General features: G+C 40.6%; 4 protein-coding genes and 1 long non-coding RNA gene across 5 annotated transcripts in view; 1 reads left to right on the top strand and 4 right to left on the bottom strand.

Annotated features, from left to right (window-relative positions):
- Nucleotides 1-2,477: 2,477 nt before the first annotated feature.
- uba7 (ubiquitin-like modifier activating enzyme 7) lies at nucleotides 2,478-45,431 on the top strand. Its single transcript, XM_030052694.1, has 24 exons — nucleotides 2,478-2,622; nucleotides 2,751-2,919; nucleotides 3,155-3,289; nucleotides 3,775-3,881; nucleotides 3,959-4,049; nucleotides 4,248-4,380; nucleotides 4,615-4,712; nucleotides 4,804-4,953; nucleotides 5,123-5,287; nucleotides 6,383-6,496; nucleotides 6,609-6,689; nucleotides 7,177-7,332; nucleotides 8,225-8,390; nucleotides 9,308-9,504; nucleotides 9,739-9,803; nucleotides 12,026-12,236; nucleotides 14,688-14,762; nucleotides 15,878-16,079; nucleotides 16,190-16,281; nucleotides 19,223-19,315; nucleotides 19,895-20,086; nucleotides 42,058-42,159; nucleotides 43,367-43,458; nucleotides 44,634-45,431. Exons 1-24 carry the CDS (start codon nucleotides 2,501-2,503, stop codon nucleotides 44,764-44,766), a joined length of 3,141 nt encoding a protein of 1,046 aa, XP_029908554.1. The 5' UTR covers nucleotides 2,478-2,500; the 3' UTR covers nucleotides 44,767-45,431.
- A 1,491-nt stretch (nucleotides 45,432-46,922) lies between these two features.
- Nucleotides 46,923-49,464, bottom strand: LOC115359527 (PAK4-inhibitor inka2-like). Its single transcript, XM_030052063.1, has 2 exons — nucleotides 49,273-49,464; nucleotides 46,923-47,971 (listed from the first exon to the last, which is right to left on the bottom strand). The coding sequence occupies exons 1-2, from the start codon at nucleotides 49,273-49,275 to the stop codon at nucleotides 47,042-47,044; spliced, it is 933 nt and encodes a 310-aa protein (XP_029907923.1). The 5' UTR covers nucleotides 49,276-49,464; the 3' UTR covers nucleotides 46,923-47,041.
- A 1,265-nt stretch (nucleotides 49,465-50,729) lies between these two features.
- Nucleotides 50,730-105,518, bottom strand: LOC115359551 (guanine nucleotide-binding protein G(i) subunit alpha-2). The gene is made up of 9 exons (XM_030052093.1): nucleotides 104,774-105,518; nucleotides 67,926-67,968; nucleotides 65,260-65,401; nucleotides 58,902-59,062; nucleotides 56,412-56,540; nucleotides 53,838-53,967; nucleotides 53,214-53,367; nucleotides 52,864-53,056; nucleotides 50,730-51,985 (listed from the first exon to the last, which is right to left on the bottom strand). Exons 1-8 carry the CDS (start codon nucleotides 104,889-104,891, stop codon nucleotides 52,866-52,868), a joined length of 1,068 nt encoding a protein of 355 aa, XP_029907953.1. The 5' UTR covers nucleotides 104,892-105,518; the 3' UTR covers nucleotides 50,730-51,985; nucleotides 52,864-52,865.
- A 2,942-nt stretch (nucleotides 105,519-108,460) lies between these two features.
- On the bottom strand, nucleotides 108,461-137,339 carry slc38a3b (solute carrier family 38 member 3b). Its single transcript, XM_030052566.1, has 17 exons — nucleotides 137,128-137,339; nucleotides 124,379-124,543; nucleotides 123,995-124,015; nucleotides 123,743-123,824; nucleotides 123,510-123,625; nucleotides 120,012-120,085; nucleotides 119,136-119,228; nucleotides 118,365-118,446; nucleotides 114,197-114,279; nucleotides 113,435-113,493; nucleotides 112,857-113,030; nucleotides 112,032-112,111; nucleotides 111,837-111,937; nucleotides 110,480-110,604; nucleotides 110,217-110,361; nucleotides 109,168-109,271; nucleotides 108,461-109,011 (listed from the first exon to the last, which is right to left on the bottom strand). Exons 2-17 carry the CDS (start codon nucleotides 124,480-124,482, stop codon nucleotides 108,907-108,909), a joined length of 1,548 nt encoding a protein of 515 aa, XP_029908426.1. The 5' UTR covers nucleotides 124,483-124,543; nucleotides 137,128-137,339; the 3' UTR covers nucleotides 108,461-108,906.
- A 4,238-nt stretch (nucleotides 137,340-141,577) lies between these two features.
- Nucleotides 141,578-144,179, bottom strand: part of LOC115359620 (uncharacterized) — a 3,153-nt gene continuing 551 nt past the window's right edge. Inside the window, exons 2-3 of the long non-coding RNA XR_003928260.1 lie at nucleotides 142,512-142,596; nucleotides 141,578-142,234 (exon numbers count right to left, since the gene is read on the bottom strand). This is a non-coding gene — a long non-coding RNA (uncharacterized LOC115359620). The remainder of the gene's footprint in view (nucleotides 142,235-142,511; nucleotides 142,597-144,179) is intronic.

Genomic DNA, 144,179 nt, shown 5'->3' on the forward strand with positions numbered 1-144,179 from the left:
TCAGTAATCTATAACTGATTACATTTTGAAAGCAGACCTCATTTCTGATAATTGCAGCTGGGAGGTATCCCAGATAACTCCATCATCTGGCTGCATGTTGCTGCAATAGTTGGTAATTACTCCAGCTTGGTATTAACCCTTTGAAACCCCAGCTGATTCGCTTGATTCCTTTCAAAAACATGGCAAAAAGGCAATGAGCAACGTAACGAGAAATGACCCCCAAAATTTGCAAGAAATTCATAGAAAGTTACAAGAAAATGACCCAAAAATTAGCCAAAAAAAAAAAGAAAAGAAAAAAGAAAAAGAACACAACAATTACCTTAAAGTTAGAATAAATAAATATAAACATCCTGCAATATAATTGCCTGAGCAACCACGCACAACACCATAGCAACTGTCTACCAATGCCTAGGCAACAATCAGGAACACAATAGCAACCACATACCAACCACCCAGAACACCATAGTAACCGGATGCCAATGCTCTTACAACAGTAACCACTTAGGAAAACCACTACAAACCAAACACACCCTACAAACAGCATAGTGAAGGGATGGTGGTTAACCTCATGGCCACACACTCAGCAACATAGGCAAGTATATTTAAAGTTTCTTCAGAAAATTTAACCAATTGCAGTTGTATATTATTATTAATTTTATATGTTAATTTAAATTTATATGTTCTGTACTGTCTGTAACTATATATTGAATGAACTGCTATAATTGTTATTATTGTTGTTACTATTACGATTTAATGCACATTATGCACATACTTTGGTACAATTTATACATAATGCACATACACTTCACAATTTGTAAGGCACATATTTGGATATTAGTATTTTTTCTTTTTTCTTGCTACTTCTCATAATTTAATTTTGTGAATTTGAGCAACTGCAACTGACCCATTTTCCACTTGGGGATCAATAAAGTATTTCTGATTCCGATTCTGATTCTGTTCACTAATTTGTATCCCCTTGAAAACTAAAGCAATCAAATGTCATGTACAACTTTTTTGTTTTACACCAAAAGGATGCAAACTTTATTATGAACAAGTTGCTATTTATATGCTCATTTATCAGCAAAAGTATTTGGGTTCACATCTCCCCCAACTTCACCTGCCAGCAATCACATATCTTTCAATGTCAATGGAAATTATTTTTCTCACTGGCATTATTAAATAACATAAATTATTATTTCAGTATTAACAATTAAGCCTGTATGAACATTTCTTGCTCTTAAACACCTAAAACACATGCTGTAACACACAAACTATAAAAATTAGTTTATGATTGGAGCAGAAGAAGGGTGAGGAGTTATCACACATGCAGTTCAATGTGAGATTTAGAGTTATAAGATGTATTTTTAATGAAACATTAAAGCCTCACCACATAAACACCAGTCACACAACAAAATGTATGAAACATACATGCATTTTGTGTTCATGATTCACTTCAGGATTGAGAAACTAACAATGTTATCCAATTTAAGTTGGGCCTCAGTCTATTAATATACAAATATCCCATCTAAAAGAGATACAGATGTTACATTTAAAAACTGCATGATATAGAAATAACAGTCTCTATACACCGATTGAGGTTTTATAGTTCAGGAGTATCTTAATGCATAATTTAAACCTGCTAATTGACTGAGGTGTTTTTTTTTTTTTTTTTTTTTTTTTTTGAATTTGGATAGCGTGAGATTAATTTCTGTCAATCCATCCAGAGAGCACAGCTTCAGGCTTTTATTTTGAAGACAGCAGATCCGTTTCCACCGGCCCAGTCAGGGAGCCAAAGTTTTTCCCTAGATAGCCGACGGACTCGCTCACATATTGGGTGTTTATTTTAGCTTATTGGTTAAGGTAAGGGCAGAGAATGTGAATGGATGAATGAATGGATGAATGAATGAATATGTTTATTTTCGCTCACAGCAGCACAACAAATTAAACATAATTAAAGAATTAAAGAGAATGAATATGGCTGGTCGAAAAGGGTTTTCGGTTGAAGCAAAAGCTTATGGCTGCCGAACCCTTGCAATCAATTTCATTTGTTTCCTCCCGAAATCCTTAATAAGAATAAGCAAACAAATAAAAGCACAGATAAGATAATAATTCCACTGTTTACATTTACATACATGCATAAGTGTGTACCTCAGTGCACATATATACATACAGTACCTGCTAGCTGTCATACAAGAAGCATTCATACCGACATAGATACTTTTTTTTTTAATTTTTTTTATTTTTATGTCTGGTAAGGGTTCGACATAATCTGGCGGGGGAAAGGCTGAATGTAAATCGATTAGAGATTCCATCGCCTTGCTAGGAAAAAAACACAACCAAGGCGCCGTGTGTTCCCACAGAGGCGGTCTGAGACATGTACGCCTGTCCGAAAACAACACGCCCCCACAGCGCAACTCATGTCTCTTTCTCTGCAAAAGGAAAGTGAAAGTAATTTCTTGCAAACCGGTCGGACAGGCTGCAGTCTGTCAGCTTCACTCGCATGTTGGATGTTTGTCACTCCCGCAGCTCAGTGAAGCAGATTTACACACCATTATCCGCTGGTCAACTTCATAACATGACAGAAATGGGCGAAATCGACGAGGGATTTTACTCCCGACAGCTGTAAGTATCATAAAGTTATAACACCTTGCTACTATTATGTAGTGCAATATAATAATGCATTGTATCGACTTATGAAGGTGACTGCAGCATAATGACCCGTATCCCTCCTGGTCACTTCACCTGTGCAGGTATGTTCTGGGTCGTGAGGCGATGCAGCGCATGGGGGCAGCCCGGGTCCTGATAGCAGGGATGCGTGGTCTCGGTGTGGAAATAGCCAAGAACGTGATCCTGTCCGGGGTGAACTCTGTCACCGTGCAGGACGAGGGCGTCGCGTCTTGGACGGACCTGACTTCCCAAGTGAGTTCCCATTATGTCTAATTGATAAGCCCAAATCATCAGGTACTAATTTGTAGGGATTCATTAAGTATTTTCTTCAGGAATGTCCTGCCTGTAACATACTGTATTATAGTACCACAGCACTTGGTGTTCACAGGCTGAATTTTTAAAGTCAGCATATTTTCAGGAAGTGATTGCATGCACAGTTCTCTAATGCACTGCTTTTTATTTCAATGGCCATGGATTTCCTCTCCAGTTTTTCCTGAATGAGTCCCACATCGGTCAGAACCGAGCCACAAGTTCCCTACCCCAGCTGTCTGCCCTGAACCCCCATGTCCATGTGTCAGTCCACACTGGACCGCTGGATGAAAACCTGTTGTTACAATTCCAGGTAAATGATAAGACCTTACAAATAATCTGTAAAACTGTGAAGAAAGTCTACAGTACTAGAAGGGCCTGGCAATACATCAATATTATATCGGTATCATGATTTGAGACCAGGTATCGTCTGGTATTTTAGACATCAATGATATGGTGATGTAACTGTTGCCTCTTCCTGGTTTTCAAGACTGTATGACAGTAAATGGGTGCAGTCTTCTGAGCTGATTAGGCTGATCTAATATTTCTCTCTAGCTGCTTGGTCATAATATCCACTCATCCTTGTTTATCAAAAATCTTCTGTGTAAATGTCTTATGAAAGCTCCACAGTATTGTCACAATATGGATATCAAGGTATTTGGTCAAAAATATTGTGATGTTTGATTTTGTCCAAATCGCCCTATGACGTAGTTAGGTATAAAAAATAAGGCAAAAAGAGATTGAATTATTTTAAACATATGTGGATTTGGTTTATGTGATAGAGATTGTTGGTTTCAGGTGGTGGTGTTGACCGACTCCTCCTTGGATGATCAGAAACGGTTTGGCCGGCACTGCCATCTGAATGGAATCAAGTTCATTGTGGCAGACACCAAGGGACTTTGTGGGTAAGATGAACTGGTTACTTGTGCTAGTAACAGCTGTGCATTGATGAATTACTAAAAACATTGTGGTGCATTTGCAGTCAGCTGTTCAGTGACTTCGGGGAGGAGTTTGAGGTCTTGGATGCTGATGGGGAGACACCTGTGTCAGCTATGATAGAACACATCACCAAGGTAACGCCCTCTGATTGGTTCATGTTCCTGGGACATTAAAAGTGGGACCCTTCTGATTAAAACTAGCAGAAATAATGCACAAGGTTGCCATTACATGGTGATGTTTCTCTCTCTTTTTTTTTTTTTTTTTTTAGATGTGTGTTGTGTGTGAAGTCAGAATATTTCTATTACATCCAGTCCACATTTTCTTCATTTTAGGGTAATCCTGGTATGGTGACCTGCACATACAACCAGAAGCTTCACTTTAGAGATGGCTGCGAAGTTTCCTTCTCTGAAGTCCAAGGCATGACCGAGCTGAACAGCATGAGCCCTATGAAGATCACAGTCTGCAGTTAGTAATCAAATTTCAAATTAATATTTTAGAATAACGTATTTTTCTATAGTAGACTGAATGTTGAGGAAGGTGACAAGAAAGACAGAAAATAAAATCATAAAGCATACATGTTTATTCAACTTTGTCCACTGGTCCAACAAGCATCCCTGATTACAATAGAGTTATTTTAACTGTAATATGGATGATTTCTCATCTCACTGTTTGTACCTAAATATTTCCTTCCATCACCAGGCCCTGACTGCTTCAGTATTGTCGACACCTCAGGCTTTAGTGAGTATAAACGAGGTGGCATAGTGACTGAGGTGAAGCAGCGCCATGTTCTCAAATTTGTAAGTGTGAGACTCTTTGTTGAGATATTCTGCTCATTGAAGGATTGCACCCACTGGTGATTAAATCTAAATGCATTATAATGACCTGTAGAAATCGCTGGATGAGGCTTTATTGGACCGAGAGCTCCTTGTAAACACTGACTTTGGAAAAACAGCACGTCATGAGACCCTGCACTTGGCTTTCCAAGCCCTCCATAGCTTTGTGAAGAAAGAAGGAAGACTTCCTAAACCCAGATCTCAGGTTAGTGGAGATATGCAAGATGTCATGGCTGATTTCCCAGTCATCTTAATTTTCTCAGCAACTGGTATCACTGTATGATCCTTTAAAGAGATTACCAACAGATTTTTTTTGTCTTGTTATGTCCTGCTCTCATGCTCTCACTGCTTGTCTGTGATGAATCCCCATACAGTCAGATGCAGATGTCCTGGCTGTCATGGTGAGAGAGCTGAATGCAGCGGCCCAGCTGGAGCAACTAGACGAGGCGGTGGTGAGACGCCTGTCCTACACAGCACAGGGTGACCTGGCTCCTCTTAATGCCTTTATTGGAGCACTGGCTGCACAGGAAGTCATTAAGGTGAGGCATAACCACAGTGCTTGTCGAGTTAGTTTCATTTCTCCACACATGACACGCGGGTTAAAGTCTCCTCATTGGCTGCCTCACTTTCAGATAGTGCTCCTGTAGATTCCGCAGATCAATAGCGTGGCATCATCATGTCCTATCACCTCATTTTCCATTAGAGCTGAAACATCATGACAGCGCAGAAAATGAACTTTGAGCGTTTATAAGTCCATGATTACTCGCTGACAATCAATAAACCTTTCTTCTGTAGAATTTGTATTTGTACTGAGATGCATCCTGTCTGCATAAAGGTCTCCCCTCCGCAGTTTTTAAGACACTTAATGGGCTAGAACCTCCTTATATTTCCTCATATTATATTGGACATGGCCTTTTAGTTGTTTGTTGGGACAGCCTGCTGGAGGCCTGGAGGGCATCAGAGTCAGCTGACAGTTCAGGTGAAATGTGAAGACATTCCTTGTAGCATTTCCTGTTAGCACCTTTTATTCTTTTTAGTGTTAGTTTTTTATTTCCTTTCATTGTATTGTTGTTTATCTGTTTTAAGTATGTGGAGATTTGTTCCTATATTTGATATTGTTCAATTCCAAGAAAGTTACACCAGATTACAGATTGCATTACAGTCTGTATGGGCATAGAAGGTCATCCCTATCCTGAACTACAGTCAGTTGTATAGGTGTAGAGGTTGTTGTTGTTGTGTTACTCTTTTCTCTCTCTTTATCTTTAACATTTGCTTTTCATTAACTGTAAGGCACATTGCATTGCATTTGATTGTTTGACACCAGATTACAGATTGCATTACAGTCTGTATGGGCATAGAAGGTCATCCCTATCCTGAACTACAGTCAGTTGTATAGGTGTAGAGGTTGTTGTTGTTGTGTTACTCTTTTCTCTCTCTTTCTCTTTAACATTTGCTTTTCATTAACTGTAAGGCACATTGCATTGCATTTGATTGTTTGAAATATGTTATACAAAATTTAATCTGGTTTGGTTTTGATGAAACATTTTAACACTGCTGTTATTATATTATATGCATTTAATATAACTTACTGATAGTGGTGTGGTGCTTTTTCCATATCCATTACATCCCTGCAGGCATGTGGTAGGAAATTTATGCCTCTTCAGCAGTGGCTGTATTTTGATGCACTGGAGTGCCTCCCTGAAGATGATGAAGATGAGGACCAGCTGACAGAGGACTGCTTCTCACCAGTAGGGCTAGTTGTATGCTGCGTTTGATTACGAGACGGTGCAGCTTAGAAGTGAACACATTTCATGTATATTCACCAAGAGAATTACACAGTTTCTGTCGTCTCTCTGTCAGAAAGGCGTGAGATACGATGGGCAGATTGCCGTGTTTGGATCGGCGTTCCAAGAGAAGCTTGGGAGACAGAAGCACTTCCTGGTGAGAGCAGGCCCAATGTGTCCAGCAGGGGGAACACTCTGCACTGGAAAGCCTCAGCTCCATCTGTGTTTTCCTTTGATCTCTGCTAGTGTTGGTAATGGCACATGCAGGAAACAGTTGTGATTCAGGTGGCATTTCCTCTCAGCGTTGATCTCTGGATGTGCAGGGGCCATCCAGCACTGCCAAGCCCTTCTCTGTTTTCTTTGAAAGTGTTATTCTTACTGTTGTTTGTTTGCTTTGTGTGTGTGTGTGTGTGTGTGTGTGTGTCAGTCACTTACCATGGGAGGGACCATGAAACTGGTAATGTGCCAAGCCAGATAATTATATATCAGTAACATACATCAATAGTAAAAGGCAAATTTTCATCTCATCATTTCTTTGTTTTTATCAGCGAAAACTTGCAGTTCTCGCCTACTTGAGGAACATATTTTAGTGGCATGTACTTGCAGTCTTTACATTAAAGCATTCTTTCCTGTCATATTTCCAGGTTGGAGCTGGTGCCATTGGTTGTGAGCTTTTTAAAAACTTTGCCCTCATTGGCCTCGGTGCTGGAGAGGGAGGCCACATCACTGTAACAGACATGGACTCCATAGAAAGATCCAACCTGCACCGCCAGTTCCTGTTCAGGTCCAAAGACATTGGGGTAAGAGATGCACAGCACTGTATGAGAATATCACACCCTCCCCCATTCACCATATTAAGGCTCTCTGATCCATGAGTTATTGTGTTAACAGATCAACTACAACATTTTAAACCCTCGTGTCATTCACTTTGGAGTTGTTCATGTCTTCCCTTGTCTTGGTTGGTCTGCTTAACTGGAAAGGTCAGAGGGCACTGCTAATGGGACATGTCTGGGGGGGTTGACATTTTCTATCCATCTCAGATTGCACGTGTCCGTCAGCTTCCACACGGCGACCAAGTTCCTGTCAGGTCTCGTGCACAGCAGATTACTTCTATCTTTCATGACTCTTTTGTTACGCAGTCATTTAGGATTATATCAGGAAGTTGGTCTGTTGTTGGTAAAGCAACTAACAACATATGTGAGATACTTCTCTCTAAACAACTTCTCTAACCCGTAACTGGCTGCAGCTGTAGCTAGCAGGCTGGATAAGCTGACAAAAATCTGGACTTGTCCTGAAATACAGAAGGTACACGTGCTCACTCCGTTGTTATATAACACATGAGCAGTGAGTAACTGTAAATATGGTGGCTCTCCAGCACACTACACAATGAAAACCAAGAATATTCTCCTTAGGCTTCACATTTCCCTGAATGCTAATCATAGTTGCATAAGACGATCCAGTTATCTCTCCAAAATGGATCTGCATAGCTCTGTTGTATCAAAGATGGAACAACAAAAATGCAGAATTTCCCTTCTGTTGCATAATGGTTGAATTGTCTCCATCCCATTATCATTTCTTACTGGAATCAATCTTGTCTCCATCCCTCTTCACCATTGTTTCATTTCTGTTTTACCGATTCTGAAAACACATTTCCCAGACACAAGTGTCAGCTGCTCACTCATCCTTCAACAGAAACAGAAATCTGAAGTCGCAGCAAAGGCGGTAAAAGCGATGAACCCAGAGATGAACATCACAGCTCACCAGAACCGTCTCGGCTCAGACAGCGAACACGTGTATGATTATCATTTCTTCATGGGTCTTGATGGAGTGTTTGCAGCCCTAGACAACGTGGAGACCAGTGAGTATCCTGCGTTTCTCAATTCCATTTGATGTAGCTGTGCAAAAAAATCAATACAGCTAGGTATTGCGGTATTATTTTTTTTTTTATACTGTATCGATTCTCCAGATTGCTATATGGATATGCATCATTCATGCATTTCATTTTCATATCATACAAAAATTTAGCTGCACTGTATTAAGTGGTGCTTTGTGCTAATTCGATTTTAAGAATTCGATTGTAATAAATTTTAATGGGTATTTTTAATTTATTTTTAAGTTGTTTCAGTTAGTTTGTCACCAAATTTAACATGTAATATGTTGTACATTTTATTAGTCTATACCAGTGCTGGGCACTAGATTGTATTTTAAGGTCTGTTCAAACATTTTCAGTCAATTTGTAAAATGTGTTTCTAAATCAATCATTTTGAGTATCATGTTGCATGTTTTTACATGAGGTCCTTGCCAATACCGAGCCGTACCATTTTATTTACACCCTCACACTGCACATCATACATGAGGTAATCTAATCACAATTTCTATTGTTACTTTTGATCTCATGAACGTCTATGATTATTCCAGAGCAGTGGTTATGCCTATGTTCTGTAGATATAGGCGCTTGTAGATACACCTATGTAAGTAAAGTCACTGTTTCACCCTTCTTCATGGTCCTATCATGAGATGCATATGTCAGTATAAAGTAGATGCAATTACATGTTGTCATGTACCGGATACCTCAGAGATAGTTCTAGATAATATCATCACTGTTGGGTTGGTTGGTGGAATGAAGACAGCAATACAACAGTAAATGAGTTTGGATAAATAATTTATGTCCTACTATAAGCTGTATCCTCAATTGTACTTGAATCTAAAATCAGTATTTTTTCATTATCAGCAACATCTCATGTTGATCACCAAGACTGATTGTCTTCTGCACAGGAGTCTACCTGGATGAGCGATGCGTTCGACACAAGAAGCCCATGCTGGAAGGGGGGACCCGTGGAGGCCAGGGCCACACTCTGGTGGTGGTTCCTCACCTGACTGAGTCCTATGGACCGCACGGATTAAGCTCTGATGAAGCCATCCCTCTGTGCACGCTCAAGAACTTCCCTTACCGCATTGAGCATACCCTGCAGGTGAGGTGACCGTGTTCTCCAGTTTGTTGCGGTTTGCTCATTTTTGTTCACAACCACATATCATGTAAATAAGAAATAATTTAATGTGTGGATGTGATGCAGATGTAGTTAATAGTATTATAATGAATGATAATGAATACCATTTGGCTGATCCTATTATCCATAGAGCTTTGTAATAACAAAAGCACACTGATTTTAATTTAATTAATTTTAATTGCATTTCCATTCTTGTAGTGGGCCAGAGACCAGTTTGAAGGACTTTTTAAACAAACTCCTGACAATGTGAATCTCTACCTGAGGTAATCTTACCAGATAACTTCATCTGTTGTCTGTTATGATCTTCCTCTTTTTATTTTGCCTTGGTTATGTCTTTTTTTTCTGTTACCTGTTTTTCCTGCCACATACCGTTTATTTTTCTTATGTCTGTTGCATTAGATTGTGCTACAATATGTCCTACAATGTCTGCTCATGGTACTTTATTGCCCCCAAAGTTGCCTTTAAGGCAGCGCTTACTAACCTTCAACCTAACCACAGCCATAACCAGGAGGTAGCGCTGCCTCACAGTCAACAGAGAACTGTATGTTGTCTAGTGTTACTGTTTTCTCTGTGTTTTTTGCATTGAATGTCCTGTCAATTTTTTTTAATACCCTCCCCTTCCCTTCAAAAGATCCTTTTCCTCTTGCTGGGCTGTCCTTATAAATAATCTGTTCTTAAATTACCTGTTCAATTAGCGGTTAAAAATAACACCACATGTGCCAGTCTGCTGTTTTCACACAATTACTCCTTGCTTTACAACACATTTCCACTGTCCCTCACAGCATTCCAGCAGCCCTGCAAAAGGTAATGAAGTGGCTAAGGCTCTGCATTTTGTTAAATTAACAATAAAACATGCAGCTGGTTTTTAGCAGTAAACACCAGGTAAGGATGACATAAAAAGTCTGCCTTGCCAGGACTGCACTCTTTAATTTATTCTCCAAAGCGGCTCTCACAGCTTTTTTTCACTTCCTTTGAGCAGGGATAAAGTCTCTCAGCTAATTAGAGAGGCCTCTTGTTCAAAAGTGTTCACTGAATGGACAAGCAGATTACATTATTGCTGAGAAGGTAGTATTTTATGTTAAAGAATATTCAGTAACAGGACAAGTTAAGACTTAATTGAGAAATCGTGAATATTTTTCGGCTAATGTTTAATTCTGAAGAGCCTTGTATGTCACAGTTATTTAATGAATTTGTTGCTGTTGTTGATTTTAAGGATAAAAAAAACAGCTCACAGATTGAGGGGGATTCAAAAACACTGAGCTAACTACAAAGCGGTGACCTCATTATAATGTAACAAGATGTAGGAGACGGATGCATGTTTCCAGGCCCGGCTTGTGTCTGAGCTCGGAGGCTCGGAGCCCGCCTAATCCAGCCCTTTCTTTTCTCCAGTGTGTCTTAGACAGTCTGTTTGTCTTGGTGAGATTTGATATAATCCCTTAAATGGTGAAGTGCTTACATGCCCTGCTGTGTCTTTAGAGAATAGAGACAGCCCTAACTAGAATAGAAATGGGGATTGCTCAAATACAGAGCCATTCAATGTCAATGTTTAGGAGTAAAACGTCTATTAAGCATTTAGAGATGCTCTGTTTACTCCTATCTGCCCACTTTCTGAAGATGCCTCATGGTAATCATGGGAAGCCTCGCTGTATAAGCTTTTATTTGGCAGTCATTGCCAAAGTCATCTCTGTTTAGCTTCAAATCAGAGTCCAATAAATCAGTACAGTGTTACAATTTGTGTCATTATACATACATACATACATACACCCACTCTTATGCAGAATTCTGTCTCTAAATACTCCCATGCTCCCTGTTTGTACCTATTTAAGTGAAATTGTATGTGTGGGTAGCTGATTGTTTTATGTACCCAGTGCAAGACTTTTCAGGGTGAGCTGGGGTGAGCATGACTGTGGCACAGGAACTAACCAGGCATGTGGACACTGCCTGGAGAGTTTCATTTAATGGCCACCCCGCCACCACACTGAACACTTCCTTCCCTTTGCTGTGAGACCTCTGCCAAGTTTCAAGTGAATTTTCCTGACCTGCTCACCGACTCGCCAACGAGACTACACCCTAACTGACTTTAGTCATTCTCCTTAATATATGGAAGAGCAGCCAAATATTTACCCCCCCTCCCTTAATGAATGTCCAAATTTCTTAGCTCTGGGGTCATCTATGAGCAAGCTGCATTAGTTTTCACAGGTGGTGCTTAATTACTGCTGGAATTTAAAACATATCCTGCTCGAACAATAAAAGTCAGGCCCCTCCTTCTGGAGGTCAGAGAATGCATGATGTTGCTACACCAAGAGACTTTGAGATGATGACTCAAATTGTCCACCCACCTTACATCACCCTACTTTTGTTACTGTTTTGGTTTTCTTTTTCTCTTTTCTCAGCCCAGACAGTGATTATCTACGAGTCTAACAGGCCCACTGTAAGCAATTAGCGGTTATCAAATGAAGTGGGCTTGCTGTTGTGTTTCCTGCAGGGAGCCAGGGTTTGTAGAACGGACGCTGGGCCTTGGCGAGGGGGAGGCCCTGGATGTCCTGCAGGGTGTGTGTAGTAACCTGGAGGGCATTGAGGCTGGAGGCCAACGTCCAACATGCTGGGAAGACTGTGTCGGCTGGGCACGATGCAAGTGGGAGACTCTCTACAACAATGATATCTTGCAGCTTTTGCACTGCTTCCCTCCTGAACAGGTAAAAACACACTGCGGGAAAAAACACCTATCACTCTATTATAAATCTCAAAACCCTGTAGTTATATTTAAGGACACATGGGGGCACTGTGGTGTATGTAACATCTCTTTCTCCAGTCATGTCTTTGTTTCTCAATTGTATGCTAATCAAATACACACTACAGTATCACATTAGCAAGCACAGTACAAAGAAAGCAGTGTCATTCAGTGACATTTAATGATGAGTCTCAGACTGCCGTGAACCCAGTTTGAAATTTAAAAACACTGAAAGCTGTTATTGATAAATTTCTCTGAGGGTTTGTCTGGTGAAGCATGCAGACAGAGTGATGTCATATGTCGCTGTCGTACCTGTGCGTGTGTTGGGGGGATTGATATTGACCCAAACCGACCCTTACTGACCCAGCACAGCAACTGGCTCTCTGTTAGAAGCAGGGTAATAGAAATTCCTCTGACTGAGACTGATTTCATTCTATTCATGTCCAGTGAAATCTGTGATGTAGTGAGTAGTGTATGGAGGAGGAAGATGGCTTTCGGCATTAAACTTTGCATTACGCCTGTTTGGTGTTTTATGTGATCAGCCAGACGTCATATTCTAAATTATTCCACAGTCACAACGTCATGCAACCAACAAAAGTTTCCAATCATTCTGTTTGTCCTAACAGTCATAACAGACTGTTAAGAAAAATCAATGGCAGTTGTTCTTATGATTTTGGTTCCTTCTTTTTTTCTTCCTCAGTTCTCTATCTCTCCTTGTTAGCTGTAAGAGTGTGTTTGTGCTCTGGTGTCCCCTGGGTGAGAAACATTTGACCACAGACTTTCTGAGGAAGTATGATAGGGCTGCTAAGGTCAGTTAACTCCCCCAAATTGACAGTTTGCAGACAAAAACATGACCACGTTTCAGACAACCAGAGCCTATCATGCCACCACACGTTAGGTTAATAGGTGCTCTGCTGGGTGTAACCCTATCTGTGGACATAAGCATGGTAACAGGGCAATATTGGTGTCACGGATACTGATAAACTAGAGAAAGTCTTATTAGACAGAGAGAATGTGTTAGCCACTTGGCTATTTCTTTATTTGTTTATTTATGTTTTTTTGCTGGTAGAGTAATTAAACTGAGTAATTAAAATGAGTAATTCAACTATGAATTAAGGAAGGCAGGAAACCAGGGATGAGAGATGAAGAGAGGACATCAAACCCAGGGCATGCATGGTGCATGGTGCCTTAGTGGGTCGTGTTCATAGCCAGCTGAATCACCAGGACACCCTGTACATTGATTTTACTATTAAGGTACCTGCAGTCCATTGTCTGTTGTGCACACTCCTATCTGTGTTGGACAATAATGATCTTACTTGTGTTTATTTCTGGCCCCATTTGTAATATCAACTGTCAGTCAGTCATGTCCCGTCTCAAAATGACCAAGAATTAAGATCATAGAGGAGAGCATGGGATGGGTAAAGAGTGACTGTTACTGTATTCTGGATGGCATTATTAGGTGTTTGAGATTGATAAACACATTGACAAACACATTTTCTAACACTTTTTCTAAATCAGGACATATAGCACCACTGTGTCGTACAGGTCATGTGCTTATGTTCATTAAAACATTTATAAACTCACAAAGTCGACCAAATGACAAAAGATTAGACACTCGGTTGTCTAGTTCTGGCTTTGGGAGAGTAAGTTGTCCATGTTAACAAATAGCAATTAGGCAGCTCTAGGCTATACTGTGAGAATAGCATGTAAATTCTTAAACTTAGCAGAATTCCTGTTTGAATTGTCTTTAAGAATTGTTTTTAAAATAGATTACACGTGGCTTTCTCCACAATGATCCTGTGCTCCACCCCTGAACCAACAGCAGGCTGATTTTGAAAGGGAGAGTGCTGTAGATGCCCTTTTGGCTGCTGTAGAAAGCCCCCCTGTAGTGAAGACTGATGTTGAGAGAGACAGACACCACCAGTAAAGAGACTCCCTCCTTCCAAGCATATGGACCATTTGGCAACATCAAAGCTCTCAGGCCCTTTGTTCCTTTATCAGACATACAAATTGTGTAGTCGACGCACCCCTGATAACAATACAAGTCCTGCTGTCCCACGGGGAATGTCCTTAGTCCCCTGGTATGTCAGAGGTCTATTAAGAGGTATTTTATCAGTCCATTTATTGACCTGGTGTGCTGTCTATATGTGGAACCTGATGTAAGATCAATGTGTAGTAAAATTTCCATCATGTTCATTGTTTATCTTTGTGAAATGACTGGTTCCATGTTTTTGTCAGATCTCATGGCTTTCCAAATGTGTGGCTTTGTCAATCTTTTTCTGCCGATAACATATCTGGAAGCTGCATGTGAATTTGAATCTGCTGTATATTAAAAGTCATTGTGTTCCACCCCCCCACCCCCCCACCCCAGCTGTTGATTATAGTTATGAAGTGGTTTTCTTCTGCTTCTCCTTAGGTGACCAGCTCTGGTCTACCATTCTGGTCTGGAGCCAAGAGATGCCCTCACCCACTGACCTTTGACCCCAATAATGTAGGTTTTTCACACCTAGTCTCTGTTCTAGTCAAGTTCTCTGTCTGCTCCATTGCAGTAGCAGTCCTGGCATGAGCCTAAAAAAAACAAACGAAGTTTTTGGTGATTACTGCTCACATTCCATCTTTATCTTGTCTGATATTGGCTCAGCTTATATACTGGACTCTTATCTGAGCTGTGAATGCCACTTACCTGCATAGAGGGTAAAGGGCAAAGAAAGACAGATAAGACACTCCCCACATGCATTCACATATCCTATAACCAATTATTTTTGCACATATTTACAAACAGCACAGCCATTAAGATGGCAGTGAAGCTAAGAGGATGTAATGGGTAAAAAGGGTAGGTTCCTGAAGGCCCAGTGTCTCTCAAGACTCAGAGGGATTCTTTGTTTCACCACTCTCAATTTTCTGCTGTCATCATTTTTATCTTCTCAGTACTCTAAATTATTGTCTTTGCCACTCTTACTTCCTCTTTCATTTTTAGGGATGCAGCAATATAGTTTTTGAGTCCGATACTGATATATGATGTCTTCCTACCCATAAAAATCAAGACAGATACCAAAATGTATGTTTGTAGTGGTAGTAGTACAGGTGCTAAACAGTTTAAGCTTTTCAGGTACACCTATATTAAGGTATTTAAGTGTTTTTAAACTAATGACCATGTTAGGTTTACTCTGTTGCTAATTTTACAGTTAAACTGCTTGGAAAAAAAGGTCACAGATGCCAGTTACACATGTAGCTAAATGTTGGCAGTAAAAATACTATTCGACTGATAATAATTTAAAGCTGCTGTTGTCCAATACTGATTTTCTACTGATATATTTGTATATCCCTGCTGATTTTCTGTATTTTCTGTCCACTTGATTTATCTTCTTCTTCCCCTCTGAATCCAGGAAGCATTTTTAGTTTATATGACAAATGTAAATTCTTCTGCATCTTTCTTCTTCTGTATGTATGGGGCAAGAAATGACTGCTAATGTGATCTGACATGACAATCAATGGAGCTTTTTTGTTTTATCATTGGAAGGTTACAGTAGTTATCTATTTTAAGACGGACCTTTAGAGATGAGGGGTCATTATTAACGATTTGTTCCGTGGTGGCATGTGTTATAGACTACCCATATGGACTACGTGGTGGCCGCAGCTAATCTGTATGGGCAAATCTATGGGATCAAAGGGACAAAAGATCGTGCTTCTATCAAGAAAGTCCTAGAGGAGGTTCGTGTGCCTCCTTTCTCTCCAAAGTCCTCAGTAAAGATCTATGTCACTGATGAGGAGATGGACGCTGAGAAACAAAGAGGAAATGATGATGCCGGTGAGTTCATTTAAACAGCTTCATTTAGTTATTCAATGAATTGTTCCCTCACTTTATTCTAGCATATCTTTTGATATTTATTTTCAAATGTTTCTCTGCCTCTGCACCAGGCAAAGCCAGACTGGACGAGTTGACAGAAAAGTTGGCCTCACTCTCGCTGAGTGGCTTAGCTTTGCAGATGCACCCCATTGACTTTGAGAAGGTAAGCAAGGAGTGCAGTGACACCTAAAGTGCAAATGCTATGGTCCACAGACACTGTGGTGGCTTGGCTTAAGCAGGGAGCCATACTCAAATCTATGGGCACCTTTCTTTATCCATCTATGGGTTCCCAGTGACCCAAATCTATGCTCGTCCCCAACAGACCAGCGAAACAAAGCTTGACTGTATTCTGTGGTCTCTGCTGCAGTGTCTTGAGACTGGGAGGTATGTTTTATACATGCTCATCCAGTTTGAAAAAGCAGTGAAAAGAACTGTTGTGAATAGTAAACGGTGTGGCTAGGCCCAAAGGCTACAATGATTGCTTATCTTGACTAAGAAATCTTGCACACTGGGGATCTTTGTCTACATCAGTGGCCACCAGTTCCCCGCCCTCTTGGCCCACAACAATGATCTTGAATAGAGAAGGTGTCATGCTCTTCCCGCCTGAGTCTCTGGACAGTTTGAAAACATCCAAATCCAAATTTTAGAGGAGATATAAATTAGTTTGTGCAATTGTTTGTCAGTCTTTGATTTACAGTACAGAAGAAAATGCAATTTCAGGTGTTCCCATGTACCTTATTTATTTTCCGATGAGGTCTCCTTTTCAGATTTGCATTTCACCAAATGTGTGCTATATTTGGTGAAATGCAGTTTTACTTTGCAGCTTTGGTTGCCATTGAGTGTTTTGCATACTGTCCCAAAACTTACCAATCACATCTTTGAAGGGCAACACTTTGACCCCAGAAGGCAGCGTAACTCCTCCATTGTGCAACTAGTCACTGTTACACTACAACTCATTTCATACCACTGTTTCACACCTCCTCTCAACAACTGAGCACTCTTTGTCTGGAGAGTAAAACAGGTTTAGAGCTTTATCTTGATGTGTATAGCTTGTGGAGAAGTACAAGAGAGGCTCGCCGAGTAATTAAGGAGAAGCTGTCCATTTTCTATCCAATTGTCTGGGTCTGTGTTGCAGCATCAATAGAGCACACCAAGCAGCCCAGATTTAACCAATATCCCAGTTCCTCCTGTGTTTTATTCCCAGGTGCTCTCTGAACAGCTGTAGTCTTCCAGCGTTTCCCGGGTGTCCTCCTGGTTGGTTGTATCTGGCAAATCAACTCAATCTCCTCTCACATTGGCTTTACAAGGACATTCTCCTGTATTTCTGAAGACGAAGTGAGGCCAGCCACATTTTATTTTGGGCTCTGTACAGAGTTCATGGCCATAGGTGAGGGTCAGATGGTCCATGGGACACTCCAAACCTTGGCTTTGTCTTCATATCTTGTCCATGAATATCACAAACTGGAGAGGGGACAAGATTCACCCCAGTCAGTCTGATGCAAACCATGCAAGCAAGCTTGATTTAATGTCAAGAATAGGAGCCCAACTCTCGAGTGTATAGTGGTCAAATGGCTCACACCAGTGATCCCAACACCCCACACTCGGCAGCACTTCCCAAAGGATACCTCAGGGAACACAGTCAAAAGCCTTCACCAAATCACAAAAATCAAATAGACAGGATTAACAAATTCCCAAGACACCTCAATTATATGGACTGAATTAGATAGACTCAGAACTTCCTCTCACCTCCCTCCCTGGGAATACCTGTGAAATTTCCAGCACTGCCTCCTAAACATAGGGCAGTTTCTCAAAGAGTCTTTGGTGTGGTGCATGGGCTAAATTGGCTTAATTGTCCACACCTGAGAAGGTGTGGATAAAAGGCAGGGAGCCTGTCTCCTGAGGGAGGCTGCATTCTCACCACAAGCTGTTTTGTGCATTGCTTTTGTACTGCTGGAGTTTTTGACTTAAGTTATTTATTGAAATAAAATTATATCTCCTCTTTATGTTGCGGCCCATGAGCCAGGGTTGTAACACTTCCACCTTGTGACAACACCAACTATTTGAGATTGCCATCAGACTGCTGAGGTAGTCATGGAGTGTCAGTCATTGACTTTATAATCTTTTTTAATCAGACCTGAGGCCAAATATTGTAGGCACTCAGGTGAAGAGAGTAGTTGAGCTGTCAATTGATCACCATCTGGTGATGAGTTGGATCAGATGGTGGGACAATCATGGTAGCAACTCAAGAATCCTCTGAAGACTGAATAATGAGGCCTTGAGGACCAAGTGGACATGGGGGACTCCTAACTCAGCAGAGAGGTGCCAGCTGGTCAGAAAGGCTGCGGCAGTTGTAGATGTAAAGTAAAATGACTACTGAGTAAGCTCCAGGAGGTTCTAGGAAACCATTCAGCGGCTCAGGAGCCAAAGTAATTGATGCAAGTTACTTACATATCAGGTGTCATCTTGGATAAGAATGAGACCCCGAAACTACCATGCTTCCCTTTCCCTTCATTCTTATCCCTCCATGCCCAGGTCATGCTGCAGATAGATGGAATGTGTGTAGGTGGATTCCACAGGCATCAGGTTGCCAGCATGAAGCTACCTCACAAGCCCTAAAGCCAGCCCTGAGTGACAGTCGCCTTGTTAGCCTTTGTAGAGCAGCAGCAGCAGAGGCATGACCTCACTGGCCATGTCGATCACAGCTGAAGGCTGATTTTCACTGCGTTCTAATAGGGTGAACGAGTCATGTATTAGAGTGATTAAAGCGACGCAACAACAAAGGCTTCAAAGCCCAAAGCAGGCAAGCCGAGCATCCCGTCATTGGGCATATCTATCATTCGGCTGTACACATTGGTTTTTCCTCTCACTGTTTTGTTGAATAATGCAGGTAATCCTGACTACAGAGTTTCAAACCTGTTTGTTTATAAGGCTTATTAGCTTGTATTTACATATTGATTCAGTTTTTCATTTATGATACAGTGTTTATGATTTCTGAAGTGTACACTTGTAGAAGGAGGAATGTAAATAATCTTTCTCTTGTGTGTCAAGGTTTAGATTATATTACAGTTATATCTAACATGTGTTTATCATTCTATCCGGTACAGGATGTTGATGATAATTTCCACGTGGACTACATTGTGGCTGCCTCTAACCTTAGGGCGGAGAATTATGACATCCCTGCAGCTGATCGGCTCCAGGTCAGAATTCTCATTACCTGCATCATCTAAACAATTCTTGGGAAAGTAAGAATGATTTTGAGGAAAAAAAAAAAACAGAAGGAGGGAGGAGTGAATATATACAGGAGGGAAAGCAAGAAAATAGCTCAGATACACCTTGAAGTAATGTTTTTAAATGATGCTGTGCACACCTGCCCTAAAGCCACGAGGCAACCTCCTCACCTTTTGTTCCCGAGGCAGAACTAATCACAGCACTTTACCTGTCGCCTCAGAGGTGACACCTGAGCCAAGCCTTGTACCACGCAGTGCTGCAGACAGACAACACCAAAACAGATGGATGGTGGGGGGATGGGTGGTGTTGAGGAACAGGAGACAAAAGGGGGGTTCCTCTTGTGTAAACACATGAAGATTTTGTGCATGTTGCATCTTGTTTGTGGATGATGTTACCTTTATGCACCCATTTAACCTATATGATCCCATGAGGATCTTTCATGGACACATAGTATTCAGTACAACTCATATCTGTATTTTATAAACCCTTTTGTAATGTCTAATTTTTTTTTTCTTTTTAACAGTAAGCATTATTCATCTCTTTTTCAGAGCAAGCGCATTGCTGGGAGGATCATGCCAGCCATAGCTACCACAACAGCTGCAGTGGCAGGCCTCATGTGCCTGGAGCTGTATAAACTGGTGCAGGGTCACAGGAAGATCAGCTCGTACCGCTCTGCCTTCCTCAACCTGGCTGTCAACCACTTTGTCCTGTCCATACCTTGCAGGCCCCAGCACTTTACTGTAAGTACAGCTCTGTGAACTCCCAGCCACTTTTAATTACACTAAATGATTCTGCCGAGGTCATAGGAGAGATTTATATAGCAGTTGGTTACATGTATACAGTGAGGCACTTTATACAGTCTGACAGGCCCCTACTGTATATACATCCGTAACTTAAGGATGTGTTCTTTGGGGATAAATCTGTAAAGTCCTCCATAGAATTACATCCTTCCTTTCTGGAGAGTGTTAAATCATGAATGGATGCTCTCATACTAAGGGACCACAGCTAAATTGTCAATCCCTTGCATATGAGTCAAGTCTTTAGTTAGCTCAGTGTAATCCACAGGGTTTTGTGGCCTGGGTAAGGCAGTGAATAAATGCACACATACTCAAACGGTCCATATCTGCAGCTGTGTTTGCACAAATCAAGGGAATTCAATGCACAAAGGCACATATGATTCAAAGCTAAAAGAAAGAGGCTTGTGCTCTTTAGACGGCATCCCTTCAGGTCCAAATCTACCATAGCTTTTGAGGTAATACGTGGCTCATGATCCACAAACGTCACTTTGTACTGGCCAAGCTTCAAAACATAAATGTGAAATGGCTAGATTTGAAAGCAAAACAACTTACAGGGTCGTGTTTTGGGGTCAGAGCTGGAAAGTGTACCTAGGGAAGTAATATTGCTACTTTTTTACAGCCTGACTACTTGTCCATGGATAATTCACCTCAGGCAGGGGTCAGACTGTAGAGCTGCCCTTGCCAGCTCTCTCATTTGAGGCATTGAATCTCCGACAGACAAGGGTCATAGGGGATCGTAGGGTCAGGGAGTGGGGTAACTCTGTCTCCTGGGACATGGGGTTGCAGCAACAGGGGGCCGTGAGACAGTATAGCTCTGGTTTCAGCTATGGTTACAAACAAAAACACTGCTGCTACATAAGAGGGTGCCGTGATGACAGGGGCAGCTGTGATTTTGTCCTCGATGCTGAAGCTCCAGCCTCAAAACCACCAGCCACGCAAAACAGCAGACGGGCATTCAAACTGATCCTGAGGTTCTCACTGTCTTTACTTATAAGCGTTTACCAACCATGGGCTAACTAAAGGAATATGCCAGTGCACTGTCATTGTCATTCATATGTTTGCAGATATTTTTCTTGCTGTCTTCTAAAGGCTTTTACAATTTCCTCGACTAAACACTGACAACATTGTCCGAGCAGTGTGGAAAGTTTGATCCACCCAGTGACTGCAAACAGTCACGCTGACAGAGCACCTGACATCACCACAGCCCGAGGGTCTATGATGGAGTGTTGAACCTCTTCACCAAAGGGAAGGGGAAACATACTGTTTTCCAGACCCAAGCTGTTTCAATAGGGCTTTGCGTTTTGCAGCTTCAGCATTTAGGTGCTGCTCTATTGAGCAGAGGAGTCAGTGCCGAGACAGGAGGCCGCCAGATGGAAAAGGCTTGGCTGAGGCTCTGGGTGGGCGCTTTGAGGGTGAGGGGAAAATCTTGGAGATCTGAATATTGGAGGCACCGATGACTGAGGAACATACACATGCAGTTACACACGCACACACATGCAAACACTCGTATACAGACAAAAGGAAAGAGCGTGAAGTCGGAGAGCAGTTTGGTGCCAGATATGTCTAGCCATCTGAGTGGGAGATCCTCTAATGTCTCTGCCAAGGGAATATTTCTGTCAGCAGTCTTCACGATTAAATTAGATTAATCTGTGATCCCCGCTGAAAAGTTCATCCTTAAACGCAAATGGCAAGAGAAATAGTCTGTATCTCAAACATTTACCACCACCCCCATTTGGCTAGTTATACAAATATGGGTCTCATGCTGGAAACACACTGCAAAAACAAAAGAAGACAAAGAGAAATATCAAATGGTATCAGTTTGTTCAGAGCATATGGCCAAGATGTATGTTAAATGTTTCAAAGAATTACTTGAGTATCCAAAAGAAAATTCTGTCTATTTTGTATCTAAAATATAACCAGGTATTAGTCTTAAGAATTTAGACCCACGCATGACATATGTAGGTGTGAAACATTTGAGACTGAAAAAGCTATCATGATTGGTCAAAGGTCAGAACTTAGAGATTGCTAACGCTTGCTTGATGTTTTGAAGCATGAATGTCCTTCATGTTCAAAAGGTGCCCTGTGTTTGAAAGGTCTAGGCAGTACCTTACCAGAGCAAATGGAAGGATAAAATAAAATTAACTATTAAGAAGAGGCACTATTTGTAATCTTTGATTTATCATTGCTAGCTGTGTTTTAAGTCTAAACCTATACTTTTTGTACTCTTTAATTTGCACTAGAGCAGAGGTTCTCAATATTTTTGGCTCGTAACCCTGTAAAACATACCAATGCCTACTTGTGAATCCCTGTCAAAGGCTGCATATGCAGAGTGGATGAACAGTCCACCTAATTATCAGAGGAGGCATCACTTTTTAAACCTACTCAGTATTTCACAAGAAAACAGAAAAAAACGAGAGAAAATAATCAGAATTTTGCATCCTACAAAGTGTTTTTTTCTTTCGTCATCTTGCGACCCCTAAAAATGATCTCATAACCGACCCCCAGTGTAGCAACCCCCACCATTGATACATATTTTCAGTGGATAACAAAAATGAAGTAAAGAAGCATTTATCATAGCAACTAAAGCAAACTGTGAGGCCATGATTATTTTTAGCACATGTCTATTGATGTGCTCTAATATACTTGTCTGTGATTTCCAGACTAAATATCCTTGAAGATTACGGGAGGTTTTATTAGGCAGCTTATGAGGCGACTGCAGACATGCAGCTGTTAAATATCACCGTGATCTGACATGAGGTATCAGCGTCTCAGCTTTCTTCTGCAATGAGTTAGACTGCCCCCCTCACGAGATCAGTCTCAGTTCATTAATATCAAATAACCAGACTCACATCTCTCTAGTCATACTGGCGGCCCACCCACTGTTAGTCCAAAGTGGGATGTATTTTAACCATCAGATCACACTGCCAGGTGGTTGGCATTCATGTACAGCAAAATGGCAGGGTGTAGAATCTGTACCCTGCCCTGAAAGGAGCCTAATCTAACCTTCACTGTTCCATCCTGAAAAAAGAAAAAAAAAATTCAAATGAAGTGGCCTTCACTATTGAAAATAAGGCCCGCTATTTTTGCAAAGGTTTTGGGTGTTTCAGATGTTGCTGTGTACCTCTGCTCTCCTCATGTGTTGCTGTCTTACTTGCAGGCTACACAGCTTAAACAAATTATTCCTCATTCTCCCACAATCCAAACTCTTTTCCGGAAATTGTTGCTTTACAGCTGTTTCCCAAAAGAGGAAGTTCCCCTGGCTTTCCCCTGCTGTTGTTATCCTCTGTGTGGAGGCAGAAATATGTAAACAAATGGGAGGCTGGCCTTGTCTGCTCAACATTGCAGCTCTTAGTATCGCTATCCTCTCTGTGTTCATGTTTTTCATTTAGTGCAAGGGCACAGGTCATAAAAGGAACAACTTTGGCAAGCAGCCAAGGATGAACGTCTCTGAAGTGCCTTGCAGAGATGCTAGTACATAATCTACATACAGGCATTCTGTCATATTCATGAAAAGCACAGTGTCATAGTTTCAGGTGTTTATACCATAGTTTTAGAGCTGCAGTTGGAGTCACCAGCTTTAATAATTAACCTCTTTCAGTATACTGATGTGGTGCGGTATGACTTAATTATAATTGGTGCATGACACTCGGAATAAGTGCAAAATCCAGTTTAACAGATGTGCTCAAGATCATAATTGAACACCTACATTTGACATGGCCTTGCAACAAAATATGCAGCTTGGATATAAGCTCAGACTCAATTACATGCGATTGTGCAAATAAATTTACATATTAGTATTTAGATGTGGTTTGGAGGAATGAAACATCAGGCTTGCCTATTTTCATAACGAGGTTAATTTCAGCACAATCATCACAATGAATTGTCATTCCATGATTTTATAAGGTGCAGCTGTCGACTTGCCCAAGTTTTCTAATCAAGTCCAAATTAATAAATAGATATTTTTGAGAAACTGAGAACATTTTCAATTTAACTTTAGCTTTATTTATATTATTGCTCTTGTAAAATAGAGGCATTTAGTAGGTTGGAGGTCTACCTCACATCATAGATACAGAATGTCTTGTTATCACACACAATACAACCACACAAGATCTTATAGGATGACAAAGGTAGGATGTCCTAGTACAACTGCAGCTGAGCAATAGCCTCAGGTGGAACCAAAAATGGTGCACAATGTACAAAGATTATGCAAGGGAAAAAGAAGCGTGTGATTCAAAGTTTTCCCTGCAGCTCTCCACTTAAAGAGCCTGGCCAACAGAGCTTGGGAATCAACATTGTTTTGTAGGAGAGAGGAAATTTGTCTCTTGGAGAGACTTGTCCCACAGTGCACCGCAATGTTGAAAGGTGTTTTCTGTTCACTTTCAGCTTGTAGATACTGTATGTTGACTTTGCTGCACTGTTCAACAGATTTGTTGGCCTTTTTCTTCATGTTGCTCCTTGGGAAAAGGCTTGCAGAAATGCTAGTACATGATCCAACAGCAGTCAACAGGATTGGTGTATTGGTGTATTCCTGTTGGGTGTGTGGTCAGGGCGGAACAATAATTCAGTCCCGCGACAATGCAATACATCGCGATACTTCCTCTTGCAGTACGTTATCTTGTGCCAAGTATCAATATTTGTGTTCTCAACTTAATTTATGTAGACAGCACATGAGTCACTATTAGGCATTTTTGTTCCTTGCCTTTAGATATTTTAACTCGAACTGCTATGTCATGCACACACTGCAGATGATGTGCATATTAGAGCCCTGATAAACATGACTGATTCCAGCTTATTAAAAAATTATTTTGCCTTTTCCAGGTTATTCTTCCTGGGGTCTTCTTCAGTTACAGACATTGTGATGTATCATGTTATATTGTACTTGATATCACAGAATCACCTGTATCATGCTACCATCTTTATCACAAGTAAAATATTGCAGTGGTATTGTATAGTGAGTGCATGCAATTGTGAAGAGTTCACAAATTCACAACAAAGCCAACTGTATCTACTGTACTATTATGCACAAATGGTGGTGCTCCCATGGTGTCATGATCAGTAGCATTGAGTTATGTGCCTTGTGTCAGTGCACCCCCTCTCTAGATGGTCACTATAGTCTGCACTCGGCTGCCTGCTGGTTGTCTGCTGTGGTCGGACTCTCCCGTCCGTATCTCCTCTCTCCTCACCAGCACACATCCTTCACATGCTGGTCTTCACTCCTTGCCCTTTCACACTCCCTTGGTGCCCCTCTTCCCCACCTTGTCCTTTCAGTCTTTCGTTTTCTTCCTAATTGAATTAGCAGTGTTGGAGGCAGGCGCCTGATCCCATGGAAGCTACTCCAAGGTCAGCACTCACACTGTTGCTCTGTTAGTTCCCTGCAGAACTGACGGTCATTTCCTGCCTTCACAGGATGCAGTGTATTGAAACCAGATTTCCAAGAGAGAACTATGTTACCTTGCTGCATTTTGTAATCCCTCATGGTCTGCAAGAGCAGCAGGAACCGGCAGGGATTTTGTGTTCTTCTGCCTTGGCTTCTATGTCTGATAGCTCCCTGATGGAAAAATGTCCTCCAGTTAATGTCTCATTGACTGAATGTGTATTGAAAAATGAGTCGCAAACAAGAATGTTGGCACCTTTGCTGAATAGTCACTCTATGCAGGGTGACGGTAGATTGTTTTACACATACAGTGGAGAGGGAAATCTGTGGCTGCCTTATTTGTGATTTGAGCACTTTTGTAATTGCAGGGTACACATCTGCCACACAAATAACAGGGGCTGCCTAAAAGAGAGAAAGAGAGGAACAAAGGGGACGGGAGGGGAGGGGGGGTTACTTCACATGTGGTTAAATTTGTGAGTTGGCCTCCTTGGGCTGTGCCAGTAAGAAAGCGGGTGAATATGATCCAAGGCCCTGAGCGCTCCTTCGGGAAGCCCAGTGTGGAGCTGCATTGTGAAGACTGTAACTCAAGACCCAGACATGAATAGTGCTCACGGGATAATGAGTAATCTGTGATCAACACAGACGGCTTGTGCCTTCTGTTGTTTTTCACTTTTTTTTTTTTGTTGGTGGTAGTATTGTATGGTTGGCTTCACACGGTTAAGTCATCTGTTGATCCAGGGTACAGTCTTCCATTGTTGCTGTTCTTTAGTTCCCCTTGGTGAGGACTCAGACAATTATCTTCCCATTTTATGCCCTTTACTAGACAATATTAGGTCTGTGCGCATGAATGTTTGTTTATTTACTTGGGTAAAATCAGATGATAAAATAATGCTTGCATTAAACACATAGGGACTATATCAAACAAGGAGATAAGCACTGAATAAAAGCCCCCCCTAAAATAGTTGCATTCCATATGTTTAATAACTTCACCGCTCCAATTAGTTGTCCAGTAACATATGTTTCAGCTCATAAACCCAGCATGCATGCTGCCCACTCAGCCAATATATAAAGTCAGAGGGGGTTTTCAGTTGGCACCTCCTGTAAATCATCCTCGATCCATGCATCTCCCTGGCATACACATTAAAGCCAGTAAACATATGGGTCATATGAAAGGAAAAGAAAGAATGACAAGTTGGTGTGGTGGTTGAAGACACTGTCCTTCAACAAGAGGACGCAAGATTCAGACCCCTGTGTTGGCAAGCATCTGCTGGAGTGTCTTTGAGCAAAACGCTTGCCAGCTCCCTGCCAGCTGCAGAGCCCCAGGTCAAATCTTACTTCCCTGAAGGGGGTCAAGTAAAATTAAGTTTCCATACAGGGATTAAAAAAGTATCCCAGTTTTTGAAAGATGAATATTTTCTTGCTATTCACAGCCTGGTTCCAATCACATGTTCACTTCAAAAAAGTTTAGAGTGAGGCAGTAAATGGAACGGACGTTCAGTCTGAATGCCAGGCTGTGCTATTCAGGCTAAGAGCAGCTATTACTTTTATCAAAAAATAGTAGAGCAGCAATAGGATTCTTGCCTATATATCACAGTATTGGTTGGTCAGCAGTCTTAGTTCCAGAGGGGCTTATCTTCAGCAGGCTGTTTTTAAAATCTTGCACACTGTTGTCTTAAAAAGCACTTTAGCATTGCCCTGAAATGTGGTTACAACATTGGCAAATGCTGATACTTGTCAACTTTGATGACACCACAACCCTTTTTCTTGGACCATCCACAGGCTAAAATGTTGTAACAGTGATAGTGGTTGCAATAATTGCAGTTTTGTGATGACTTTCATGTTGGCTAGACACAGAGGTGGGCAATCATGTGCCATGGAGGGCCGAGAGGCTGCAGGTTTTCTTTCCGACCAAAAACTCCACCAGCTGATTTCACTGATTAGTCCCTGCTCTCAGCTTGAAGGTGGGGTGATCAGTGAAATCACCTGGTGGAGTTTTTGGTTGGAAAGAAAACCTGCAGCCTCTCGGCTCTCCATGGCACATGGTTTCCCACCCCTGGGCTAGAGGATGAAACTTGGCAATTTGAGTGACACCATGACCTTCGCCTTAGTGCTACTGGTAGGCCCAGCAGGACATCTGCATTAGAAATAATGTACTTGTTACTTGATAAATTACTAAAACAATTAATCGATTGTCAACAGTATAATCAATTAATTTCCTGTCAGTCAACTACTTGAATGACTAATTGTTTCAGCTGTAGATGGCACATCGTAACCTGTCCCATCTGAAAACAGCACTGATTGTCATATTCTGTGTGTGGCTCCTATTCAGACTTCAGACCCTTCCTCTATTTGGTTGCAGTTGGTGGGTCCCACCATAAAAATACCACAGAAAGAGCTATTTTTACAGCATTAATGAACTTCGAAAACAGCTTCTTATAACAAGAATTTTCCATGGTTCTCTCTTCCAGCAGGAGATAATAAAATTTGCTTCATGTGACATTGTTTTTTTTTTTTTTTTTTTTTTTATTGCATTAGCTGGTGAGTTTGTGGCATTGCGTTGAGCATTTACCTCATAGTAGGTTGAGTGGAATGCTACATAAACTTGGCAACAGATGAAAACCATTATGTCGTTAAGTTGTTTTTTATGCAGTCCTATCCTTGAAAATCAGTGCAGACTATCAAAACCGCAGCTGCTTCGGAGTTAGCAGATCTGTTCTTTCCAGTTTAAAGAAGTGGTATACTGGTGAATAAATGTTTTCCAACAGGAAGTTCACTTGGCTAATCTGTAGTATTATCTTTCTTTTGTGGATATTTTGTAAGTAAATCAAACTTAAATACCAAGATTGTCTCAAACTGCTGAAATTAGCTACGTATTTTTTCACACACACAGTTCATTAATTGCGTCACTCAGTGTATAACATAGTGCTGCAATCCACTTTCATTCTGTGAGTTATAATAACATGTGTGACTGTCATACCAGAATGAGTGGTCGAAAGGAAAACATGACACACCAGTGAGCTGCTTTGAAAAATGCCTGACCCTCCCTGGATCAAGCAAATAGTTCTTCCAGCCTGATGCATCAAAATAGGACTTTCCATCTCTCTGTTGATCTGTTTTTCCCATCCTCTGTTTTTTTCCTACATTGTCCTTTTTTTCTCTCTTGTGTCCTCTTCAGTCCTGTTGGACTCGGGATGGAAGCGCCATGTGGAAGTTATTACAGATCTGTCCTCCTGTCTCATTCTCTCATTAAAGGCCCAGACACACAAAACCGACATCAAAGAATGAGCGGCGACAAAGGCCGACCGTCGCCTCATGTCGCCTCTGTGAGAGTGGATAATTCTCCACACCAGCAGGTGGTGGTAGCTTGTATTCATCATTCAAAAATGGAAACCAGAAGACCCACGAATGCAGATATGCAAAAGTGAACAAAGCAGCATTTGTCACTGGGCTTTTGGCGGTGGAAGAAGAAAGCAAGAGGCAGAGGTGATAAATCCTGTTTCTTTTTGTGCACTGATTTGCTATAAACAGCCAGTCCAAGTGATCTCTCTCACTGACCAGCTCCAATTCAACATGCCCAATCAGCTAAAAAGCCACTGATAGAGGTCCAACTAGTGCGGATGGTACAGGACACACTGCAAAAACTAGGGCTACCGACATTCACCGGTGGCCAAACATTTTGTCGACAGCCAGCCGACGGTTTGGTGTGTCATGGCATTAAAGTACAAATTCAGACAGGAGACAGGCAGCAAGTTTCCTACTAGTAACATGAATTTGGTTTCTCTGCTGTAATGCGTTCAGTGTTTTACTCATTTACTCCATGTAGTAAAGGCTTTCTTTCTGTCTTTCTTTCTTTCTTTCTCTTGCTCTCTGTATTCGCACATCCACACACTGAAACTGTTACCTCATACATACACACAGAGGCTCCCAGCTTGACTCTTTGTATGCGGTAATGTCACAGGTGGTCCGTGACGCCCACAGATCAAACTGACTCATCAGGCATCAGGCACAGACATTTTCAGTAACAACAATCTCAGACTGCAAGGGCGAAAGTTGCAGCTGAACATACCGGCTGCTAATGGAGCCACTATGGTGCAAGGATTAAATGTGTCTGATTAGCCTCAGGTTAACCGCAGATGTATGTTGATGCTCTGTAATGGAAATAGCAATAAAGTAACTTAATTGTCATATTAATGTCCTCACAAAGGTCATAAAATACCTTGCGTAGGTCCATTAGCTCGGGTATTGCCTGCCCTTTGTGAGTATTTCTCATTTCTCAGTTCTCAGTTCTCAGTTTATGTTCGGTATGATGTATGATGACATCTGAACTTTACAAGGTTGCCTTATTTCCATTGAAAATCAAAAGGTCACAATGCTTTTGTCTTTATGAATGATAAAAAAAAAAAAAAAAACTTTCTGTCCATTTGATGTAAGCTGTAAGTAAATTCACAGGCGCCAGTTTTTTCATAATGCATCAAAAGTGAACTTGGTGTCAGCGGGCATTCATCCCTAAACAACTTCTGAAATCCATCCACAAAGCATCTTGCATTATTATTATATTTGATTGAGGTGAGTGTTACAATCAGGGTCTAAAATGGTCACTACACAAATTATAGTAATGAGCACCTTCTTGATGGACATTATGTCAGCAGAAACAAACAGCAACACAACATCTTTATTGGTGGTGGTGCTTCCCTTGGTTTAACCTCTCCTCGCTGTCATTACAGTGTGCAGTGTACTGTTTTTTATTGTTTAGTGGACCTTTAGTTAGACCTGACCCCTACACAGACATCAGTCACCCCCACCGGGTTCCCTGTCAACAGATTAGGGAGGCAGACACCCCCTCTCAGGTCAAGAGTTTTCCTCAAACTGACTTCCTGTCTGTGTCACAGGTCTCAGTGGATTCCCTCATTTCCTGCCTGGTATCATTTGGTATGGTGTGGTTTACCACAGGGGAATACTTTCAGAAGTTAAGCTGATTTTTTTTTGTCACCGTAAAACAGCTCTGCAGTCACATTTTTTCTTTTTCTTTCTTTTTTTTTCTTCCAAAATTCCTTCATCATCTGTGTGTTTTTACTTCCTCTTTCTTATCACTGTTTTCCTCTCCTTTTCCTTGATGTCTTGTCGACAGTTTTAACACCTTTGACAAACCCTGCCCGGTGGTTTCATGGCTATTTCCTTTGCCACTCTGAAGTGGCAACCAGAGCAGTCAGACACGGGTGATTAAAGCTTCCTTTCCTTACTCTGCGGACTCCTGGGTGTTTATACAAATACAGTGTCTGCTGTTGCTCCAACCCAGTAATTTCCTCCCAATTAAAGTTATTGCAGCATTTCAGAGCAGTTCTTTGCTTCAGAATCTTCAAATCTCTCTTCTTGTTCCACCACAGGTAAAATAACAAGGAGACACGTTCATGTTCATGGCCTTGTTAGTTGTATTGCAGTCTCATGTTTCTCACTGTCAGGTATCAATGCACTGATCAGTCGGCTTTTGTCAATGCTGCTTGTAAGAACTGAACATCACATTGAACTGCACATGTCCATAACAGTCAGAGTCTGGCGTCCAATATGGATGTGTTACATCATTAAATCATGCTTTACACGATGCAGCCAAACACTGTGACCTTTGATTGTTACAGGAGTTGATCAATCTTAGCTGGGTTTTAGCAAGAGGGGACATGCTGTGTTCAGTTCATGTTTAAAAGCTTCGAGATGCTGTTCAGTTACTTTTCAATGAGGCATTTGAAGAGACAATCTCTTTATTTTCATTGGATTTTCACATTGTCTTTAAAAATGTGTTTTGATAGGCATTTTTGGTACAGAAATAGTAAACTCACTTTTAGCATGGATGGCTTGAGTGGGAGTAGAAGCACAAACCCTTTCAGGATCTGAGTGGTGCTCACACCCATTTGAGGTCACCAGGTTCTCACTCCTATATTATCACTCTATCCTAAAATAATGATTGTGACCTCATGTAACAGCACCACATTTTGTAATAATTTCCAAACTCTCCAAAATGTAAGAAATTATTCCTGTATTATGTAGTCACACCCACACTCTTTATAATAACTTGATACATTTTGTAATGAACAGTTTGAAAGTAAATTGTGTTGCATCAGCACATAATGTGGTACTCATTACATAATACAGGGTTTGCGCTTTGATATGAAAATGTAATAATTTACTGCTTTATGTAATAACATAATTACTGTCTTCATTTACCTCAGAGGTCACACTCCTATTTACTAATTGACATTTGACTCGAGGGCTCACAGACATCCAGACATAATTTAATGACTCACACGCTGTTCACCTGTTTTGGGTGCTATTTATGTAGCGTTTTATTAGAGCAACATTTACTACCCCCAAGTGCTTTGTACTGTACACAAAGAGAAACAAACAGTTTACACATTCCCTCCAGCCAATGAAGACTTGATGACTCCTGGTAGCGTTCATGGTCATGGCTGTCATGTAACGCACCCAACCAGTAGAACGAGCTCCAGGGTGTTCACATAAATAATAATGATATACAGCATATTCTGCAGTGGGAAACACACCAGGTACAATAACCAACAGTACAAATATTTTTAAATGTTATTATAAGGGAGAGGGGGTAGGCAGTAGTTTTTTAATTAATTAATTTTATTCTATTTATTTATTTATTTATGTTACTCATTTCTATTTACATCTGCAGATATCAGACTATTAATTTATTTGAATACATTATTAATGTATCATTGGTGTTAGAACAAATGATGTCACACCCTAACCGTATAAAGAGTGATGTGAGTACAGGGTTCGTCAAAAGAGTCACTAAAAGTAATCACTGCATGCATGAATAATAATTTTATACATAATTTCTTCAGTCTGTACATGTTTAGATGTGATTTGTCCCCATTTGTTGCAAAAATATATATCACTAAACTGGATATGTAAACTTTTGTCTTTGTGTTACAAACATTTTATCACCGATTTCAATAATAATTTTTTCATTTTCATAGATATGACGACTACTGATCAGACCCATTTCTTATTTAACAGCAGTGAAATGCCCTAAGCTAGGATTTATATATTGAATCTGGGGTAATAAAACAAATGTTGCTTTTTGTGTTTATTTAAAATCTTCTCTCACTCTGTCAGGCTTTTTGGTTCACTCGAGCACAGTCTTCAAAAGAATGACTCTAGTTGTTACTTTTAGTGATTACAGAATTATATTTATCTGTAGTTTCTTTTTTTTTTCTTTTTCTTTTTCTTTTTTTTTTGTCATTTTAAACATAAACACAAATACATGAAAAATTTAAGAGAATAATTTATGCTCTCATCCTGTGACCATAAAGAATCTCATGTTATTTCACATCAGGACCCATGAACACTGCAACAGAAGTTTGCATTACCTTCCAACAGTAGTCAGCGTAATAAATAATGTTTTCTACTCTTCATGTTTGTAGGTTACATGTTCAGACTGTTCAGACTATCTGTGGCCATTTCCATGCAGTATGTTTTTACTGTAAGGCAAGAGATACTGTTGGACCAACATAGTACAAAAGAGGACTGTAAAGTAATATATCATGTTTTTATTTTGGAGAATTTGAAAAAATATAAATATTGTATTGTGGCATTTGATGTAAATGAGGACAAATTTGGGCACATTAATACACAATGTGCTGAATTATTACTTCTTTTAATCAAAGAAAGTGCAACCCATGCATTATTAAATAACCACTACATTTCATAATGTTCTTGTTTTTTTGTTTTTTTTTGTACCTAATGTGTTTCTCACTGCAGGTAAAATATCCGTAGCATTTATATAAACACCCTGGATATTGATCTTTGAGTTGGGTGATTTACATGATCGTACCAAACAGGAGTACTCAAGTCTTTATTGATTGGAGACACACAAACGCACCAAACAGATTATTTACCTTTGTGTCTGATGAAGAGCGCTTGTGGGCTCAAAACTTTCTCTAAGAAAGGCAACCTGCTGCGTTATGTAATACGTTGTTACAAAATGCGCGAATATTTGTTTCATTTTGCGTTCATCAGGAGTTTTGAAAGTCATTACAGAATATGGCATTATTAAATGATACAGGTGTTATTGCATTATTAATAACACATTGTTACAGGGCCGATCCTTTCATTATCACTTTTACACAAATTCAGCATACCTGGATTTAATGTTGCTGTAGGCAATAAATATAGGGCGATTCCACTACATCGCTGATTATCAGAACTGATCTTCTGTAGTGATCATAAGGGTAAATCACTTTGAAGCATCTTGATGATAATCTATTGCTTTACTGAGACACTCAAAGAGCCATTTGCTCCGAGAGTGTCTCAACAGGCTCCAACCTGTCAGTGGGCCATTTGTAAGGGGAGGGTTTTATTGACTCAGTCCTTCTGCCCCAGGTCATTTTAGTCAGGTGGAGTGCTGTTATCTTCTCATTTGAAAGACAATCACATTGAGATTCTGTTTGCTGTTTTACACGTCAATGGAGGCCTTTCCAAAGGAACAGGCTGCTTTTAGACTGTGTGTCAAACTCGGCACCCTGTTGAGAAGTGCATGCAAAGAACTCTGCTCTATTCTGGTTCCTAAAATCAGTTTAAACTACTTGTGTAGGATAATCTAAAATCATAAGCATCTTTACCACCTTTAAAGGAATGCACCAGTGTTTTGGGCAAAATACTCTTTTCCAACTTACCCAAACTGAAACATGATGTTCAATACCTTTTTTTTTTTTTTTTTTGGCATTTCTGCTTTATTTGACAGTCACAGTAGAGAGAGACAGGAAAGGCAGGGGAGAGAGAGGGGATGACATGCAGCAAAGGGCCTGGGGTTGGATTTGAGCCCAGGATGCTGCGATCAGGACTCAGCTTCAGCACATGGTACACACTCTTATCCAGTGAACTACTGGGGTGCCCCACAATACCATTTTTACCTCTGCACGTCCAGTGGTTCGGTTCATATGGGTAGCATTTCATGTTAGTTTAGCATAAAGACTTGAAATGTATGGAGGTCATTTATCTAGCGTCAAACTGAAAAAATTAACATTACAGCAACTTTGAAACTGTCTTAATTCAGCGCAGAACAATTAATAAATAAATAAAATAATACTAATAAATAAACTAAAAGCAAAAATGCTCAGAAGTATTCCTTTAAATATGTCTCGCATATGCAGTATGTAAGACTTGGCTCTTCAAAGTCACTCTGGCTCTTTGGGAGGTGCAGTAGACGAGGTTGAGCAGTTGGGGAGGGAGGGCTTTATGCCGAGCCATCTGTCTTTACATACCAGCCCAAAGAGAACCCTGATCAATAGTGATCAGGTAGCAGATGACATTTCCAATAAAGGCAAGAGCACAATTTGCATGGCAGTGCTGCTGTCTCTGTAAAAAAAAAAAAAAAAAAAAAAAAAGTTTAAATAGTTTGAACATGAATAAAAATATCTCAGAAGTTGTAAGCTTATTGCTTTTTGACCAGTTACTATGGGTTAGGGTTATGGGTTAAAGGGTAAATCCACCCCAAAACAGAACTCTCTTGGGCGGTTTAGTCGAAATATAAGAACATGAACAGATTTGTCTCAAATCTAAGAACGAGAGAGTCAAGATTAGTGATATAAACTAGACATCAAAAATAACTTTTGAGCTGCACAGCCAAAGCATGCCGGGCAGACTTTGCACACAGAGATGCAGTGCCAAGGGAAATTTTATTGAGATATGGAACATTGTTTGGTACTGAATCACTGCTGAAGCTCCAACTACCAGTCTGTCTACTTCCAAATATTATCAAACAAGCAGCTCCATGTTTTCCTCCTTGGCTTTCACTGCACAGTAAGAGGAGATGGTGATTTATTCGCTGTTGTCCCTTATGTCATTTGTTGGGCATTTAACATTTTTTCAGTGCTTCATTAGCAGCTGCAGCATAGCAATGCACAACTGTCGATGCATCACTCTGTGGCATGCTTATCACAGCTCGCTTTGTACTGGACATCGTGTCCAAATTAGAAAATATCAGGCATGCCTGTGTTATTACTGGTCACACACACACACACACACACCCACACACATTAAAAGGGATACGCTATAATTTCCAGAAGCAATCTGATGACCTTGCTGACCATTTACAGCCATGGGCTGTGATTGATGTGGAGAGGTTATTGGCTGCATCACTGACATATCACCACTGGCTCTGTGACGTCAGTGGAGGCTTTTTAATACTGCAATGATGTAGTCAATAGGGGCAAGAGGAAATTGATTGTCCACTTATGTTGCTAGTCAATGCAGTGGTCAGCTGAAAGACGAAAGGTATTTCCTGGGTTTGGTGTTACTCTCCACTGTGAGATTATTCTTTCCTATGTTATCAAAATGTTGTCTAAGACTTTATATAATGTAAATTCGGTTGGAAACACCTGTCTGTTGTGACGCCTGTTCTGTAAAACCATCTGACTGACACAGTCATGTTACAGTGATAGGGTTAAAGGTCCAAAACTGAAAAATAAATCACACACATGAACTGCTCTAAAGAGACTGATTTGTGTGTCTTATCCACATTTTTCTTTCCACCAATTCAAAATAACTAGTCAGGGTGCATGCCTGCATCTGTTGCGCTGCACTGTATGTGCAACAGACTGCTCTGCAAGGCATTGCCAAATGTTTGTCAGTTAATAAACGTTGCTTTAAAGCTCAGTATAGAACTAAACCAGGAAATGAAACATTACCAGCTTTGTCTACATAAAGAAAGAGAAGTCGAAGCCAAGGAATTAAGATCAAAATGCGATGTGAAAGACCACACAGATCCGGCTCCATCTGCCTCCCCTAAAGCCCACTTTGAGGCCCTCCAAAGGAACTGGGCTGCCTTTGAAGAAACAGCCCTCTAGCCACTGTGGGCTATAAAAATGTTTCCACTGTTGGGATTCTGGCCAGATTATTTAGCTGAGGAAGGAGTGTGAAAAAGCCATTTCTTGTCATGTAATTGAAGGGAGAGGGAATTATCAAGGTTCACCCTCCGATCCCAGCTTCCTGACTCCAAAAATGCTCCATTGTCTTAAAGGGCAAGATTGCTCCCTCACACCCCGGCTACAGTGACCTGTGCAAAAGGGCCCGTGCAGGGAATCAGAGCAGGGCTCCCTCCTTATCAGCCAGGGATGCAGGACACTGGGCTCAAAGGCCAAACTTCCCCTGCTCCGCTGCATTCCCATGCCCTCTCAACGCCCCATGTGTGTGTTCAGTTAACATTTATATCTGCCGTGAGAGGCGTCTATTTTTGGTCTCCATCAGTCAGTAGTCCTTGTTATCATTGGAGTGTGTGCTGTTTATCAAAGCTTGTGATGATGAATACTTGTTAACTATCTTATAGGGACAAACTGCATTTCTAAAGTACTTTTTAGAACATTTGAAATCTGTAAACAGAGAATAGCAACAATAAAAAAAACAAAATGAGTGAAGAGTGAAGTTAAAAGCCCAAATTAAGAGAAAATACCAGGATGACACATGTTGAAAGAGAACTTTCAACTTAACTTTATATAAAGTTTACGCAGATGGATGCGTTAGACTTTATATATCACATTTTGTGTGGTCAAATGTTGCTTCACAGTTATAAAATACAACATCAAAGACAACATAAATGAAATACAACAACCTCTGTACCTATAAAACAGATCATATTTCAGGATCATATTTCAGCAAGTCAGAGTGAATTCCAGTAGTTCAAAGTGAAATATGTCAGTGAATGATATTCACTTGAATTCCCAAATGTCTTCCGGGAGGTTCCTTCATCAGCCCAGGCCCTGACAGTAAGGCTTAAAAAACTTGTGTTTATCATGGGATGGGTGTGTGTGGGGGTGGGTGGGTGGAGGGTGCGGGGGTTAAGGTATAGGATATAGGAGATGAAGGTTTGTGATACTGCCAGAAGGCAGAAACAGATTACAGTAGACCTAAAAGCAATTAGCCTAGTCATCTCTTAAAGCTCAGAGCTAGTCAGTGCAGGTAGGTGGAAATTGGTGTGAAATGATGACATCTTTCTGTTCTAACTAAATACCTTGTAGGCAAGAAGATAGTAGATGAATGCTCAAGAAGGAGACACTAATCCAGAAGAAAGTATGAAACTCAGTTCCATTTGTCAAGCTGCCTCGGGGTAAAAAGTGACTACTTTGGCGTGTGTGTGTGCATGTCCCCTTTTGATAATCAGGGCTATTTTTTGGTAGATGGCTTATTTTTTCCTGGAAGCTACTATTGGCTAAGCCCATGTTATTCCAGGAAGATCAGGATAGTCTGACCGTCCAGCTTCCTGTCAACAAGAGGAAGCAGGCTAAAATACATGTTGGCTACCGGTCAGTGATGGGGAACTTTAGCTCTGTGCGGAGACAGGTTAGACAGAGAGAGACACCTTTTTAACTTGACATGCACACAAGACCACGTCGCAGTGGTGCAAAAGAAAGAGGGCTCAGATGCATCGGCCTATTTTGAAACTGAGGAATCAAATTGACTGTGATCTTATAATATAAAGTATATAAAAGATAGTCCAGCATTCTAAATGTTGCTTTCATTGAAATACAAGAGAGTGTAAGGGGGGAGATGAAATGATGATGACTGAACCTTTTGTTTGGAAAGAAGTTTGTAAATTAACATGCATTCCAAAAGTGGCTTGTTAGCAACGCTAGCAATCCTTATGACTGAACCAACAGTTGCAACGTCCAAAGGTTAGAGGTCCGGAACGGAAACTAATCTGTAGCATGTAGTTGTAACCGCTTGTTCCTTTGTGGTCAAGCCCCGTTGTTTTACAGTATGTTTAAAGGGAAGTTCAGAGCCCCATTTGTAATGCATACAATGATATGAGAGCAGCAGATGAGAGTTTTGGCTGTCCTCCAACAACAGAGTAGACGGAATAAAAACTTGTATGTGCACCACTTCTGTGTTCCACCATGAAGGGGCAGTTTGTCCTCATCTTCCTACGTCAAACACAGCCTCATTCTGCAGGATCTTTGGTTTCTTGGTCTTGATTCCCATCCCTGCCGCACGTCCAGACAGACTACTATGAGGCAGTATAGCTTTTACAACACGTTTCACTCCTGACTATCAAATACAGCTGCTGGGGCAGGAGCCTAAGGCGTCAGAGGTTACATGCTGAAAGCAGTCCTGGGTGTCCAAATTTGATGCTCAAGGACACGGACCCTGTGGACTCGATCAGGTTTAGGCAGGAAGCAACATTTGCCCTAAAGGTTAGCACTATGGTTAGATGCGGGCTGACAACACTTAGCGAAACTGTTTGATCAACATATTTGAAAAATGCCTTCCTGACTAAAGAGAACACACTTCACACAGTCTGTGTCCCTGAGCGTCAAATTCGGACATCCAAGGCTGCTTTCAGTGTCTAACCTCTGACACCTGTAGCACTCCAGCCCAAGTGGCTGCATTTGACTCGTTGGGAGTGAGACCAGCCTGGTAATTATGAATAGCACACTCAATGTTAAGTAGCTAAATAAATAAAATTACTTTAAGCCAGAATGACTAGAGGGGTGTTTCTGTTTTCTGGTTTTAGGCAGCTGTTCATTTCACAGGTTTTTACGTGTAACCAATCTATTTTTCACGCCTACTGCCTAATAAATCCTGGCTTGGTGCCTTTTCCACAGTATTTGGCATGAGACAAGTAAAAAAATCACAACCTGCCATTCCCAGAACAGACACCCAAACCACAAGGAGCACGTTAGGACACAGAAGGTATCTTCTCTAACCTCATGGCAACCTTAGCATTGATTGATTGCACTGATTGTGTGCTACATTGATATTATTATCAGGACAAAAAATTCTGTTGATTGTATTGATTGTTAATTGGGTAGTGTCTGGAGCAGTGCTACTAGAAATATAGAAATGTAGATTTTTTTTAATGTCCCCAGAGTTGTTAAAGGTTTAAGTTAAAAAATATATATATAAAAAATCGGGGTTAAGTTTTGTCCACATTATATACAGGATATCAGTTTTAAAAAGCATTTAAGGGAAAAAAAATCATCAATATCAGTCCAATATTATTTTTCCTGTCAGTATTTGGCTGATTGTGAAATTGACATTTGTGTCACCTTTTGTTCTTAGAGTGTATCAGTACAAATTAACAACAGAGTAAAATTGACATGGTCTTTTGTTTAAAAAAAACATAAATTATCTTGAGACAGGCCTGTCTGAAATGCTTAACCTGTTTTGCACCTGCATTAAACCCACAATGCTGCATCCCTACACTAAATTGCACACTGGCGTTAAATAAAACTTGTTTGTGAGGGTTTCCACAGTAGTTATTTGCTCAGATTTAGTACTGAGGGAAAAAGAAACACGGGTTTATGTTTATCCTCTTTTTACAGAGGTAACAGTTTTTGCAGGAACATTTTGGTTTTCTATTATGGAAGTTCCATAACAAAATGATAGTTGGGGATGCGGGGGACTTCAAAAGCTTTGTAATTGTTTCCAGCAGCTCGTTCAGTTCCCACATTCTTGCTTATTTTTCTGTCCTGCTATAGCAGTGGACAGATGATGTCACTCTGGTCTACATACAGGCTGATGGCGTAGTTGATTGGCTTTAGGTTCCTGCTGGAGCCGTGCGACAGATATGACAGAGAGAGGAAGGGAGGGGAGCGAGTAAAAATAGCTAGCCTGCCTGGTTCACATTGTGTAAAATCTACATCCACACACAAAAGCCCCAACTGAAAAACAGAGGCCTGGGACCACTTTATGGAAAAGATGCTAAAAGCAGCCCATTTTATACTCAAACAATGACACAAATGTCTTTTTACTGTTGTTTCTATGCACTTGATGCACTTGATTATTTCAAATAATGCTTTTTTGTGCTGCATGTGTATTTCAAGCTCTTGTTTCTGTTCTGGTCTGAAAGTATGAGCCTGTGCTGATAATTCACGTTGTGCAAACAAAAATGAAGCGAGTATGGCCTGAAGTAAGACGTGCATCTTGCAGACAAGACGTGCATTGTCTGGGAACTGGGACAGGGGACCTAGACAAGCAGTAAGACTTGATGAGAAGTATGCCTTCAATGTGTCTCCATAACCCCGAGCCCTATAAGCGGTGGGAGTAGTGTGGGGTAGTCGGACTGTTCTCCTTGGCTGCTGGAGCAGAGATAATTGGACCCAGGTTTAGCAGGAGTTTTGGTATTCACATCTCAGGCCAAGTTTTGATCTGTCACAGCTCCTCTCACTAGACAGAGCCTGTGCAAGCAAGGCTGTCTGACTATGACATATGTTGATGTGTTTTCTGCATGTGAGGAATCCTGATCCTATTTCTGGTCAGGTGGTGTACCTTCCCCACTACACGTGTGGATTATGATGTGTATGGTAAACACAACGGTGTCATGTGATGCTCCATTAGTGCCATATTTGACCAGCGACATTGTTTATTTGTGCAGAGGTTTAAATGGATCAGTCTGGGTTTTAGGACTCTGCATTCTGTCTTTGTGTTTAGTGATGAGATGTAGAGCCTAAAGGAGCAGTGATTTAGAGGAAGCTAATCCTCTGCAGGGTCATCAGTCCCAAAATCTGATCTCATGAGATCCAGGGGGTCTAAAGCAACAAAGTTGTAGGGTGACATTGAGCCTAAGGGCAAGAATGAGGAATGTGCCAACTATTTGTAGAGGTATCTATATCATTATTTGTTTGTTAAGTGCCTTTTATATTCTTGCAGACCCTCTTATCATGATGGTCCTGTCATCCAGTCTTGGAAAAACCTGTGTTACTGATATCAGCAGAGACACCTTTTTGATTACATGTCTGTTGCTTGCTGGTTGATTTAGTGTGCATCAGCTGTTCATGGAAAATAACACGTCTCTATTGAATATTTGGATCACTGATGCCTACAAAAACAGCAGCAGAAGAGACAGTAGGGCTTGAAATGTGGACCAGCTCTGCATGTTAAAGAACACCCATGCATATATTTCCACCGTCATCCACTTGTCCACGATTCGAGCCTGAGGGTTGGATTTAGAGTTGAAGACTCAAACTGCTTGTAACTGCAGCTAGGTGGTGTGCAGTCTGGCAAGGTGTCTGGAAAAATTCCTATGTTGTTATTTCACAGCCCCAAGCTGCACATTTATTTTCGCAGAGTTGCAGGTTTTATTAGCCACATTCTTCAACTCTTTTCTCAGGTTGTACTCATCTTCTCCAACATTACTTTGACACTATGCGCGGCCAGCCAAATTATTCCTGCAGGATGGTCATGTGTTCAGAAATAAGGTTACTTTCTGGAGAGGAATTGAAATGAAATATGGATTGAAGCAGAGCAAGAGATTTATCTCATCCCAGAGGAAGCACCTTCTTGACCTCAAGTGTTTTGGCCTCCAGCTTTCTAAAGGGCTGCTGATCGGTCTCAGCTGCCTTCCAACACTATGGTGAAAAGTGCAGTCGCTCTGTCTGTGAGTGTCCATAACTGTTGTTATGGAGCTAGTGATCAAATGAACATTTGCTGCCCATCTCTCATAGCAAGTGCCTTCTATCTACTTTATCTGTCAACATTGTGTGTGTGTGTGTGTGTGTGTGTGTGTGTGTATTGTGTCTGTCAACAGGTTGCAGGAAAAGAGTACAGCCTGTGGGATGACTTCCTGGTTGAGAGCAGACGTGACGGTCAGCAGGAAATGACCTTGGGAGATCTGCTCCAGTATATCAAGGTGCAGCCTCACTCGCCATTTTGCAAGGAAACACAAACTACACATAGAAATGAATGAAAACAGGATTACTGAGTCCTTATTTTTTTTGGCCCTGGCCATGAATAATTTTTCAGTTCAGTTTCATCCAGTGCACACAGTTCCCATTGTTCAAGACCGCTGGGCACTTTCACAACTCTCTTCACATTCATCAATAGAGTTTCTTTAGCAGAAATCTAGCTGTGTTAACCGGGTTTCTCTTCATTCAAATTCGGAAATCTTTTCTGATTCACACAGCTGTTTAGAAACTGGCTAATCTAGCTAATGGTCCTTTAAAGGGAAAACACACCGAAGCTGAATTCAGTTAACCCTCTCTAATACTTTTGGAGATTTGAAGTATTACAGGTAAATTTGCACAAATCTAATCCACAGTTAGTAAATAAAGGATATAGAGAAGCAGGACAATGATTTGTAATTTCACTTTGGCAGATTTCCACCCATGATGATCAGTCACTCTCTCATTTTTGTTATTTACCTCTGCATGAGTTCATTATGCATGTCATTTACCTTCCAAGTTATTCATTATGGCTTAAGACTTATTTCTTAAAGCACTTAAAGCATTTTATTTTAAAGCTAGAGAGTATACGATCAAGTGATTTCTATGCATCGATGGGTGAAATTATTCTGAAACAAATTTGGAATAGGCATAAAATGTGGATATTTTAACAGCTTAAATCTCTCTTTTTGTGTATATACATGTACACTTGTATTTGCATGCATGCACACATACACACATAACACTTTTCCTTGTTAGGACACTGTCTGTATAGCCCATGTAAGGCTGTGGCTGTGTTTTATGCATGCACCTTCTTGCAAAATTTTGGTTTATTTATTTTGCTGGAGGCAAGGCAAGGGAGCAGAAATCGGCAAGTGTCAGCTTTGTTCCAGGTTTCTTTTTACCTTTAATTGTCCAGGATCCAGTTGTTTGTTTGCAGAGACACTGCAGCACTTCTTAAACTGCTGCTTGCCAACCTCAGACATTACCTCTGCTGACTGCAGTCTGTGTAGAAATCACCTCTGCATAATGCATGCACACAATAGTCCATCTCCTATCATCTCTTTTATGCTTTTTTTAAGTGTTTTGTTTGCTGCAGATTTTATGCAAGCCTTTGTGAAGAGAAAACAGTAGCAACACAATGTGTTTGATTTGCGCTCTTTCTTTTTTGTGCAGGAAAAATATGGCTTGGAGGTCACCAGTCTCTTTTACAAGACTGCTCTCTTGTACGATGTTAACAGTGATCATAAGGAGAGGCTTAAACAGAGGTATGTATAGTCGAACAAAGATACAATTCAATTTCTTTTTTCACAATGTCTGTGTTTGAGAAAACTATTCAGGTGAGAAAATGGCTGTGCACAAAACAAGCATGAGTGTGCATGGACAGACGCACGCACCCATGCACACATTAACAATCACAATTAGCAGCCTCCCTTTGTTTGTTTAGAGGCTAATGGCAGGATGAGGTGTTTCCTCTGAGTCCATGAGGAGAGCACCTGTTGACACATTCACATGCTTCAGCGAACACTGCTGATTGAGACTTTGGGCTGCTTCTCCTCATGTTTCCCTGTTTGCTGAGGACAAGAGCACAAAGGGTTAAAATAGCTGGAAAATTATTTCGCTCCGCGTCCAACAAGCCGTGCTGTTTGGGCTTGTCCCCTGGTTAAAATTGCAGTACATTACAGCAACATTTTATGACCCCAAGGGTGTTTGGAGTGACTCACCAGTCAGAATATACAGCAGATCTTCAGAGGATGTTTTGATTCTACAAGCAAAGGCACGATTGTAACAAATCAGGGTAGCCTGTTGCTGATGTTTTGCTGATGTTTTGTTTTCTCCACTGACTATGATTATTCATTATTTTCTCTAAACTTGCTCTGATCCCTTTCGCCCCTCATCTCCTTACCGTTCATCTAGAGACTGGTTGTGTCTTTCTGGACTCTTTTCTGACACTAAAAGTCTCTGGGAGTTGCTGTTGGTGTTCAGGTTAAATGATGCCATATTGGCAGGGGGTAACAGGGAGTGGGTCAGGCCATTTGGACAGCAGCTCCCACATGACTCTTCAGTAGTCACATCCTGAGCAGTTGTGCTTCCTGTATTGGGCCTGTGCAGAGGAAAAACACAAATAACCTGAAATGTCCTTTTGGACTTTCTTTGAATGCCCGTGCACCACTTGTACAAAGATGGTGGCCCCTGGATTGATGCTGCCAAATATGTAAAAACGGTTTCTGAAAACACAACAGTTGTTTCACAGTGTTTTATTGTGGCAGGAGTAGTAATATAGAACTTGAGGACTACCATCTTTGGAGGGACACCAAACAAATTACTTGTGCAGCCTACCTGTCACTGAGTCTGATAGTAGTGTTATCTATTACTTTTCCTCACATTTTATTTTCCTTAATTAAATGTGTTTGCCAAAGATATGGTGTGTTTTTCCCCCCAGTGTGTCTGATGTGGTGAGGTCGGTAACCAAGGCAGAGATTCCTCAACAAAAGCAGATGCTGGAGATGTTTCCCTCATTTGCTGAAGATGAAGACTGTGAGATAGTCCCACCTATTCGGTACCTACCCTGGTGATGTCATCGATGGGAGATTTCTAAAAAATGCCCAGAAAAAATCCCATGGGGCTGCTTCAACCTGACAAAACTAACCTTGTATTCCTGGAATATCAGATCAAGAAAAAATATATATATATATCTTCCTTCCTTGATTTTATGTATTTCCTTGTTATAATAGGATATTAGGGCCGGACATCGTTCAAAAGATATCAGTAAGAGGAAATAACACAGTTTTATGTGATGTGATGGATGATTTTTTTTCAAATGTTTTGAAGGCTTTATACGCTGAAATTTCTGGTGTAGCATGAGGTCACCATTAAAGACTGTTCCAGAAAGTAAAAATAATATGAATTGATTTCATGGGGACTTACAGTTAATGGAGCTCAACCTTAGTGTCTAAATCATCTTCTCCAGAGCTAGTCAGCTGTAGCTAGCTTACTTATAAATCATTTCACTGATGAAATGAGATGTTGTTTACCTTTTCCCACCTGCCAGAAATTAAAAATTACATTGCATTACAACTGGTATTGTCTGTATTGTACTGTCTGTATTTTAATTGTCTAATATCCATTGCTGTGCTGCCAAATGTCTTGTAAAGAGCTGTGATCCACTCTCTACTACGTGTGAGCACCATCCTGGTTCACACTGCCTAGCCTGTTCACACCACCTTTCCCAGCATCACCATGTGAATGCACAGCACCTCTCAACCCTAGATATAAATATAGAAAATGTGCAAAAATGCACATCCTATTCCTCAGACTTATTATTTAACTATATGACAAAAGAAATTAATTTATCAGTTTATAAAATGGAAAAGCTGGATAAATTAACTTGAACTATTGTAGGTTCTAATATCGTGATGTGTGTAGTGTATTATTGCCCAGTTCTGAACAAAGAGCCATTTCTTTCCTTGACAAACCATAAAGACTTCAGTATTTTTCCCCCTTTGCTAGATGTGACAGATGCTTCAGCTCTGTTTGCAAACTTTCCTAGTGATCTTCATATAGGTCGTCCGTGCTTTTGGGAAGTCAGGCTAAGAAGTTGTAACGACGTCTGCCAATGCATATGGATTAGAAGAGCTGGCACAACCGCTTCAGTTCTGGACCAGTTTCATGCTCTAATTCAGGTCAGGCTGGGCATGATGACGTGGGGGTGCAGGGAGAACAGGCAGTCGGTACAGTAGGCACAGTGTTGTGATGATTTGGGGTGCTGTTGCCATCTGGACGCAGCTGTCTTTCCAAATCCCACTCCAAACACACACACATGTCCCTCATCCCTCCCCGAAGGATCCTTGCAGGCATGAGCTCATTGGTGTGCAGAAGCAGGCATCATCAATATGGCCTTCATCTGTCATCAGATGGCTTTCATGTCTGTTCCACCCTGTTTCTCAGAGACCACAACTTCACTTCACTTTGGACTCTCAAATTAACATACTGACATCTCTTTAAGATCTCAGTCAGTTGATGCTGGTTGTATTTGGACCAGTCATGCAAAATCCTCAGTTAACATCACCTCATGGATTTTAAAATGCTCAATCCACTAACTTAGAAATTTCTGTTTACTCGGTTATTAAATGATGTAATTTTTGATCGAGGTCTGTTTGAACAATCCAGTAACTTTTTTGTGAGGAACCACACTAACCACATTAACAGTCTATGTTCTGATTTTAGACTTCACTTCCCTCTTGGGACGAGCACAGAAGCAGCACTAGGAACTTTTCAATCGTTCCGTTTACATGCATTCTCGACAAAGATGACTACACCCAACCTGACATTTAGATCTACTGGCATGCACTATTCAAAGGGGAAAAAACCTGTTGAATTTAATTTACAGATGGTACAGCTTCAGGGAATATATTGTATCTGTTGTGCAACCTTATTAAGCAGTACTGAACTGAAACACTGATGCCCTTTCTCTAACATTGCTTTTTTAACAATTTTATAAAAACAGTAGTCATTCTAAACAGCTGATTGATTGAGCTCAAAGATGACCCAAAACATTTCAGTGATAATACTGGCAGGTAGACATTCCTATTCCTGCAGCACCACATCTGAAGAACTTGATGATGAAGCTTTAACATTTGTGATTATCCACAAAAACAAAATGTCATTTGAATGGTTTAATTTTTATGGCTGTTACCACAGTCCAAATTTAAGCAGAAGCCTCAGACATTCATTTAAATACAAAAACTTTTATTGCAACAGCATTAACATTGTGGACACACAAGCCAATGAAATTAGAACTGCTTTACATAAATTTGTGGGAAAAAGGTCAGTCCGTGCTTACAGCATCTCTCAGATGTATCCAATGATGTCATTGCATATGATAGGTTGTCGGCTGCCTGTCTTCATGAGTGCTGTGAACCGATAGAAGTCAGTGTCCATTTCGTGCAGGCCTGTGTGTGACTGGTGAAAGAACGGTTTCAGAACCTGGAAACCCACAGGACAGGACATGCGTTTGGAAGCCTCTGCAACCCTGCTGACCTTTATGGAGTCTGCTGGCCTTGGCCTCACCTCTACACTTTTTGACATCCCTGCCAGTTTCCTGCGCATGTTGACCAAAAGGTCCTTGGCAAGGCGCCGGCCTGCACTGGGCTTCAGTTCTGCTGGTTCAGGACATTCAGGAAGGTCCATCCAGTTCTTTATCAAATCAGCAAAGCTGTTGTCCCCCAGAACCAGGGGTTGTCTGTTCCTGCTGCGGCTCAGCAGTGATGTTGTCCAGTCCTCTGGGTCACTGGCCTCAAATGAGGTCCAGCGCTCCAGACAAGCGTCCGAGGTGGATTTGGGCCGAATACGCCCAGAAGGTCCCCTGTTGGTGCGGAGGCAGGCAGAAGAGGAGACTCGCACATTCCTGGTTCTCCTAAGCACCACACCCTCGTCCTGCCAAGAGGCCTCGGAGTACCCTGAGTCAAAGTCCAAACTCTTTTCACTGCTGGGGGAACCCTGTGCCAGCCGTTCATGGCCTTGCTCGTCTTCCTCCTCCTCCAGGGGGCTGGCCAGGCAGCAGGCAGAGTCGTAGGTGCTGGCTTCACTGGCCTCAGAAATACGTAGACGTGTGAGCCGCGCTTGCTGCACTTTGTGCTGGCAGAGCTGTGTCATGGCAAGGGAGCGAGCACACGGTTCACTCAGTGGCCTCGGTCTGCTTATCTGCTTCATGTCTTGCAGGGATCTCCTCATGTACTGCATGTGGTCTCGGAGGCAGTCGTTAGAATGCCCCAGACACAGCTGCATGATGACAGAGAAAGAGTTAGAGATACAGTCAGGCATGAACCAAATATTAAAACTGTAACATACACAACATAACAAAACACAATTTAACACAACATAGAGTTAAAAAAAAGAAAATCATAGCACTCCTCTAAGGGAGCACTGAAGAGTTCCCCATGTTACTTTCCAGATTTTTACAAGCTGAGATCACGCTGAAGTTTGTACATATTCCAAGCCTGACATTCCTGACAAACCTCAGAGCAGCTTTATGGAGAGGGGGACTCATGAAGAAGCTCGCAGTTTAAAGAACAGGATGCACATTTAAAACAGGGAAACTCTTCCCGCTTCCTAAAGCTAGAGAGGAAGTTTGAACAAAGTCGAGCAGAATCTTAGAGGAGTGCAGCAGCACATATCCTCTCTGGATTCCCCTAAACCACAGGATGTTATGGGATTGGCCGAAGAAGCCGGACATGACAGTACCAATTTGGAATTACACAATGGGTGATCACCGTATCACTAATTATGAATCACACCAGGCTTGACTAATTATGAATCATACAAATCATTCTATTTTAAAGTATCTATAAAGTGAAATACATGATATCTACTTTATGTGTATGCCATCATTTACGACACTACTCAATCTTGATAACAATAAAATACAAAATCACACTTTTAGTGACCATTCCAGTAATAAACTCTATAGAAAGCTATCAACTTGAATGCAATGTTTTACTTTGACTTGCAACACTTTTTCAGATTCCCAAGATTATTACAGCATATTTGTTAAACTTTGGCCTGCAAGCCTTCAGCGTGGAGTTGTAAGTTGAAATGCGCTGATGTTATCACAGCTGTGGGTGCTGGAGCATTTGGCCCCTTAGGGAGACTAATCTGAGACACACTCACAAGTCAGTATGCACAGTTCACAATGCCCTGTCTTTTTGGCTTGCCCCACACAGCAACAGAGAGATGTGATTCACTGAGGTGTATCATTATATGCATTATATGTATTATATATTGTATTGGTCTGAACAGTTCAGTTTAATAATAAGCACACCAGCGTCATAAGAACTTCCAACATTTCCAAGGACTCCAAAAACCCCAGTTCCAGAGAAAGAAGCACACAGCAGCTACAACCACGGCTGCAGCAATGGTTGTTTGGCGTAAAAAAAAAAAAAAAAAAAAAAAAAAAAAAAAGCAGCGGAATGATCTATTTCGTTACAGTCATTAAGTGGCAATGATAGGCGCACAGTGCCTTAAACAATAAACTCACGAAGCTTCTCAAATATATTGAAGTACAAAAATAAAAATAAACTTACCATTACTCCTGGGGGTCTCTGGTGAATGCGAAGATTCGGTTAATGTTTTTTTTTTTCCTGGAAAGAAACTGGCATGTGCTTCGGTCGTCCGTTATTACACTTCCTAAACTGCAGTAACTATATTCACCTTTGCATTGGTGTTAGCATTATCTGCGGCGGGATATTCACAACTTTTCAGAGGTGATGGGCCCCGTCCCCTTGCTCTGAGCCCTGCAGCTCTTCTGCATGAGCAGCGGGCCTGACAGCTGCTTTAGCGATGCTGAGCTTTTCTCCGCAGCAAATCAGCGCAGCGCATCGCAAAATCAACCAATAGGAAGCGTCCTGAAATTAGACACCTGCAAGCTGTTTTATTACAGCGGCTCTCTACTGTAGTGTTGGTGCACTGTAGCAGGCCATCGTAAAGCACTGACCTTATAAAGACATATTAAACCAAATTGCCCTAACCAACTTTTCCAAAATAGTTTATTAAGATCAGTCATAAATACTCAATATCCAGTGATATACTGAAACTCGTTTTAAGTGATTAATTTCTCAGAAGACCTTTTTTTTTATCATGGCGTTAATAGGCAGGATAAATCTTTTCACGATGAATAGTTGCAACATGTTTTCTTCTCAATACAGTTTTTCTATCAGCTGTAATGGGCTGCTGGGTTTGCTGTCCGTCGCATTAGATTAACTTTTCACAGGTTAGACTGGTGTTTCCTTGTCGCCACCTCGTGGAAAGCCCCTAAAAGCTCACAACACTTCAGGCCTCAGGGCAAATCTTTTCACACTCTTTTATAGGGATCCATGGTCTGCTGGTTCTTTGTGCTGTGTTGTGCCAACGCAGACAGTCTGTTGACGACATTGTTTTCTTAATGAGTGTTTTGCAATGTAAATATGGCATCTGGCTGGTGTTAACTTGTCATTTTATTTGCAGATGAGCAAACCATTTGGGAGACTCACGTGTGAATGTTGTGGCTGTAGGGCTGATTTTCACCTTAAATTGTTCACCTTCACCTTTCACCTTAAATTGTTTAAATTGTTCTATATTCCTTGTTTATAGTGTATATGTGGCTTGTTACTATTTATTTATTATGCTTCATATTTTGCTATCCACTTTGCTGCTGTAATACTGGAAATTTCCCCACTGTAGGACTAATAAAGGAATATCTTATCTTATCTTATCTTATTTTAAATCCACCCCTCACCTCTTTGGGTGCCGATGATAATGATGATGATGATGATGATGTGTGTGTGATGTGTTGTAAGTCAGCCATGTGTCATTCATATTGTCTTTTTTGAAAAATTCAGATCCCCTCTTTTTTTGTCTGCCTAATGGATTCATCCTTCTCAAATGATTCATAAAATATACGTTTTAAAATTTTAATTATTTTTATTTTATTTAGAGGGCGAGTGAGCATGGAGAGTGTATTGTTCCAACTACATTTGGACACACCACACTGCAGAATAAAAGATCAAGTGACCAAAACTTTATTTACATTGAACAAGTGACTTGTATGCATCCTAATATTCATGACTGACTATCATCTATCTGTCTTAGTGATGTGATGTGTCTTAAGTCGAGTGTCATGTGAACTGAATTGAAGTAGAAATAGCCCTAATTCACACTATGGAGATAGCATGTCTCTACAGAAACCAGTGTAAACAGATATCAAGGCACAAACATACGTAAAAAGACTTGGAATGAAACAAACAGAACAATTCATGTTAGGAACAGACATAATCACTTAAAAATCTTGCAGATACCTTAAAAGTGACACATACCATATTTTTTTTTCTTTGTTTTGTTTCTTGAACGTTTCTTAAGGAATGTTATTCAGTTGGTGAGGAATACAGGCTAATCTATGAACAGTCATGCAGAACAATGCAGTATAGTACAGCTGTGGATAGTGGTTGTGTAAACATTGTACAAAAAACAATTTCCCTTAATCCTTTTTCATTCTCCATGCTTGTTTGTTTTCTTCTAAAAATAAGCTCTGTGCAATCAAAAGTTTCATAAAATGCCAACATTAGTTAACATAAAGTTAATGTATTTTTATATATATATAAAAAGTTATTTTTTTATTCTAACCTCTGATTAAAACTCAAAACCAAAGGAAGACGAAAATTAAAATGTAGTGGGGGGATATTAAATCAAACTTGTGACATCTAAATACAAAAATGAGACCTGTCAAATTAAATATCTACCATCTAGAGCAGTGGTTCTCAAACTGTGACACAGGAAAACCCCGAGGGCATATCATGTATGGACAACAGTTTAGCTTTTCTGTACTTTTATCTTCCATTTTGCATGATGAGAGAATGGGTTATTTTTATGCTAAGTATGACTCTTCCAACAATTAATTCTCCCTTCTAGCCAGTTGGCCAGTGTCATTCTCAAAATTTAATTTAAAAACAGCAGTTCTCAAATGAGTGTCTCAGATTATTTAGGGGTTCTTTTCCAATTTGGGGGGTGCTTGCCCAAACACCTAACCACACAGAGGCACTCTGTATGGAGAAATTTGAGAACCGCTGATCTAGAGCAGTAACAAAAATACATAAAAAGAACACATTAGATGGAAAACATGATGGCTGGGAGTCACTGATTGTTGAAATTCTGCCAGGCTTCCCCGCTAGGAATTCAGTCCGTTATGGTTTTCATTATGAAAAGCAGTAATCATCACATGGCTGTTGCAGTCTCTCATGCAGTCTATGTGCACTGGGCATTGTCCTGTGTAAGAGAGAAAGAAGGGTCTTAGATAACAAACAGAGCACCAGAGACCAGTATAATAATACTGAATGTATAGAATACAGTCTAATAGATTAGGCTGTTCCAGTGTAACAGGGTATGGCTTCATGTTTCCTATTTTATCACACTCAAACTGATTCTAGAAAAATCACTTATTAGGTGGTGAAGTTTAACAATATACTTAACGACCACAAGACTGATTGTCAAAAGGTGCAAAATTGAGTCAACTGAAGTGAGGACCCTTTAGACTCAACTGCCCAGAAACTGTGGACTAAGCATATAATCCATCAGTGAGTCAAACCAATGATGAGAACCACATAGATGCAACCATCAAATTATGGTCTTATTCCATGTTTTCATTCCAAGTTGAGTCTAAAGGCTCCCCACTTTAATGGGAATTTGCATTTAGTGCGGCTTTAAAAGACTGACTTTTTGGCCTTGATTGCTCAAGAGGACTGGGGCCAAAGTCATCATCGCCTTTGTCTAATGCACATACTAATGGTGCTTAAGTCTGATGTAAATTAACTAGTGCAAAAAGTTTAGCTTTCTGGCTTAGTTTTGCTTGTTTCCAGTGTAAACAAAATAAGCTATGTTCAGTGTGTTTTCCTAAACAACCTTGGCTGATGTAGATGTGTGCCACTGAAATTAATTAACCAATGAATCCAAATTGCATAGGAATGCTACAGCATTGCATGCACACTGACTGGATTGAGCTATCTGCCTGCCTCACAGAGATGACTGAGGTGCCAATCCACTCATCATATTCTAGGATTTAAATAACATACAAACAGTTCAATTAAATTTTCTGGTTAGGCTTTATATAACATTTCCACCAATATCCCGATATCTCTCTAGCCTACCTTTAGAAAAGACCACAGTCTTTCAGGTTGTTCTTGATGATGACGTCAGTGACAGCGTCAAAGACAAACTGCACGTTCTTGGTGTCAGTGGCACAGGTAAAGTGGGTGTAGATCTCCTTGGTGTCCTTCTTCTTGTTCAGGTCCTCAAACTTGGTCTGAATGTAACTGGCTGCCTCGTCATACTTGTTAGCTCCTGAGGGGTAAAGGTTAAGGAGGATGAGAAAGTGATATGCTCAAAATGTGAGGATTGGTGAGTTTTCCTCATGTTATCCAACTGCAGCTACATCAACATATGATACTGTGGTTATTCTACTCTTGGGTACAGAACCTCATGTTGATCCTCTGTCTACCTGAGTACTCCGGGAAGCAGATGGAGAGTGGGCTGCGAGTGATCTTCTCCTCAAACAGATCCTTCTTGTTGAGGAACAGGATGATGGAGGTTTCGGTGAACCATTTGTTGTTGCAGATAGAGTCAAACAGCTTCATGCTCTCATGCATCCGGTTCTAAAAGAGGCAAATTTGGCTTTGGCTTAGAGCTGAAGGAGAACAATGCACAAGAACTGCCACCAGGGGACAATGTTGTTTAATATGTGAATCATGAGGGGGTAATTAGTGCAGAGGAGGCTCATTACAGCATCTTTGAAGACTCTCCTGAGTCCTTCTTCTAAATTCATAACAGTTCAAGAAAGTGCGTTCAAATGGTTCAAACCACCTGAAAAATAAGCTTTCAGTACATTTCGTTTCAAGTACCTACTCCACTGATTCAAGTGTAAATGGACCATTCAGATCTAGTGATCCAATTTTACCAACTGGAACCCTCTACAATTAAGCCATAACAAGAGAGGATGTGCAATGTTTGATGCCTTTTAACAATTTATCATTGAGACCACCCTGTATTTAAAATGTGTTAGGAAGCACATTTTCCACACAGAAGCTTGCTGACAGTGGCGCACAAGATGGTGGTTGTTCCTTACCATCTCTTCATCCTCAGCCAGCACCAGGTCATATGCACTCAGTGCAACACAAAAGATAATGGCTGTGACTCCTTCAAAGCAGTGGATCCACTTCTTTCTCTCTGAACGCTGGCCACCCACATCAAACATTCTGCAGAGGAGAGGGAAGGAGAGAGACTGTGAGTGTGTGTGTGTGTGTGTGTGTGTGTGTGTGTGTCACAATCAAAGAGCAGAAAAGAGAAGTTGATAAAGAACAAAGAACAAAAGCACTGAGGAAGAAAGATGGTGAAGAAGGAGAGAGGGAGAGAGAGAGTAGAAACTGAAAGTGACATTCCATCCTGTAGATGTACATTAACTTTTCATGAGGTTACTTTGAGAACAAAAGCGGTGAGGAGGTGGGGAGTTATCCATTAGAGACACCAAGATCTGATAAAAGACTGCAGGGTCAATGCGGGGCTCAGGCAGGCGGGTTAGTGCCAGTCTCTGTGTTCAGAGCAAAGCGCCTGCTAATGGGGAATCTGAGGACAATGATAAAGGCTGTTACAGGTGAGTGAAACCCTACTGCCAGGTGAGATGATAAAGTTTGAGGGAGTAAACAGCACACCATGAAAACTGACACACTTTGATGATACAGAGGACTGATGTGAGGTTTCAGCTGACCCACAATGTGTGTTTTGGTTGTTGTCCACCAGGTCAGAAGATATTAAAGAGGTACCATCTTGACTAGTCAAATTGAAATCTTGAAGATGAGACACATCTTTTCTCTTATTGATTGTCTCCATGTATTATTCAGGCCAAATACTGAGGCTGTGACACAAGGTAAATATCAGAGAGCTGATCTGGAAACAGGTCACATCAGACCCTAACTTACACAGATCTATATGGAACAGATCCTCTCACCAAAATTTTGCGCAATTTATACACTGTTTTTGCAAGTTAACACCAGACCTACAGTGTAAGGCATATTATCATAGTGAATGCCAAAGCAAATAGTCCTAAGTGCTGTTATCAAGGTATCAACACTTGGAGTTCAGAGTTCATGTTAGAGTCAATTGTAGACGGCAGTAAAAAAATAAACCTGCCAGGGTGAAAACACATGTGTCAGTCTTAAACAGGTGTTGGACAGTGTACTAACATGAATAAAAGTAGAGTATCTCACACGTACACCTATTCCAAAGGTGTATGAGCTTACAAAACACAAAAACCTATCCTATCAAAGCAGGTATATATTATCAAATATGATGGCAAAGCTAAGACTGTGGAAGTGAGCAGCCATGAAACATTTTCGGCTCTTGGTACAAGTGCCATAATCCATCTGATGGTCTGCGGAAATAATTTGGTTTCTGAACTGCTGAGTGTGTCATTTCAGGTCAGGAGGGACAGCTGACTCTTTCGCAAGTAGAGCGGGAAAGTGTGTATACCAGCTGTAGAGGTAAATGGCAAATGTTTTGAAAGTGACCTAGAAACTATTTCTAGAGATGTGTTGCTTGCCATTGACTCCTGGACTATACATTGTAACACACTCTTAAAATAAACTGTCTTCTAATCTGTTTCAAATGGTAATTTTTCTTATCGTACTATTCCAGACATACCAGAAACCTGCTCTCCAACCCACTTAGCATAACTTAAAATGTCTGGGTGAGTACACAGTGTCCACTAAAAGGTATATGTATTTCATGAAAATGGACTACAAATAGGTCTTCAAGTCTTAAAAACACTGCTTTTTCAAAAATCACTGAAACATTTAATGAGTCCAGATTTATCCTTAGATCACTCAGGGTAGTCCAGGAGTGACTCCACTCTTGAAATAAAACTGACTTTGAGTTATGGTGGGATTGTGCCATATGCCCAGTATAGTCCAGTGTACTATCTCATTGAATTTTACTTCCAAAACCAAGCATCTAACCAGCAATGATGTGCAAACTTTCCTACTTCACAGCGAATGGTAAAGCTGTGAACTAGGTATAAGCCTAAGTGCAGGTACAGGGTAGTGTAGAGTGTTGTTATAGGTGCTGTGAACAGGTGTCGAGGACAAAGGTGGTTGTGGGACACCAGAAGTCGCTGCTGAGCCTCATGGAGGAGAAACATCTGTGACTGGAGGTGTACACTTGATAATCCCAGTGACACAGCTGCGCTCTGCCTCCTCCTCCAACATCCCAGCTTTGCAACACAGATGCTTTCCCAAAATATCACAGGGACAGTTACATGATATTCTGTATCGTAGTAAAAACACCAAGACAGATGATGTTTCATGTGCCTTGTGTGTGTGTTGTGCTGTTTGTCGACAAAGAAATAAACCTAACGGGAAAGTGTTGCATTCCTCCAGGCATCATAGGTCAGTGAACAGTCAGGGTCACATTACCATTATCATATTACTGAATGGACAAACACACTTAGTGTATACACATTGACCTTCCCTTAATGTACGTGAATGACTCAGGAATGCCATTATCTCTCACACTGGAGGCAAATGCGGTGAAAGAGTGACAGAGGGTGGCCTTTACAGGTCATGGATTTTCCAAAAATGATACCTGGATCTATTAAAAAAAAAAAAAAAAAATCTGGTTAATGGTTAATACTACATGTCGCTCTTACTTGAAGTGCAGTTCCTTAAAAGTGAAGTGAGTCTCCACGATGCCAGTGGTCTTGACTCGAGTTCGCAGCACATCTTGTTGGGTGGGGATGTAGTCTGCTTTGGCTATTCTTTCCAGATCGTTCAGGTAGCTGCAAGAGGGAAAAAAAAAGAAAAAGAAAAGACAAACGTAAGTTGTAGACACCCACATACACACGTCATCGATTCACTGATGCATACAGTATAGCAACATGCAACAGAGTGAGTGTCCTTTTCACTGGCCTGGTTTATGAAAGCACTTAACAGTTGCAGTTTTGTAAAGTATCTTCATGTCTGATGTCTGATGTACCGCAGGGGGTGAGTCATCTACTACTTCTTTGAGTTCTGCACTGAGTAATAGACAGCTAATCTCCACTTGGTGCCTTTTCATCAGACACAAAGACTGTACAGAGTAAGGTCTTTTAATAATTAAGTTATGCTAAAACCCCTTGCAGCCGTTTTGACTGGAACATAATACTGTGCCACTATCTTGACCATAAATGGTTATGTTAGTTCGACCAGTGAAGCATCGTCCTTGGACCCATTTATACTATGCACTATCTTCAGTGGGAACGTTTCAATGGCAACATGCATTTTCTTTACCACTTTGCTCCGCTTCAGTACATTTTCTGTATGATATTGGAATAGGGAAAACAAATGGATAATTTAAGCTTCCTACTGTGATCTATTTTGGTACAAAATCCCGGGGCAGTCAACAGGGCTTAAAGTGAGATCAAGCTTTCAACGTGATTTGAATCCCGAAAAGTAAGATAGGATGCTGTAGGTTGTGTGGTCCTTCTAAAAGCAACGTTGAAAGCAGACTGCTCTGATCTATGGAAGAACAAGAAGGTAGAGTGCACGAAACACAGGCATGAGGGTTGTGTTAATGATGGAAGTGTTCACAGTAGGTGCTAACCTTGTCTCCTATCGATATGACAGCTTTTCTTTCACCTTTCCTCCCTTTCACTCTTTTACTGTCTCTTCACAATTCATCTCCTTCGCCAATTTCTCTGTCCCTCTCTGCATTTCCTTGTTCACTTGAGACAGGCTGTTGGTCAGTAGGGGAGAGTGGAGGTGTCTCCTCCATGCTTAATACAGCCTGCTCCACTTACACAAGCATTACATCATCATCCAAGGCCAGCTGGGATCTTTAGTGGCCCAGCCAGCCTACGCTTCACGAACACAGCACAGAGACGGAGAAGTGTACAGCATTTCAATTATAGAGATCAAGCCATTCATGCATGTAATATCACTCCAGTGATAATAATTAATGACAAAACTGTCAGATATAGTGAAGTGTTAAGAGGTAGAGCCAGAAGGACAAAAAATGTTTACTGAAAACATCACATTCTTAACAGAGATGATTTTCATTGTTTCAAATACACTCTTTCAAATACACAGGTCAGATTTTGACATTTACAACAGAAATGGTATGATAGGTTCACAAAGTAACCGTAAATATACAGTATGATGCAATACATGCAATCTGTGCTTAGCAATAGTTCATTCAGGAGTCACCCCTGGGGTTTTATTACCACAAATATCAATTCTCATGGTTTATTTAGAAGTATGCATGCATTGTCCTTGAGGGAAATCTATTTTTGAGGCTCATGTTTTTTTATCCCTCAAGACAGAGATTATTCTATACTCTGCTTAGTGGGTTACAATATCGGAGTATCAAACCCATGAGACGGACAAAATAATCACTCAGTGGAGGTCATTGGACTATCTCTCCAGAGCAAACTTCATAGTTCCCATGAGAAGTCTGGGACAGGTTTTCCACAGCAGCAGCACATGAGAGAGGCATGCAGCTGAAAGGGCTTCACCACTAGATCAATCACAGCACAATATGTGAGTACAACCTGCCTAATGGCAATCTTGTCAGGGTTATTAAACAGCTCTGATTAAAGCATGTATAACACCAGCGAGAAACTAATCAGCACAATCACCAACCAAAAGTAAACAAATACACAACTGTCATTAGTGATCTCAGTTTATAGACTTTCTCAACGCGGTTTTAAGTTCTTTTTTAAATATGTTTTATTTGTTTTATATCTACAAGAAAGTGTGCGAACTGCAAAGCTGTAAGGGTTTGCTGTCTTATTTTCTAATTTGAATGGCAAATTGATGTGCAGGATGAGAACAAGAGAAGATTACACAAGTGGCAAAGTGGTTTCTCACTTGGCTACATTTACATTTATAGTGGTGAGAGTGGGGCGTATGCAGGAGCAAACTGCATATTGATTCATGTGCAGGTACAAGTGGAGGAGGAGGGAAAGCCTTGTTATTGACAGTCAGAAGCCTGCACATCTCTACAGCGTATGTGATATTGCATGGATTTCATCAATCCTGCATGAGGGCATTACTTTTTTATGAGCAGAGGTATGCAAGAAAAAAAAACAAACAAACACTGTAGTGCATTTCATCCCATTGTAGCACTGCAATACAGAATCTACACACATATTAATACTCACTATGCTGCTGAGTCATTGAGCTGGTACTCTCGCGACCGTGCAAAGCAACTCTGTATGCCGCTGTCAGCCCACAATCGCCGAATCACATTGGCCAGGTCGTCAGGCAGAATGCCCTGCTCTTCAGCAGCTGCAGAGAGGGCAAAGAGCTGGCGGGCGTCATCCTGCAGGGGCGGGAAGGAAAGCACAAAACAGACCTTAAAAATAGCTTCTTCTTTTTCTTTTTTTCTTTTTTTTTTTTTTGCCAAAACCATGCCCCTAGACATAACATTAAATGACATTAACCTGGGTCACTGTGAAGTTGTTGTTGTTGTTGTTGTTGCTGGTATTATTATTGCAATTATAGTAGTTGTATCATTATTATTATTATTATTAGTAGTAGTAGTAGTAGTAGTAGTAGTATTGTTATTATTATTATTGTTATTATTATTATTAGTAGTAGTAGTAATAGTAATAGTAATAGTAGTAGTATGTAATTTTGGTGGCTGAACTGTTATTGACATCTATAGAGATATGAGCACTCAAAAAGTAAAAAGCATTCTACCAAAGTGAAATATGCAAAGCCAACATTTCCTTGAAAATTGAAAGTGGGGTCTGGGGTCCCCCAGGGATCAATTCCGGGCCCTCAGTAGGTGCTAGCCACAATGAGGAATAGTTTACTTTCACTATAATTTTATTCACTAGAAACTGTTACAATAGAAACAAAGTGTATGAGTGATTATTTTAATGTTTTAGTCATCCCAGTTTGAATCTCAAAGTCAGTGCTCAGATATGACATCTAAACAGACAAGGCTTAATACTTAAAGGTGCACTATGCAAAATTGCTAAGGGTTGACTTAAGTGACAACTCACCTGACAACAAAAGTGGAACGAAGTGGAATAGGCACATAATTGTGAAACCATGTTGCATTAACCATCAAATTACGTGCTTATTCCATTGTTTTTGTTAGTTGAGTCAAATGGGTCCTCATTTTAATCGAATTTCGTTGATTTTGCATATCTTAAACACAAACCAAAATATATTTTCATATCAGGGTCCAAAGTGCAAAATCACTACAAATGGGACACCGTAACTTCCTGAAATTCAACTCTGGTGTCCAAAACATGAATAAGTTTGAACGCTGCTGATGTATGTCATGTACAGCAGAGCTGACAGCATCAGCCAAGGATGTGCTGTGAGATATATGAAACTGAACGGATATCACAGTAAATAGACACCGCTCCCAAGAGTGATCCACAGGCAGTCACATATCTTATTAGCCATGTGGCTCTGACTGTTTGGATACATGAAGCTAAATCAATAACAGCTGGTCATAGTGGTCGAGGCTGTGAACTCTTGCCAAGGATGGAAAGCTTAAGATAGCAGTAATATAATGTTATGATACCACTGTAATCTGTAAGCCAAGGCCAGCCAATGTGGGTTGTGCAAATGCAAGATATGTGAGATTTAATTGGTCAGTGTCTGCTTATTCAACAAGAAATGATAAACAGCACGTGATGGTTGTGATAAATTATGGTAGTGGTCAGAGGTGTTGAAGACTGCCCTGTTGCTTTCTTTTCTCAGGTGACTACATTTTTATTGGCATGACTGTTCCAATAAGTAGTCTTTTGGAATGAGTAATATGACAAAATCCTGACAAAAAAGGAATGATTGATCCCTGTTCTTCTCTTGGTATCAGTGTATATATGTCAGTGTGTTAACAAGGGTAAGACCGATTTATTTAATGTATTTATCAATTTACCAAAATATTGGGCTGGCATCTGCCTTTTTTTTTATATATATCGGGCATTGGTGTGTCCATGTCCTCCTACTCTGGTATGAAAAAAGTTATTCTCTAGCTCATTTTAAAAAAGATTTTTATTATTAATTGATTGTTTCTCTCTTTTTATTTTGCATTTCTAGTAATCTCTTTGCTTATTTTCATTGTTCATTTTGCTTATTCAAACATTTCATTAAAAACAAAATTACCTTACAGTTTTCTAATAATTGAGTCAAATAAAAGTAGCAATCATTGTAAAGGATACTAAGATGAAGTCACTCTGTCTCTCTTCTCATTCTGCGGCTGCAAGAAAAGCTGCTTTCCATTGCCCCTACAGATGTCTATCATAAACACAAAGAAATTCTGGGATTAATTTCATAATTGTAGCATGGAAAGACTCTCTTACTGTGTTACTTTGTGTTTCTCTCATCTGAGGAGGAAGTGCAGCTCTGTCTCTCTCCTGTCAGGCAACAAGCACATATGCTCCTCCATGGGTAGCCATGTCTTTGTATATCTACTATATATTTTCTATTGCCAGTTGGTGGTCTGTGGCCCTGTGCTTGAGGAGAATCAGTCTATCAGAAAGTAATCTATTTTTTTTTTTTTTTTTTTTTTTGTGAAACAAACATCAGTCTTTTCCTTGTTTTGTAATTTGGTATATTCCAATGGTAGTTTCTTTAGAAGCAGTTTTGGTGCACGTTTGGCCGGTAGATTTACACTCCAACTGATGGGAGTTCAGCTGTTGGGTTGCAATTAATTTTAATTAATACTGAAGTAGAGGCTTCGATTGAGATGGATTCCGCTTGTTTTCTCTCTTGCTTTCACCTCCGCGCTAAAATCAGCAGTCAATATGGCAAACAGGGTGCATAACAGTGTGTTTGTGTGAGCTTGTACGTCCGTGCGTGTTTGTGCAAGTGTACATGCATGCAACTAATGGGATGCTCCGTGTCCGTGCTCATTCTGTGTGGAAAAATGGGCAGGCCGGTGCACTAATTGCCAAGTGTGGGAGGCTGTGAGAGTTTCATCATGTACACAGCCGCTTGAGAGATCTGTTCTGATCTGCAGAGAGAGAGGAGACTGTGGCTACCCATGCTGCCCTAACTACCACAGCACAGTCCTCAATCCCCCTATTACAGCCCTGGTTACAGTAGACACACTCAGGCTGCACACTAGAATCGCCCTGACAAGTACAGAGACACACTCTTCCATGTGAATGACTTCAAACTCTTAGTGCTCTCTGACAGCTTCTTCAGAGGCCAATAAATGTTCACATTGTGCAGCAGATTGGACCTATTGGTGAAGAAGCTGCTTGTGAGAGAGAGAGAGAGAGAGAGAGAGAGAGAGAGAGAGAGAGAGAGAGAGAGAGAGAGAGAGTTTTATTGTCACGTGCGCAGTAAAAAAGGCAGTTACACCGTGCAGTGAAATTCCTACTTTGCTGGTCCTTCTTCCACACAAAAAATAAAAATAAAATGGCATCTAATGGGCAGCAGGTATTTAACAAAAGGGGACATCCTCACTCACTCCAGCCTCATTTTAATGCGACATCAATCACTGAAGACGCATTTCACATTAGTTACAGCTCTACCTGATCATGTTCAGGCTCAGATTATTGAATTATTCCAACAGGGTGGATAAATCCACCTGAAATATTTCTGTTACTGTTTCTGTTCATTTCTGTTTGCATTTGATCCATCAGCTGACAGTTCATTCAATATATTCAAACGTTCATTCCATATATTCAAGTTTCATTCCGTATATTCAGACTTTCATTCCATAAATATAATATATAATATTTATTTATTTATAAATATGATTATATTACATATATTAAACTTTTTTCCTCACCTACGCTGACAAATTGTACCTGACAGAAGACAGGTAAGATTGCAGCAGACTGGAAACATCACCAAATTACATAGAAACTATGTGGATGGATACACTGGTGTGTGTGTGTGTGTGTGTGTGTGTGTGTGTGTGTGTGTGTGTGTGTGTGTGTGTGTGCACTGGGGTAAGTGGGAAATATCTCCTATTTTCTCTTTTAGGTGGACTGTTCCTTTAAGGTATGATAAACTTCAGTCTCTTGGCAAAAAGGAAGAGCTGAAATTACAGAGGACATAAAACTGATTACAAAAAAATGAGCCACCTGTATGGGCTTCCTTTGCAGGTGTTGGATCAAAGCGCTGACAGAACGAGGAATTAATTTGCAGTGTTGCTGACGCTGCAGATGCAGAAAGCATCGGGCAGAGTAAATGCGCTGTTAAAATGTGTCTTGCCAGCAGTTTCACGTAAATACAATCCAAATACAGCCCACAGCTGGCCTGTCCTTTTCCTCCATGCCGCTTTGTTATTGCTGCTGGCCCTTCTTCTTGTTAATACATTTACAGCCTTGTCTGCTTCTGTTTCTACAACTGCATTGCAACTGAGACTCAATCAGAGATGGAGGGAGTGAGGTAAGTGATTATTTCCCTGCAGGCTACACAGACAGATTGGAGGAGCATTATGCTGCTACGGAGTTTACACCATCAGAAGCAAAGAGCTGTTGTGGACAGGTGTGTGTGCTGGAAATCACTAGATACCACATTTTTAAAACCCAGCACAGCTTACAGTTGCCATTGACTAACAATGACTAGTAGAAAGATGGCATGAAGGCAATGATCAAAAACCACATTACAGTCTTGAGATGATCTTTGCCCATTTGCGAATTTCCTTCGGGATGAATAAAGTATCTATCTATCTATCTATCTATCTATCTATCTATCTATCTATCTAATAAGTGAGGATAAGTGCATTAGGTAAAAATAGGATTATGGGGAGTCCACCCACCTTAGGACATAGACTAGTGGAGACAAAGAAATAAAGGCTCTGTGGGATTCAGGTCTTAGTGACTCAATCATGTATGTGTGCAGCAGTGAGATGCTGTTGATAAAACAGGCCTTGTGTTGTTGTGGCCAGAGGGGGAGCGTGATCTGTCCACAGTCACAGCAGCCAATTGAAAACTGATGCATCTGCAGTCTCAGATGCTGATAACAAAGATTTCGATCTGCTTGAATTTCTCTCTCTCACACACACATGGGATAGACTAAACTGGCATACTGCGCCTGCATAGTCACCCTACTCTGCCTCTGATTGGTTAGTAATCATTGCCTTTGCTGGTTAAGGTTAGAGTTAGCCAATCAGAGGCTGAACTGGCCAGCATACTGTGTACGCTCGCCCAGTATGTCAATTTATTCTCTCCGTTCTCATACACACACTTAAAGACCCCATGAGGTGACATTTGACTTCCTTGATTTTGTTGTATTTCCTGTGGATGTTGGGACAGGGCATAACACATGGAGGGATCTACAGAAAGTGTAAACCAGTGAGAAATCACTTTGAGAGAGACGTGCACTTTTACTTGATGAGCTGGGTGGAGGGTTAGGGACTGTCCAAATATATGTGTACGTGTTATTAGTTGTAATTGTTGATTCATGCTTTGTGGCACAGCATGAAGTCACTATTGTTTTCCAGGAAGCAAAAGTGAAGGGAGTTCATTTCATGAGGAGTTTAATACCACTCTTCCTCAGCGCTGCTCTCAGTGATCACTGAGTAGATCTATCAATCTCAATGCTTTCCACAGTGAAGCTTTGTGAGTGTGTGTGTGAGTGAGTGAGTGAGTGTGCGTGTGTGTGTGTGTGCGCTAGGTTTGTGGTTTGTTTGCTTGCATACAATTTGCAGTCACTCACAAAGTATGCTCCCTCTTTTAACGTTTTGTGTAAGCAAAGTATTACAAAATACATTTGGGATTTGTTTGGGCTGATAGTTTATCCTGCCTGAGAATAAACTATCAGTGAGAGAGTGACTTTGGTTCTATCACCAATGTGTAAGTGCAGGCTTATCCCTCTCTTTCTGTACAGCAATCACTTTCATGGAGCTATTCATTTTCACAGATTGGATAGTCTCTTTAAATGGCATACCTCTGCCATTTCATTTGGATGATATTGTGATAAAATGAGAGCAGTTATCTTTATTCTCTTACTTGATGGTTGCATGCAGTCATGGGTAATGTTCAGCAGAGAAACTGAGATGACTAGAATGAGAAGTAGGACAGTTTTTCCCTCAAAATGAAACATCTGCTGCAATATGCTTCTCATCCTCGGTGCAGGTAAGTAACAGCACTTTGGCAGTGCTGTTACTCATCCATTCTATTGTTACTGCACAGTCTCTCTGCAATCCATACTTGGGAGTGGGTGGAGGTGCGATTTATAAAAATGTACACACATCACAGTATAGCACAAGGGAACTGCAGTAAAATTCATTGTTAATTTGCAGCAGTGAGCTATTATTGGCTGTTTCATTTTGTTTTCCAGTGACACATTTTCATTTGCCAAGACACTCACAGCTAACAAGAATGCATCCAAGCTCGTTTTCGCTTGAATACTTGTAACACCCTGCATTTCCGCCTTTCAAATGTATCAAAGTCACTAAGCATTTAGATTGTTTTTAGCTTTGAGCATCAGATGACCCTGGAATTATCCTGAGGATATTTCGAACAGATCTGAAAATGCTTCTACTTTTTGGGTGAGGTTCAGAGTTATAATGGTGTGTGTATGAGTGTGTCTTACCGCTCTGCCAGAGTTGCTGTAGTCTATCTTGAGATTGGCCATAGCTTTAACGATGGCCATAATGGATTGGATGGTATTACTATAAACCACAGCTCGGTACTGCTTACACTCGTCTTCTGAGTAGCCATCTTCGTGAATGATCCTGAGAAAAGGAAGAAAAAAAATTCAACATCTCTTAAATAAAGGTCAATTTTAAGGGTTATTAAAATAGCAATTACCAGGGTGACAAATTTCTGCTGCTACCTGCTTATTAAAGTATTCGATCAAAGTGCAGCTCTAAGCTAACAGCAGTGACAGAGTAATAAAAAATTAGGCTGCCTCAGTGATATACTTCAATAAACCAAACATTAATTTGAATAGGGAATTATGGCAAATTAAACAGCGTTAAATGAGTGGATACATCAACAGGAATAACAGAAGTGGTATAATTAAGGAACAGAAATCCTGCAGGAGTGAAGTTCATGCTGGCTGTTGAAAAGGCTACAACTTTTCAAATTCAAAAGATACTGCAATGTGTGTGTGTGTGTGTGTGTGTGTGTAACAGCTGCTTTGTCTGTACAGCAGGTTGTGTAAGTCTAGTTTATCATCTCAGCATGTTGGTCTCCATACAGTAGCGTGCGTGCCATACAGGGGAACCTAAAACCCCTGAGTTTCCCTCATATACTGTGACTATTCCTGAGACTGACAAGCACTGAGAAGAAAACTACACGTGTGCAGTGTGTGTGTGTGTGTGTGTGTGTGTGTGTGTGTGTGTGTGTACTATCTTGAAATGGTCGCATCCAGACTTCATCAGGATGCAGAGGGCAGTGCAGAGGGAGCAAACCAAGATGACCCCACATGAATTTTAAAGCCAAACGTCCAGCTGCTTTTAACAGTGTGCTGATGCAAATGATAAGATAATGAACAGCATTTAATGAACAATGAACGGCAGCGAATCTGCAGTTTCCTGATTTGGTTTAAAAGAAAGCAGTTAATGTTTTTTTTTTTTTTTTTCCCTCCAGCTTCATGTTACTATTTCAAGTTTACACAGGATACATGCATCTGTAAAGTTGCGTCTTATACATAAAGGGCCAATGTTTTGAGCGTTTCTGTCTTGCAGGCATTGATTTTTTTCTATATGCCTGTGTTAATAACCTGTCTTTAAAAAGCGACAGACTGTTCCTGCTCTAAGCTCATAAAAAATGGATTCGATGCCTGGCTTGCCCAGAGGAATGTGAATAATTAAGCCATTTAGGGTACTGGGTGTGAGTGTGTGTGTGTGTGTGTGTGTATGTGTGTGTGTGTGTGTGTGTGTGTGTGTTTGCACATTCATTGGTGCACAGGCGTTACATCATCCTCTCTATTTGTAAACTCTGACCACTGTTGTTGTGCTATAAGCCGCCAAAGACAATAACAAGCAAGTGAGGCCACGCTCCCCTTTAGAAACCCCACACCAGGAAAAGGAAGACAGAAATATCTTATCTAATCACAACATGGTTAATGCAAGCTACAACATCTCATTTGACATGCTTCATAGTCAGTGCCTGTTTGTCTGAGCCATACATGGAAGATAAGATCAGCCACGTATGGGAAAACTTGATTGGGAACATAGCATCCATTACTGTGTGTCCAGTGGCTTTGTGAAACCCAGCCAGGACCAGGCATGGTGGGATATGGTTTTGTTTGTAGCTTCCCTGCTTAGCCGGCTAGCCAAATCACAGCAGGACGGAAAATGAACACATATTCCACACCTGAAACAATATTTCCCTTCAGCCTTAAATGGATAAAGCAGCAAAACAAAGGGACACTTGACAGTTAGGTTATTCTTCCACAGTTTATTTGGTGAAACAGACAGACCTAAATAACTTTTGCGTAAGAAAATTTCTACTAAGAATCCAAACCATTACAGGGACAGTTATCCGAAAAAACAAAAGTGGCAAGTGGGAAACGATTTCTTTTTTGTATTTTGGGGTGAAATGATGTTTTTAGAATACTGAGCTTGTATTTTGTGCATATTGGCTAAGATCTGACACAAAGGCTCGCTCATTGTTCAACCACTTTAGGCCACAGTAGATACATTAATAACACTTTTCCATTACATAGTATAGACTCTACTATACATCACATCGGTTCCACTCGCTTTACTCGCAGGTAGTACCTCCACACGGTGAAGTCAGATCAGTCTGGCTGTGTTGATCATTTTTTCCTCCCTTCTCTACCAGAGTCCCATATGAGTGTTTTATTTTGAAAAAAAAAAAAAAAATTCAACAAGACCAGTGTAGTGTAACTAAGAAATTGGCTGCAAAAACATGGACAGATTATCAACAGTGACACAAGTTTTGCGAGTCTCAATTTTTTGTATTTCTTGGTTACAAGCAGTGCCAGGCAGGGCCTCACAGTTTAATTCTCTCTGTCCAATCAATGGTCTGCAGCATTTCACGTCACATTTTAGCATCTGCTCAGCTCACTTGGAACCTCAACAGAAGTGGTTCCAAAAACAGTATCCGATACCAGATACTATCCCAAACATTTGCCTAATGGAAAACCAAACAAAGTAGGTAGAGCTGAGGTGAGTAGAGCCGATACCATGCAGTGGAAAAGGGGCTTATTTTAAGCCACAGCTAAAAAAGAAGGGTACAGGCAACAGAAAGGAATGAACTAAAATGAGGACTGATTCTGTGACTTACTTCATCTGCTTTACAATGGTGCTCTTCCCCGACTCGCCAGCACCTGTTGAAAAAAAAAAAAAAAAAGATTAATAAGAAGATTGCTATCATCGTGTGTCTTTGTGTGCATGTGTAGTGAGCGGAATAAAGTTGAACTTAGTCTCCAGTGGTTTCTCCTCTAATAACATGAGTGACCCAGTGAAGAGCTGACAATAGCATCACATTTTGTCCTCTGGTTTATTTTTGTTTCCATTTTTGAGGACAGGATGTACAGGGGTGCATGAAGAAGTCCCCTCTTCATTCTAAAGTTTATTTTTCACTCTAATAGGAGAAGTGTCTGGGGGGCAGAGAGAAGCACTGAGTTTCATGGTCATTTAGTAACACACTCTTTTACCAGTAGCATATCTCCCCATCCTGATTAGATGCATACATAATTAAGAAAAAGATTCACTGTGCAAGGGTATATAAATGAAAACTGAGGGTAGGTCTTAGTTCTGTGGATTAGGGATCATCTATTTACCCTGGCAGAAAAAACACTAAACATAAACGTTGCATATTTCAGCATGTTAGTTATGATGCCCACTAGGGTTGCAATTTTTTGGAAATGTCATCAATCAGTTAGAAAGCAGCATGAACAACCAATTCAAATCAGTCAATTCAGTCAATAAATCTACTCAGCAGGCGTGTTATTTCTAACACGGATTTACCACTGGGCCTGCTGGTGGCGCTAGAGCAAAGGTCACAGAGTCACCCAAATTGCCAGGGCTCATCCTCAAGCTCAGTGGCTCTCAACCCCCAACAGTCCTTAAGATGGTTCCAGGGGGTCCCAAGAAAAATGGGGACTATTTTAATTTCACTATTATTTCATTGAATAGAAGTTAGATTTGGATGGACATTTAAAATTATATGTGTGCAAACGATTTCTCATTTCTTCTTGGGCTTGTCCACTGTAATTTAGCCTTGACTGATTCACCGCAACAGAGATATTGTAACCCTGTATTACTGAAAATAAATGAAAAAATAAAAAGAGTACAGGAAATAGCCTACAACTACATAATAAATCAACCACTAATTAAATCAACTCTCATTAAAATTAATCAATCAAATTCTTAATGGCGATTATTCAGCCATCAATTAATCATAAACATCCCTAATGCCCTCCAGCATTTGGAAAATTGTTTCTTTCTAATAAAAATCAAACACCTATTTTGAATGATGAATGCAGCATTATTCACTTCTCACACTAAAGTCACAACAGATTTGCGAGGCTGTTGTGTTGAAGCGAATGAGACCAGATCTTTTTTGGTGTGCTCGTGCTGTCAGGGCCGTGCCGCCACTCAAATGTTCCTGCACGCCGCCTGACCCGGCCCTGCCACCCAGAATTAGTCCAGCAGGGGTCTGACGGAGTGAGTGGGAACAGCAGCACCGCCCCGCTCGTCCTGTCACCACTCATCATACTCACACACGGATCCCAAACACTTTTCAGAGAGGGATGAAAGTGGAGCCGGTGGAAGCGTGTAAAAACAGTGTTTGGTTTTGTGGAAGGAGTGTGGTGTGTGTGAGGGGGCGGGGGGTGGGGGCGTGCTGTCACACCAGACATCATTCATGTCATTCAGACAAGACAGAGCACACCCAAACAGAGGCACAAACACACTCTGAGCACAAGAAGGTGGGATTCATTTTGCTAATCTAACCAGGTTCTCTTTTCCCCCTTTGTCCTATTTTACTTCCAACATCTGTCTGGTACGATGCTTGAACCAAAAGCTTTGTTTTGTTTTGTTTTGTTCTGTTTTGTGTTGTTTTTCTTCCTCACAGCTAATCGTGCTGAGATTAATTTAGTGTTACGTAACCGTGCGGCTTCTCCTATGCAATCTCTGTCCTCTGTCTAGGAACAGAATATTTTATCAAAGTCTGTTATCTCTCTCCTACTCCATCGTTGTCTACTTCCATCTAGGACATCAAAGGTTGCCTTCAGTGAAATAAACATTAATGAAGAGTATAAATTACGCATCAAATTTGCAGGGCTTTGTGTTCAAATGTACTTTCAACAAATAACAGGGCAGTAAGGGCATCTGACATATAAGTTCCTCTGTGGACACAAAATGCATGAAGGTCACCTTCCTGTCTAAAATTCATCCATTAATATTTCAAGCCCAGAGGGAGATGAACACTTGCAGCTGCCAGTGGAAAAAAGAGCACATTCTCTCTCTCTCTTTTTTCTCTCTTTCTCTTCTCTCTCCCTCTCTTTTCTCTCTTTCTCTTCTCTCTCTCTCTCTCTCTCTCTCTCTCTTTCGGAGTTTAATTTGGTTTTGGGAAGTGGGCAGTGTTGTTGTGCTGCTATAGGGGCTGACTTTTGAACTGCGTTTGGACTACATCAGGTCAGCTTATCGCTGTGACCAGAGGGAGCGAGCAGGGCCGTATAAACATGATTCTATTTGTCAAATCTGCAGATCTGACTGAACCATGACCAAAATAAATGGTCTAATCTCTCCCTCTGTGTCTCTTCCGTGTGTATGTGTGCCTCGTGCATGTTTGTGTATGTGTGTGTGTAGGTGTAAGACAGCTGATGGCCAGCACGTATCATATTATGAAAACATTAAATATGCTGTTTCACACCTACACTGATAACAATTGATCTGTGAAATGCATCTGTGAAATGCATATGCGCCGTCAGCCATGAATACAAATTAAGAAGAAAAAAAATCACCTTATTTAAATGGACACAAAAAATGATTGATAGACAGATTGATAGATAAACAGTCTTGCTTACCTAATTATTCATAAATGAGGCACGACCTTAATTGATCCCAGTAGGACCCTACAAAACAGCTATCCAATCATTCATTTAGGTCCACAAACGGTTGACAGTCAAAACAAAGCTTAATCATCTGGAAGCAAGGGGCTGTCCTCATTATGGTGCGCACAGTATTGATCAATTACCACCGAGCAGGTTATTAACACAGTTTTATGAGCAGAAAACACAACTAGATCCATAAAGGACTTCATCGACATTCTATGAGCAAGTGCATTTCAAATATTTACATGAGTGCATCAAAGCTGAATGTCTATCCAGCAGAGCACATCAAAGACTACAACTGAACACATTCAGGGTTTGTATTATGGATTAAATGTACAGTATGATATATTCTTGCCCCACAGATGTGTGTCTTTGTGCCCCTGCTGGCAGAGAGATGGAGCAGTGATGAGCATTGATCAGCTGCCTTACAAAGACGGCTCTGTGTGCTGCTCTGGCAGAGGGGACAGGCTCTTTCTGTTTAGTGTCATTTAGGCCATTACAACAGCCTCTGACACAGACCCAGAATCACTTTCTGGCAATTAGAAGAGAAGGCAAAGCCCTGCCATCCACCCCCAACCCCCCTTCAGCTTGTTCAACACCGACTATTCATAGACACTCTCTGAGCCCCGTTGGTGTTCGGCGAGCGAGAGAGTGAGAGAGAGAACACACAACAAAGACGAAAAAATGATCTGTAGATTTAGGATCACAAGTGCCCAGGCGACATCAAGAACGCCATCTCTCTGAACACAAACCCAATATTCTCGCAGGCCCACTCACATCGATGACAAGTTGGCCACAATCGCAGGCACCCACTGCCGCTGACACAAAGTCTCCTTTCATGGACTGATGAGATGCCCTGATCTGTGCAAACACACACACACACACACACACACACACACACACACACACACACACACACACACACACACACAGCATGCACAGATAATCCTGCAGTACTCAAGGCCAATCATCTGTCACCCCACTCCCCCTCACCCATCTACACGTGAGTCACTCTGAAGGGCAAAAACGATTTGTTTCAATGAAATGTGTTGCATACTGATTCTGGGGAACAAGATGATATGTCAGCAAACAGTTAACAGCACTACATCATGAGCTTGGCAGCATCACTGTCTTTAGGCACTAATAGAGATGGATGGGGTGGCTTTCTTTTTTAAGTTACCCTCTTTTCGCTAAGGTTTGCGTGCAAAAAAGATTTAATTTCAGAAACATTTTATTACTCACATTCACAAGGTCTGAAAAATGCAATGATAAACCATGAAATAACCATAAAATGTTTAACTGTACAAAGGGGTATGATTCAGTGGGCATGTCTTGTTCTTTAACTGCTGCAAAGTGTAGATTTGATGGTTTAACGGAACTGAGATCATTTTCAAAACATTTCCTTGTGTGCCGGCTGCACAAAGCCTTGGTGACACCTGGCTTCCTGTGGACTGTGTGTGATCAGTATGCTTTAATTACAGTGGAGCCCAGGGTCAGGATAAGTCACAGTAAAGATTGGCTGAGAGATTAGCTGCATACAACAGGGAGGAGGTAACCACTCTGGAGCAGCTCACAGGGCAAACAGTCCCTTTGAAAAAAAAAAAAAAAAAAAAAAAAAAAAAAGCTCAAAACCATGTTAACCCTTCATGCTGCAGAGATGCTGAACAGAGAAGAGCCAGCCTCTATACTGCACTAACTCAAGACCTCGGGCCAGTACATTACCGTGTACCAAGGAACGAGATGGACGCTGCAAAGGATAAGGAGGAGAAGCAGAGAAAGCAAAGCAATGCAACTACATTGCAATCAAAACAGAAGACAGAGAGAAGGGCTGGGAGTAAGGGTGGAAGACTGATAGTGAAAATAGAGTGCATATGACAGAATGAACAATATTCAAACATGAGCTGTAGGGCAATTAGCAGGCAGTCCCTCGCTTTGTTGCTGCTCGCCATTGCCAATTGTCTGCCGGCAGATTAGTGGATTGCTTTACAGGCAAAGAATACCGCAATGATTGCAATGTGAAAAGTCTCAAATGCTCTGCTTGTTCTGTCTTGAGCAGTCTTTGAAAGGATATCTCCACCAGTAACCAACATGGGAACACTCGGGAAAAACATAGGAAAACCATTATCCCCAAATATTTTTGGCTTTGTTGACATTTTGGTATGCTAACCAAAGGGTCCTCTTTCAGAATAAAATAACCATTAGACAAATAAATGTTACCCACATTCACTAACAAATTACAATGTTAGGATCTTCTCATTTGTCGAACTGTAGAATGTTAAATTAATACTACACAATATCTGGGTTTTTATAAAATTCACATTACAGTAGGCCTACTGGTTGGATGACAGGGCTCTGGTGCAGCAATACCAACAACAGTTACCCACCCAGAAATCTGTAAATCTGTAAATTTAACATCCCACAAATTTCCTTTGGCACTTTAGAGGTAACTGTACATGTAGGACCATCTGCTCATGAGTGACCAGCATGGAGAAGACCTGCTGATTGCCGAAATGCTGCCCCAGTTTCTCGCACTGCCATGTGAGCACTGTTAAGTTCATGTTTATTTAGAGCCATTGATCACAGTTAGAGTCTCAAAGGGTTTTACAGGCCCAAACTTGATAGAAAATAAAATGATAGGCCCGAACTGAAACCTCTATAGAGGGCATGAAAAAACTCACAAAAACTTATAATTAATGGTAAAAAGTAAGTTAAGTTACTGTTTTAGACAAGAGCACAACTTAGCCTGCAATTTCATTTCAGTTTTAGTCTACATGTTGAGCATAAGACTACTCTCTGATTTCAAAAATATATAATATATATGAAGTTGTGAGAAATGTTCATTCATGTCAACACAAACCCAGTTCCTGCATGGATAGTTGGGATTGGTCTTACAACCCTGGTTTCCATAGAACAATAGTAAACGTGTAGATGAGGGGACATGCCTCCCCTAAGCCTCCAAGATGAGTAAATGTGACAGTTCTCATTGTGCAGTCAGCAGAAACAAATATAGCTATCTGCTCATCTTCTATAGGCCTAGAGGGAACTATCTAGAAAAGGTCAATTTAGAAAACAACAACAACAAAAAAAAAAAACAGCTATCTCAGAAAAACAAAGCCTATCTTGGCACAGTTTGACTTATTGATGAGGTTGGTGAGGGCCTGCGACGACTACAGGCAAATCAGACCCCGTGAAGCTAAAATCTACTGTAGTTAGCAAGGAGCTCTATTCGGACTCTGTATAAAGAGCAGCTACTGTTAAGTCTGCTTACTGTTTGCAGTAACTTGCTTCCACTCAAGTGGAAATAACTCGGTAGAGGATTTTAGGCTGCATTTCAGACAACAACACTCTCACCGCTCCCTCTCTGTGATCACTGCGCACACACAAACACATTAAACGCTGGCACTGGCTGATACAGACAAACGCATCTGACCAAATACCTTGATATCAAAATCTTAAGATGTAGGGATGACTATTGGTGTTTTCTAAGATACATAAACACAAAATGTCTGGTAAACAGTCATTAATCATGTGCGTATGATAACCAAATAGGCTGAGAAAAGCAATAGAACAGCTCAAATAGAAGTTGAGAAATGACATCTCTTCACAGTAACGCAGCCTTTAAAACCAGGAAAAGCAACATTTATGCCATATCACAATATCCAGAATCCCAAATAATATTTAGTCTGATATTACAATAGATATAATACACTTTCACGCACTTTCTACATTTTCTACTACGATATAACAGGCACGAGGAAGCCATACGTCCTGTTTCAACAGTGTCCCAGCATCATTTGCAGGCCTATAATAACAAAAACTGTGGTCCAAATCTCTGGTGGATTCATGCAACACATCCCAGCATATGCCAGCATCATAGGCTGTTTACTGGCTTAGAGACTGCCATGAGAGAATGACTCACCGGCCGGGCTGTGACAAGATTTCTCTGCACCCCTCCACACTCCACCCATCCGTCCTTGGTTTCATCGTGGCCGGGCCCAGCCCTGCCTGTTGCCCCCACCGTTGGTGTCACGACTGCTCGCATCAGTGGCTTTTACAGCCATTTAAAGGTTAACCTCCACTGGGCCTTCGTGACACTGAGTAGAACACACAACAATGTGCCATAGCTATTTACAGCCATGCACCAAGTCACCAGGGAGGAATGACTGACACATGTAGACGTTAATCTGAACACGACTGACGTACACAGAGACCTTCTTTTGCAGGAAAAACATTATTTTTTTCCGAGAAATGCCAGCATGTGCGCTCGCATTTTCTGATCCTGATCATTGTGTGTTATGTTTTTCACAGCAAATAAGTAATCAGTGTAGTCAGAGGGGGGAGAAAAAGCAACCCAGTTTGCTGCATTTAACACTTCTGTGCCTCCCGTTCCACACTAGCTCACCATGTACAAACATTTCAACAATTCTGCCTCCCTCCATCGCTCCGTATTCCTCCCTCCATGTCCTACAAAGGCTTCAGTCTGAATGCACTCCCCCTTCTTGATCACTGTCCACCTGACAGAAGAGGAATGTTGAGTGCAGGGCGTTCTGTGTTTTAGGAGACCGAGGCGCCAAGCATTTGCTTACAGTTTTGAAGGGTCACAGTCCGAATCAGGCTCATTACTTCATCCATGCAAAGTCCCGTCCCTCTCTCTCATCCTGACACTCTGTACTACGCTGCCCAGCAAATAAATAAACTAAAATGATCACGATGAAATACCAGGTGCATGTGTGTGTGTGTGTATCTGTGAATAGAGAGAGAGAGAGAGAGAGAGAGAGACAGAGAGATTAATTTCATCGAACTTCCATAGATGCTGTTTCCAGCGCACTTCCAGCTCTTTGTGTGCAGGCTGCCGCATACAGTCTCTGTTTTTGCGCAGTCTGAGATCCAGCCTTTTTCTATCCCACTTCTATTGACCTGCAGAAAGCGTTAGTCTTTGAATTATTTCATGCAGCCCTACATTACTTCAGGTCGATGGTAGGAAGAAGAGGTGTAGATTAGTTTAGTTTAACGGCTGGTTCTAGTGGGTAACTGTTCAGTCGACATGCAGCATCAGTAGCACAGGTGTGGTTCAGCCAGTCGGACAGCCAGCTATCCCCTCGCTCTCTCATATGCAGAGGGGCTCTGTGGGAGGGGAGTGGAGAGCGATGGAGGAATTTTACATGGCTGGGTACAGTACGTTATAGCCTGGAGTGGAAAAGTAGGTCAGCAGCCTCACAGGGAGCGCTACGGCTTCACTGCTTTGCTCTGCAGAAAGAGAGGGTGTGTATGTGCGCGTGTGTTTGTGTGCACTTACTGCAATCTCTTGAATGAACAAACCTACGTTACAAAAAGAAAATCCCATTCATAGTTAAATCAAAATACCAAAAAGCTGCCTATCATAGGTCATGGCTGGGAAATATTATTTGATTGAGCTACCCACGCGCACTAATACATGTTAATTTATGTGAGGATGTGTGCACATATGCAGCGCCAATACAATTTTCCTGATGCCAAACATACAGTATACTGTATATCTTACCTTCATTAATAGTCAAAGGAATTAATGATTTACTTATGAAAGAGTATCGTACAACCTTAGCTGCAATCACCACCATAAAAAAGGCACTACAAGCAGATAGGACATTATGTTTCAGATACTGAAAAGGCAGTGAAAGAAAGAAAGTGCAATGGGCTAAACTGGCAGCAAACAGCTTTTTTTAATATCTGGCAGCTCTAAGTCAACAGATTCAGCTACAAGTTGTTGGGATGAAAGTAAAGTGGCAAAATAGAGGAGACAGAAGCTGAGCCGTCGAATTAAGAGAATCCTTCAAAGCTCAATGTAGTTTGCTGAAGAAAATTGTGGTTAACAGTTTCCACTATTCCACTTAAGGATCTTACACCGAGCAGACATCAGTTTGTCACAAGATAACTTGTCAAGTTTCCTATCCAACTGACAGGCCTGACTGCTGAGTGGCTTTCTGGATGAATAAATTTCCTTTTTGACTCGCTGATAACTTTACTATTACTAATAATTATAACAGTCGTAATAATGCATTGTTATTAAAGAATCCAGTTTGGTGTATTTCTGTCTCAAAATGTTTCAGCCAGGTCCTACTTTCCATTTTCCAAGTTAAATTTATTCATTCAAACCATTGTAGCCTAATCCTAATAATGACTAATATTTCCCTACTGGCATAAGCTTGGAAAAAGCTATGAAAAAGGCTGCGACTGCATTTAAAGCACTTTTGTAAGTTTAAAAAGTTTGTAAACATGACAAACATACTTTAAATCATGTCAAAAAATTTGAGGAGGAGGCTCTGGTTCTTATACTTGATGATTTTAACATACAGGTAATTGCCTTTCTTATGCTGTTGCTTAATTTTAAAATCTTCATTCTTTTCATCTTATTTAGTATGTTAAAGAGAACATAATTATAACAGGACACACCCTCGCTTTGATATTTTTTCATAGCATTAGTGTGGACTCTACTGAACTGACTGAAGTTTGCCTAACCACATGACAAAGTGTTTGTAACCTCCAACTGTTTTATCCTTGTCTGTCTGCCCCTGCTCATATTTCATTTTCGACTAGAATAGAATAGAATAAAATAGAATAGAATAAAACTTTATTAATCCCCCGGAGGGGAAATTCAAATTGTCACAGCGGCAAAAGTAACAGATACATATAAGACACCATATACAAACCGGACACACAATCACAGTAGCACTGTGCATGATAAATAAATAAATAAATGACAACAGTATGGTCACAGACCATAAATAAATAGGTAAAAGCACTACGGTGCTGGGGGCCTGTCCCTGTAATTACGTGTGTACATGTATGTTGTGTGCGTGCGTGTTCGTGTGTGTGAAGCAAGGGGGTGTTCAGGCACTGTTGTACAGTCTGATGGCTGTGGGTACAAAGGAGCGCCTGAACCGCTCCGTCCTGCACCTGGGGAGAGTGAGCCTCTGGCTGAAGGTGCTCCCCCTCAGCCACAGCTCCTCATAGAGGGGGTGGGAGGGGTTTTCCAGGATGTTGTTCATTTTGTCCCTCATCCTCCTTTCCGCCACCACCTCCACACTGTCCAGCTGCAGTCCAACCACCCGGCTGGCCTTCCTCACCAGCTTGTTGACCCTGTGCCGCTCTCCCTCCTTGATCCCTCCTCCCCAGCACACCACAGCAAAAAACAGAGTGCTGGCCACCATGGACTGATAAAACATGGCCAGCAGCCTGCTACATATATTAAAGGACCTGAGCCTCCTCAGGAAGTACATGCGACTCTGGCCCTTCCTATATACAGCGTCAGTGTTGTCCCTCCAGTCCAGCCTGCTGTTGATGTAGACCCCCAGGAACTTGTAGGAGTCCACTATCTCCACCTCCTCCCCCTGGATGGTAATAGGGGTTGGGGGCTTCCTGCTCCTCCGGAAGTCCATCACCAGCTCTTTTGTTTTGGTGATGTTGAGCTTGAGGTGGTTCTTCTCTGACCAGCGGACGAAGCTCCCCACCACCTGTCTGTACTCCTCCTCATTGTCCTCGCTGATACAGCCCACAATGGAGGAGTCGTCAGAGAACTTCTGGAGATGGCACATTCCAGAGTTGTAGCTGAAGTCCGAGGTGTACACTGTGAAGAGGAACGGTGACAGTACTGTTCCCTGGGGGGCACCGGTGCTTCCCATCACCACATCAGACCGTGCGGACTGCAGTCTGACGTACCGTGGCCTGTTGGATAGGTAGTCTGTAATCCAGGCCACCATACTGTGGTCTACCTGCATGGTGTTGAGCTTCTCTGCAAGCAGCAAGGGCTGGATGGTGTCAAACGCACTGGAGAAGTCGAAGAACATCACTCTCACTGTGCTCCCCGACCCCTCCAGGTGCGAGCCCGCCCTGTGCAGCAGGTAGATGATGGCATCGTCCACACCTACTTTGGCCTGGTACGCAAACTGCAGGGGGTCCATGGAGCTGCTCACCTGGGGCCTCAGCTGCTGCAGTACCAGTCTCTCAAAGACCTTCATAACATGTGAGGTCAGCGCCACTGGCCTGTAGTCGCTGAGAGTTCTAGGATGTTTCACCTTTGGTACTGGGATGATGCAGGAGGTCTTCCACAACTGAGGAACCCTTCTCAGTGTCAGTGAGAGGCTGAAAATGTGGTGGAACACCTCTGCAAGCTGTCCTGCACATGCCTTGAGCAGTCTGGGGTGGATGTGGTCTGGGCCCATTGCCTTGTTGGCACGCAGCCTGGATAGCTCCAGTCTCACCTGGCTCGATGTAAAAGCTGGACTGGGGGGGTGGAAGGGGGTCGCCAGGCAGTTTGGGTGGGAGGGGGCTATGCTGCTTCCTGCACTGACCCCTGCAGCAACTGTGGCAGGTTGGGGAGGAAGAAGGGGAAAGGGGAGAATAGCAGCCGAAGTGTGGGTGGGGACAGGGGGGTTGTGGATTGGGCTGTTAGAGGAGACATGCTAAAACTCTGTAGGCAAGCTATCAAAGGCTTTTCAGACACTGATACTGAAGTTGAAATTCCTCTGCATAATTAGCAAACATTTTGAAAATACTCGCTGAGCTACACTGGATGCTCTTGCAGCATTTCAAGTCATATAATCCAAACCCAAAGCTTTACCTTGAGTGATTAAGCATATTAAAGCCCGAAACAAAGACTGCGGAAAGGAAGAACACAAATGAAAGGCCACCAGGCTGGAAATATTTTACGACACTATAAAAAAAGTGCAACAGAAAGCAGTTTAATATGCAAGAGACTTTTCCCTCTGAGTTAATATCGAAAAGCTGTCACATTCAAGGTTACCATTTGATGTATTGAAGTCTGCAATGAACCCAATTCCGGAAGCTATTGTGAGAGCTGGCAGACGTGTGAGAGCAGTTATGAGTGAATGAACGACAAAGACTTGATGATCAATAATATATAGTTTGTTCTTTATTCTTTGTGCCTTGATTAACATGGCAATCCAACCAAACCAGCCAAACAATTGGGAAAAACTACTTCTACATCTTGTTGCACCAGTAAGTTCATAAGTTTGAATATGAGTATGGGTGTGAAGTCGACACTAAATCCTACATAGTAACTGGTTAGTTTCAAACTTAGGTCTTGTCTTTGTTCAGTTACACCATTAAGCAAAACATTGTAAAAAGCACTTTGAGTGGTCATTCGACTAGAAAAGCACTATAGAAATAAAGTCCATCTACCATTAGCACTTACACTAAACCTTAACTCAGCCCATTGTAAGCAAAACATTGTCCCATTCAGTGACATTTCATTCCCAGGGTCTGTGACTCTATGTGATGTTGCCTTCCATTTCACATGACATGTAGAGTTTCCAACATGGAAATAATTGAAACTATAAACACAAAACCATATACTGTAATACAGCCACTGCTTGTCTTGATTTCTAGAAAAATGTCAAAAATTCTAAAGGGGCGATATTTCCTAACAACATAAACAAACCTTCATCCTTTTATAAAACCTTTGTGGTTCAGCCGAGATCAAGACCGTTACATTTTAGAGGTTATATGTTATTTTACCAGTTGCAAACCTTTGTGACATCAAATGCATCATGAACACTAGTCATCAAGAAAGTCATCAAACATGACAAAAGGATGCCATCAATCTTTAGATATATATTTATTGATGTGCATATATCAAAAGGAAGGGGAAAAAGGATGCTGAACCCTCTAAGTCAGGCAATTCATCCTCCTCTTCAGAATATGTGGGATGCCACAAGGCACAATTCTTGGCCCACGCCTTTTCTCCCTGCCTGTGTGTCCCCTTATCCATATTATATGTAAGTATGTTTCATTTCACTGCTACATCTGTCAACCCCAGCTATATTTCATGTTAAAACTCTATGCTCCAACCACTGTAATTAACTTCTATCTGGTTCCTCTAGTTCCAAATGGATGATTCAGAGCAAACATGGTAGTCTGCCTGCCAACACCAAATCACTGGCCAGGAAACTTGTGGGTGGATACTGACAGTGATCAGACTTTTAAGGGTCAGCTTAAGAATGCAGCACAGTCTGCTTCTTTCACTTGAGAAATACATAATAAACGAGTCATATTTTTATCCTCAGCTAACTTGGAGAAGGTCATTCATGCTTTTATATCATGTTTAAACTATTATACCTTATTATACACCCGCCTCAGACAAAAGTCAATCTCATCTTCAGCTTATGCAGAATTCAGTAGCTAGAATTTTAACTGGAATTAAATGAAGGGAAGCCAATCACCTCAGTATTCAGTTTTACCATTGTTACACAATGTGCTAGTCAGTTTAAGAGGTGATGGTAAGATTTAACTGATTATTTTTCAAGATCAGTCAGGTTTGACCCCTTGCCAAATTGTCAGCTAATTAACCGTTATTAACCTGAGTTCAGCTTGAGTCCCCTAGCAGGGAACTTGTCACAACTCCTGTCTGGATTCAACACTAAAGCTGACAGGGTGTTTGCCATCAGCGCCCCTAGACTGTGAGTCGACCTGCCGAAAAACCTCAGCCTTGCTAAATCCATATCATCTCTTAAATATCTTCTTAAGAAACTTTTGCACACATTGCCATCTACATTTCTATGGCTCCTGATGTATCTTTTATTCCATTTATTCATTTTGATCTATTTTGTTTCTTTTTTCCATGTAATAGTTCCTCAAGATTCAAGATTCAAGAGGTTTATTCATCACATGCATGATTGTACATGTACAGCAGCAGTGAAATGAGATCCTGTTCCTTTGTGAGAAACTGCTAATTTTGTTTTTAGATCACAAAATAAACAATAATGTTTAATATTATTATTGTATTTTAAAGTTTCTTTCATGCCATAGGAACAGAGGCTCAACTCAGTTGCACCCTCAAAAAGGCCAATTTTTAAATTTGATGTGAAAGTGTCATATGAAAAAACAAAAAACAATCAACAACAATCTCAGTTCCCAGTTTGTTTTAAGCCGACAACATCGATTTATTCCTTAAGTTTGTCAAAGTTCCTGTTTCTAATGTAATTTGCCATCAGAACTCCCAAATCTGCTTATACTGTGTGCTGAAAAAGAAAAGATGGTAAGACAGAAGAATAATTTGAAACAGAGAGATAGTAACAAGCATTTCTCCTTGAATAGCATTCTGACACTGACCGACCCATCGACTAAATCCTTGGCCCAGACACACTGGCAGCTCCAGTGCAAGGACGTAAAACTTATACTCACATTACGATGCAGAGGAACCTGCACACAAAGTCACACACAATACAGTCCTGGTACAAGTGAAAGGGGCACTAAGCTACTTATCTCAAAGTCATAGGATGTACAGACCCAGAGTAAGTCATTTGTCTGTGTTGAAGGCCTTGAAGTAAAAGACAAATAGATTTGTTCCACAGTCCCAAACAAACACCAACAGGAAGGACTTAACAGTTCTCGGTATCTATAAAACCAGCAGAAGTTTTGGTTTGTGTTTTTATTGTCCCACAGGGCCGTTATCAATGAGATAGGCTCTTGGAAACACTAAATAAAGCAGTCACTCCTCTGTTGTGAAAAATAGTTAACCAGTCTTTTTGGGTAATCAATACCTGGGTTATTATAGATTAAACTGCACAAGATGTACTTCATCACAAAGTTTTCTCACTACAGTACTTGGCAGGCATCATGCTATTATATAACAATGTGAAGATATTACAGCAATAGAATTACTGCAGGTATCACCAAATATTTTCATAATTATGAAAGGGATAATCAACGAGTAGGTGTGTGTTAAACGGTTTTAAGGAACTTTGCGGAGGTTCTGCCTCCACTTCATCGTATCCTGCTTATACCACGGTCATTTGCCAAGAACATAAAATAAAGGCATTCTCAAATTTTTGGTGAAAAATTTGGACACAAAATTGAAAGGTTATGAAGCAAGAGAGCTTACGGTTGGAGCTGTGCTTTTTAATGCTGCCATGGTTACAAGTTGAGTAGCAGATGAATTTTTACAGTGGTGATTAAACTTGAGCTGAACTATGTGAACAATACATTGTTTTAACGCACACTTGCTGGCCAGTCAGAAAAGAGTATTCATGCAGACCATGGTATAAATATTTGTATTATATGAAATATGTAAATGTTCACATACTGTGTGTGCACACAAGTGTGTCTGGAAATTTATCCTAGATTCCAATTTCTGGTGACTTTGGAGTTTTTCAGACTTTGAAACTCTTTACTCTGTTTAATTCTTTGCTGTTTATCTGTGATTTTGCTGTTTATCTGTTCTATTTGTTTGGTGTTCTTTTCCTAAATATGAGCATGTTGCATTAAGTAGCCAGTCTGGTCTATACTGTATTACAGGGGGATTGTATAGGAATGTACGGTTGTTCTGTATTGCATTACAGACCTACAGTTTTATAGGTAGAGGTTGTTGTGTTTAATATTGTTTCTTCTCTTTGACATTCAATTTAGGCTGATAGTAAAACACACTAGATTGCATTTGCTTGTATAAAATGTGCTAGAGAAATAAGGTTTGGTTTAGTTTGCCACTGAAGCATACAAAACTATGGAATACTGATTTTCAGCAGCTACATTATATTTATTTCCTCATCCTCCATGAATTTTCCTGACTAGAAAAGAGGCACCTTTATATTTCTGTGATTCTCAAAAGACATGTGAACCAAGCCGAAGGTGATTTTCCGATCTCCTTTTGATGTCAAATTCCCTTTAACTCTATTGTTGTCCTCATGAGCCAGCACTGACAGCTGAATCTTTTCTCTCCCCTTGCCATGATGGTCCATCTCAGCCTGTTTTCACAAATGTAAGCGAGGGCAGAGCAGTGGTGTGGCAGGGTTTAGGGTTTACTCATTGTGCTGCTGCAGCAGTGCATGGTGGAGAGAAACTGCTGGGCAGGAAGGAAAGCCAGTGGACAGAGGGAAGAGGGAGGTAAGAAAACAAAGAAGAATATCATGGGCAGGAGGCAGCAGTAGGCAGGGCTGGATAGAGAGGTGAGGAAGAAGAGGGCTTCCTGAATGGCTGGGGGAAGCGCCCTGTTGAGAGAGACAGCACTGATCCACAGCACCGAGACAAGTGAGGAAGCACTCTGGGTTAATTTTCAATTCTGGATTAAGTCCACAGAATGGCAATAGCTCAAGTATTCAATAAATGGATTAAGCTTCTGGATGTGAGGATGTGCCAATTTCAACCCAGCAGGTTTTTGAGAATTAGGTGATACTAGAAGTACAAATACATCTGCTCACCAGAGGCAGAGTGACTGATTACAGGCTGTACATGTGACACGTTGACGGAAGTTTCAAATATCAAGTGCAGCAAACAACAACCACACAGGTCATTTAGTATGAAATCAATATGCACTCAGCCTAGCTAGCATCTCTCTTAATTATACTAATCAAGTAAATGCGTATCGATCACCAACAACAACGCCTGACACTGAGGCTCTTTACGAGTGCCTGAAAAACTGTTATTCTTCTGGTCAGTACAGAGCAGGACCGGGGAATTCATGAGGAAACCATTCCTGTACGTTTTGTAGCAAAGAAGATTATCCATATCAGTGAAGCATCAGAGTTACTGCCTGGCCCAGACAACTTTTCGAGTTCAGTGTGCTTCAAGAGCCAGTCACGAAAAGTTATCACACGAGATCTTCAAGCGAAATTTAACTTAAAATTAAGAAAGGGTAAATCTGTAAAATCAAAATTCAATTCAAAGCTTTGCAACTTAATTATTTCAAGATTATTTCAAAATTTTGTGTGGCCTGCTTTAATCCTAAAAATCCGTGTCGATAGGCGGCTAGATTTCTCCATTTTAAATTTGACTGCAACAGTTATCACAATATTACTCAACAGACGAGAGTCTTCTGGACAGACAAACAATGCAATAGGGTTATGCTATGCATATACATTTTAAATCTTTCAACTTCTGAGAAATCACAGTCTTCTGCTAGTCGAAAATGTTAAATGGCACGAAATTCTACACTACCACTGACCCTCCTCTGCTACTATGGTGAAGACGACATCTAAAGCTTTGAAATATTATACAGTGCAAAACTCTGATTTTTTTGTGTAATGAACTGAATACATTAGAGATCATCAAGAAAAAAACATTTCTTCATAGTCAGCCATTAAATAGAGCAGGAATGGCAAAATGGGGAAAAAAATTGAAGGATAATAGAATCATGGAATTAATTTCATGCCACAACCATGGATACCTTAGTTCATGCTTTATTTTGAAGTTTTACGTGATATATTTCTTTCTGGTCTCTTAATGTTCTTAATGTCCTCTCTGCTCACATACTCACAACTACACACATACCATGCATGTATAGACACATGCTATAGCTGCACACTAAATGTTGATATTATCCTTTGAGATTTACACGGCTGCACAATGCATACAGGTTCATACACAGCTTTCAATCATCTGTGAAGTCATGCAGACTGATGGCGTTCAAAAATCAAGGCTGTGCTCATCATAATTAGTCGATGACTTGAATCTGGCAGGTCTAGCTGCATAAAATGCTCCATCAAACTACAGATGTGAGTGGTGACTCACTGTGCGGAAAACAGAAGGTTTCCACTTACTGGTCCAAAACAAAACAACAACCACCATAAGCCACAAAACCTGTGGAAACTAGGAAATGTATAAAAATACAGACTGGACAATGATGAAGTGCGAGGGCGAGACGTGCACAGGGCACAAAAACATAAAGGAAGCTGGGGTGAATGCAGAGATCCAGCATGTAGATGCACAGGCAGAATGCAGAACAACACAGACTTGGACCTGCCATGTGAGATGGGATGGCCTTTCCCCCCCTCTGCTATGCTCTGTTCCAGTACTTCTGCAAAGTGACTCCTAGCATAACAAATCAGCACAGCAGGTGGTTGCCTGGCAGGCACACTGCTTACTCTCCTCCTTTCCCGCTTCCCTCTGTTTCTCCACAACCTCACTTTGTCTTACGTATGTAGAAGATGCACAGATACATGTGCATTCAGATGCACAGTATTCAGCAAACAGGTAGGGCATCAGGAGTTGTTGCCGCATAGAGCAACCAAGCACTCTACTGGCACACCATTTTGTAAAGGAAGTCATCATGGCTTCAAAACAGGAATCCCACTGCCAATATAGTAATTTCTCGCACCCACCAGCATCCCCTTAAAAGTGTGATCAGTTGATGCCATAGCTTCAAAAGGACCAAAACTGCAAAAAGGTCTGTCGTTATCCTGCCAATTATATTCACACATTAAACAGCAGCGTCTGATACTGACTAGACAAATTCCAGGAATATAATGTAGAACATAAATACATAAGCAGCAACAATTTAATGGTAATGAGGTGATGATGAAACACAATTCCATTGATTACTTGTGCAGTGTGCTCTTAAATGTGCATTAAATGAATTCAACAATCAATAGAAGCAAACATTGGAGCTGTTTAAAATTACATTCATCTGATACATTCCCTGCAAATACAAATAACACTTGAATAAATGTAGCACCGTTACGAATATTATCATGTGGCACAGTGTGTGAGTGAGAAAGATTGACTGGTCATTGTAAGAGGGAGGGCAGGCCTTTGACCCTGCAATTAGGAAACAAAGACTTGAGCCAAACTGTAAATGAAAGAGTGACCAGGAATAATTAAAAAGGGATTACTGTAAATACATTACACTGTAGGGCAACATGTGGTGGGGCTAAAGTTTTTCCACTCTATGCTGAGCTCTGTTTCTTACAGATCAAAAGTGTAAATTGGGTTCACCAGGATGGATTATCCCATTACCCTCTGCTGATTATTGGGCATGCTGTAAAGACTCATCCTTATGACAGTGGCATGACTTCAGATTTCTCTGGAGGGCTTTGTTTAAAAGGTCAAAACCAGGAAGCCATTTCAAACTGACATTTACTGATGCAGGAGGGGAAAAGTACAACATCTGAGAAGATATGACATCAGCACAGAAAAAAACATGGCATCCCATGTGGTTTCCACATGGCAGTCACATATAATGTCACACTGTTGTTTACTACTCATCTTTGTGTGTATATGTATATGCTTCTGTCTATTTGTGTGGGGTGGAGGGAGCCTCACTATTCACACCTGACAGTCCATCATTTTGCCTAAATACCAGACCACGCTTCGTGATATTCCCGTTAGACCATCAAGCGCCTGCTGCATCGTAGCCAGAATCACACCACCTTTCTCATTACTGTCCACCTGATGGCTGCAGCCCTGCTCTGAGAGAGAGAAATGGGTCGAGGTTTCATGCTTGCGACTGCCTGTATCAGTAAGTGTGACGTGGCAGAGCTGGTAGTGGAATGGCTGCTGGCCTCAGCTCAACTGAACTTCACTGTGAGAGTAACACACTCTAACAGGCTCACTTGCACATGCCTGCACTGCACTAGTTGCCATGGCTACAGGACCACATTGCCTCCCCAAAATGCTTTAATCCAAATTAGGGACATGAACACATTTGCATAGGCCCATCAGAATTATAGCAAACGACAAAAACTCATTCACCACCATAACAATCACTTTGTTCTCACCTCTAGCTGCATCTAGACTCTGTGTCTTGTGCACTCCATGGGGCTTCAACAGTAAAGAGATAAGCATAGAGACTGACTTTGAATAGTGCTGATTATATTCATCTCTTTGCTTGCTTCCATCCCACGGAACAATTTTATGTTGATTGAAATGTCTGAAAGCACCTAAATGGGCTATGCATGTCTGAGCTAAGACCCTGTGCTGCTACATAAAGTGTTTAGAAGTGAATGTTTAGCAGGCGTCTATGTCTAAGATTGCATCTTCTGAGATACATGACAAAAAGCATAAAGCATTATCTTGTAAATATGAACTTTTCTGGTGTATTATGCTTAATATTAACCACTGTTTATGCATTGCTTAAACATGTAATAAATTACTTCTTGCTCGGTCTAGAACTGGGCGGTACATAGCCAAAAGTAACCCGGGCTATATGAGAGCTGAGGCATAGATGCAACATTTAAATGATATCCTTGAGTCAGTGGGATTATGGGGCATTTTCATTATGAATAATTAACATTTGCAGACAGCTACTGCTAAGAGATATGGTAAGAAATTCATATCATAACACTGAAGAACTTTTTTCAGTATTAATATAGTACTAATATATATCATGAAATAATGGCATTATCAAATTAGTGTTCTTCTCACTGAACCAAATGTTAATGTTAAGTGTGATGACAAGCATAACAAACATTTCCAAATAATATTCCTGAAAAATTTTCATGCCTAATTGATTTTTTTCTAGTTGCTTGTTGCCACCAGTTTAGACAGCAGAATTATTATGTGTATGTGCATTATGTGTCATTTATGTGTCAATTATGTGTCATGCACAAATCACCATATGTCACAATATGATTCTACTGTATGATGTTAAACAATAATACTGAATTACTGCCCAGCCCTGAAGACATCCTGCTAAATGTTAAGAAATAATTTTGTCAGGCTGGCAAAATTATTGTAGCATTTGCTCTGGATTCTCTACACAGAGGAGCAAAGCCCAATTAGCTTATGCATTGGGTTTCTGAGATAGAGAAAAATAGCATCCCAAATATAAATTAATCTCAGCTGTGGGGTAGAAACTAACAAAAATGTTGAACAAAGTATAAAGACAACCAAACTGTTGTTTTTTTCATTAATATATAGCTATGAAATTAGAAGTAATGACTCATTGCTGCGGTACCAAAACATGACTGTCACATTTACAAGTAGCCCTAATCATGTGCTTCATACTGTGACATAGAGTCAACCTCAAAGTCGACCAATTTGAAACACTAGGAAATATAAGAAAAGCCAACAAGCAGACTGATAGGTTGCCCAGTGAAGGTCTTAACGAAGGAGAAAACAGTGCAGGTCACAGCGGATAGAAGACAGTGCCATCCGTTATGCAGATATAAACCTTACATTACGGCTAACATCCGGCAGGCCTTGACCACAACACTTATCCTAACCATAAATTTAGAAAGGACAGCATCTGTGTGAATTAAATCTTGTCTGAATTACATCTGGTGATATTGGGAATCAATAAACAATTAACTGGATTCTGACTGCTTACTGGGGGGTGGGAGGTTGAGGAGCTCATGTCACTGATTAGTCTCTATTACTTCCACTCAGGGAAAAACATCGAGACAAATAGGTAATAACTACTGACATGTCAAGACAAGAAGACCATTACGCCTTTACATATACACCAATATACACCAATTTCAAGTGTGGTGATATTAAATGATTTCTTATTTCTACCTGCGAGGTTTCTCCGTACATGCTTCCGAATCATTGTTATTAACTGAAATACAACAAGATTTAAATGTTGGATTTAATCAGTTAATTATATGAACATTATTTAATCAGGTAAGTCCCACTGAGATCAAGATCTCATTTTCAAGCGAGACCTCATTACATTGCATCAATAAAAAACAATTTAAAATGTGCAAAATTGATTACAATAATGCCATACTAGTAACACAATAAAATTAGGAAAAACAAAAGTAATAAAATACAGTAATAAGTTAATTAAAAACCGTCAAAAACAGTCACAGCTTGTGGGTCAGTCACGGTTTTGAGCAGATTTTTGAACTGACCCTGTGGAACCAGAGCCTCAAGCTTCAAAACACACTGCAGTTTGTTCTGAATGTGTGGTGCAAAAAATCTTGTGGGAAGGCCACACGCATAAAGCCTCTCTAATGAAGGCTGAAGCATAATGGAGGCAGGGAGGATAGGAACAAGCGCTACTGCAGAGGTGAACTGATGCAACATAATGAATCTTTGCATCCATATGCAGCCACCAAAAACACAGTAATGGAGCTCTTAAGCATAATAAACAGGACTACTCTGCAGGAAAAAGAGCAGATCCACAGTGCTGGCTGCATACCGCTGATATATGGCCAATGTGTAGAGTGAGTCATTCTGAATTAATTGGAAAATGGGGTTAGTGTGTGCATCTGAACAATATGAACCTGCAAAAAACTCCTCTGGTGGCACTTATGTTCAAAATGATAAAAGACTCTGCTTCTTTGATGAGAACCAAGAAAAAAATTTGCTGGACACCCTACATAAATCCTTTTCTGTCTCACAATTATAGATAAGTCAAGCTAAGAATAGTTAATTATCTAGAGATGAAGCCTTATTAATGATATTCAAATCTGTCACAGTCCATCTACCGGAGTGAACACTTCTGAATTACTGTGAAATTAATAGATTAATTCAGGTTGGGCCTGACCAAATTATGCCTCTCACATGAGCTTATAATAACATAAATGAGAGCAATCATAATCTCTGCATGGACATTTTATTTTTAAACCATCTCTGAGCGAAAGAAGACAGAGAGCAGAGCGGTTCTAACCTTCAGACATCCAGATATAAAAATGTACAGGCAGGCACCTTTCTCACATTCACGGATCACAGTGTACTTACACAAGTGACAGCACAAAACCAAGACCCAAACCTTTTCCTTTCCTTTCTTTTTTTTTTCTTTTTTTTTTTGCATCTAACCAATTGTCAAACTGAAACAGCATAAAATAAATCTTCAAAGAAAATATTATATAATGTGGTGCATGATCACATTACCTTAGGGTGTGGAGAGAAAATATTGTATTTTCAGATAGCATCAAGGAATGAATTAGATTTTCTTTACTTCTGCTTAACTAGGAAACAGCTGCAAGTTACTAAAAAGTTCAAGCCAATTAGTAACAGTAGAGTGCTCTAAATTTCTGGAATAATCTTTATTTAAAGTCAGAAAATATGAAAATATGAATTTATTAGGCACAAGTAAAAGAACTTATTGAAGACAATCATGATTGGTCAAAGTAGGTTATCAGACTTATTTTAATTAATTGTGCTTCATAATCTGCTGTGAAGGGCAAAAAAAAATAATTTCAGGTTTGTCACTGTTAAGTTAAAAAAAAAAAAAAAAAAAAAAAACACTGAGACATCCAGTAATTAATGTTACCTGGACAATAACAATGTCAGTGCTACTGGAATCATTAGGATTTACGGGCAACGACAGGTGTGTGCTATCAGCGTCGCAATGAAAGTAAATGTTCTCTCCAGGAAATAATCAGCAGGCAGAAGAACGGAGATAGGGAAGCAAATTGGATCCAGGATGGATCCACGATGTATTCCACGGTTTGATTTTGCAGCAGATGACACAGAATTACTCGCAGCAACAGGGAGCCGCCTGTCAGACAGATAGGACAGAAACCAATCAGGAGCAACAACCGTGATTCCTGCACAGTCTTTAAGACAATCAAGATGAAAACCGGCTCTAAAGTCAGGTATGACCGATGTGCTCCTCATAACCCCCTTCTTCTGAGTTTAGAAGTTGTGCATTCAGATATATTAATAATGATGTTGTTTTATTTTCAAAAACAAGTGGCACTTAGCTATTTTGTGCTGCACAGTGGAATGAAGAGGAGGAAATGTGAATTGTGCATGAAATGTATCACTGGGTATGAATATAACCATGGCAACCAGGCGGAGAGAGACGGAGACAACAGGCGGGTTCATCTTCATGGGTCAGAACGCAGAAAGCCGCACTGAGGCATCTTTGGTTCATTCAGTCAGCGTATTCCCATGAAGCTGAATGTCTCATTCAACAAACTGTTCACATGATATGCTCATGAGAAACTACTTGACAAGGCCACACTGACAGTCTGTGTGTTTTGCAAACTTGCCAAAGATCCTTGATACACAACAATGCAATAACATGATCAAGAAATCTTTTCTTTGTATCAAGAAAACGCTCGAAAACCATTTTGTTTCTGACACAATTGACAATCACGCCACAAATCAGGTGGGAGCCATCTCTAAGGGCCTTGTATTAAGGGATAGATAGATTAAACCTGAGGCTGTATTGACCAACCATCATGACTAAAGATCAGAGTGCTGCTGATTTTCATTGGCTGCAGAATCCCATTTAAACAGTCCACCGGACAGACTTTTCAGCCCTGCAGGGGTAGGCTCTGGGAGATGATGTAATCGCTCCCGCAGAAATGTTGACGGGACCAAGGAGAAAGGCGTGTTGGTAGATTTTTCAACTCGGCAGGTGCTGGCTGTGGGAGTTGATGTAATCGCTCCTCCAACGGGACAGAGGAGAGAGAAGTGTCGGTAGAGGGCATCCAAAAGAAATATGATCAGACACGTAGAAAACTCACCTTATTTTCTGTCGCTTGTTGAGCGTAGTGTGAACAACGGAGCAGAAAACAGAAGCTGCTCGAAATGTTCTGGTGTTGACATGTAATATGCTCCACGGCTGGAAAAATGACCTCTGATGTTTTGCTGAATAAACTTGCTGATTAACTTAGCACAGGTCTGGACAGTATGGAGATTTTTTTTAACCAAATACGTAAGCAATATTGGTTGGTGATTTCACAAAATATTTACACAATGAGATTTTTTTGATAAAGAATCATTATAAATGAATTCGATGTTCAAGCAGGTAAAGACAACAACAACAACATTAGAACTGCTAGAAGAGTCTAATACTTTGCATCACTGAAATTCAACCTTTAAAAACAGGAAAAGACAACACTTACCATATCATGACATTACGATATCCAAAATCCCAGACGACATCAAGTCAAATTATCATGATATCAATATAATATGGGCATACTGTTCAAACTTAACTAAGGATTTTGTGAGAAGGTGACTCTTGTTGCCTTAATTGGCCTAAATGTGCATGTGGACATGAGGATTGGGTCGATTGACTGCATCATCTTCCATTGCCAATGGCTCACAGCCATCGATCAAAGAGACCTCTACCACCTCCAAACACAGTGATTTAAAAATTTGTTTTTGCCAAGAAACATGAATGAATACATTTACCTGAATGTGAAATTTGTTGATGTTTCGCAGCAATATAAAATAAATATTAGAGAAGGAATTGGGACCTCTTTAACCTTTAATCTTTTATTTTGGAGCCCTTATATGGACATAATCTGTCTGTCATACAAATAGAAAAACAAATATAAAGTATGTTACTGTATTCAACTTTTATTATGGGTTGTGTCAGTGCGGTTTGACCAGCACATTGTGAAGTGCACTGTATGATGGTCTGGAGACACAACTGCACAGATTTCATCGGACAGAGTTTCTCTCCACCTCTCTCCACCAGCTGCATGATGGGAAACAAGTTAAACCGAGCAGTTACTGGCCCATCAAATTTTTATGGCTCAAGCCACGAGAGAACTTCAGTTTTTCTATCAGATTCTTGGACAGCCAACTATGTTAACGTTTTTCATTATTATTACATGATGTTAATCTCTCGGCCGTCAGGCACTATCCAAATGACTTTATAAGGGATATGATGCCTTTATGCACTTTCCGTTGTCTTATAGTAATTTACTTCTCAGCGGTGCCATATTGACATCACCGCACTGAATAAAACTGACAGGGGAGTAACCTGTGAAGGTCTCAGCACTCATCTGCCTTACATTCATTTACTGAAAAAAAATAATGACATGCTGCCCCGAAGGTGTTCCACTTTTGGACACGTTCTCCAACTGCAATCAGCTATTTTTGCCCATTTTGAAAGTGAGCTGAAAGTTGTCTCAAGAGGTCCACAGAGCACTGTTTGAAGTTGGGAAAAAAAGAAACAAGCACTTCTTGTTTCACTGTGCTGCTTACAAGAGCAGGGCCTGTTGTTTGTTTATAATAGTGCATCTCCTAATTGTGGCGCAAAGAAGCTTTAAGGCTTAAATGTAGTGCATGCTGCCTCAAATACGTTTATTTTCTATTTTTCATGACCTAAAGTATAATAATCAGATATTTTTTCCAAACAACTGCTGTTTTTCCTTCTTCAGAAAGTTGCACAGAGGAGCTTTGATCTGGTTGTTTCTCATATTAACATGTAACAAAAGTGGAAAGCAATTAACATCACATAATGTTCATAATTGCAAATTTTTCTTTGCATCCTCTTTTGCATTTAAGTGTATCTGTGTGAACCTATGATGATGCTTGGCTTTAACAATCATACAATCTGCAATCATAAAAACAGCATTATGATTTAATTCTAACTCAACCTCTTTTTTGCACAGATGGTCCTTGAATGCCCCAAAGAAGTTCCGGCCAACCCCAAATTGTCACAGCACGTCAAAGTTTTAATATCCTGCACTTTTTCAATGCTCATTATCCTCCTATTTAGTTGCCAGTAGTCACAATATGTGTATTTTGAGTCTGAATACTAAATTAGAAACTCCAATACACCCCTTTCATTTTAGTCTGGAATTGTCCAGACATTTGCTTGGGAATCGTGATTGAGTTTCATCTCCATAACACTCCACCCTTTATGTCACCATCGCTCTCAAGCCTCCAACAAAACTGACCGAAGGTGACAGAAGTGCTGTGTTCTCATTTTACGATCCCAGATCCAAGCTTCTTCTTCTTCAGCTGATAAGCTGATGGGTAGATGTGATGAATGAAACAGACGAACATCTCAGCTTGGATCCAGTGCCGCTCACAAATGCAACCCTTTCATGTGACATTCACTTGCACAATACTGTTCCCCGTCCTTTGGGAGAAGCCAAGACCGAAGATGTAATGCAAGAGACAAGATGAGGAAGGAAAGAGGGGCTAGCAGCTGCTTAAATTATGAATGGGGGTGATAATGGAAATATGATTGGAAAATGAAAGATGGCAGAGGGTTTGTCTTTTGCAGCAAATGAGGAGAGAAGATATGAGAATAGACTTTGTTACAGACTCCATAATAGTGTGAAGGTTTGTGGGCTGTGATAAGTAGGTCAGTTCATTAAAAAGAGCTCCTTTAAAAATCACATTACAACTTGGAGTCTGTGCCACAGCCATACTATCACCGCAGAAATCACAAAGTCAAAAGATAAATCTCCCTGTCATCATGGAAAAGTCTTCTTGTCAGGGCTGTTTAAGACATCTGAAGAGGGTGTGAACTCCATAGACAATAGCAATTTAATTTCCTTCAGTGGCAGAGCAAGCAAGAGCATATCAGAGGTTTAACTGACTTCAATATCACACACTTGCAGCCTTAGGGTTTCATCCTAATTCACTTTCCTCCATACAGAGAGACATCAGTGCTACAGGGACAAACTATAAAGAAGCAACTCTGCAGAAACTACACCAAATGCAAAATCGACTAACTCCAAAATGATACTGCCCATTTTTTTTTTTTTTTTTTTTTTTTTTTTTTTTTTGTAGGTGCATGAAATAATTCAAAACACATTTGATCAAACAAGCTACAACACAATAACTGGAATGGATCAACATCCAATAAACTGGCTGGATCGACTTTAAGATCGACATCTTAAAAATCATGAAGATGAATTTGATGACTAATATGGTGCTTTCACAAATATTTTTGAAAAGGTTTCTTTCTGTCAGCTTTCTTGTTTGAGGAGCGCAGACGTAAGTGCATGCAGGAAACTGTTCATACCTTAAGATGACATAGGAAGCATCACTGACTGAATGTGTGACTCATAGAAACTGAATGAGTAGAACCAGCATAGGCTTTTGAGTCACAGCAAATTTCCGGATGGTTCTAAAATATAAAGTGTCTAACAAAGACCTATAGAAGTGAATAAATGCTGCAATAAAACACCAAGGAAACATCATTCCAGTGTGTGGGTACTTCTTTGTTTTCTTAAAAAGGAACAACAGAATTTTCCAAGGGTTGCACGGAGGCTCGGTGGTTTGCACCGTGGCCTCATAACAAAGAGGTTCCTGGTCTTTTCTGTGTGGATATTTAGGTGTTCTCCATGTGTTTGTGCCAGTTTCCTACAGGTGCTCCAGTTTCCTCCCACAGTACAAAGACATGCAGGTCAGGTAGACTGGAGACTCTAAACTGTCCATAGTTGTGAAAGTGAGTGATTTTCTGTCTACCTGTGTCAGCCCTGTGATGTGCCCCATGTGACCCAGAATAAGAACAAGCAGGTGATGACAATGAACAAATGACTGTTATTTTAATGCAAACTGATGCACTGATCTAATGCACTGATTACTTGCAAAGATTTAAATCGTTTTATCATTAAAACTCATTTTCTAGATGTGGAAAGCAATTGTAAAGTGTTGACGAGGTTTACAATTGAAAAGGACGTAGAGAAGGAAGTACGAGGGAGGGCAAGTTTGAACAGTGGTTCTAAGCAACAACCATGATCAGCACACAACCCTGAAAATTGCTGCCATTCTCACTATCACAAACATCAAATTTCACGCTCTTACTAAGTGTCAGAAACCAGATTCCTGCTTCAGGCAATATTTAGAACTGACTTCACACGGTATCAGCTGAAGCAGACGCTCAGCCTCATATAGGTGTGCACACATGAACACACACAAACACACACACACACACACACACACACACACAAACACACACGCACACCTGACAAGACAGGACTGCTCCTTTATCAACCATGGCCCCAACCCAAGCCGAGCTGCCTCCAAATCCTGGAATCTCCTCCGATACTCTGAGGAATGATCTCTCTTTGACGCTACAATGAGAGAAAATCTTTATCTGGGGTATTATCTGACATTGTTCATTTTCCACAAATACACAGGAACCTCAGACGTTTGTTACCAGTGCAGGTATATCATCTATCAAAGCAGAAATATATCAGCCTTGCAGTCATACGTGGGACACAATTATGTGTCAACTCAGCAGAAACTGAACACATATCCATTGAAGACTTAGTGCTGTTCTCCACAGACATGACTAACGGCACATAAGTATATTCTTTCAGTTTGCGGGCAGCTGTCAAGTTATCATCTGTGGATTGACAGTCTCACCCTGACGAGCCCTGTTCTCTGAGTCATGTCTGAGGAGCAAGCTATTATTATCGTCTGCATGGGGTGGAGTATTACAGATGAAGTGCAGAAGGGGCTGATCGGAAGGGAGTTTAAAGAGGTAAATTTATAAGAGAATATTAAATTATCCCCATGGTTAGGCCTAAATTATCTTAAGGTTCATTGCTCATTGTAATTTACATATATACATATCATCACCATGTTATTTTCTAAATGAAAGAAATCTTGAGAAATCATTACATATGATAAGACAAGCAGACAGGGTGCCCTGGTGGCTGACCAGATAAGAGTGTGAGCCACTTATTAAGACTGAGTCCTAATCGTCCTGGGTTCGAATCCAACCTCAGGCCATTGCTGCATGTCATAACCTCTCTCTCCCCCTGCCTTTCCTGCCCAGAAAGCAAAAGTTGTTGAATCAACATTAATTTATTGTCAAAAATGTTGACTTTTGGTTAGGGTTAAATATCAATGGTGGATCTACCACTGAAAAGACGAAAGGTTGAAAAGATATTCTTGAATCAACATTGTATTATGATTGAATTTAACAACTGAATGGCCAACATTGAATCAATGTTGAGTCTATATTGTAAATAGTCTTGGGGGGGCATCAAGCCAGCAGGCTGGCTCTGGGTGAGGCGTGGCTCAGGAGATAGAGTGGTTGTCTTGTAACCGAAGGGTTCCCGGTTCAATCCCCGGCTCCACCAGAGTGTGTCAAAGTGTCCTTGAGCAAGATACTGAACCTCTCACTGCTCCTGATGGACAGCTAGGCCCCTTGCATGGCAGCCTCTGCCATCTGTGTGTGAATGGGTGAATGTGAGGCAAACACTGTAAAGCACTTTAAGTGGTCAGAAAATGCAGTCCATTTAGCATATTCATTTTGATCAGCTAAAATGTACAAGTAGATTACTATCAGATGATGGTCGAATCCATATCGATTCAGTAACATTGTTTCAGTGTATAATCAACTAAAATTTTAATGTAGATTCCCATTTGATGATGGTTGAAGCAACATTGATACAGTGTCAGCTGTGGTTGAAAGTCCAACACTGATTCAATGTAAAACCCAGAGGACACTTTTTGTATAATTTCAATGTCGGGCTTCAACGTGGATTCAATATTTCTACCTGACCACATTTCAACATTGTTTCAATCACATTTTGCTATCTGGGTGTCTCTCTCTATTGTGACTGTCAAATAAGCAGCCTAAAAAATAAGACGTGTCCTTCAGTTCTTTTTACCAAAAAGGATATGCTACAATAATAGAAGAAACAGCAATAGATTCATTCAGAAAACGAGCAGATGCCGCCACACTGTGCTGTTACCCACACAGACAGGATCTGAAACTGTACAAGTTAGACTGGCTGGCAACAATTCATGTTCTTCCTGTTTGTTACATAAACTACGACTCACTGATTCTTGAGAATTTGGATAAAACAGGCTTTAATTTTGAAAAAAAAAAGTGTGTTAAATTACAAAATGTGAAGGTATATCGTTATAGGCCAAGGTCTTGGCTGTTCAGCAATGTACCGGTGCAACCTCCTCATTTTGCATTTTTTTCATAAAATAGGTTTTTCCAGTTATTAGGCTACTTTGTTTTTGTCAACACCGTCACCGTAATGTTTTTTTTTTTTTTTAATTTGAAAAACATATTTTTGTATTCAAGAGACTATTACATTAATAACTCAACAGCACCAGCAAGAAACATATTGTAAGCATATTCATTTAAAACCAATATAACTGCCTCTGACGGTGGTGACACTAATCTGACGGTGGTGACAATGGCCTCATTAAAACATACATTTCCAAAATTTATACCACTCAAGTCAATGGCTTCTTGCTTAACAACTTTATTTAACTATTTGGTACAAAAAATAACAATCCTGAGCACTGTTATAAGCATTTTTCAGACTTCAGTCATCACCGTCAGACAGAAAATCTGATGGTGGTGACAAAAACCTGCTCTTTCACATGATAACCATGAGTTGTTCACATTAGCCAACTTGTTTTCGCCCTGTTGCTACCTACATCAGACCTCTTCTTAAAAAGTATACATTTATTCCATAATCTAATTTAATATTTTTTATACAGAAGTGACAGTGTTGACAATTTATGGTTGTGACAGTAGCAGTGTCCAAAAATATGAAGAGATTTAAGAGAAAATAGAAAACTTCCAGGAGCCTGAGTGGTCTTGAAGCATGCAGTAGAGCTGAAGGTTTGAAAAGGGGTCCTCAGGAATGTAATTGACCGTGTAGTTTTTTTATTATTATTTTTTAAATATATATCTGACGGTGGTGACGAATATCTGGGACACATTTTGAGCAACCACAAAATAATAGTAAATATTGTTCAAAACCCATCGTTTGTAGTTTTTAATACATATTATGCTGTACTCTTTCATGTGGTAAAGATATTATTCAATGAAATTATTACTTTTTGTTGTTTTAATCAAGTTGAAATGATTATCTCCTATCCGAGGACTACTGGTTTTGTAGGGCATGGGCCAACATATAATCATTAAATTAATACAAATTAAAAATAAACCTATAAAAGAACCTTACAAATGTGCAAAGGACCCCCTGATTATGCCCTTGATTCTTTTTATTCATTAAAATGTTGTAAATTTCCAGCAGAAATAGGATTTTTCTTAGTGGGACATGATTTATCCAAATTCTCAAGAATCAGTGGACTACAAAATGATGGCCAGTAGAAGATATCAGTCTTGTGGCAAATCCATCCTACAGCACACCTTGTGACCGCTTCATTAAGTTTGATTAGATGGTTGACTACCTACTAGTGAGTTCACTCATGCGATTCCAATCAAATGTTTCCACTTTTTCAGCAGCACTTTCACTCTGCCAGCTGGCCTCCTCTTACACAACTGCATTTTCAATTAAACCTGCATGCCAATGTATATACAAAAAATGTAGAGTGCACTGGGCAAACTCAAGGCCCACTCAAGGTGAGATGACTTTTGATTTTTTATTAATATTGGCCCGGTTCCATATTGCCTACAAAAGGGATACTACAAACCCCAACATGCACTGCAATGTCCACAAAACACCTGAAATGAAATAATATAACCTTATGAGACATTATGAGACAGTTATAGTTGTTTCTGTATGTGTTATGTATGTTGTTTTGTTATTTTGCATCTGTTTTTTGTAATCACAAGTCAACCTGCTACTTTGATGTTTGACTTTTGAAATACTTGGGCATATTTTGACCAAATGACTCATTTGGTTTAACATAAAAATATGAATTTTATTTCTAGTAGGATTTGTGGGTAAAAGCTTTTATGACTGTAGCAAAATATCAGGTATCTGGTTGTTTTTGTTTCCATGTTTTTTTCCACTCCGTTTTTACAAATCCTTGTTTTGTTTAAAAAAAAAAAAAAAAGAAAAAAAAAAACATTTTGTGGAGGAATGTTTCTCGTAATGTTTCGCAGTCCAAAACGTTCAACAAACACATCAGGCCATGTTTGGCCCTCAAGTTGGTTGTGATTTTTTAATACGGCCTCCTTAGCAATTGAGTTTGACATCCCTGCATCTTCATTCTAGCTTAGTTTAAGTCAAACCACGGTGACAAACACAAGCACCAGCAGAGCAAAGCAAACAAGGACCAATAGAAATGTATGTTTTGTTCCCCAACATCTTGGAACATGAGTGTATAAACCCTTTAGAGTGGATGAAACTAGTTTATAAAAAATGCATAGACTTAAAGGTTAGGTTCATGTTTTTTGAACTCTATTCCCTTTATACCAGTTACAGGCAATGTTGAGCAATGCAGGTTACATTTTTGCCTTGATCCATTCAATGCACAATACTGGAAGCGCAGTGCGAGCATGTATTGAGCTACAACTCAATACAAGTCTAAGGGGCAAAAACTTGTCAATCATCTTTCAGTGCAAAAATCCACTATACTCTGCAGGCAAAGTTAATAGGGTGCTACAGAAGGTTCACTTTTCAAAATCAAGCAGTAGTTTACAGTCACTGCTGCTGAATTCCCTCTTTATTAGGATAATTGGTGCAGCAGGGGATACCTCCAGGTACGCCCCGGTTAGGCCTGCCGGCTTGTTGTTGAGGGAGTGACTGTAGCGCCACACCAGCAGCTCAACACAAATTGACTTTTAGCAAGACCAAAAATCAACTAATACTCTTAAAAGCCATGCAGAACACACAGAACACATTCCACTCTGCTTACTGACTCACAATTTTAATTTGTTTGTCATCAGGGATGGGCTTAATAGGATGTTATTGATTCTGATGCTGATTCCCAATCCTTCTAAGAACCCAGTATTCAAAAGATTGCAATTTATAAGAACCCCTGTGAAAATCCATCATTAAATATAAGTAAATAAGCATTATTGTTGTCTTCGAACAATTTATTAGGAGGTATGAGATCTCAAGCCCTGATGATCCTCCCTTCAAGAGCTGCTGAGGCGTAGGTTTGTGCAACATGAGTTTTTGTTCCCAGTCCGAGCTCTGATAAGGACGTGCCAAGCAGTTAGAGGGTTACACGCTGAGCTCTTGAGTGTGGTGCAATGAACATTTTCTCAGAACTGCTGCTGTTTGTGAACCCTGAAAGTGGTAAGAAAAGAGTCTCTGGGGGACACTGTCCACTTACCCTCTACCCGCTACATTTAAACTTACATTTCATATATCATCCCAGCCTTTCAGAGGACAGGTGACCTTTGCTCTCCTCCTCATATCTGTTTTTGAGTGTCCATCAGTTGTCCTCACTAATCCTTTACATGAGGTTTAATACATCAGCAGCTCGAGTAAGGACACATAGGAAGCAGTCTGATTGAAATTTCACTGTTTGTCCTGGACTACATATGTGGGCAATGACTCATTTTCCTTATTCTGCAAGAAAAAAAGGGAACAGGCCTTTAGTTCCCCTGACAACTCGTGATGAAAAACAGCAGACTCGGCCAAATGCCGCAAATCCATTAAAAATGTTTGACATACTCCTTTCGTGCCTCAGTGGCCGCCATCAAATGACTGGTCTTTTCCCGTGCCAGGACAATTTGGTATCGTCCTGTATGAACAAAACAAATACATCCACAATGCAGTCCACTCTACAGTACGTCTTCAGGTCAACCTTAAAGTAAAAAGTCACCAGGCCAGAGCCTCCTGAGCCTCCTGTACTTCATTCTTCAGAATTTCCATCGTCCCCATTTAATAAGCACTTGGAACTAGCCTGAGGACATTGTCATATTTTGTCCATTTTAGTGACTACATTTTTTGCCATCCTTCAGTTCTACACTGACATGCCTTGTTGGAGTATTATATATAATTTCACCACAGAAATTAAGTATCAGTATGGCAAGTGTGGAGCTCAAATGCTTGGCAACGATGGGATGTCTTTCACAACGTCCTCGATTACCACATTATTTACAAATGAATCACAACTCTTGATCAATTGTAAGATATTCTAAACTTTATAAGAACTGAGGAAATGTTTCTCAAAAATGTAGGTCCCTTTGTGAAATATCCTCAGAGACCCCAAAATGAGTCTACATTGTATTCTATATCACAGCTTCAATATATCATTTTCACTCATGTTTAGTCCGGATCTGTGATTTAATCCCTTTGACACTTTGTAGGATATATTTGGTAAGCAAGTGCAGTGGGCCAAGTCTGGTCTTAGCGTCATAGAACAAACAGTCAGACTTGGCTAATCCAAATCCTTCTCAAAGCACTGCACAGAAGCTTTTTGTGCTCCTCTCTTGTGCTTTTTTCCCCCCGCACATTGGTACATATTTTTGTTCCTTGTGACCATTTGTTGGACGGGTCAGTCCAGATGTCTGATTTTAACATGATCTACTGTCCATAACACAGCATGGAGTTCAAGTGCTCGACTGACTTCAAGATGTCAGGTCACATTAATAAATTGTGTCTCTTGGATTCAACGTTGAAATGGGCCAAGAAAACTCATGCCTGGAGAGAGAGACAGCCAGAAAGGCAGACTCTGAGATACAACAGAGGAAATCCATGCTGTTGTCATGGCATATATTTTAATCAATATAGCTTTCATTCAACAATTTCTAGAATTAGCATATAGATGTAAAGTAAGAAAAACAAGAATCAATCACCCTAGTTGGTTACATATTCATAACCAGCCCTCCATCCAAACCATTTTTAGATTATTGGAGCACCACACCTAAATGTATACTTTGTTTATAAATGGATTTGACATATTTTGCTGTCCCCAAATGGCATCAGTGCAGAATGTAAATTAATAACTTGGTTATGTTGGTGGGCATGAAGAAAGCCTGGCAGCAGTTAAATGAGCTTCTAAAATGCCCAGATGGCCTATATGCATCGATGTCTGAGTATCTATCCTGCACAGTGTCTCTACAAAAGAAAAACTGTCTGTTTAATACTATCTGAGGCATAAGCATGTTACACTATCTTCTAGCTGCACTATCTTCTGTCCCCTGCGTAAACCTAACCTCAAAATATTGGTTGATCTAATCCCTGGAACTCTGGATACAGGCCTACTTTCTCTATATTTTGTAAAGCAGTCAAAAGAGAGGTTTTACTGAACTAGCTGCTGGCCTAACTTTGCTATGCTGGCTGTCTTTCTATAGCAACAGTTACATAGTTACATGTCATTACACAGAGACAGTGTAGAAGAGACATGTACTATTTCAGAGAGTCTGTGTGTGTAAAAGAGTAGATTAAACTGCAAAGAATGGATGAAAAGCGTCTTACAGGGCAGAAACACTGCACATACACCAAAGTCTAAATTTTAGAAAAACTGAGTTGCCATCAAACCCTGGAGATTGCAGGTTTAACCAACAGAGCAGTTGTTACAAACTCATGAACCACTTTAAAGGAGGGGAGATTGTATTTCATGACAAGGTGTTTGACATCTACCGTGCAAGTCAAACTAGGAGCGTACAACAATTTTGGTCTTCAGAAAGCACACAGTGGCTAAATCCCCATCCATGCTGAAGGGATTTGCGCTCGAAAAAAGGTATTATTATAATAACATGAGAAATAATAAGCCTTTCTAAGCGTGTTGTGGTGTCTGAGTGTGCCCGAACAGCGGATTCAGTCCATTTCTAACAGCTTGTCACAGGAGGGGAACAACAGTCAGCCTCCACACCCCCGCCTCCACCCCAGACACACACACACACACACACACACACACACACACACACACACACACACACACACACACACACACACGACAGTATTCTGCATTTTAGATTGTACACTTAAGTTCTGGTAGTTACATAAAAAAGAAAGAAGACATTCTTGGTCAAATAAAAACAAGACAATGGCAAACAAAGACAACTGAATTGGATAAGAGGGGAAGTGAGACATGGTAGTGAGTGGGAGGATGTGTGTGTGTGTGTGTGTGTGTGTGTGTGTGTGCGTGTGTGTGTGTGTGTGTGTGTGTGTGTGTGAATTCAAAGACACAACAGTAGAAGGAGGGGAAAGCATGTATGTGTGTTTTTCCAGCTCAGAGTTTCATCAATCGTGACTGCAGGAATATATTTTGATAAGCATTGTTGTTTTCATTGTTTCCAATAGAAACACAGACATTTGTTTACCGGGATGTCTGTTTTTCTGTGTGTAAACAGGCTGATGTTTACACACAGACCAGGCTTATTAATCTCTGAATCTTTGAGCGAGAGGCCACAGCTTTTAGAGACTGGATTAAGCTCAGGGCATTGAGAAACTGTCCAGCACTTTGACATCTGACCTCCATTCGTGTCTGTGCACACTTGTGACATGTGAACACACCCCAACACTACACCACAGGCCTCAGCCACAGCCGTTTTAACAGAGGTGTGAGGATGCCCAGTTGAATTCAACCCGGGGTACTTGAAGACTCCCACCAGTCTCAGCTAATGGAATGTGGATGATTGATCCACAGCTGTAGGCCTGCGTCTTATGGTGAGACCTACTGGAAATTTTAGGGCATTTCTTACCTACGCAGAAACCCCACAGAATGGTTTAATGACCCCATGCCTATGGTTTGTTTTGGAGGCAGATGTGGCCCTCAGTCAAGTGCATAAGAACAGTATACTAATCAAAACTTAATCCCTTAACAGTGATGAAATGCTTGCTTTTTCATTTCACCTCAGCAGCATCAGCAGCCGTCAGCAGCGCCAGTGAAATGCGCGCCACGGCCGCTGAGCTGATTGGTTAACACTGAGGCTGATTAGGACATTTTAGAATAATGTTGTTCTAGGAGGATCATCGGATTTACACTTAAACTGCAGAGGGATTTAGTTTGTTCTGCGGCATCAAACAAACCAATTTCCACGAGTAATCCGACGGAGAATAAACAGCACACAATCACCTACCTAGTAAAAGCAATTTCACTTCTCTGGCCGCCTTCTCTCCGTCCTCCCGGAGGTTTTTGTCAATCATCTTTGACCTCTCCGCGGCCGCTTTATCCTCAGCGCTCACCGTACAACCCATGGCTCTGAAGGCAGGGGAGCACCGACCACTAGGCTTCAATGATGACGGCTTCAGGGTGACAGCCAGGAATAAGGTGCAGTGCTGCTTTTACAACCCTAGTCTTGAGATCAAACTGCTCTGGTCGACCTGACTGTGAACAGAGACCCTGTGAATTCTGTTGGCGAATGTGGTTCCAGAGTTTTTACCCACGCGTAAAAAGTCAGATGTCCTCCTGTGTTCAAGCAGAAGCGCGCGGCAGAAGCCAGTCCCTGACACTCATTTGATCTTAACACCAAATCTCAGGCTGCGTTGGCACCGTTTGTTACCGGTGGTCCATTTCGTTTTAGTTACAGCCCTCTGTCCTGCATCCATTCAAAGACTGAGGTGCTTCTAGTCAGCTCTCCTCCGAGGACTCATTCACTTGTGGCGCTGGTGAAAATGTCCCTGGATCATGCGACTGCAGTCCTGTCCGGCGCTCTGTCAACACGCAGGAAAACCCTCTGGTATGCGTATTCCTCGACAATTTGGACCAGTTGACCAGTCCTACTGACGTCACTTGGGCAACTTGTCGCGATAGTCCAATTAAACAGGTGAGCTCCAGCTCTCACGGACCGCTCCTGTCTGTCAAAACAGGCTCCGTGGAACCAATTACAGGAGAGCCACTGAGGCGTGATTGTTGTGCGAGTGGTGTGCGGACTGCAGTGGGCGCTGTGCCAGCCTCATTCCGCTGCATTACGGGGATGGAGGCTTTGACATGTAAAATAGCACTGTACAGCTGACCTGTCAGTGTAGGCCTGCTGCTGGAGCGACGTGCTGTTAATCCAGCAGAGGTAAAATTGATGCAGTGCACGCCATTAGCTGCTAAAGTGCTTAATGTCACAGGTAATGGCACATTTTGGTGCCAACTTGAATCAGAGCTGGTGAACAGTGCCCCCTAATGGAGACAGGAATGAGTTTTTCTCCTACAGATGGATATGCTGACCTGATCTGTATTCAAACAGACCTACAACATGTTAAAAGTTGAGTAATTGCCCTGCGCTTTAAAGCAGTGCACAATATTTATATATGTGCATGGGAAACTATTTCAGTGTGTCTTAATGCACAGGAGAGAGCATCACTGTTGAAGTGAACAAAACATTTTGCTTGATTATTCCTTTATTAATGTTTCTCAGCCAATTGTGAGCTTATAAACATAGGAAATAGTAGTGATGATGCTGAACCATTAGTTGTAATAGTTGAGGGTAGTTTTTGAATACCCTGTTAAAGAAAGCACATATGCGTGGCCAGCAACAAATTATTGACATAAATACCTCTTCAGTATTCAAGGTAACTATAAACAGTGGTCCACCAGTTTTTTCCATTTGTAAAAGAAGAATATTATGAAAAGGCCTTTTTGTCTGTCAAGATTAGACTTAATTTACAAAAGTATTAACTATGCATGCAAATTGTTCTTAATTCGCAATTTACTATTCAGATCCAGTGCCGGTTTGAAGGTAAAATGTGTTTGCATCATAGTATGTTTGTTCTTCGCCTTTATCAAACCTTAAATGTGGCAAGCTGGGTGCCCTAGGAGTGGTGAGTGAAATGTGTGTCCTTCCTCTTGCAGACTACAAACAAATATCAGACTGTAGGTTGACATGACAAATGCAGCAGTTAGGGGGCAGGATGACTTTCGAGGAGCATCTTTTGATTGTATGGACATTAAAATGCTTGCACAACAAACTATTACAGGGCCTGGCAAATAATAAAAAGACAAATAGAAAAACACTGGGGAGGCAGGGAAAGGCTGCTTTGTCTATATGTGTTTTAATGAATTGGCTAAATATGTATGAGGCAGAGAAAAGGGGAAAAATGATGACAAAAGGACAGCGGAGACACATATGTAAAAACATCTACATTTTATTGCCAAACTAAAACTGTCCCTGCTATTTACACTTTACAAGCTAAATAAGCATCACAAATATAAATGGTTTACATTTATATACATTATTTATATAAAGCCACCTGTTACCCACCAAAATCTGTATATTTTCTTATTTACTCATAGTCCTGTCATTTCCACAGACATAAGTCTAAAGGAACTATACTTAAATATATTGCGTAGATTTGGTTTAGGTACATTAAAAATGCATATCTGATATAATTGCTTCTGGTATTAAAATGAGGTACCTGTTAAAAGTTAAAGGCATTTAATCGCAGTAGGTAGTACGTTGTTAGTTTTGCATGATCCCAGAAAGTGAAAGATAGCACTTCTCTCCTTACAGGACAAGACAAAACCCTCTTTTACACCACAACCACTGCCAAAATATGTGGAAAGCAAGGGATTGAGGGTGATACATGTACCAAATATGTTTCTTGTTGTTGTTGTTTTTTTTTCATAAATGATGGGTAAAATATTGTCTAAAGTTTGAGCATAGTTACTAAAAATAACTGCCATCTTGGGCAACAGGTATTAGTTGTAACATTTCATTTTCAAATCCAGGCTAACGCTGCAGTCTATACTGCTGTGCTGTTATTTAAGGCCATTACTTTGTGCCTGAAGTTTCCTGGTTGTATTGTGGTTCGCAAAACAATAAACCTGAGCACATACAGGTAGTGGTAGCACGATTCCTAAATTACCTTCAAAATTATAATGTCATCATTGTCTGAAAAGCACAACCCATTGGGTTTTCTAATACTAAGTAATTACACACAAAACGTGACTTCAGTACACTGCACTATTAGATGCCAAATGTACCACATTACAATAACATCCATGTAGTTGTAAATGCTTCAGTCTTTAAAACAAAACTACGACAGTGCTGGGAGGAGGGCGTCTGCGGCCTCACAGTTCACTGTACCAGCTATTATACAGACAAGACTAAAACAGGGCAGCTCATCTTTAAAACATTAACCTCAGGTCTAAACATTCAGCAAGTGTGAAAACTGATCAAAACACTACTTAACAATACAGCACAGATTTTTATGGCAGGTTCAGAAGCCAAAACATAATTTATCTTACAATCAAATCAATAAGCTGCCTTCACAGACAAACTGTGAGGGCAAACTGGAACTGTACTTGTTTTATATTCAAGATCACAGGTTGGCAAAGATCTGCTGCTACTTTACAAAGGTAAGTACCAAATCAAGTTTTTTAGATTTTATCAAGGATTTCATTTTTTTTTTAAATATCAGCCACTAACGCTCCCTGTCATCTATATAATGTCAGCTAAAATGAAATAAGAAAAATCATACATAACATACAAGGCAAATCAACTAATAAATGATCATAAACTTGATCATATCATATACTTCTGTTTTACTGTGTGTTTGTGCGTTGTCATATGCGATGTACATGTGTGCCAAAGAAAGTTGGATAATCTGAGTTTATAGGACTAAAGCTTTGACTCGTTAGCTCACATCTTATGCATAACCTCTGAACAAATCACAATCACAGATAGCTAGTTCGTTCAGAGGGCTGCTGGTTCAAGATGAGATACTTGTGCTTCTCTTGACATGAAAACTGATATTTGTGTTTAAAAATATCTCTAGTTAATCAGCCATTTATAAGATATCTTAATTAATGCCTGTCCTCAGTATTGCCCAGTTTCTTTACAGTACCAGCTGCAGTTTATGTGCAAAAGGGTCATGGTTTTAAGATTAAGGATTTTTGTAAAGATAAATAAAGATGAGGCAAGTGGTTGGCTTCTGATCATGGTCTCCACCATACAATATGTTATAATATTTGAGTGGATTTAGATGCATTATCCAATAAAAATGGTAATAAAAAAGACCCTGGTTAGTCCTGATTATTCATAAAACACAAGCCCACTGCATTTGCTTAGACTGAATTATACCATAGAAAGTCATAATGAGAAGTATTTTGTTGAGATATGTGTAAAGTTACACTCAAACATTCGGCATGATAAAGACCACATGTTTTTGTACTCTGTGCTTCACAGCCCTGCAGTGAGCTCACACAGAGCTAACAGTGCACCCTGTACAGTGAACAGTTTTTATTCCCCATTCCTAAGCCCCAGACACACACAAGCAGGATCTAATGGCCACCTCCGGCATGGCTGGTCCCTGTTGTCCAGTCGATGACTATGAAGCTCAAACTCATTACCATGAAGGTGACGCCCAAAGCAGCAAAACAGGCAGCCTAATAATGGGGGGTAGGGTGGGGTGGAGGGGTGCAAACACCAGTGGCACAGACACTTAATTATCAAGAATTTCAGTACGCATAATATAGCATGCAAGTTGAAAGAAGGCTGCATAATCCAGGGCTTGAATCTACAAAAGGGTTGGTATTGCTTACCAGTATCTTAGGAATGGAGGTCATGGGCTCGTCATCCTTGGGAACAATGCGGATATAGAAGACAGCGGGGAAAATGAAAATGAGGCAGGGAGCTGATGTGGCACCTGTAAAGAGAAAGAGGGCAGTGGGTCTGGTTAAAAACAAAACACACTACAGAAGGTTTGACTGAGCAAACAAATATAGAACATACAGTGTTGACACCGGAGCAGAGAGCTGACTAATCCGACTCTGTGTATTTGCAAGTGCATCAGCCTATATTTGCACACATGCATGTATATTTGGATGAATTATGTATTTATATCATATATCATATGTAAATATTTGCATACTGTGTGTGTGTGTGTGTGTGTGTGTGTGTCGTGGGGGGGGGGTTGCATATTTTGACAAAGTAGTGACTTTTTCTTTGAAGATGTCCTTGGAGGTCCTTGAACCTAAATGCTTTGGACTGTCACCTTTTACGCATACAGTCCAAGGACACAGTGTGACAATAATATTGACTCAGGCCATCAGTTTGGGAACACATGCCAGTGACTGCGGAAACACACTGGTCACGTTTGTACTTTTTGTTCAACCAAAACATAACAGGAATTGCCATGTCAAACAGGTTTTCTTGATAAACAAAGAGAGAAAAAGCAACTTGTAATCACGTGATATCACAATCTACTCCTAATGTGACAAATCCCAGAAAACACTGATTCAAGTGGCTGAACGAGACATGATATCAGTGTTTACTTTCAAGTATTTCTAATATTATTTAGCAATTTTGATGCCATATTTTTTCTGTATACTGTTCCTTGTTATTTGTCCTTAACTCTATCATGATGATGTTTTTTTGGACATGCCTGCCTTAAAGTGATTTTTACTATCAGCAGGAGTTAATAATATTTATATGAGAAAAGAAGCAGTTTTATGGGGAGGCATCACAATCTCGTGACCATATCTCCATAACTGCAAACAAATACTTCATTGATTATTAACCAGAAAATGCCTGTAAGTTCAATAAATATTTGGACTTTGAGACCCGAGAAGAGACCCAGCGCTGTACTAACCAATGATGCCGAAGATGCCCAGAATGTTAGGAGCAAATATCACCAGCATATTGATGAGGGTGAGCAGAATGAGGGCGATGGCAATGTGACGTAACCAGTTGAACGTCTTGTTGGGGAACAACATCTGCTGGATGGCTCTGCGCACCTGCGGACAGAGTCGTAGAGACACAGACATATGGCAATAGCAGATTAAATTAAAAAATAATACCATATTGTGGCAATGTAATGCACATATGTCATTACAAAGGAAGGACTTAACTTACAGGGAACAGTACAATTGGGACAGTCAGTGTGACAGCAGTAAGCACAGCCACTCGCACACACAGGATCAAAGTGTCATAAGGATCAATCCTACTGTAGGTGTGAAGAAGCTCAGCTTCTACGTTACCTGTGGAAATGTAAAGAGAAAACATGTACCCTCACCAGGTAATACCTTATATCACTGGGCAGTATTATCACAGTAATCTTACAATCACCACAAGAGGGAGCTTGGACCCTGTCTCCTAGCTGCAACAGGGCAAAAACATCTCTTAGTCATTTCAGTACAGAAAAAAAATATGTTTGGGTATAAATGTTTGTATTTAAAATACATTTGGAAACAAGTCCTCTACGTCAGACCATTCACTTTTAGCCACAGTGACATCACTGTGTGGATCAATATATTTAACTAGTATCTTTTTCACATATCTTTTTCCTCGCCTAGCTGTTCAGCATACAGTATCTGTTGGGATGTAAAACATTTTACAGTTATTGTGTTTCTCTGTGAACCTCAGCAATGCATTAGATCACTGGAGAGTACTATTAAACAACATACAAAACAAAAGTCTAAAGTGTGTCAACTCTTAAATAATTCCCAAGCTTTTACCTATTCAGTTATTATATCTGCAAGGCCACAATAGATGCTAGTGCACTTTTAAAACTGGACAAGAAAAGATTTTGATTAAAAATGAAAATAAAGAAAATGAACTTTATTGAAAAATCACAAACTGGGGCTGTAATAAAGAAGATCATCCAGTTTCTGTTATCTGACACCCCATATATTTTTCCTGTTAGTCCAAATTAATTTCAGGTGTGGGTCACTAGTGGGATATTGTCCCACTGACAACACTAAAACTTTAGAATGAAATACAAACTATTTTGAGCAAGTGCTCTGTCCAGAAAAAGCTTTATGCCATCCCTGTGCACCCTCATCAGCTAGGTAAACTAAGAGGAAAAAAATCAGGTCTGAGGAGTGTGCATGCTATTCACATCATGTCACATGATTTGTGGATAATGAAACCCTTTAAACTGTCAAAAACTCAAGCACTTATACCCTGCTGCCACTTGGGACCAGTAAAATATGAATTTCCCTTGTGCAGCTTTAACTTTGCGAGATGCAAAAAACAGTAAAACAGTATTTGCAGAGTCAGAGTCATCACTGACCTATTTTTCAAAGAGCCCTTCTGATTTCTACACCCCCAAACCCAAAGCAGAATTCATTTTGCTTTGTTACTTTCTTATATTTTTTACTTTAAGAAATAGATATGAATTCAGACTACCTCATTTTGGGTACTGACATTTGTATGCATACATTAACAAATCTAAACTCCAGGAGGACTGCCAGGAAAGAGTTGCTCTCACCATAAAAGGTCAAGTAGCCAAAGAGAGCTGCCAGAAAGTACATGGTGTACATGACCAGTATGGAGATGTTGGACACTCGCTGCATCTTCCTCTTGGAGGGGCTGAAATGTCACATTAGTTGGACAAGTGAGTGTCACATGCACATTATCAAGTACAGCAGGTTGCATTGTGTGAAGTGATGAGGGATGAACTCACTTGCGGAGTTCAGTGTAGATAGGCAGGACCTCAGGATGGCAAACAAAGGCAAAAGCCAGGATAGGGATGGTGTATGCTGTCTGTAAAGAAACACACAACCATATAATTTGGCATGATGAGCAGTGCAACTTATAATCCTAATCAGACTGCATTATTTTGTTAGAGGACTTTTGTCCAATACTGACAACCTTCGGAATTTGTGAAATGTGCCCTTAAAGCTGCAGTAAGTGGTTTCTGACCACTCGAGGGTGTTTAGAGCTCAAACTCCATTTGTAAACAAACTGTTTGTCCTGCATCCAGATTGACAGCAGCTTGGTCAAAACAAAACCAAAAGTTAAGGTGAAAAGTTGTTTTTTTGGATGGAAAGGAGGGATACATTTCGCTCTTGTAAAGGTCTTGTTGTATTACTTGGATTATTTTGTCTCTGACCACCAGTTGGAAGCTGATGAAGCTGCAGAGTTTTAGCAACAGGGTAAACAACTGCTTTGAATGAACTTTAAATGAACTGTGCAGCCAGAGTGCTGATTGCAGAGACAAGAGGCACTCGCTCAACTGATCTGAACTTCAGATATGTTTATCTCCAGAATTTGAGGTTTCAGAGACGCTTTGAATGAAGTTGAAGGGGCCGAGGGGTGAAGTGGGCAGAACGCCACTCCGGGATGGAATTTGACAACAAAGAGAGCCTATCGACTTGGTATTGGTTTGTATAATTAGAGGTACAAAAGTGTCCATACAGCACAGGTTAGTGTCACGATTTTTAAAAGGTTCTCAAATTGCTTAGTGTAGTTTTATGTTACTCAAAGATCAAAATTTTTGTGAGCCTACCTGTGAGTTGAGGGTAAACATTTGTGGGGTGCAGTGGGAGTCATCTATCTCATGAACCATACTGTGGCCCAGGTCGTGGCTGTGGGTCGAGGTGTTCAGGGTGAGATGGGCAGCGGTGCTGTTGGCAGTATAGTCCTCAAATGGGCAGGGAATCTGGAACTTCTTATATATAACCTGCCAAGAGGGAAATATGAAATAAAGGAGGAAAAGTAACAGTAGTTAAAAAACAGACATAAGGATGTGGGGAGAACAAGAGTCAGTAAAAAAAAAATGTGTGTGTGTGTGTATATATATATATATATATATATATATATATACATACATCACTAAGATATATATATATATATATATCTCTTAGTGATCAGTGCCAAGCTCAAAAAAGCCATTTCACAGTATATTAGGCTGTCAGCTACTACGCACTTTGGTTTCACTCTCTCCCTTTGATGTTTCTAAGCAGCTCTTATTTCCCCCTATCAAATCAAGTCCAAATATCACATACCCCTGAAAATAGTGGTGAGGGTGGGAAAGTGACTAAGAGATTGTGTCAAGTTGACACTGTGTAAGGTGAACCAGCTTACTGCGATGAGAAAGAACACCATGCAGCTGAGAGAGAAGCCACTGGTGTAGCCCAGGTAACCTGTAAAGAGAGAAAAAATAGCAGTCAATAAACATTACAGCTCCTTGGTTGGAAACTGAACTTGTCCAGTGGTCTTCATACAATGCAATACAATACAATGCATAAAAGCATGAATATGAGTACATAAGAGCACAGACACAGAATGAAGATTATACACATACATTTTGTTCACCCTTGCAAAATTTCCCCATGCTCTATAAATGAGTCTTCTGATATGAAAATTAAGGCCATCAAGACGATACATTCAAATGTCACATCAGCACTTGACTCTGAGCAGATCCAGCACACTCATGTTCACGGTCAGTTAAGCTGTCAACCCTAAGAGAGGGTGAGATCGTCTCTGGGCCAATAATACTGTGACTGAGCACATGCTGTTCCCACAGCCAGTTGCGGGAGAAGAACTCATACCCTTTAATTTAATGAAAGAATAGGACTATGCTTGCCTAAGTAAATGGATTTAAGCATAAAATCATCACAATGCTTGTTCTCACAATGCTACTTTGCAAAAAATACAGAGCCCAGATGAAATTACCAGTTTTTTGTTTGTTTTTTAATGGAAAATATCCATAAATGATGGATAAATGGATAAAATGCAGGTAAACAGTGATGTTTGGCAGAGAATCAATCGATCAAAATCAATTTGGGGAGATGAAATCAGGCAAAGACACCAGACAAAAGGTCCAGTTACACCAACATTACTCACCAAGCTGCTTCATTAGAGCCAGGGGCAGGATAATACTGGCAGAGACCATGATGACCAGGTAGTTTCCATTCAAATACCACAGACTGTTGGGAAAAGCAGAAGTTTTACTTTGGTGACCTCAGTATTCAAAATTCTGGCACAGACATTTTGTACACACACACACACACACACACACACACACACAGAAAGAGGCAGAGAAAAAACGATGCAGTGTAAAGTGGTAAGACAGAGAGAAAATGGATCGCACATTTAGAGAGTCAGGTTGAACTGATAGTCTTTTTGAGAAAAATGACAGCATCATCAGTCCAGTGGTCAAAGTGGTTGATGAAAGTGCATAACTGGGAATTATGGGTGTTTTGTCATGGTTAGTCAGGAAGTGTCCCAGGGCCCCTTTGCACTCTGTTCTCATCAACTCACCACCATTACTTCATGTATGACAAACATTTACTGTACCCATCCATAACTCAAACGCACCTTCCCACATTCATTACTGATCGATTATAAGTCACATCCCTACTTGAAATTTTGTGTTTTAGGGTGCTACCCTGACAATACTAACCATCTAATCATTTGTCCTCTAAAAAGGAAAACACATGCTTGTTTGTTTTATTTCAACCAATGCCTGTTTCAAAACCAGAGAGTGTGTAATTAAGGCATAAAATATCCATACACACACTGGAGGACCACAAGGGGAATTCTAGTCCTGACACTTTAAGGACCCTCCGTGGGGTTGTATCCCTCACATCCAAGGTCCATGTGGTCTATTCTCCAGGGCCTACAGAAACCAGCTTGGAACACCCTCACTGAGGTGATTATGGAAAAAATCTCTGTTTGTGTTGCAGTGGACTGGAATAGACTTGAGCGAGACACTCTTACATAATCTGATGATTTATGTGACTGTTCATAGGTGCGGAAAAAAAGGTATACAAGAGCTTAAAAGACACAGCACTGAAAAAGTCCATGAATATCATGTCACCCTGTTCCAGCACACCCTTGGTTTCCATCTCCCTCAGTATTTCTGCTCTATCAACCCAAACAACATCAGATACTACAGTAAGTATGTACCCATGACACCTCCTCACCCCATACCAATGCAAACAGACTGTTGTATCACCTCACACCCACCCAAAAATTCCTTCTTGAGGGTAATATCTTGCAGGTTTTGGACTTATGTTACAGAACATGTGAGCACAAATGACGATGTATGAATGGGAACTCTCCGTTCTTAGCCCAGCACCCCTTCAAGCCAATCGCTGGTCATGCTGCTATATCAGCAGTTGCTATATGAGGGAATCGCACATGCTCAAGCATTACCCTAACATCCTGTAACTGAATGCCAAAGAACATTCTCCCTCATACAACCTAAATAGCCCCAAGGCATGTATACGTGTGTTCTAAACACACGTGGAAATTGTACGTGATGGTAGCACCAGGTGCCGAGGTGTGGTGAGAAGTTCATTGCTGAGCATGTCTGCCAAAGATGTTCTGGGTTGTTTTGGCATAGTGACCCAGTCCTAGGACATAGGCAGAATGTCTAAGGTCACTTTCACACCTGCCATGTTTAGTCTGGTTAAATCAAGCCCTGGTGCGTTGACACCCTTGGTGCTGTTTGTTTGGGTAGGTCTGAACACAGCAATTGCACTACGAACCAAAAAAATCAGTCAAAGGCCATTCGCTTGTGACAAGTGGTCTCGGGCTGATTCCTAATGAACCCTAGTGTGGTTTGATTGCACTGAGAACACAATTTGAGTCAACTGAAGGAAGTAAGCCAACATAAAAATATATAATTATTATTACAGGTCTTAGTCAGAACACATTGGCTCACCTACTTCAGTCACACCAATGTCTAATTATGGCATGTCCTCTTTGGAAAGAGTGGATCTACACATTTGTTGACAAACTGGTGTTCGGATCTTCCAAATGTATTGGGGAGGACAACCAAAGCAGGATTACAGGCAGTATCACCAAACATAACTGCAACACTGGCTTTGTGTTGTGAGCAGTTGATTTGCATTTGCAAAAGGTTTGCTTACATTTTCCACCATGGAAGACATTTGCGAGTATGTCTCCAGCCCTGCCCTTTCTCACATGCCCCTGAGCAAATGTTTTCTATTTTCTGTTCTCTTTCAATTCGTGTAGTGTAAAACCAAATGGACCAAAAGACAGTTGTTGAGACATCAGTCTCAACAAAGCTGTTTATAGTAAACAAATGTGACTGTACAGCCAGATTATGATGTCTGTCCTGTGAATAAACTAATGTCAGTCCTTGGATTTGGTTAGACACAAGCTAGCAATGAATCTCCTTGGGTAGCTCTCTTGGGAGAGCAAATAATCTGGAGATAGGATTTTTTAAAAAAAGATGAAAAAACATGAGTAGCTGTAAAATTGGAAGGAACACTGACAACATAAAAGTGTGATACCATAACACAATTACCGACTAACTGGCTTACAAAGTGAGGGGGACTTTAAACTGCAATTGTCCCCCCAAATCCTCTATAGGAGGCTCTTTGTGACCTTTAGTCCCATAGTTAAGCTGCTAAGCCTGTTATTCTTAACCCGCTCAATGAGATGCAGCCACTGGGATCATCTGTCTACCATGGCCCTACAGGCTACAGGATTGTGCACTGTACTGTGACAAGCAGTGCCCTGGTGTGGGGAGGAGGGTGAGTCCTTCGCACAGAGGAAGTCATATAAATCACAGGTCATGGCCTTTTTGGGACCTTTGGTCAGTGGGTCATTCCAGATGATCTGATTTCATTAGAGAACGGCCTGTGGTCACTGCTGCTTCCAACTATCTGACGGTATTTCTGAGCTGCCACACCAAGTCTCATTTCTACACTGTACAGGGTGGTGCACTGTCACATATTTCCCATGGTTATTCTTATCGATCCATTTATCTATACATTTTTATATATTTCTCATGTATGCTACATAGATAATAATGTGACCACTGCTAGAACCTATGTTTCCTTTCCCCTTATCAGTCGTGAAATGTACTAATCTGTCTCTCAGCCACAGTACATTACCTATTTAAAGAAACACAAGTTATAAGTGCAGCCACTCCACCACCCCCCGTCTCATTCCACTCTGCACGCCTGACGCCACGGGTCTAGAAAGCAACAGACGTGCCCCGTGGAACAGAGCAGTGGGCGGCTGGGTTGTTAAGGGTTGGCCCTGAGGTGGTCTGTCCTTATGGTTGACCTCTGAATTTAGCACCGATGTCACACCAGCTGCTGCTGTCATTTGTGTGTGTGTGTGTGTGTGTGTGTGTGTTAGAGAGAGACTATAACAGAGGAGGGAGAGAGAGGGATTCCTCTCACAGTACCTGAAACTTTAACTTTGACGCACGCACACGCAAATGCACGCACACAAACAGACACACACACACACACACACACACACACACACACAGAACATAGCATGAGTATCAACAGTTCAGGGTAATAACATGCCATTCATAAAATTATTAGATCTTTGTGCAAGAGCAGCTGCACAAAAAACTGGGCTTGACATTAGTACAAATAAACACAATATAAAAGACCAGCCATACTAAATGCAGTGCTATAAATCTGGTCTGGAGGCTGTATTGATGTGATAAATAAACAACAAATACTATCTGAGTTGACTGTGTGTGGCAGTATTCATATTTAGCTCCTCCATGTTGCCCAGTCACAGGGAGCTTTGATGGTTTGCTGTGATATTTGACAGGCATAAGAGAGTGCAGAAGTGCTTCCTAAATCTCGCTGGGCTGATAGGCTATACTAGGGAAGGGTGCTGCTCCACTCGCAGCATTCCCTTTTGGGCACAGGGTTTGTTTTTAGATTTGAACAGGGGAGGCAGGAATCCACTGCAGCCCTCCAAGGCCATATGCAGAGTGTCACACCATGAATCTGACGTGTGCAGTGGCTGCCACCACAACCTGACATCAGAGTGTGTTTAAGTTGTAGATGTGTATGCATATCCAACCTTGGGCCCTGTTGCTCAGCCAATAACAACAAAGTGCATCCAGCCACACCCCCACACTAGATCAAAGAGTGTTGCAAAGTGAATGCCCCACAGGCTCCTTGACCCTGCACCCTTGGCCAGCCACAGTGAGCAGCAGTCATATGATTTTCACCAGTGGCCGAGGAATGTGGATATTGCAATGGACACAAATGGCAATACTCACTCAGAGTTGGGATCTGCCTTCAGGAAAGCTTGAATGACCAGCGGCAACTCAGATTTAACAATATACAGGTAGCTGGACATGGCTGTAATAGAGAGACATAGATAATACATGTGAAAATGGGAGGACAGATATGTTTGAGTGCAAACAGCAAGGCTGGTGTATTCAACAAACAGACATAGCCTATGTGAACCTAAAAAGCCCTGGCATGAGAATTCCCATCATATTACCATTATGTATGTGAGCTACTAGCAACAGTGGGAGAATCATAAAACCAATCTGGGATTATGTCAGTCTCACTTCATCTGTAATCGTATGACTGTCACGTGAAGCTGCTTAAAAAAAGATAATACAACTTTGCTCTCAGTCTTTGAGAATTTCCTAAATAAATTTCACTTGTCCTACAGCTGAACTGACCAAATTATTTGTGCGTTTTGTGTGTCTCTACAAGGCCACAGAGAAAGAGAGAGAGAGAGCCACCCACACATGCTCTGTTCACTGTGTGGAATGAACTTTTGCTAATGCCAGATCCACTGAGAGCGCAGTTGTTTGCCAACTGGTCTACCGGTCTTAGCTCTCAATACACCCCCATATTACACTATCCAACAGAGAGTCATATACAGCCAACAGCAACATATTAAAATCATTAATGCAAAAAGCAAGCTAGGTAGAGGCAACTTCTGTAGACAGATTGTAGACAGATAATATTCTATGATTCTTCACTTCTCGAGGACATTATCAAATGCAGTCTGAGCTCATGCAGCGTTTCCTCACCTCCAATATTCTGCAGTGTGATTGCAATACCAGCAGCCATTTTACCAGGAGTGCCAAAGGCCCGGTATCCCAGCTGCTCATATGCTCGAATTCCTGGAAGCAAAATACAAAAACGCCAACATCATCAAATTCCTCCTTGAATAATTTTGCAGAGATGTGGCAGTTAGCCTTTACAATAAAGATTTTTTTAGTATCTTTGTCACCACGAAAGGTACCTTGGTATTAGTTGGATGATGGACCATTTTGACAGTCACAGATTTTAGAGCTATACATAAATATTGTTCAGTATGTAAATATTTTATCCATGACAGATTTTGCAACACACAAGAAATATACAATGAAGGAATTCTTCAAATTCTTCCCTAAGATTATCAGCATAAGCCTTTAGAAAAACCAAACTGACTGCAAACAAAAACTCAAGTGCTAATCCGTCAAATATGTAAACAGTTATATTCTGTTTGGCTGACTTACTACTGAACTGTGTTTCAAACAGGTGCACTATTATTTCATTTTAACTCATGAACTCTTTCAGTTAATGCACTGGAAATCAGATATAGTTTCTAATTCTGCCAAGCAGCCCTGACACCTGATACAATTTAGCTCTATCAGATAATGTTTTGCTTCAATATGTGAGCTTAGCAGTAGGAGAATTGTTAAATGGACTTAACATGTATAATGTTATGATCTGAGATAGATTCTGTGTTTTATTATTATTATTTTTTTTGTGAATTATAGTTAACAGGTTTGACTTTTCCTTATTTTAAAGTAATTTGCAACATTGTGAAGACAGGTTTTACATATTATGCAGTTATCATTATTGCATTATGTGATCAGGTAGTATTAAAATATGAGTGGCTGAGACTGGGAGCAGCTTACCCACGATACCAGACGATTTGAGCAACAGGTGAATGGAGTAAGATGAGAGGGCTGCAACAGCAGTCAGAAGAAACCTGTGACACAATACAAAAGAGAAAACTGTGATCCTATGCTTTTTTACACAAATATTTCTGAATGTGTAGGCAAAGCACTACTTCAATTTCTCCTATTTTTTTCTTTCTTGTCTTTTTCCCCCATTTCATTTTACATGGCCCATTTGCCTGAAAGTGAGAGCCCTTAAATGTGGTAAAAGTGGGAGGTCTTAACAGCTGCAAGGTATATGGAGGAATTTCCTCATATTCCTGACCTAGCTAATCCTTGAGAATTCATGTTTCAGCTAACAAACATTAATGAGATTACTTCCATATAAATTAGTGGCACCACTGTGTTTACTGTAACTTAATGTTCAACTATAGCATGGGACTTCAAAGGTTATACAGCTTACAGAAGACTTTCCAAGAGTCTTTTTCAGTCTCATGAAAATGCTAATGTAATGGTATTATTGCCACACTACACCAACAGACTGAATACATTTTCAGCATGGAACAAGGAGAAGCAATGTTGAGATAATAAGTCCTTTTTATAACAGGATATAAATTTCTTCTATTTTACAATGGTCAGTAATCCCACTCATGGGTGAAAAGGTTATTTCCCACAACCTCTTTCCCCCTCCAAGTGATGCAATGATTCTCCTACAGAGCGCAGGGCTCTCTGGGCAGAATTCCTAATAGGTCAGAGGGTGATCCCAACATGATCACCTTTCCCAGACCTCTCTGTCCAGCTCCTCTGGGTAGATGGTGACTACAGTTAAGGTGACGGTCTTCATATCTGGAGCTGGACACAAGCTGAGTCCTGACGTTCCACTGAGCGGTCGTAGCAGCCTCACTATCCTTATGTAACGTTCCTCAACTCACAGGAAAAGTGTTGATTTCACTTTCACAGTGTCTGCTTTTTGACCCCTCGTCTACACGGAGAAATATGATCCCGTGGACCCAGACCCCCCCACCCTCATTAGTATTCTATTCTTGTGTCTTGCAGGAAATATGCTGACGATCACCGAGAGTGTATGTACTCAGAAACCAAGAGAATTGCTGGTGTGTTCAGGGTCTTCTCGACACCACAGGCTAAAATTTCCACTAGTGCTTCAGTGAAAGAGATGAAGGTAATAGTCTAAACCACAAGAACTTAACTCTTAAAACACCAAAAACAGACTCAGTGTTTTTGAATTGCTCAAGAGTCCAGGTTTTTTTTTCCCCCATCTTTATACACCTGGGGCCCTATCTTGTGCCACCCGCTACCTGCAAATTCCGGATTTAGGAACTTCCACTATCCCTAAACGGTATCTTGCGCCCACGCTACCCGCTATCCGTTATGCCGACTCCATTATTTGTGCCTGGAGGTGTGTCCATGGGCGTGTTTCATGCGCTATCCCTAAAATTGCTATCTTGCACACACAAAGCGGATAGCTTTGTGTGCGCTATCCGCTATCCGCTTTCCCTAAAGTTTGGGCTGTTACGAGAGCGCCCAGGCGGCTTCAATGCTCGCCCCGATGGAGCCTCGCCACGCACACGGTCGGACTGATACCGGGACGCCGCCGGAATGGACTGAGTATATTACTCATATAGACTGTTTAGAGGAAAGACTGTCTTAATTGGACACTTACGCCAGCACGTTTTATTGTTTTATCATAAGCCAGCAGCTGTGCTATATTTTTATTTTTAATATTTTATTTGCCCAATCTACCTTGTCAATAAATTAGTTTACACATAGTTCCACCTCTGCCTCTTGTGTGTGTGTGTGGTGTGACCCGGGGATTTTACTCAATCAGTACAACCTTGTGACACGTCCACTTGGACACATGTGGCTCCATCTCCCAAATTAACTCGCCTATAATATAATATATAATATGTATATATATGTAAAGCCAACTTGCTTTAGCCTCAGTAGAACCCCTGAGAAAATCTACCTCCCTCTCACCATCGCGGGTTTAGGATTTAGGATTTAGGATAGCGCAGCCTGCCCGTAAAGGCAATGGCACCTGGCACACTGATTGGTATAATTGGCGTAACGGCCAAAACACACCTATGCATAATATAGCGGGTAGCGCAGGTGTTTTACGGATAACGGGAGGTGTGCAAGATAGCAACTTTTGCGGGGGAACGCCTCTTGCACAATGCTAAATCTCTAAATAACGGGTTTAGGGACTTTGGCGCAAGATAGGGCCCCTGGTCTTCAACACAAACAGTTTGCAAATAAAGTTCACAATATATAGTTTTTGAGATAATGTTTTAGAGGTTTTGAAGGAGTGTGTGGTCATTTTAGAGGCCATCAAGTCACTGGTGCTCTTTGTCAGTGCAGTGTTTGTCTGTGTTGGATATGTGCTGTCATGATTTTCATAACTGATCACCTTGCCTCAAGAATTAATTTTAAAGGTTTTATGACCAATACAGCTGTGGTTCAAGAACAACTATTTATCAACTTTTAGTTGCCTGACCTTACTTTGAAAAATAAATGTGAAAAATGTGTATGATGTGATGTCTCTCAAAACTGATGTCATGTTTAGAGCGGACACCTACTGCTGATTGACATTCAACTTAATATGAGTTTTGTTGCAGCATATATATTTGTGATTTGTTTGCGAAAGCTAAAATCACCACAATATAACACTCTATAACCACTGATGTATGAGACAGGTGTTTCATAGTAGAAGATCTGCAGCTTTCTCTTCAGACTATATACTTTTTGGAATCCCTACATTTGGGATCTGAAAAGGAGGCTGCTCTCTGTCCCACCACCTGTTCTCTTACAGCCACACAAATCCAGACAGATCACAGAGACCACCAGGGTCACGGAGAAACAGCAGCAGTCTGCTTGTAAGGAGCAGAATGAGAAAACCAAATGCCACATAGCGGGGCTGGGGGGCGGGGTTATTCTGGGTTTTGGCCTTTCTCAGAACTGTATGTGGCAAGGAGAGTAGGAACAGGAGCCCAGGAGAGGGGAAGGAATAGGGGTGGTTATATCATTGGACACCAACCCACCCAGGCCCTTAATCACACCACTAAAGCAGCCCTCCTCACCCCCCCACTTTATAACTACAACCCTGGGAAAGAAATCTTGGGATATCTTAGTGCTCTCAACAAAGACTATTTCTGTTTCTACACTCGCTGATTGCACTCAACCATTTAACATATTGTACCTTTCACGTCAAGAGGAGTAGCACTCCACACAAACACATCTATATGTTAAAAAATGGACAACAGGGCACCATCACGAGCACTGCCACCATCAACAGCCTCTCTGTTGTATTGTATATATACTAAGTAGGTGACTACATGTGTGAATCATACACACTTCAGTTATGTAAAAGTGCAAACTGCGGGGAGGATGAATTCAGTGAGTAATTAAGCTAATATTTGCCAAGCAAACACTTTGCAAATGGTATGACAGGCCAAAAATTGATAAAAAAAAAAAAAAAAAAAGCAATCTAGCTTTACTTACAAGAAGAGGAGAATGCCAGTATTGGCCATAGCATAGGCCAATCCAAGGATTCCACTGCCCATAATAGCATTTCCCAGGTTGAACACAGACATGCCAAAAGAGGTTTTTCCTTCAAACTGAGGAAAAAACAAAACAAAACAGAACATTCATTAATCTCAGATTCACTTTGTTAAAAAAAAAAAAAACCTGATTCTGTTTTCACTGCAATCTGTAGAAGTGTCTCTCACACTTACATCTGTGAAGCGCAGAGGCTTCTTCCCATCTCCATTGGGCAAAAATTCCTCACTCTCCAACATTCCCTCTGGATCATCGAATCTACAAGGAAACAAATATGCCTGTTAACTTGGTGGCTTCGGTAACGATCTGAAAATTGGCGGACACATCTGTTGTGGGCAGGAGTTAAAATTACAAGAGTAAAATTTTGAATGCTTGCACACATGAAAACACTGAAAAGCCACCCTGCAGACAGATCTCTGTAGACATACCTGACTGTTTGGGTGCCATTTCTGCATGGCATGAAAGGATCCGTCAGTCGAGTCAAGCACAAAAACAAGGTAAACATGCAGTTAGAAAAACAAACACTATCCAGGAAATAGGTCATTCTGTATGTGACGCACCACATTATTAATGTCAAACTCTTATCACAAGGACAAAGCGGTGAATCAAGAAGCTTTGTTTCTGCTTGATGGCACTAATATTTATATATAAATAATTATCAGCGGACTGAATTGTTGACCGGTTGCATTGTCTCTGGTTGTGGTTTCCACGCAAGTATACTAATAATGAACAACACAAAGACTCAGCATAAAAACTGATTGACCCATGCTTGAGTAATTGTCCCAGTCTAAGCTGCTGGCATTTATACTCACTGATCCTCCTCTTGCAAAGTCTTCATTGGCACACCCATGTCATCTCCGAGGTCGTGACCTTTCCCATTGGGTAAGATGTTCATCTCTGACTGGGCGGATTCCATGATCCAACTTAACACAGATTATGGATTCGGTGGATGTGATCCTTTTGAGTCACAAGGGCATCTAGGGCAGAATGAGCAGAGGACACATCACTAAGACACAGACGCACAGTTGTACATGTGTTTATTGTTGATACATACACCCGGATCTCAGTGTGCATCAGAGTTGGAAAGTGGAAATATGATACTTGTGTGGATGTGTTTAAATGTTTGGGTAAATTTTGGAAGCAATGACAGGCTTAATGCAATCTCTCAGGACTAGCTGTCTGTATCACAATAGTGTAGTCATGAGTCATGACTCAGGTCTAGTATTTACACAGCACCCTCCAACACCCAAGACCTGACCTCTTTCACTCACGCAACCCCTTCATTCGCCGCAACATACATACACAGACCTAAAAACCACATAGCCATGAATGATCAGCAGGATGAGATGACAATATTTGTGCTTTGCAGAACTTCAGTACTGAGTAAGGCAAACAAGTCCAGAGCACAAGGTCGAAGGTCAAGGTCTGTTTGAGGTTTGCGAGCACCGTGTCATGGCTTTTGTTTGCTCTTGGTGTTTTGTATGGTTAATGTCAAAAGCATGCCGATTTTCAGAGCTTCTCCTCAGATCTCACATAACAGCATGTCTGTATATCAGAAACAAGCGCAGCATGACAAAATAGAAATAAAAATCACTCATAACAAGGAGCCTTCTAATTACTGAGAAAGCAGTCTGCATAACAGTTATTACAGTATTATTATAATTACACATCGCACTAGGACTTTCCCGTAGTGATGGTGGGATTTGCTGAGGAGGTAAAGGTAGGAAAAACAACATTATGTTTCTTTTTTTTTTTTTTTTTTTTTTTTTGGGGAAAACAATTAGTCTCCCATAACCTCAGTGACAAAGATGAATTCTCTTCACTGTTTCCCAGTGAGAACTTGGTTTTACTTGGGGACAATGGATCGTATTGTGAGCTGCTTCCGGGGTGAAGAGCAGTATACAGCAGCTCAACTGTGTCCTAAGTGTCCTCTCTGCCAGAAGATCATTGTTGCCAGTATTCATATAGCTAAAGAGTGTAGTGGATACCCTGCCACTGCAGCTGAGAAAAGAATCAATCATGTGAGCAATAAAACAAACCCTCAAAAAACATGTGAGGAAGAACTTTAGCCTGTGAACTCAAATTACTTCAATCCTTATTTAATGTCAAATCTAATCTTAAGCAAAAGATGTCCAAATATGTTATTCCAGCTTAATCTGATTTGTTGTTGATGCATAAATGTAACATCTTCTAGTCACTTCCTACAGTAACCCTGACCTAAACTAAACCTTCCCTTGTCAAGCCTAATCAGTCATTTCATTTGCCAAACTGTAATATGGTGGTTTATCCAATTTCAAATTAGCTACAGAGCCAGAAGGGCTGGCAAAGTATAACCAAGACTTCCAGTTGCAACATGATATTTTGATGGCTTGACCGCATTTCACTGAGATGCAAGTATTTATAGAAGTAAGGAAATATGGCAGGTCTTTATTTTTATGCTATTAAAACAAACAAGTATGGATGGGCTGCCATTAACACATCAAGAAAACGCTCAAGTGTCTGCTTATGAGACACTTTACAATTTCAAGTGAAGTCAGGGCCTATTCATGTGCTCACTTAGCACAGCCTGGGGCCACCCCATTGACCATGAATGGGAGGCTGACTTTAGAGGCTTTTTACACACGAACACTGTGTAACCTGACCTGAAAATATACCCTTGTCACCCCGCGTATATCACAGTAACCCTTCCCAAATTCCAATTGATTTTCCACTGGAGTGGTAGATCAGTGTGATACAAGATAGAAATAGACTGGGGTCATGACGAACTCTAAGCTCAGGTCTGTATGTGGTGGTGAATGTTTGCTAACACAAACTAAACTGTCCCATGCATAGCAATAATATATTTTAAAACTAAAGTTAATGGGTGATTTGTAAAGCAGAAAAGCTGAAATAGAATGATAGCAGGAGAATATATGGGTAGTTGACAAATAGGTAGTAAAAAAAAGCTTTTTTAAAAAAACACGTTTTTTTAAGAAAAGAGACATTTTTTATGTAGTATGAAAACTGATGTTTTTAAAAATATAAGGGGTCATTAACTTTTTCAGTTTTTTCACTGTTTTTTTGGACATTTTCTCCGATCTGTGCCATAAATGTGTCCTATGGTGTGACATAAAAAAGAATTACAAAAATTCTAACTGAAATTAATAATAATAATGATTGTAATATACAAATAGCATGACAGAGATTTATTTTGTATTATTAGATATTTATTTTCATATAGTGTTATTTATTTAATATGAAATGATATATAATACGAAATATGAACAACACTACTTTTTCTCCATGATGTTTTGGACTTTTACAATAAACACAAGTCAAACTTTGCTGTCATCCTGTCAAAGCTGTTAAAAATTATTCCAATTGAGTGAATGACTGATGATTATATCTCCCCTAATGTAATACTGAACTATTTTTTAAAGTTATTTTTACATAATAACCAATTTTTGGCTCTTTTATGTGTGTCACACTATAGGACTTTATGTCACACCAAAGGACAAAAATGTTAGTTCTTGTTTTAAAGAGAAAAAGAGAGGTATTATTTAGGTATTTTATTGATTTTTGAATATGTCAAAGAAGAATGTTTTAATTTTGATACAATACAATCATTGTAAAATGAAAAAACACATAAAAACACATTTTTAAACAAATAACAAAATCAACTGACTTTTTTTACGGAGCAAATATTTCTGAAACTTAAATGCCACGAAATCTTCCCTAATGTACTGTGATTAAGTTGTATATTTAAAAAGAAAGAACATTTAACAGGATACAAACTACTGTATGAACCATGTTTCCCAAAAACGACGACAAACAAACAATAATTTTTCATGAAATGAACTCTGACTCCTTGACAGTGAAAACACTGTTAAAACTTGAACACTAAAAGTGTTCTTGGTTTAATTCAAGTACATGTGTTTAATTCTAAAATTTCAAGACAGCTTCAAGAATATTTAATCCTTAGATGGCTGGTACATGCCCATCGTATGCCCCTTTTCCACTAGTACCTACTCAGCTCGACTCGGCTTGACTCTACTCGGTTTAAGAGCTTTTCCATTAGGTGGTAGTACCTGCTAGCAGGTCCCATTTTGGGACCTACTCAGCCGGAGTTCCAAGCGAGCTGAGTCGAGCCTCTGGTCGAGCTGAAAATGTGACGTTAACGCCGTGCAGGCAACTGATTGGACAGGGAGTGACGAGAGCGACTCCTGCACGAAAACAAAACCCGACATTTAAAAAAAAAAAAAAAAAACGGCAACAGCGGCCGTGCGCATTGATCGTCAGTGAAGTTGTCAAAGTCGGAAAATGGCAAGCAAACCGCGATCGCGGTCAAATAAAGACGTGGAGACTTTTCTGAGCTCGGTGGCGGCCCAAAGAATCCAGAGGGAGCTGGACGGTGCGCCGCCTTGCTATGATGACTCCACCCACGGTGAGGTGCTACTCAATTGTAATGGAAAACCACCTAAACCATGTCGAGGCGAGTAGAGTCGAGCCGAGTTGAGCCGAGCCGAGTAGATACTAATGGAAAAGGGCCATTAGAGATGGTAGCAATTCAGTCCACTCTCCCGTCAGCCTTCTTTTCATGATACCTGTTTGAAAATGTCACAGACAATACGTTACAATCTAGGTCAAAAATAAAATAAAAAATAAAACACAGTATATATATATACTGTGTTTTCCAGCTCATCCACCATGAGGTGCAGACTTTCTCAAAGACTGACTGAGGAACCAAAAGCCTGGACTATAACGGATGGAGGTGTTTGGTTGTACAACTACCATCCAAAAAGCTCATAGTTTATAATTTTGGGATAAAACTGTTTTTTAAAAAAACTAATATGGTTGGAAAAAGTACAAAGAGAAATACTGAGTGAAACCCAGTTTGAAAAGTAAGCACAACCAAACTCAAAACCAGTATTTAGCAAGGATGGATGTACTGATTGTTTTTCACCTTTAAATTATATTAGTGTGGCTCCAAGTGCATTTCCTTACTAACTCAGTTTTGGATGTCAGGATAAGATAGAGCATACTGGTTCAACAAAACATTTTAACGGTTTACTCTTAATAAAGTCTCTGGCAAATGCCCACTGGAACATGGACAGTACATGGTGGAAAATCTGATGACACATAGGATAGTAGGGTTAGTTTTTTAGAACTGACTGTAAACAACTTTAAAAGGAATTAAGAGAAATACAAGGTAACATCCATCAACATGAACCTGATACAACAGCCACAGGTAAAGACAGGCCAACTATCATTTGAGTGTCACCAAAATTTCACCATGGCGACAACGGCAAACATATACAAACACATGCATGTTGTGGTATCAGATGTAAGTAGTGATCTGGGTCGCTTTCCATTTACAAGAACGCAGTTAGTCAGCAGTATTGAGAACCACAAGTTGTGAAGAAAGGAGTCGGGTCAAACTCTAAGGTATATTTTCAAGTTAGGTTTGGCCAAACATGAAGTTTGTCCTGAAGAAGAGCCTAGGCTCAAAACATTGTCTTTAAATTCAACACTGGAGCAGAAGAATGTGTGTGTGCTCAGTCTTCATGATCATATCTTAACCCAGCACCTCAACAAAGTGTACATCTTCAGCTCTCTAAACATGAGCTTTACAAATATTTTAGGAGCAACCCTGCTCTGTTGGACAGACGAGATCTGAGTTCAGATAGCTTCAAACAAAATCAGTCATTAAAACTTTCAAATGTTTGTCCTGTGTGTGTGTGTGTGTGTGTGTGTGTGCGTGTGCGTGTGTGTGTGTGTGATAAACTATGATGGGTAAATGGTGCCTACAGGCCAGTAGGCAGATTAGCCTTGTGTTCCTCAACAAGCTTCATCCAAACATAGAAACGAGAGCCAAGTCTCATCAAAAACTCTCTGGAGCTTTTCCACCGACAGCATAAGGAATGTGACTGGATCAAAAGGTTGAAAGCCATAAAGCCATGACCTCACACATATTGCTCAAATGACTTTGAGCTAAGAGCATTGATCCAAGACTGGCATGCATTATAAACAGTGTTTCATGTTTCTGTTACTGAATCATATGTGCATGTCCCCTCCTACAAAGGACGATGATGGTTGCCCTAAACCCGACTTGTTGGATTCAGTTGCAGCTTCTGTTATGTAACAAATCGGCATGACAAATGTGTGAGAGTGATTTGTCCCTCTCTGAGCCAGGGACTAACATTACATTTGAAATGTTTCATCAGATATGAGTGGGCTTAAAACACTGAACGGAGATGATCTGCTGTGTTGAGTCTTCTCAGTTTTCCCTCTTTATAGAATTTATAGAATATTTTAAACTGCAAAAAGATGTAACAACACCATACAGAATTATTTTGGCGCTCTTCATCTGTCAGTCAGACATAAAGCAGGACATAAAGAGGGTGACTGCGAGGTAGTGGGTGAGCACATGTAGATGAGGAGATGCCCATGTGGTGGTGTGTAAGGAACAAGCACGAGGTTCAGCCAAGAGCGCCTGGCAGCACCAGCTCATCCTCGGCCACGTGCCTGCCGGGGACAGAGGGACACGTGCTCATGTCCCACAGTGGCGGCAACCACCTGAACCAGACATTCTCCACTTTGGCAATAATGGTTGCACAGATTGCTGGCACTGCAGCAAAACTTTTTAAACATTGATTTTTTTCCTTGAAATTCTCAGTATTTACTCTTAGTGGAGGTGCAGACAGTAAAAAGGAAGTTTGCATAGCAGAAGAACCAACAATTTCTATAATCTGTCTTTATGAGGATGGATTTTCATCCTACCAGTCATGAGTAAGTCAGCAGTAAATATGCTTGGGCTGGCAATGTGACGAGCAGCTGTTCTTCACAAATACACACTGTTGCATATTGTCAAAATACCATTTTTAACCACCAAGTAAAGACACTATTATAACAGCTTAGCTGGGTAGTCTTGCCTACATAGCAAAATATTGCACAGCATAATAAGCTAAAACATCCAAAATATCAAATTTCCCATGTATGAAGGAAGTTATTCAGTGAAGTAAACCAACTAGAGCTGTGTCTCTCTAATATGATTACAGAGCTGACTAACAAACCGTGAGCAATACTGAGGGAAGTATAAACTCTGAATAATAGGGGGTAAACATCCTTTTTCATTGATTGACCAAAGTCTGCTAATATCTATATCATTTATAATTAGATTATGTAGAAGAATAGAGCAATCATTACTGTCCCTCTTCATGAGATAGGAAGTATTCGACTTTGAGTTTTAAATTAAGTGATGACATCACCCCCTCCCCATTAGCCAATATTGCCTAATATGTATGGTCAACAAAGACTTTCAATATGAGAAACACTAGAATGGCAACTCTACACAGCCTCAAGGTTTAACACAGCAAAACTGAAAATTATGTTGGGATTTCTGACTAATGATTTGAAAGAACTGAAATTGTCTTCTGGCAGCTCCAGCCTCGAAAACCAACGCTACTTGTCAATGGCAAAGTGGATAAATTCCCGGAAGAGATGGAGAAGCTATAATCACACTACACTCTCGGGGAGGATCGTCTTCTCATGCATGTGTTCAGACAATATTACACATGAGAATGACCAGGTGTTATTCATATTAGCCAGGACATTATCTTACTCCATCGTCTGTTCTAAAATCCCAGCTCTGTGACTGCCTGATTCTAGCCAAAAGATAGCATTTTCCCAGAGTAACATGCTTAATCTTCATGAACAATGTTGGCAATTGTTACAGTATATTAAATGAGCTGTTCCATTACTTTTATGTTTCAAAGGACACATCCTCAGAGGAGTACTTGCACATGTGAAGCTATTGCTGGTATTCTTAAACTCAGTGCTCTTAGACTGGATAATAGCCATCTGCTTTATTTTCCATCCATCAATTTTCAACACCCACTCATTTCTATTCAGGGCCACAGGGGGCCTGAGCCTGTCCCAGCATGCACTGGGGGGGTGGCAGGGCAGCATCCTGAGAAGGTTGTGTCTGTCACAGGGCGAACACACAGTCAAACACAGTCAGACTCATTCACACCTAAGGGCAATATAGAGTCTTCAGTTCACCTGACCTGACATACACCTGATGTGATAATGTTAACCTCTGAGACACCCTGCTGTCCTGAACAGTCATCCTGTTCAACATGCGATTCACTTTGCACCAGAAACCCTCCGAAGTGCACCAAACACATCAAAAAGAATTGCCAAATCATGAAAATTTGAAGGAAATGCATCCGACTGTGCAGAGCTGTTGAGTTGGTCCCTGAATTGTTGGTGCGCTATTAAAAGCAATATGGCAAATGTCAGAACATGGTTCTGTTTTCAAGCAATGCTCAGAGGCATTTGTCCACTGCAGTCTTAACAAAATATTATGAAACCACATACAGCAAAATCAAGAGTGCAAAGACATCACCTGTGTCGTTGAAGATAATATTGTTAAAACTGTGACTGTGATAGGTGGATGCCATGCAAACATTTCCACTAGATTTTCCTCATTACTTTGAGCGAACATTTACTAGTAGTTGATAATTCATTGCTGTGCACTTGATTTGTTCAAGGTTTCCAAAACATTAAAGGAGTTTTCCATAGCAATTTTCCCTCCTACATCTGTTTGTATGTGAAGCCAACTTAACCTACAGTTCAAATAAATTGCTTGGAATATAGTTAAATTTAATGTTCATTTTTGCTCTTTTAATAAGAACTTTTGAGTGGTTTACTACAGGCTCATATAACCTTGCACGTAATACCAACAACAACAACGATAATAACAACAATCAAGAAAAAGAGTTCTGGAATCGGATCAGTACTCGGTATCGGCTGATACCTAAAGTCGAGACATCAGATTTGGATCAGAAAGTGAAAAAAAGGGGATCGGTGCATCTCTAATTTCCACTCCGTGAAATTCTTTGTTGCCACTGAAGCCTGACTTAATGTGTGATTGTTAACTGGTTGCATCAGTCGGGGGGAGAGGTGTGAGAGAGGAAAGTGAAAGTGTCCAGTGTTTCATACATGAACCACACTGTGTTAATGTGATTACGTGCTAACAAACTGCGCAGTTACCTACAAAACCAGCTCATGTTTTCCTGTTAACTGCCTCATCATCAGAGCTGTCAACAACCCAACTGACAATAATCACTGATAATAACTGCAAATCAAATTATATTGTTAACACTAATTAGCATCAGCCACTAACACATTAGCCTTGTTCTCAAAGGGACAGTCAAAGCTTCCCGTGGCTGGGCCTCAGTCAAATGGGAGGATGATTTCTAGTTAGTTAGAAGGTCTAGTTAGTTAGAAGGTCACAGGACATACGCCCACATTACATGTGGGCGTATGTCTTATTGAAACCATCCTAAAAAATAATCACATTGACCACCGTCCATCAACAGACCCTTTTAACAGCAGCCATTTGACATGAAATAGCACTTCTGTTGCTAACAGAGCCACAGCAGTGCTATTGTGTATTCTGGTTAATTGGGGAGGCTCTACTAAATTATATGGGACAGAACCTTACTGTCACTAGTTACACCTGTGTTTACCTGCTATTTCATGTCAAACTGGCTGCTGAGAAAGAGGTCTATTTCTTCATGGAAAACTTCAAATGCCTGGTTGTGTCATCTCAAGTCTGACTCATTTCCCATACACGACTTCATGCCTACAGAGTAAAGTGATGCATTGTATAAAGCAGAATCAGGTGTAGGCTGAATGGCCAAAGCTCCTAATCTATGCAGCAGATACAGTGAACATATGCAGCATGAAGTGAGTAAAAGAAAACGAGTATTGGACCTTGTCCTTATTGAATGTGAGGGTAAGGTTCTTCTTCTTCTTCTTCTTCTTCTTCTTCTTCTTTTTTTTTTTTTTTTTTTTGCAATCAGCACTTTAATATCAAGTAAAGTTATTCCTGGATTGTTTCTTCCTTATTCAAAAGCAAAAACACAACCAAACTTAAGATTTGTCTGATTATTACTCATGACTGCAGAGCAGAGAAAAATATGAATTAATTAAATCAAAGGAGCTGTGTTTGAAACAGTATTTGTTTTTGTCTTGTGAGTGATATGGTTTTAAGAGCTGAGAGGTTCTGGGCATTTCTGTACAAAATAGCTTGGTAACCAAGTGCTCAGTACAGCAGGCACTTGAAAATTACACCTCAATGTTTCAGGCGGCACTGACAGTGACAGGTCTCAGCACAGAGTGTCTGCTACTGCTGGTTCAGCCTGAACCAAAAACAAAGGAAAATGTTTAATGGGCTACTTTAAAATGATTCCCATTGTTTTGTTTTGTTTTGTTTTGATTTGATTTGTTTTATCAATAACATATATTCCAACAAGCCTCTAAAACAACATCAAAAGTCTGCATGTGTATTCCATCATCACACCATCTGAGTTTAGGTTTACTTCAGCCATGCTCAGATTAGTTTTGAATCAATTTCACCATCACTGTCACAGTGTAGATGTGTCAGTGGCAGTTAATATCAGCCAGTCAAGGATTGTATTCCTGTACATTTCACCCCTACTAAATAAAATGAACTGACAAGATAGGCATAAACATATGTGTAATAGAGAATACTTTGTGGGTCTAAACATGCGCTGTGACAATGTTCAGACATGTACATACGTTACTTAAATGAGGTAAAGAAAAAAGGCTTTAAGGCTGAGGGGCCCTCACAGACTTTTATTTACCGTCTCAAAGGAAATCATATCACTTCATTTATAGCCACAACAATTATACTCTCTAAAGAAAGAAATTAGAACAACAACCACAGATATAAGTGTTAAAATTTCTGTTGTACTGGTTTACTGTCTATTAGAACGCGGTATAATGTATTTCCTTTATCAACTAACTAGTTAAACCAGCCATTTCCAAACACAACATCAAAAGAGGAACGTGACTTTCCTAGGACTTGAGCATAAATAGATTATGGCATATGGTAAGGTCAGGTTCAACTTTATAACTTATGAGCCCTGTGACAAAGACAATAATAACCTCCGCAGCACTTGACACTTAACACTGGGCTGACTCTAGCACAGATTTTCCCAGTCTGACAGAAGAACACAGCTGGTTGCCTCCCCTATGGAAAAAAACAAACATTGGCCTCACCACCATCCACCTGCCTCACCCCTTGTCAGCCACTTTGATCACTGCCCTCGCTGGAGTCAATGACCGCAGCCGTGCTTATCTGCTCATTGTCCACCGCAGTGAACCCAGCATGCTTCCAATGTAGAGCATAGGTGTTTAGATAGTGGGCAAAGTCAAAAACATAGCCCCCTCACCCACGCCATGTTGACTTCACAGAACGCTAAGCTCTCGGCACACCCCTGAATACACAAACACAACCAAATGGAACTGGTAAAAGCTTTCAAAAGCTTTCATATGAGTAATATGCTTGCGATTGAGATTCTTTTTTAACTTAATTTATTGGTGGAAAAGGTTCTGCCAACAATTTGGACCTTTTTTTTTCAGCTCCATCACTGAAACAAGAGTCTGTATGTCGGCCACTAGAGTGCCTTGTTCAGCGGCACCTCAGTACTTGTTGCTGAGGGACAAGAGAGAGAGATATTCACATGACCACATCCACATTTTCCCAGCAAGTCTGGAATCCAAACTGGTTACCTTTCCTTTCCATGCCAGCTTTTTTTTTTTTTTTAACATTCAACATATTAACAAGACCAAGGCTGCCTATTCACAAGGCAACCACTGATTCTCTGCAATGGAGCCCACAAACCAGCATGACCTCTCTGTGGCTCTCTGGAGTCTCACAGCCTCAGTGTGAGTTCGACAAAATTCAAGCTCTCTGAACAAATGCCAGATTATTTAAACTTCATTTATGTTCCAGAATTAAAGGAATAATTCCGTATGAACCTGAGTATGCCCAGGCACTTTAAATCAAAAGTCCACTTATTGATCAGCTATTGAAATAAACATGCTGCTTTGCTCCTGAAAAGATCATGTAACATTACTATATAATAAATGAAGACGTCATGATTAATGATTAAAGCAGGTTTAGAAGTTAGGAAAAATCAGCATTTAACATACAGAGGATAAGATCACTGGCACACATGAACTAATATACTCATGACAACTTGTCAAAGGTTTATTTCTGTTGTGTACTGTGCCAAATTTGTATTATGCTAAGTTCACACACACACACACACACACACACACACACACACACACACACACACACACACACACACACACACACACACACACACTTGAGCGCAGATAACATAGCCTATTTTAAGTCTATTTTAACAAGAACAGGTTTGCAGCAGGGAAAAAAATGGATATCACCACTTTAAATAGGCCATTTAAATCTCTAGTGGGCTAGATAAAAATTTAAGTTCCCGTCTGAGCCTACAGCATCCATAAGGCTACCAATTCCAGTAATGTCAGCTACTTAAGTACGTAGTGATAGGACAAATAAATGGCGTGTTATTGCAATATGATCAACGCCAGCCAGGGCACTTTTTCCCCCCACATGGGTAGGCTATATTTACACAGAGGCACCGGGCTTTAAAGGGTTTTTAAGCGAGTGGTGTGGCTATCAAGAATTATAATATCATATTGCTGAATAATTATGGATTTAATGTAGAAGCCGTTACATAATACCCAGTTTTGGGCTGGGATATACATGTAGGCCTATTTGTTTTGAGCGTTGACGCAAAATCAATCTATGGATTTTCATTCACTATGGAGGCCATGTGGCGCATACGCCGACCGCAACACATGTAAGTCTTGGAGGACTATAGCAGGTGAATATTATAAATCAACAATTCTAGAAAGTGGTACCTAAATAAAGGAACTGAATCATACAATAATACAACAATATTTCGCGTATGAAGACGTCTTATCCTCAGTGATAATAATACGAATTATTAAAAAGCCAGCAAGGTTTTCTTGCTGTGGTAAAATAAAACTTGCAGGTCAGTCCTATAATTTATTATTATTATTATTATTATTATTATTATTATTATTATTATTATTTATGTATTTATTTTTTTTGTTAGGCCAGATTTCATATTTGCGCATCAGGACTACATTATCTATTAATAGCAAACAATGAGGTGATTTTTTATGTGACCTATTCATTTAACTGTTAATTTCTGAGGAGTCACTTAACTTGCCTCTGGACAATCCGATACAAAGTCGATGTAAGAGGAATGTCAATTTAAGATTGATTATAAAGCACCATAAATTAAACAAGACAATGACAAGTGGCTCCTGGGAGGGCACATGGTGGTGACATCTGGGCTTGGCGCTCACTGCGGGGGGAACAAGCATGCCTTCTTCCTGCCGTGATAATTCCCACGAGGAAACATATGTGCAGATAGTTTAGCATTTGAAAATATAAAGCTATTCATTTACGTTTAACATCAGTTCACCTTCTTTCTCCCTTACAATATCCTCATGAGAGGTTGAAAACGCAACTGGCCATCCAGTTTATAAGACAATATCCACAAGCGTCAACCTTAGAATGAAACGCACTTAACACAGAGAAATCATGACAAAATCAAAACCTAGTATTTGCATGTGAGGTCTTTCGGTTTCAACAAGAAAAGAAGAATGGAACAGATTTTTCCAATCTTACCAAACGCTCTTGTCGCGCGTAGCTCTCAGTTTAATTCCACTGGTCAGTGGTAATAACTTGGTATTATCAAAAATTCTTTCCTCCTGTCACGATCTCCTCTTGGTGCTTTCGTTTTCACTTGTCTTATTCTTCGCTGCGACTAAATTCTTGTGTATTTACGCACATTCAGACCCATGCTCTCCAAGTCACAGGAAAAAAAATGCGGTCTGAGAAATGGTCGGCATTTGTTAAGCCGAGGCTCAGTGGTGGGGGGTCGCTTTAGGTCCGCCTCCTTTCCAAGCCCACTGTTTCCTTAGTGCTTCACCACAGGTTGTGTGTACAATCCAGCATCACGCCGCATCGATTACATAAGTGTTTTGGTTATGGCGCAAAGTCGTTGCGCTTAAATATAGCAGTATGGACTGCTTGCCAAGTAATTACGCGCGTGAGTCACATTTTGTGCGAAAATATGGCTCTGTGGGAGGCATGAGGTATTAATAGAGAGTGCGTTGCCTGATCCAAGTTCTACTGCAAAACGCCCGCTGGATCACTTAAAGTTGGGAGGTACACGACTCATGTGAGACCACACGCGTACACAGCGTCTGTCCTGCGCAATTCCTTATGCCATTTGGCTTTGGCTGACTGTCCCTTTCTGGTAGGAACTATATGTTGGCCCACCCTTCCAGCTCTACCTTGTGCCATATCATTTGATGTGACACCTATGGCATGGTGAAGCCTGATTTTGGCACCTGTGTCTCTGGAATGTGCCTGTCAGTGTTTGCAGAGGCAGGGAGGACAGTATCACATCTCACAGAAAAATGGTGTGTAAAGCATTCTTTCAGTGACACCAGAACAGTTTCCGCAACAAGAGCTGGGAGCCCAGCTTAGTGTGACATGTCTATAATGAATGTCATTTTTTTTTAAAGGATGTTGTGCTATAATGCCCTTAGCTGTCTGGATGAATTTTATGTGATGATGGTTTTACCTGTACTTCTTAAATCAATTACATGAAAATGACATGAAGGGAACAGTGCTGCCACTGCCCTTGTTGTGAAGCTGATGTAAAAAAAAAAAAAAAAAAAGAAAGAAAGAAAGAAAAACCCTTAATGTTAGGTGTTTGTCTTGGTAGTCCTCCAAACAATGACGCTTATTCAGTGCATTTCAGATTGTTAAACTGGCACTGGCTTTTATTCCCTAAAATTAACAAAATACTAATATTCAGCCGCTACCTTTTTTTTTTTCTCCCAACTAGGCTAATTATAATTCTGCCGGTCATATATTGACATTCAAAGTCTAACAAATGCAAATAATATAGTACAGCAATCAGCTCAATTTGAAACACTCTTGTACCTATTGTATAATATAATGACATATATAGTCAGTGTTCACTAGTAGCTATGTCCTCCATAGGGATTTCAGGATATTCTGTGACAATGTGGAAGCATATATTTCTACACAGTACTTTTGCACGTGCTGTGTGTGGACATCACGCTGTTGGCGTCATAAGGGTTATCACTGCAGGTCCTGATGTCACCTTGTCTCTGGTGATCCTCACTCACATGTCCATCTGAGCCAAAATGGCCACTACAGTGACAGGCCTTGTCTTTGACAGGGTGGACATCAGGTGCAGAATAGTTATGAGTGGTACTTCAGGGGCTTATTGCTGGCAGCTGTGCCAGGCCGCAACAGAGCAGCCCTCTGATATTCTTAGACTCTAAAGTGACTCTCCTGACCTTTCAGGGGAAGTGGTAACAACAAAAACACATACTCAAGAGTGATGGATTTTGCACCCTGGGGAAGGAGAGACAAAATACCACCTTTAAAATTCAGATGCTAAATCATTATAAATTGTTCTAAATTAAAGAACAGCAGTTTGTATACAATTAAGTTATCACCCTCAAAACAATTCAATTTGATTGCTGTTGAGGAACTGCACCAGTTATTGGCTATAAAGATCATCACTTTGACAGATATGGCATGTCTACATGGTCTTATAGTCAACCTGAAGAGTGATGTTTATTTGGAAATGGAAAGGACAACATACATTGTTTGCCAAAATGAAAAAAATGACAAAAAAAGACAAAATGACAAACTGAAATGTAGCAACAATCAGCTGCCCCGCTGGATTGCTTTCTCTGCATACAACTGATTGATTTGGATTTTAATCATATTGCTTGTGAGTTTATCGAGTATAAAAAACAACTCAAACCATTGATTCCTGTTTATTCTCAGTTATGATTGCAATCAACTTTTTTATTAAGTTTCAGATGTAGAACCAACAAAACAGGTAGAATAACAGAATAAGTACACAGGTGGAGGCAGATGTGTGCTATAAAATGCTTTACGGAAAGTTAAGCAAACTGCAATCAAACCAGACAGGGATTAGCCTAACGAGGCAGAGTCAAGCGAGGCAGAGTTCAGGTAACTGACAGATACCAGGACATGAAACATGAGAAAGCCAGAAAGCACATCAGACGATCTGGCAAAGAGAAGTGTACTGACTGATCCATACGCTGCTGAAGGCTTATTAGTGATGATGAACAGCTGCTGCACACAGGCAACAGGTGTATAGTGACAGGAAACACTAGTGGACAGGATGCGAACAGCAAGCATACACACACACACACACACTACATTCACACCCAACAGAAAGATAGAGGATAGGAGATGAAGATGCAAAAGTCTATTTTGAAGTTAAATACTGTATTATTTCTCAGTTATTGTTACAAATAGTATCAGTGTACACCTAATCTAGAGAGATTTATTTGAATTAAAGTAGTGATTTTCATGCACCATGCACCACAAATAGTTTATTATTGAGAGATTTCTTTTTCAGTTCATCCAGCCACTTATGTGATTTATGTTATTCGGCTGTCATTTTCAAACAACTGGTTAACTGTCAATCAGAAGGGGAAAGTAGCAAAGAACATATACAAGTACAATAATGTCCTTAGGCCTGTTTCCACTGCAGGAACTTCGGGGTAATTTTACGGAGCCGGGGCCGTTGTCACGTGTCTCCACCGCCGGAACTACCCCGAAGCAGAGAGTTCCTGAACTTTTACAGGGGCTAAAAAAAAGGCCCTGCCTCGGGGTAGGGACTCTGAGCGGCCCCAAAAAACTCCTGGGTGGGGTTTGGGGTTTTCTTGGTGCTGATTGGATTTACTCACGGCGTGATGTGGTGTCAACAGAAAGCAACAAAATAGCCGGACACTAGCGTTAACTTTAGCTAACATTAGGAGTCCCTAGCAACACGGCCAACACTACCAAGCTAACACTAACATGCTAGCTAACGTTAGCTAACGCAAACAACACACTTTTTAGCCGGCATTTTAGGGATAGCTTTAGCGGACGTTAGCTAACGCTTTTTTAACAACACACATTTTGATGCTACGGTTATGGTCGAGCCCGGTAACTTTACAGGAACCTTCCTCCTACTCGGCCCTCTCAGTGGAGACACGGCAGGTGAGAGGGCCGAGCGAGAGGACGTTCCTGTAGTAGCTCCTGTCCCCCAAATACTACCAGGAACCTTTTGGTGGAAACGGGCCTCTTGTTCAACTTTTCAGGTTCTTAAACTGTGTAAAGCCTGTAGCCTAAATATTTTTCATAATACATTCAAGTGAATTTTACACTAATAATACCTTCAAATCGTCAAATTTCCCTGCTAGAAAAACCAGCATAGACCAGCAAGGCTGGTCACCAGCAAAACCAGCATGGGGTATGCTGGTTATACCAGCAAAACCAGCATATGTTGTGTTTTGGTGCTGGTGACCAGCATCCCATGCTGGTTATGCTGGTCACCAGCATTCCATGCTGGTTATGCTGGTCCAGCATCCCATGCTGGTGACCAGCATAACCAGCATGGGATGCTAGCCCAGCATAACCAGCATGGAATGCTGGTCACCAGCACCAAAACACAACATATGCTGGTTTTGCTGGTGACCAGCATCCTGTGCTGGTTATGCTGGTCCAGCATCCCATGCTGGTGACCAGCATAACCAGCACAGGATGCTGGTCACCAGCACCAAAACACAACATATGCTGGTTTTGCTGGTGACCAGCATCCTGTGCTGGCTATGCTGGTCCAGCATCCCATGCTGGTGACCAGCATAACCAGCATGGGATGCCGGCCCAGCAAACAGGCCTGCAGTGGCCCTTTACAAGCCCACTTAGGGCAGCCTTAAGGGCCCCCAGTGGGCTGCCCGCGCAGGTCCCCTGAGAATTTGCTCATTGGCAAAATGTTGGCCCCTCAGTGCTGGTCCCACATGGGCAGCCCTCATTAACCCCTAAGGAAGCCTGCACTGGCCCATTTAGGGCTGGCTAGAGGGCGCCCTCGCTAGGCCCACACTGATTTTGCAGTTAAATCCCCCTAATAATCTAAAACAATAAATCAGTTCCACACATAAATGTATTTCAGCTAGTAGTGTAGTTTCTTTTGGGAGTTCCATACATCTGAAATGGATGTGGTCATTGATGTATGCATTGTCAAAAATGTACAATAGTCAAAAGGATTCCAATCAATTCATTTATTAAATACAAACACATTACACTGAATGAAAAATGCTCTACTCTGCACATTGCAGCCTTATTCATTTAAGACAGGGTTGTCAAACTGGTGCCATGGAGGGCCAAGAGGCTGCAGGTTTTCATTCCAACCGAAACCTCCACCAGGTGATTTCACTGATTGGTTCCTCCTTTCTGATACAAGGTGAGGTAATCAGTGAAATCACCTGGTGATCTATTGATATCTATTGTTCGTGACCCCCTAGCTCTTCCTACTAAACATGGTCAACGGAACATGAGAGGAACTGCAGTCAAAATTCAAATATGAATGATTCAAATTCAGTTACTAGTGACACATTTTTCAGCCCATACTTCAAACAAAGAAAAAGCAAAAACTGCAAAAACTCTGACCTCTGATGCTGAAAATATATTCTTGTGTGCTGCTAACATGTCCATACTTCAATTGAGGTGATGTATTGATTGGCAAAGCTCACTCTTCCCCCAAAGTCTCTTGCTAGCGCTCCATTCGTCCACCCGCTGTCTCTTGAATTCCGTAGCCACACCTTAATCTCATCCTCAACTTCAGAATCCTGAGGACTTGGCTGGAGGGAGCATTTTCTTACAGCCTCTGAAACATAAAAGTAAAGGGGCCTATATAAAATAATGTGTGTAGTGAGCAGTATCTATATGCTATTTCTAATACCAGTGTTACCAAACAGTCATTTATTTTTGGCGGGCCGCCACAATATCAACACTGTCCTCCACATATTAATTTTCTATTTCCAGAGTTGCGCACCATGTTCAATCACTTAGACAGCGTAGCAGTGAATATCATGTTAAATATGCTGACAGAGTGGATGTATTCCTTCTTTGTGTGTGTGTGCTTGAGTGAGAGAGAGATATACCTTAATCTCTCTACTCTGTGTCACAAACCAGGAAGTCAAGATCAACTCCTCTTCTGTCTGTACTTCTTGGTTTTCTGTCTCTGTTCTGGAAGAGAGTGTAGGGTGGGAACAAAGAGGGAGAGAAACAGAGGGATGGAGTGAGAGAGAAGGAGAGTAGAGAAAGAAGGCCAAGACGTGGGTAATTTTCCTTGTGAAAGACAATAAAAGCACGTTACAGTATCTGTTTATTCTAGAATTCACATTGTTTGTTTGAAGATAACATTTGACATTATGAGCATATTTGGGTGTGTCATTTGTTGTCATTTGTTGTACAGGGCTCCAGACTGCGACCAAATGGTCGCTTTTTGCAGCGACCCTTGAGACAGCGCAAGCATATTTGGCAACCACTTGCACGTGTGCAACTTGTAAATTTGCCGACATTTTTTTTATGTCTAAAAATGTCCAGGAACTAGCGGTTATGAAGGGAAGGAGTTTTAGGGAGGTGTCGTTCAGACCTGATCACATCTGGATCAGCTGTCAGTCAGTTCAATAGCTGTTTGTGTCTGAGCACATCAGTGCTGTAATATTAGGCTCACAGCCATCTGAGTTTCTCTCTCTGTACTGTTACCTGATCAACAAACATCTGCACTGAATAAAAACCTGCATGCAGTATTTAAACTGTGCACTGTGTCAGGCAGAGGCACACAAATAAGTTTTACTGAAAAGAAACATTCATATTTTTGATTATTAGTATTGTCTGTTTTCACTGATGTCCTGATTTTAAAGTCACGGTTTAATAACCCATAATTTTATAAAAGTGTCTTTTGTTCATCACACTTTATTGAGGCTAAATGCTTCAGGAAATTTTTTCTTTTATCACTTTTATCAGCGCTCAATGGTCAGCCTGACAAGTGTTTTTTTTTCCCCCTAGCAAACAGACTCATCTACTCTCTCTGACTTAAGTCCATAAAAATAATCCAAATCCATAACAGTTCACATGGGAAGTAGCTACTGATGAAAAGAAAACTATTTCTGATTAATGCAGTCATTTAAAAACTGACTGGTAGTTCTGGAAAAAAAAACAGCTGCTTGGTAATATTATCTCTGCTAATACTGACCACCATGCTGCCCATTACAAGTCACTTACACGCATCAGACACCGGCCTCCAAGTATCACTTCATTTTTAGCCAGAAAAAAAAGCTGTGTACGTTAAGCCCTGACTTCTAATAGTCTATTTTAACGTACAGTAGCCTTTAACGTACAGTAGCCTACTTGGTACACAATACATTTCTCTCGCTGAGTTTCTCCACTGTGCTTGCCTCCTCACTCTTACACGTACTGAACTCCGTTTTACACTGTGGACCCTCCACGACTAGCATGAGTAAACCGTGAAGTGCCGTGAGGATGCGCAAACCGGCGCAAACAAAGTGGACTTGAGTAAGTAGAGGGTGTAAGGCCATGTTTAACAAATGCCCCCTCTGTCTCCTATCCGCAAAAACATAGTACATACGGAGAGACTGTGACGTTAGCTGAAAAAGGCAGACCCACACCGAGGAGTGTAGGTGGTGTGACCCACGCAGCTGACAAATTATTCCCGGACCCTCAGCCTTCCTCACGCACACACTCAGACAGGTGAACTCTCTCCCCCTCAACATGGATTATTAAAATTATAGTAAAAGAAAAACGTC

The sequence above is a fragment of the Myripristis murdjan genome, chromosome 5 (genome assembly GCF_902150065.1).
Source record: "Myripristis murdjan chromosome 5, fMyrMur1.1, whole genome shotgun sequence".
Lineage (NCBI taxonomy): Eukaryota > Metazoa > Chordata > Actinopteri > Holocentriformes > Holocentridae > Myripristis > Myripristis murdjan.

Coding starts and splice junctions, on each gene's coding strand:
- slc38a3b (XM_030052566.1), bottom strand. CDS start 124,482: ATGGAATCCGCCCAGTCAGAGATGAACATCTTACCCAATGGGAAAGGT. Junction 120,086..123,509: donor ACTGGCATTCTCCTCTTCTT/GTAAGTAAAGCT, acceptor ATTGTGTCACAG/GTTTCTTCTGACTGCTGTTG. Junction 110,605..111,836: donor TGGCTACTTGACCTTTTATG/GTGAGAGCAACT, acceptor ACATTTCCACAG/GTAACGTAGAAGCTGAGCTT.
- uba7 (XM_030052694.1), top strand. CDS start 2,501: ATGTTGGATGTTTGTCACTCCCGCAGCTCAGTGAAGCAGATTTACACA. Junction 3,290..3,774: donor ACCTGTTGTTACAATTCCAG/GTAAATGATAAG, acceptor TGTTGGTTTCAG/GTGGTGGTGTTGACCGACTC. Junction 8,391..9,307: donor CCTAGACAACGTGGAGACCA/GTGAGTATCCTG, acceptor TCTTCTGCACAG/GAGTCTACCTGGATGAGCGA.
- LOC115359551 (XM_030052093.1), bottom strand. CDS start 104,891: ATGGGTTGTACGGTGAGCGCTGAGGATAAAGCGGCCGCGGAGAGGTCA. Junction 59,063..65,259: donor ACAGCAACTCTGGCAGAGCG/GTAAGACACACT, acceptor CCGCCCCTGCAG/GATGACGCCCGCCAGCTCTT. Junction 56,541..58,901: donor CTCAATGACTCAGCAGCATA/GTGAGTATTAAT, acceptor TCCCTCTTGCAG/CTACCTGAACGATCTGGAAA.